Source organism: Chroicocephalus ridibundus, chromosome 10 (genome assembly GCF_963924245.1).
Source record: "Chroicocephalus ridibundus chromosome 10, bChrRid1.1, whole genome shotgun sequence".
Lineage (NCBI taxonomy): Eukaryota > Metazoa > Chordata > Aves > Charadriiformes > Laridae > Chroicocephalus > Chroicocephalus ridibundus.
Window position 1 is genome coordinate 1022290 of NC_086293.1, and position 142138 is coordinate 1164427.

The 142138-nt window shown below is 46.3% G+C and overlaps 2 protein-coding genes and 2 long non-coding RNA genes across 17 annotated transcripts in view; 3 read left to right on the plus strand and 1 right to left on the minus strand.

Annotated features, from left to right (window-relative positions):
• Nucleotides 1-7891: 7891 nt before the first annotated feature.
• Nucleotides 7892-34314, minus strand: LOC134521394 (uncharacterized). 9 transcript variants are annotated; one of them, XR_010072739.1, is made up of 10 exons: nucleotides 30666-30752; nucleotides 27937-28259; nucleotides 24486-24587; nucleotides 22875-23032; nucleotides 18953-19076; nucleotides 18349-18606; nucleotides 16841-17042; nucleotides 13511-13643; nucleotides 11218-13136; nucleotides 7892-10735 (listed from the first exon to the last, which is right to left on the minus strand). It is a non-coding gene; the product is annotated as an uncharacterized LOC134521394 (long non-coding RNA). The 9 variants fall into 9 exon arrangements; XR_010072740.1 differs by lacking the exon at nucleotides 18349-18606; XR_010072736.1 differs by lacking the exon at nucleotides 16841-17042.
• LOC134521396 (uncharacterized) lies at nucleotides 18330-27600 on the plus strand. The gene is made up of 3 exons (XR_010072745.1): nucleotides 18330-18468; nucleotides 20842-20931; nucleotides 27043-27600. It is a non-coding gene; the product is annotated as an uncharacterized LOC134521396 (long non-coding RNA).
• FAM120A (family with sequence similarity 120 member A) lies at nucleotides 33833-96923 on the plus strand. 3 transcript variants are annotated; one of them, XM_063347818.1, is made up of 18 exons: nucleotides 33833-34650; nucleotides 40485-40731; nucleotides 45643-45725; nucleotides 54416-54544; nucleotides 55078-55174; nucleotides 56287-56387; nucleotides 56680-56963; nucleotides 58363-58450; nucleotides 61705-61929; nucleotides 64557-64731; nucleotides 69790-70039; nucleotides 71365-71479; nucleotides 74621-74830; nucleotides 75987-76170; nucleotides 77102-77239; nucleotides 78717-78858; nucleotides 82422-82518; nucleotides 96695-96923. In XM_063347818.1, exons 1-18 carry the CDS (start codon nucleotides 34177-34179, stop codon nucleotides 96767-96769), a joined length of 3114 nt encoding a protein of 1037 aa, XP_063203888.1. In that variant the 5' UTR covers nucleotides 33833-34176; the 3' UTR covers nucleotides 96770-96923. The 3 variants fall into 3 exon arrangements, with proteins under 3 accessions (XP_063203888.1, XP_063203886.1, XP_063203887.1); XM_063347816.1 differs by lacking the exon at nucleotides 96695-96923 and adding an exon at nucleotides 85297-87282; XM_063347817.1 differs by lacking the exons at nucleotides 77102-77239; nucleotides 96695-96923 and adding an exon at nucleotides 85297-87282.
• Nucleotides 96924-101066: 4143 nt separating this feature from the next.
• PHF2 (PHD finger protein 2) overlaps nucleotides 101067-142138 on the plus strand; it is a 92068-nt gene continuing 50996 nt past the window's right edge. For 3 of the 4 annotated variants that reach the window (XM_063347766.1, XM_063347769.1, XM_063347768.1), the window contains exon 1: nucleotides 101420-101645. In XM_063347766.1, the coding sequence (XP_063203836.1) occupies nucleotides 101548-101645 (98 nt within the window). In that variant the 5' untranslated portion in view covers nucleotides 101420-101547. Of the gene's footprint in view, nucleotides 101303-101419; nucleotides 101646-142138 lie in introns of those variants that run through there. The other variant, XM_063347767.1, reaches the window with a different exon arrangement.

Here is a 142138-nt window from a genome sequence, read left to right on the forward strand (position 1 = left end):
AGGAGGATGCGTTCACGCTGGCATCCAGCGCTGGGAAGCGCAGTGCCGTGCGGGGTCAGCGCTTCACCTTCCTCCTGCAGAGAGGAGCGAGGACGGGGAGATGCCCCCTGCCCCTTGGTGATGCTGGAGCGAGGACGGGGAGATGCTCCCTGCCCCTCGGTGATGCTGGAGCGAGGACGGGGAGATGCTCCCTGCCCCTCGGTGATGCTGGGCAGAGGACGGGGAGATGCTCCCTGCCCCTCGGTGATGCTGGAGCGAGGACGGGGAGATGCTCCCTGCCCCTCGGTGATGCTGGGCAGAGGACGGGGAGATGCTCCCTGCCCCTCGGTGATGCTGGGCGGAGGACGGGGAGATGCTCCCTGCCCCTCGGTGATGCTGGGCAGAGGACGGGGAGATGCTCCCTGCCCCTCGGTGATGCTGGAGCGAGGACGGGGAGATGCTCCCTGCCCCTCGGTGATGCTGGGCAGAGGACGGGGAGATGCTCCCTGCCCCTCGGTGATGCTGGAGCGAGGACGGGGAGATGCTCCCTGCCCCTCGGTGATGCTGGGCGGAGGATGGGGAGATGCTCCCTGCCCCTCGGTGATGCTGGAGTGAGGACGGGGAGATGCTCCCTGCCCCTCGGTGATGCTGGAGCGAGGACGGGGAGATGCTCCCTGCCCCTCGGTGATGCTGGAGCGAGGACGGGGAGATGCTCCCTGCCCCTCGGTGATGCTGGGCGGAGGACGGGGAGATGCTCCCTGCCCCTCGGTGATGCTGGGCGGAGGACGGGGAGATGCTCCCTGCCCCCCGGTGATGCTGGAGCGAGGACGGGGAGATGCTCCCTGCCCCTCGGTGATGCTGGAGCGAGGACGGGGAGATGCTCCCTGCCCCTCGGTGATGCTGGAGTGAGGACGGGGAGATGCTCCCTGCCCCTCGGTGATGCTGGGCAGAGGACGGGGAGATGCTCCCTGCCCCTCGGTGATGCTGGGCGGAGGACGGGGAGATGCTCCCTGCCCCTCGGTGATGCTGGGCGGAGGACGCAGGTGCCGATCAGCTCATCTGAAGGTACAAGGGGGAGCTTGAATTTCCCCCCTCGGCCCGTGCAGAGCTGTTGGCCGCTGGTGGTCCTCCTCCATGCCACCGCTGCATGGCCACAGTGGGAGGGTGTTCAGGGTCCCGGCCTGTCCGGCAGCGCTGGATGTCCACCTCTTCCCCCTTGTTAGCGTGGCGGGGACGGGGTCCAGTGGCTGAAGGGGCTCTGCTTCTCCGGGAGGGTGGTGGGCATGGGGCTGCTGGGGAGCTGCTCCTTTTTGAGACGAGGGGACCAAGGGGCTTCCTGGGACCATTTAACTTCTTCCCTTTTTCACACAAGATGAAAGCTCCCCGGTTCTTGTACTAGATAAGCTTCTACCGTCGGTCCATCCCTCTTCTCCACCTTCTCCCGGGTGTGAGAGCAGCAGGACCCCAGCTGGGACGCCCGGGCCTGGGGGATTCGGGGGCAGACGTGCTGTGCCGTGGCTCCTACTTACGGCTTTTAGTATTTTGCATCATTCCCTGTTCCTCTGGTAGGACGGTTTTTTTAATTATTCCTGACATATGAAAAGGGGAAAGAAAAAAAAAAAAGGATCCCTCTAAGGAGAGCGAGCCCAGGCGAGGTAGTGGATCAACAGTGATACTTTCATTCTTCAGAATCACCCTTTTCTCCACTGAAGTTCCAGCCTAACTCCCAGCGAGCCGTCCCCGCAGCACCCGGGGGTGACGGGAGAGGAGGCCCCTCCGCCGGCGGTGCCGAGGCCAGGAGCCGCCGGCGTTGGCAGCGCTGCGGCGGTGGGTGTTTGATGGCTGTAAATAAGGAATCTTGGCGGTGCTTAAAGGGAAATAATTCGCAGTGACAACGGGGGGCTCCTGCCCCGATAGCCCAGGGAGCGGAGCCGTCTGCCGGCCCCTGAGAGGCGGAATAGCGTCCACGTCCTGACGCTGGGGCAGCTTCCCTGCAGCCGGAGCGGCACAGCCAGCCTCGCCGGGACTAGCCACGGTAGCCACGTGCATCTCGTCAGGTCTAAGCCGGTGCAGCTCAGCCCAGAGCAGGTTGCATTTGCTGCAGCCTGGCCTGTGCCAGCAGGTAGCCACAGGCCACAAGCCACCGCTGCGTTTGACAGCTGGATTTGACGGCTCTTAACGACGCGCAGTTCAAAAGAGGTTTAACTAGGTGAAAGTTAAGAAAAATAACCACGTTTTCCACTCTTTTTTTAATTCAGCGAAGCGGTGTCTCAGAGCCCGCAGCTCCCCTCAGGCCCAGAAAGTGCCGTCTCATCCAGCGAACGCTGCCTTTTCCCTTCCGATTAGCAGGGATCGATTTCTTCCCTCGCCCCGGGAACAGGGACGTGGCCATAAATCAGCCCCGGACGTGCCAGCGATTCCTCCTGCATCCCGATGCTCCTTGCCGGGAGATGCTCCCCGAAAAGGCCGCGCAAGACCTCCAACCACCGCGGCTGGTAGTAATGAAAATAGAAAATGTTTTCTCTCCGAGGAGTGAAATTTCTCGTGCTGCCTTTTGCTTTGAAAATTAATTAAATTAAGGCAGCACGATCCAGCGTAACTTCAGCTACCTAAAGTCACTTTTGCAAAGTTTAGCCCTGAGCATTTTAAGTTTACTAAATCCCTCTCTTACAGACAGTAAAGGGATTCCTTTTCTGTTCTTTAAGGGACGGCCGGAAACATTTTTCAATGCCACTAGTTTCAGCACGGTGATCTAAAAAGCAATTCTGTAGCACAGAAAGGGAATTTCCTTTGAAGATACGTCAAGAGTTTCTGAATATTTTTCTTGCCATTCCTTAAAAGAGTCCAATATTTGGTTTTCCGTAAGTCGCAGTACTTATTTCTTTTGGAGGAGTCTGGCTACACTGAATTTTGCAGCTTTGCCTGTTTAGAAGCAAAGTGACTCGACGGGCACTAACTTCAAAAATGTGACCTTTGGCTTCTCAGGGATGTTTTTAACCTTGTAATTCTTTATCGGTGCAAAACGCCAGGCCCGGGCGCTGGACGGGCCGAGGGCTGTGCCCTCACACTGCCCCGGGGTGGCTCTTTGGTGCTCCATGGATGTGCAGGAATAATCGCCTTGATTGCTTTCTTAGCAAATATTTTTGCTGTTAAACTTCTTTTGCCAGAATATTTGTGGGCAATGAACACGATGGAGGACATATATACAATAAGGGGTAGATGTCCTTCTTCAGCTCCAGCCTGGGGACTTTTATGGTGCTCAGGACATCAGCCGGAGCTCCTGCCTTTCCAGATGTCCCAGGTCCACCGCCGTCACCCTGCTGGCACGGAGGGTGTCTGCGCCGCGGGCGCGGGGCGGCGCAGGGGCTGGGTCCTGCTCAGCAGAGCTCGGGGCAGGTGGGAACGCACCGCGATCTGCAGCCGGAGCTCCAGGAGGAGGGACGGCCGCGTGTCCCCGAAGGCAGGAACAGCAACAAGGCGGGAGGAGGACGGCGGGGCGTGGAGCGGAGGTAACAGCCTGCGCAGGAAGGGGAGAGCACCAACAGCAGCCAGCAAACACCGCGCCGCATGGAACCAAAACCGAAGAAACTTCTCCCCAAGGCTCTGCTCTTTGCTAGTTGGATTCTGCCAGGATAAGTCTTTTTTTAAGGAATAATCTTGTAGCAAAGAGGTAGAGACGGTTTTGCAGAGGGAGATGACAATGATGACAATAATTCTTTGGCGCTGAGGGGGCAGAACGTTCAGGTAAGCCTGAGCCAACCCTACGAACAAGGCGCTTCCCGAAAACGCGCTGCTGTCAGCGGCACTCTGCTCCCGGGCTGGAAACCCCGGATTATTTCAAATTCATTTTATGTGTTTTTGTACTCTAATACCTCATAACTTTCACTGCAAACAAATAATAAGCAACTCTTAACGTGTAACTGAGAAAAGTGGTTTTTGTAAACCGAGGACCTGTTTTGGGCTGATCTACCCAGATGAAGGGACACATTTGTTCTGGTGCAGGAAGGGCTTCCACGGCTGATAAACATCAGTTTATCTGTTTCAGCCCCACCAAACTAAGCATGACAGAAGACAACTATTTATAAAGAGCCTTAGGGGTAAATACCAAGCAGGAAGAACGGCGCGAGTTAAAGGTTAATGTTAGCCTGGGATCAAATGGGTGTCAATTAGTCATGAATAAATGCAGACTGGAAATTAGAAGACAGTTAGCAGTAATGTGAGGAGCAAAATTCTGGCGCGCCCTGTCACTGCAGAGGTGGTCTGAGGAGCTCGTGGAAGGATTGTGCAAGTAGAAATTCCTGAAAACAGAAAATGGCTTTTTTTTGTTGCGAGTCCTCGGGGATTTGGTGGGCTGCTGCGGTTGAAAAGAGAAGGGATTGCTGGTTTTTCCCCCTGCTAGATTTATCGTGTTTGAGTCCTGGGGTTCCTGCTGGTTATGTGTGGGGATAAGAAAAAATTCCTCTTGGTATTTTGGTATCATCTAACTTGCTATTTTTTTTCCCCATCCTCTCAACCACTGAAGATCGGTCACAGCCGGAAACAGGATACAAGTGCGATTTGCTAACTAGCACTGAAATCGCGGTGGTCTGCCTGCTGTTCCCACCGTGAGATCGCTCACACGTTGAGGTTTGGGCAGAAGCTCCTCCCTCGGTAAGGCAGCAGAGACTACGGAGAGCTGGTATCGTTGTTCTCCTGTGCGGCGATCTTCACTTTAGAGATCACCAGCAATTGTCACTAAATAAACTTGCAGGAGGATGGAAACGTGCATCAGGAACCGATGATATTGATGGCTTCTACCCCTCTTGGTGCGTGTCCCAGGCGTGAGGTTGGGCTGTTATCGCAGGCTGCGGCGCTGTCATGCTGTGGCAATGTCAGCAGACATCCTTCCTGCCGTTTTGGCCAAGACACCTATTGCCCGGTGGCACGCAGGCGTTGGCGCCTCAGCTACGTAACCACGGTCTCCCTTCCAGCCCTGGGCTCTTGTGTTCCCAAACACACAGCGGCACCCCACGGTCTGCGCAGATCGCCTTGCATCCAGCGCTCAGTGATCTTCCGGTGGAAAACAGGAGTGTAAAGCCGTGATTTGCTAAGCTGTGGGCGAGGGAGGTGCCGGGATACCTGACTCCACGGGTGTCGGGTCTGCTGTCCCGCTCGCTGGCTTGGCACCCGCAGCTTCACCCTTGTCAGGGGACTGCACCCTCCGTCTCTGATTAAACACACGGGGCGTGGGCAAATGGAAAATACCTAGAAAATCCCCATAAATAATATATTCACCTTCTTCCTGCAACATAATCACAGTTTGGCATTTCATTCATTAAAGTACATTCCTTTTCCTAATAAATAAAAGTTCCTGTGGCATTATAGAGGAGATAAGACATCATAACCTGTCCAGCTCTCCCGTTTGCTTTATTGATTTCCTTGGTCCCCTGCTGGCAACATCGGGCCTGGTTAAACTATTTCTGTCCGTTATATCCCAGCCGTAGCATCTTTGTGGACTCCCAAGCGACCACCCTGCACTCTCCAGGTCACCGTCCTTTTTTGCGGCACGCAGCCTAGCATATTTAAAGCACGAGTCTGTGTTACACCAGGCTGCTCTAGAAAGCACTCTTCTCTTAATATAAAGTAATTACGGAGGACAAGCTTCACTCAGTCCCAAAATAGGCTGGCGTCAAATTCTCAGATGAAATAAACTGCTATCTTGCCGTTGCCTTGAGCGCAAAGCTACCAGGGTGGAGCAGCAGCAGGTCTGGTCCCAGGTGGTGAATGTGGCACGGGAGCTCGATCGTAAGACTGACGGTGAGTTAGACTAATAGATATAGATATATATTTATTTTAGTGTCTTGTATTTTATTGTATTTTATTTTACAGCGTGCTGGGAAGGCTGAGATTAGTGGGGGCTCTTAGAATATCCAAGCCAATGTAGTTAATTATTTAAACCAACGACGCAGCTTTCTTCAAGAGCCCTTTTACTACCCGAGAGGTTAGTGGTGAAAAATAACCCTTAGTTGAAGGCTGGGCAAGGCGGAGATGGAGACGTGTTATTTAGAGTTGAAGTATTCAGGACAAGGATTACCTGTTCCTTTGTGGCTGCACAGCGCCTGGCACAACGGCACCCCCTTGTATGGGGCAAGACGTCGTAAGCATAATTAGCAAAAACACAGCATTCAACCAGAGCAGCTCTAGGAGGAGAAGACTGACAGATGGATTAGCCCACGCTTGTCATTCGTTATCTGAGCCCTATTTAAGGAGCGAGGTTTTTCTGCCTACTGATCCTGATTTCTATTCCGAGAGAAGACGTTGTTCTGATAAGTATTCTCCTTCATAGCCATTGGGATCTTCAATCAAACACCACCTGAAGCATGCTGTAACTACAGGTATGGATGTGCAATTGCCTCTCTTTAGGCATAATTTTGAGAAGGTTCAGTAGTTGTTGGATTTATTGTGCTTTATTGTGCCTGAGGACGCTGCTGGCTAACAGCTGTGTGGTACCCGAAGCTCAGGTGCTTCTAATCACATTAGGGCCAGCAGCACCCCAAGAACATGCCACGGAAGCACTAAACATCAGCCTAATTGTTCCCAACCAATTAGCGGGCTTTGGATGACACAGTTGCAGGGTGCTCAACCTGATGTGTCTGTTTTGAAGATCTGCTGAGCCTGTGTTCTCCTACAGCTCATGCTCCTTTACGACGTGCTCAGCTGAGCTTCGGTTTCACGCAAGGTATGCTCTTATTTGATGGAATGTGAATTCTTTGCTTACACCTATATAACGTAAGTAAAAATTAAATTTACTGACCAGATAGAGGAAGGAATGGCAATCTATCAAGCTATTTAATTTCCTCTTCCCGTTGCAAATCATTGTCCGCTTAGTTTGGGGAAAAACATCTTTACTTCGGAGTGGTTTTATGTTGGCTTAGAATACAGTAAACTTGAAGGCAAATGTGTCCTGTGAATCTGTAAAAAATGCACCGCTTCCATTTAAAATCTCTTGGCAATCCCTTTATGAAATATTGTATCTTCTATTCTTACGGTATCGACTGTAACAGATACCACAAAAGGCAAAGGATTTTTGCAAAGCCCCAACCTGTTGATTGAACTTTACCACCAGAGATGCTCTTTTATATTTGGTGTTTATACGAAAATGGAATTTCTCATTCTTGTATCTGGTAGCTTCCCGTACACCTGTTTTTCTCCAATTCTGCTTTTTCTTTTTTCTCATATAATTTTCACCAGTAAGATCAATTAAACTGTCCTTTTTTTTTTTCTAGCATGGGGATTCTTTCCTATTTTCTTTTGTGACTCTCTCTCCTACTATCCCTTTATTTCAGTAGGAATTATAACCGAATTGACAAGAGCAGGGATGTTATTCCCCATTCCTCCTCTTTCCTCTGATGGATTTTTCAGAGTTGGAGAAAAAAAGATGGCGTTACTTCAGAAGCAATTTGATCTACCTACGGAGTCATGTGCTTTGGCTTTCAGCTCTTCCTTTCAGGACTTCAATGACCCCTTTCATGGGGGGGAAAAACCCCACCTTGGTGCATTACGTGAATATTGCGTGTGTTACATTTCCAGGATAACGAACCTTTTCAGGATTAAGTTAAAGCACTCTCTTTGAGGCACCGGCGGGCATGCCGGTTTGCTTCATATCTCATCAGCAAGACAACCGGACTGCGGGACGTGGCTGAGCAGCAGCAAGCGAGTAGCAAACACTGGAGTAGTCCCATCTACCCTGGCCAGGCTCCTGCTGGGGAACGGCACAGGGGAAAACGAGGAACGGGAAGCTGAAGGGTTACAATGAGGAAGGCGAAGACGGTAAGGCTGCAGCACAGGAGATAAGGACTTGGAAAATGAAAGTACGGGGCCTGAAACATCCCTGGGACCACAACCGTCACATCCTCTGCGGTGTGAGGGGGGAAGAAAAACACTCCGTGCTTCCAGCTGCTCAGTACGTGAAAAGACAGAGGGGTCTCTGGAGAAAAGGCTACAGAATTAGCAGTGGGTCTGGTGATGGCTAACCACGTTATACTGTGTGCTGCGCTTCTAATGAGCTGCATCATCTGCTCACTGTCGCTCCTCTGATTTTGAGGAGCTGTAGTGGTTCAAGAGGAAGGGAGCCCTGGGATAAGGGACATCACCTAGAAAATTGTGGGATTTTACACAGAAAACTGGAATTCAAGGCATAAAGGACAGAGGAATCACAGAGGGAAACGTGCGCAGATAAGTAAATATGATTAATGGGAAAAAAGATGATCTGGCGTTGTCGCAGAGCAAGAAGGTGGGCAGCGGGTAGCAGCTGGGTCTCGTGCTGCTTCGGAAAGAGGACTAGAAAGGGATGAGGATGAAGGCGCCTGCCTAAACCGTGTAACAGGCAGCGAGCCCGCCGGGAAAAGGTACGGAGGACGCCACGGGAGCAGGGGCAAGTGCAGCTGGTGGTGGGCAAGGAGAGGCCCAAGGGGAAAGGACCTTTTCAAAGGGAGTAAATCAAACAGGGGGTCGTTCAGTCACTTCTCATCTTTCATTGTGCTCCAAGGACTTTTCCAGATAAATAGTTTTCCAACTTTCTAAATGTTTCTTGCAATTTTAATAGCTTTAAGGTCAAAGCAGTGGACGGCATCAGACTGCTTAAAGTCAAGCACACGAACGCTGCAAATGACAAAACAAAGTGGAAGAGCATGAGAATGACAGATCATGATTATGACAACCATTTGGGACGTCTGGATTATCACGTGTGACGTCTGGGTACAACACAAAGCGGTTTTTCTATTCACTTATTTAAAGCCATCTGGGTTTTTTCCCTGTATTCTCCGAAAATCTTTCATCTGCTCTCAGTTCCCGAGCTGACCCTTGTTGTCTGAGACATTCCCAAAAAAGCCCGCTCCTCCTCCCTCAGTGAAGAAACTAGCACAATTAATGTTTTTCCAAGGTTAAAAGTTTTGGGGTTTTTATGTATGTAGGCAGAAAGAGAGCACTCTCAGTAATACCACAATTGACTAAAATAAAGTACCAGCCGCTCAGTAGGTGAAAGGATGCTTGTGAGTAGTATTCAATCAAACAGGGGGGTTACAGACATCGTATCACAGTAGTACCCATGCTATGAAATAATTAGGGTATTTCCTAGCACAGAAAATCCCCCTCAACGCCGTTTGGGGCATCCGAAAAGTGCAGCTAATGCTAAAGGTTACGATTTGTGCTCAAGTTCTCGGATCTGCACGTTGCTGTGGCAAAACCTCATCTTTTGAATTCCTGATAACACGAAGCTTTTTCCAGAAGAAAATGCATAATACATGAAGTATTAAAAATGATAATTAGAACTTCTCAGATTTAAAGACTGTGCGAAGATATTGCATTAGATGCATGTGATATGTATGATTTGGATGATAGTGTCTGTCCTAAAAACTGGTGGCAAGGCCAGACATCGCTGGTATCGATGGGATTGTCAATACAGCGTGTCAAGGGTGTCTACATGCATGACGGGACTTAGATCATCAAATAGGAGGTAAAAGGCGGTCTGCAAAATTGAGAGATGCAAATACATTACCAATATTAGAACAGAAAGTGCAGGGAGCTAGGAAATACTTCTATCATCTGCTTCGCAAGCCTGAATTCAGAGTGAACCATCACCTGAATGACGGAGTGAATCAGGCTATCCAAATCTGGTTTTGATCTAACACCTGATTTTATATCAGCAAATAATATGTTGGTACTAGTGGAAATTATTTCCCATGTTCACTTGTGTATTTCAGAACAGGCTCCAGAGTTCAATCCTCCAAGAGACTGGTATTGCCAGTAAGCTGCCACCAACACCCAAAGCAGGGGGAAAGGAAAGCACTAAAATTCCCAGGAGAAGAACTAACAAGGAGAGAAAATCTCATTTTCTGATTTCCATTTACAGCCTAAAATAGCCCGTCTGCTGGGAGCAGCAGTTCTTTGGAAAAACAGTGATTATGAAGACCATGGTCTTATTTACTTTCTGCCAGTGTTGCAGCACACGATGTATACTCACAGGGTATTTTTAGTCACAGATTCTGCCAGGCAGAAACGCAGCGGAGTTAATCGCATGTAGTAAATTAAACAAAAGCAAAAAAGCTGGTAGGCTCGGGGGTGCCTGCAGCAGCTGAAAATTCTGTTACCCTTTCTAGGCAAACTTTGCCAAATTGCCTATGGGGAGGGGAAAGGCAAAGGGCGGGGGTGTTTTTTTCACCTGGATCAAACAACCTACGTATGTATCTGCAGTCAGGGCGAGAAATCTGTCGATATTCAGATTACAGTCAGAATGAAAGCTCTTTCGTGGTGAAATTGTTGAATTTTGTCCACCAACACCTCGGCTGCCCTCTGACAAGTACTCTGCGGGTGATGAGCTACTGATGCCCCGAGCTCCCGTCCCAGGCGCCGGTGGGTGATGCAGGAAGGGCTGCTAGAGCATAACCGGTGGGCCAAACGTTTTCCCGTGGTGGGCCGGCATTACCATCCAAAAGACGTTTCAAGCAGTCTTGAGTCTAACGTGAATTTCCTTCCAGCTTGGGAGGAAAGGTACAAAGGGCAGGGATTAAAGGTGGTTTCAGCACAGCTCAACTGGGTGCAGATATCCTCACCCTGCCTCCTAATGGGCTGATGAAATAGCTCCTGAAGATCATCTTCTGCACCACGTCCTTCCTTTGCTGGAGAGGTTGTCTAGAAAATTCTTGTGGAAATACACCTTTTTTTCATTGTTCCCTTCAGTGGACATGGCAACAGATCATCAGTCCCGGCAGCTTTCTCTCTAAAAACACAGAAATAGTAAAATTAATTTATAATCAACGGTTAGTGTCAAGATATAACAAGCTAACTCGGCTTGGTGTAACTAAGCCAAGAACATACAATAGAATTACGGCAATCAGCATTTATGGGAATGAACACATCACTGTTTTAAATGAAAGCCGTTCTTCCATTAGCTCAATGTAGCTTGTAAAATCTGTCACTGGCTAAAATCTGGAGTAATGTTAGATATCATTCACACAAAGACTGTGCTGTAATGCTTATTTACAGCATTAGCACGTTAAGTTTTTTGTGAAGTAAAGCAGTAGGGATCAAATGGACTCCCTCGCATCTGCGATGCCTTTGAAAGATGGCATGTGCCTGCTCAGGAATTAAATTAGGAATTAAAGATTGAACCAAGAATAAACGCCTAAGGAGTTAAGGAGATCTGAATGCTGAACTCGCATCCACCAGGCCACAGGCATAAACAGAACACGCTGTGGTCACCTCTACCCGCGGCAGCAGAGGACGCCGCCGGGATCCTGGTGCAGCATCCTGGAGGCTCTTGCCCAGATGGTGGCTGGCGTCCTCCCAGGGCAGGGGGAGGAGGAGACAAAAGGTGGTCTCAGGAGAGGGCTGCCCCAAGTGTGCTTTGTGTTCTTCCAAGAGGAACGTCAGTTACCGATCGTTTTCTTGCCGCGGACTGAAAGATGGGCTGGCGGAGATGCAGTCTACACAAGACTCCACAACTCAAAGGCTGAAAAGATATGCTGAGTTTAAGACCGATTATGTGTCTCTGCTGGAAGGGCAAATCCTTTACTCTCTAATGGGAAGATGCAAAGAGGATTAAGGCAATATCCTTCCTCAGGCAGGTTTTGGTTTTTTTCTGGCAAGAGAGATCTTTCCTAATAAGTAACTGCTCTTTCTTATGAGCTAGCCATTGTCAGTGACCACGGGACTGCATGGACACAAAATAGATTCTGTCTGCCCAAAACAGCTCACAGACATTGAGTATCATTTCGTTTTCTTTACTGGGTAAAAGGAAGAAAATGGCTTTTAAATTAGATGTTGAACCCCTTCCAGAATTGCAATACAAGATACTGAATCAATCATTCTTCGTACAGTTACCTCCTACTCCACAAGCTCCTACTACCATAAAAATTGGTTGTTGCCAACCGAGCTGCCTGAATAATTTGCAGTTTCATATTTGTTAGAGGAATTTTTCCTCTTCCTCTTTTCATTATTAGTCCACAAGCGGATTGATTTTTCTTGATTTATTTTTTTTTTCCAAAAACATGTGCTGTAATCACTCTACAAGTAATTCTCGCCATAAATTATTTGTGAGCAATTTGTTGCGAGAAGTCTTCCACCATGTGCCCTAATTCCATTCGTTCTGTATGAACTTGCATCACGTGGTGCCTGTTTCTGTGAACACAACATCAAAAGAGCCGGCTCTGAGCGTTCTCCCTGAGAACAATCCCACTTCTGAACATCGAAAACTCACATAGAAAGCACGTTTTATTGAAAATTATTGATTTAGGGATGCGTATTCACTGAGATGCTTGCAGTTTACATACAACTGTATTTTTCACACTAATTAGAAGATAGTTTTTCCAAGCCTAAAGAGAACGTTATTTTACCCACTTCACAACTCGAATCTGCTCCTCGCCACAGCGTTTGTCTCATCCCGATTCATTGCAATTTCTGTCTCACAAAACGTCCCTTGTGGGAGATGAGGCTTTCAACAGCATATAAAGTGGTTGGGTTCCAAATTACAACTGAAATGACGCACAATTTCACCGTTTAAAAATTACTGAATTCCCAGAAATAATTATGGGATTTTCCTGGTTATTGTTGCGTCTTAATGAAAAATAGGACTGTATCAAAACACTAGCAGAAGAGTCTGATCCCAACCCTGCTGGAGCCGGTGGAAAACCTCCCTTTCTCAATTATCTAGAGGGAGGAAACTGCCCTTCTCGGACTGTAAAATACCATCTTTTCAGATAAAAGTTTAAAAGAATGATTGCACTGTTCGGAGGGATTTGGGTACTCTACCACGTGTCGTCTTAAAAGGAAAAGTATTAGAATGACTCCGCAATACTGAAAAGGAGCTGAAAGTCAACTCGAGCACCGAGTGCCATCGTACACCAGAGCGAGAATTTCAAATCCAAGTCTTGCAGTTGGCCTTAAATGTTTGCTTCGAAGATGTTTATAAAATATAGGCCTTGGCTCTTGTTGGTATGCGGTGGAAATACCGTGCTGCTATTTTAGATAATGTAAACAGTTGCTGCAACTATCACCCAGGCATTTTATAATCTTAAGTAGGAGAAATGGAAAAGTCACGAAATTCGTGGATGACGATGTCTGCGATTGTAACTGGGACACGTACGGGTGTCTCTTCCCTTGTCCCTTACACAGGGTCCACTCTGTGAAAATATGAAAAACAATTTATAAAAAAATCCGCATAGAGATGCCGAAGAATGCAAGTGAAAAACCAACGAATGGGTTTTTTTGCAACTACAAATATTGCAAAGGGAAGTTATATTTTGTTCTCAAACCAGCTTCTTCTGAAATTATTTTTAAATTTGTCAGTGCGGAAAAGACTTAGTGCACCGCATTGATGTTCTTCAGCCGTGTCGTCTGAGGTGGACTGAAATTTTAACTCTTGGTGCTCATAAATAACTCTTGGGATAATTTAGTCTGCTTCGTTTAGTCTGCTACAGAAATAAGTTGTTGATGCCGAGCATCAAAGTTCCCTGAACCCAACTTTCGAACAACCGGTTTAGGCTTGTCTACCAACCTGGGCGCCGAATCCAGCCCAGCCGCGGGGACGGGAGAGCCCCAGGCTCTGCGGGAGCTTCCGCACGGAGCCGCCACCTCCTTCCCAACGTCAGCGGAGCCGGGGCGGCCGATACGAACCGCGAATGCGCTGGCTGTAACGCAGAGAGGAAAATCACCACGAGACATCCAAACGAGTATATTGTGTTAATTTGCATCTCATTTTTTTGTGATGTAGCCCTACGCAGCCAACATAGTAACTGGAAATTCATACAGCGCCATTCGTGCCCCGTCATGTCACACTGCTGGCCTTACTGAGCAAGAATTTTTTTTTTAACACTACACTCATAAATCAAGTCCCTCAAGACAGGAAAATTATTATGAAGCTGAACAATAACGCTTACACTGAGAAGAGCTCAGTACTTTTTCTTCCACCTGGAGCAGAATAGGGAGCTCTTAGATTGTTTTCTCGTATGCCAAAGCGAAATTTTACATCTCCAGCAACAGCAAATAAATCCATGTTTCTGTTACGTACTTTGCCAGTGCAGTGCTGTATCCACTCTCTCTAAAAGTCACTATTTTCTCCTCGGAACGGGCAATACCGCGTGCAGCAGTTTAAAGGCTGATACCATCCTTTTAGAGAAGTGGCACAGCAACTCCTGAACCAAGTGATACGTACGGTATTCCTCTTCCTACTAGACGGGGGTCTCAAACATAATTTTAGATTTACTTATAGTTTATGCTGAATCATGTAAAATGTGACTAACTCCGCAACGTGGCATATTCCTTTGCACTTTTCACCATTAGCTGGTATTTTTCTTTCCCTTTTTTTTTCCCTGCATTACGCAATATCACATCTGGTATGCTGATCCTAATGGAGTTTTAAGGCACAGAAATGGTGATGTGCCGGTACACAGGTTTTTAAAACTGAGGAGGAAGAGAGATTCTTTCCATGTATTCTTTTACCTGTAATTATTAGAGACCTACAATATTATACATGAGAGGGAAAAGGTTGCTACGCTAAAAAAAAAAAGCCCTGGCCTGCCTTATTTTGAATCTGCATATTCAGGTCCATTTATATCACTGAAAGGGCAGCAATCCGAAATAGAAATAACTTGAGCTCAGAAAGCAAGGCTGCCACCCTGAGTAGCCAGAAACCACGGTGCTCATTGCAATAACAGCACCCTGTGCGGACTCATGTGCGATTGCATACCTGTGGCTCGCTTCCACCTACAACAGAATGAAATACTTTGTTAAGCTCCTGTGCTCTGCTTCGCTGGCCCAAGCCATGTGAAATCACACAAAATAAAGTACACCGCACGCTCGGTGCTCTTATTCTGCAGAGCAGGTATAATCTCTGTAATTATACCACAACCGCATGGCAAATGCCATGTAAATACATAGCAATTGCGTGTTCCTGCAGCTTACTTGTTAATTAGGCATTGTTACTAACAAGTTCAAAGATAAATTATCGTCAGCGCTTGCAGCTTTAGGTGCTTGCAAAACTCCTCGGCTGTGCAATAATGGCATTCACGCTATTAAATGCTTGCTTTTTGTTGGGTTTCCCGTTGGAATGGGGAAGGGAAACAGCCCACCCCTCACGCCCAAAGACCTACAGCTTCCGTGCGTTATTTCTTACTCCTACAGCAGAGGTACGCTATGATGACACGACGAAATAGCAGAACATAAAGATGTCCCTGCTCGCGGCGGGGGGGGTTGGACTAGATGACCTTTAAAAGTCCCTCCCAACCCAACACATTCTGTGAGTCTACAACACTTCTACCAATAAATAAGGAAATCTGGACGAATTAACAACAACAACAAAAATCATTTCCATTAATAAATCGCTTTCCAAATTCCATTTAGTAATCCTCCTAAGCAAATGCTGTATTTACAGTCACTGGTACTTACATGCCATAGAACTAACGCTGTTTTCCTCACCCAATATTTAATCTTGCACGGGATAAAAATTAGAGGAAAACCTCATTTCACTGATGTCACCAGCAAAACTCCTACTGATTTCAGCAAGGGCAGAGCTCTACCCAGACAGCTTACTTGTAAATGGATTCTTGAGATAGCTTATATTATATTATGTCAGAACCATAGCACCCCGTAAGGCCATTTCATACTTCACGTTAGCTCTTCTACGAGCTGCACTGCAGTATTTTAGACTACAACTTATAATTTTTTAAAGGTATTTTAATGGTCTTCAATAAAGCAAAATTAGCCTCTCTATAAACATTCCTCTTCTCCAAAGCGAAGCTTCCTTTTAAGTTACGACTCCGTAATGGCTTGGGCAGCCGTTTATACCAACTTTTACAACCTGCGTTGGACCGGGTTTTTTTCAGTTTCATTATTTTCATATCGATTTTCAATCTGAAAGGTGATGCTGATGCTTCTGACCTTTTTTTTTTTTCCCGATTGTAGTTGTTGAGCTATTTCTTCTAAAAAAAATGACTAGCGTTTATTGCAAGGAAATGCAAATGTTAGTATTGCAGAATTAGTATTAGCAGCATAAAAATAGCCAGCTGTTTTTAGCCGTTACTTATAAAAATCTGAAGTACGGACTAAAAACCCGCTGTAATTGGCCGTGCATAAATGGGGATGAAAAGGGCCACCCTAAGGAGGGAGGTGACACGCTGGGGACGAAGCAGGGGAGGGAGAGAAGACGGACACAAGGAGAGGGCGGTGTTGGTGGCACTGATGGTTGACACCCTTGGCCCCCGCCACCGCGTCTGTGCGCCAGACAGGAAAGCACGCATCTTTTGACAGGGTTTTGAGGAAGATTCGGAGATAGCTTTGTGGATGAAAGGACTTCTCAGCCACAGAGAAAATGATGGAATTATTACCCGTTGGCAGGACGGGTCGGTCATTTCCTAGTGAAAGAGATGGCAGGGGGAGGTGGGCCGAGGAGGGCAGTGGGGAAGCAAAGAGAGCAACTTACTTGAAATGCCAGAGTAGCAGAAAACGACAGGAGGCTGAAGAGACCGGTAAGGATGCAAAGCCATAAATTAGATAAAATTGTTTCACTTTATCGTTCTGATGGCACTGGTCAAGCCCAGAAAGCAGGAATGTGTATGTGAGCCATAAGATCATCAGAGCCTGGCTCAAAGCTTTAATTTTCAGCTGGGATAGAAAAGGATGTATCTTAAATGCCATTTCTGCCATGGAGAAATAACTGTTCAGATACAGTTTGCCCGGGCTGACCCATAGAGTAACCTCTGCAGAAGAAGAGACAGTGGAGGGGAATGACAAAAACCCAATGTGATCATGCTGTTCATAGAAACTGGGAAATAAATTGCTGGGACGAGCTTGGAAGGGACTCTAAACCCCCCTGTTTTAAGATACTGACCTTGAACAGATAACTAGACCTTCATGAAGAACTGCCAGAGACGTGGGCCGAAGTTGTGGGTTGGACAGAAGCCCGTCCAGGAATGATAGGAGAATTCAGGTTTGTGGTAGAGGCTCCTTAATGACCAAGTGTGGAGGAAGCAGGGAGGGAGAGCAGGAGAGCTTACAGGGAGGTAGGGAAAGGAGGAGGAGGATGTTCCAGTCTGTTTTGAAAGAGCTAATAGAAAGGAGAGAGTCTCATGTACAAAAGGAAGACTGCACTTCAGCAGAACAATAGCTGGCAATGCTCAAGGCAGATTTTAAGCTTAAAGACAAACGTAAGGGAAGGGACAAGACCTGCCTTACAGGAGCCGTAATGGGATTAGATCATTGCAGCAACGCATGACGTGTTGGGAGTATTTTATTGTCCGCCGTGCCCTTTAATTGAGAGTGTAATACAGGCAATAATTTCTAAAACAAAGTATATTCTTATTGAAGATCCTTGGCTCTTTAGTGGGATGATTGCTGGACTTAGTGGGTTTATTTTCATGTAACGTACATTGACTTTAAATAAAAGTGAGATGTATGTTTCCAGGACTGTAAAACTGGCAATATAATTAAAGCTCATTAGCCCAGCTGCTGAAGCTGATAGTGTCTTTGAAGATTTGAAGATGGTATCCTTGTTCAGATGGAATTACCTTGTTTTCCTTCACTCATTTCACTCCCTCCTCAATCCTAACCTGGAGCCTGAAGGAACATTTCTAGGTTCTCCTAGAAAATAAACATCTTCCTAAGACAAAGTGAGTGCACATGATCTTTCTTCACTCCTAGGGTCTGATCTTGTTCTTCCTGAGATCTGCAGTGAGATTCCTGCTGTCTTCAGTGGTACCAGGCATGGTTCAACCAGGCCAGATGTAACCTTGAAATTCTCCTAATGAAAAAGGCGCTAAGTGTACCGAACGGGGGAGATGATACTCATTAATAACTATTTAGGAGAACACGGTTCCCTTGAAAGGCTAATTATTTTGAGTTACCCATTTCAAAAAAAAAAAAAGACTAATCAATGAGAGAACAAATTAAAAATGAAAATCTCTCATAAAAACAGACAGCAGAATCCTGCATTCAAGAGGACAGTCACCAATTAAAAGAAATGTCAACAACTCAAGTGGCAGCAACTTCAAAAGGGAAATCTTTTCCTTATTTTCATATGCATTCTTCATAAGCAACATCAAGAAGTGTAACATGCTAATAGCTAATAACACTCAGAATAAGATTCACTAATTTACTAACTGAATAATTTAATGCATATCAAAGGAATGATTTTCTCATTTCATTCTTTTTTTAGATCTAACACTAAGCTGGGCATTATCAAGTAGATGAAACTGCAGATTACAAGTCACCACTGACATAGTCATTTTAAAATTGAGTTTGGTTTTTTCTGCTGGATGTCTCTTTTGGGTTTAAGGAATCACGCACATACCTTTTTTCCTCCTTATAATTCACATTTCAAAAAACAAATCAGGAAGATACCTTTGTGGACGTGTGGTGTTTTGCTAAATGCAGAGTGTTTTGCAGAGACAGATCTGTTACGATGGTAAACATTGACAACGTTGGGGACTGCGGAGAGGTCGCGCCATCCACCTGTCCCAGGTAAGCCAGTAACGCGGCGGTTGGGAGATGCTCCTGAGGTTCAGGAGCTCGGGCTGAAGCAAGGATGGGGCACGGATGACCGGCGCGCTGCAGAGGGCCCCTGGCTGTCCTGGCACGGAGGACTCTCCCTCCTGCCTCCTGGGAATGGTGAGAGGGCGGTTTGATTTCAACACAGAACAAAAGACAAATGCCGCGGGTTTCGTTTTAATGGCAAAAGAGCTTTTGTATGCTCCAAAATGCTAGACTAGGTATTGAAAAATGTAGGAAGTCCACATGGTAAGAACCATTCCTTGTTGAACGTGATTTTTAGAAGCCTATTTACAGAATTCTACTAAATTTAAACAATGTTTTTGCTTTGCTACTATTGCACACTGTGTAGCCCACTACCATCTGCTAAAACACTTCAAGAATAGGTTACCAGTTAAGGTACCAAACAGAAAAGCGGCTCTTCCTTCAGTTTGTGTGTTGCAGTCAGAAAGCTCACCCAGAGAGACTCCAGACTGAAAGATGGCCACCAGCGTCTCAACATCTGTTTGGCAGCCGGAGGGAAGCAGAGTACTTCAGGGCCAACACCAGGGCTGATATCGTTTACCATCTTCACTCATGACCTGGATGATGATATAGAGCACAGACACAACACATCTGAAGATGACACTATATTAGGGTGGAGTCATTGAAGTGCCGCACATTAACTTGTGTGGAGGGACCTTCAGGAACTGAAGCCAGCAGAAATCCCATCGAGTTTAACAAGCTGTACAAAGTCCCACACCTTGGGCAGAATAATGACATGTGCCAGGACGGGCTGGGAACTGTCTGGCTGAGCAGAAGCCCCCCTGGAGAGGACTTGGAGGTTACAGTGGATGTCAGGTCAAACGTGAGCAAATGGTGTGCTCATTGCAGATAGGGCAAACGGTACGTTGGCCTACTTTTGAAGAAGGGTGGCCAACAGATTGAGGAAACTCATTATCCCTGTCTCCTCAAAGCCAGTAATGTCACACCAGGAATATTGTGTCTGGCTTTGCGCCCTCCAGGCCAGGAGGACGTTCAGAATTGGGAAGAGAAGGTAGCAGAGGCCTACCAGGATGGTCAGGGACATAGGGCATGTGCTTCAGGTGATGGAGGAGGCTGTGGCTTTTCAATCGGGTGGAGAGGGTGCTAAGGGGTCCTCTAATAGCAAGCTCCAACTGTGTGAACTGGAGTCGGAAAGAAGATGGGGCCAAGCTCTTTTTGGGAGCGACAGATGGTATAGTGGAGGGCCATGGCCACACGTTGTAGCCTGGGGGGGTTCAGACTGGACATTAGGAAGAACTTCACTGGGAGGATGCTGCAGTACTGTAAGAGGTCACTCAGAGGTGAACACTCAAGATTTGGCGAGGTAAAATCACAGCAGACCTGATCCAGTATTGGTGACAGTCCTGCTTTGAGTGGAAGGTGGGAGCTGATCTAGGGGTCTCTTCCAACCAATATTTCAATGATGCAACTCAGATTTAAGGCGGCGGTGTTGTCAAAATCTTACCTTCATGTTAAAATCAACTAAATTAAAAGTTCACTCATTAGTAAATAGGAAGATACACCTCCTCAGATGGCTTGTTTCCTCATGGCAAACTCTTCACCAACGGGGCACGCTACTGCAGTGGGCCACGCGTTCATCTTGCTTTCCTCTCCTGATATCCCAACAGCAAACAGAATGTTTCTGTGATGCCCCTTTAACAGGGAAGGACAGACTCTTGGAACCAATGGCTTTGTGGCAGATGGAGCGACATTTGCAATTGGGAAAAACACTCTGATGCTGCCAAAATATTAACAAGGGGCTTCCTCAGAAATATTCTGCCACAGTCATTGATACATGTAAATTCCCCATGTAAATACGACTTCTTCCAAGGAAAAAGGTATCGTTCAGCAGGTTTTCTGAGGACAAGGACCTCTCTGCACTGATTTTTTTTTTTTTTCTCTCTTGCACAACACCTCGCGCTGCAACACCTCGCGGGTGCTACGCATGGTAACTGCGACGGAGACAGCAGCGAGCAGGGTTGGCTGGGGGCAGGCTGTCCAACGCTCCCCGCTCGGCGGGGCTGGGCAGGGGACAGGCTTGGCAGCAAGGGCGCGTTGTCAAATCCAACAGGGAATGGGTTCTTTTGGGGTGTTTTTTTTTTGCATAATGTATCCCCCTCTGTGAATGCCCGTGTGCCTTACGCGGCGAGAAAAGCAACAAGAATTTCCTGAGGTCCCTTTATACCACCCATTATTTTGCATAGCTTTATAATGTCTTTTATTAATTTCCTTTTAAAAATAAACTCTCTTATTCCTTTCAAATTCTGCATATATGCAACATCAAAGCATTTCAGTGAATTTTTCATTCCATTTCCATGCTAGCTCTCTGGTGCTGGAGTCAGACATGTTGGGGCAGTACTGCAAGCAGTAAAGATGCCCAGCTTCTCTGACGCTACCACAGTTCGCACTGCTGTAAGTACTTCTCAGTGGGGAAACTGAGCCTCAAATACCAAAAAAACCCCTTCCTGTGATGACCTAGAAGAGGGTGATTGGACCAGCATGCTTTTTCCTTAAAGATATAGGGAAAAGAAAGCCGTTGTCCCTCTACCGAGAAAGATCTGAGATTTATTTTTAACTTCAAACTTTTCCATGCATCGTGAAAAAAGATGAATAATTCTATTTTCATTTAGGAGGAGATTACAAGAGAGAGAAATAGCCTGATACATTTTAGATTAGAGATCCTTCATTGAGAACAGAGGCTGTCAGAGTGTGGTGTCCCCTGCCAAAGAAAATCTTTTCCCCAATACTGTCAGCTGGGCCCAATTCTCCACCAAAGATATTTTCAAGAATTTTTGTGCTAAACTGAGAGTTCTCCAACATGACACTTCTGGGAATTTAGATTACTCTCCCTCTGTCAATACTGGGATTAAGAAGCCGTGAAGGTAGTCTGCATCATAGCGATATTATATATAATGGTTGCTCTGAAATGGGAAAGTATCACACATCCGTGTTTTCATTCTCCAGCTTGAGACATACCTTTAGGAAGTCAGTTTGTGATGACATGTTTGGGCAAACCATGCCTTATCTGCACGCTTTTTTTCATGTACCGTCCTGATCTGGTAACTTGAATGCCATAACCAGAAAGCTATGTTAATTGTACATGTTTTTATGTTGGCGTAGTCCAAAACATATTCCTCAAAAAATATCAGACGCGCAAAGTCTGCTTGCCTGTTTGAGAAGCCAGAGATGTTCCGTCTCTGCTAGAGGAATCACATGGATTTTTTGTAACGACAAGAATCTCCAACCGGGATAATCTTAGCCTCATGGATATTACATATTTCTGTTTCTTAAAAATAAAACCCACTAAGTATATGAACTGGTACTGTAAACACAAGCACAAGCAAAAGAGCTCTACTGTTGCTGGACTCCTCCTCCCACTCAATTTCGGCAGTCAGCAAAAATACTTATTCAGGATTAAGTTACAGTAAAGAATTGTTGACCCTGGTGTAACTGAGAGCAAAGACACAGTCGAGTCAGTGGGGTTTGCTTCAGCTTGCGACATTTCACATAAAGCCTCCAAATTTGTTTGGATCATAAAAATGAAAGCATATAGAAAATATTTGTTAAAACCAAAAATGCAGAGAGTCTACACAAGCTTCTCCAGAAAGTAATTTTTATGGAAATGCTCACAGCTGAGTTAGCATTATTTGCTTCTAATTTGGGCTTCATTCTAAATACTGTACGTTAACAAACTTAGGCCACTTAATGCCAAGTGCTTTACACGTTTCTCTTTAATTAAATTTCTCCAAAGAATCACATTACATAAGCATTTGCCAGCACCAAAAGCACACTCTCAGAGATGCTGGGTAAAATCCAGGCACCCCTCTGCAGTAACCAGTAAAATTCCCATTGATCTCCTTGCAGACAAGACTCTGCTCTCTAGGTCTTTGCTATATACGGGTAATAACAATTTTTCTTGTTACTTATGTATTAAGTTCTTTGATACCCTATTCTAAGAAACGTAGATCTTAATGAGGTCCACGCTGTCATCTACCATCTCTGTTACTAGATAAAAATAAACGTTACTTCAGAGTTCAATAATGTCTAGTTTCGAGTATGCTTGTAATTGCTGGAATATGCAACAGATGCCAGTTTAGATAAACTTCTAGCCTGTGGATGGAGGCAGGCATTTGCTCTAATCATCTGCAATTTTACTACCAAATCTGAGAGCAGAACTGCCTGTACTGAGCCCTGGGAGAAACGTGAACCATTAGCATTTAGGGATTCTCTTAACCGTACAGTGGTATGTTCAGTAATAAGTTATAGGTGATTAGGACATGGAAGTGGCATAAAAATTAAGAAGATTTTAAGTAATCTTCAGGACCATTAACGTAAGACCAGGCGTAACAATTTACCTTTATTTAATTATGAGATGTTTCTCAGCCATGTGAAACACGCTGCGGTGGGCTACATTTAAACCAGTTCCATCATTCCTCCTCTTGCACAGTTCTCTGCAGCAATTTTCTCCTCCATAACTCGGCCACGCGGGGCTGTAGGGTTTGATGTTTGAGTTCTGGTGCAAAAGAAAAAGCTAAATTAGGGAATTAGGGCTGCTCTAGGGCTGGTCGGAAAGGGAAAGAGGAGGAGCAGCCAGAGACGGTACCCACTGCTCTGCGGGACTGCGTCGTCTCGCAGCTGCAGAAACGGCAGAGGTTGTCTGTGCGCTGCTCAGCTACTTCAGTGCAAAGTCACTTTCCTAATTGATATTTTTTTCAAAGTTACTAAGATGTTACCTAGTTACCAGCTAGTCACAGCCTGGTAACCGATTTTTATTTACGACGAGGTAAGTGACCCTAAATAAATCAGCCTGGGTGACACTGAAGCTGTCCAACTGTAAACCAGGATGAGACTCCGCAGGAAATTTATTTGAAGTGTTCAGACCAAAACTGCGGTATGAAATTAATTAGGATTAGTCTTGACAGCACTAATTCAATTTAAAATATGCTTAACTGGTTTAAAAATAAAACTTCAGATTCCCTCTGACTGCAACCCAGTCCTGAAGCTATTTAAGCCTGCCTCGCCTATCCCGGGCCTGATTTTCTGATTTGGTTGTAAGATTGCTATTAATAGACCAGAAGTGGGGTAAAAAAAAAAAAAAAAAAAGGGAAAAAAAAGTGAGATTACCTAAATCTGCATAGACCTGTCATTGTCATTTGTTTATTTGCTTGCTTCGTTTTAGAGAAGCGCTGTTAGAAGTTTAGTTTTCTGCCAGGGATTAATCTTTCCCTTTTGTGACTCTGGACCATCCATCCCTCCCCGCCTCCCCCCCCCCCGATTCTGGCGCGGGGTTGCTAAGCGACATGTTCTTCTCTTCTGTACTTTAGCAGAGAGGAACAGATCAAAGACACCCACAGTCCTGAATTATTTTATAAATGAATTTAAAGAGACACTCTCCCGTGCTGTATTATGTAGAGGGAGATCAAAAGTTGCTCCATATACTGAGAGTATCTGGAGAATTAAACTGACGTCTTCTGGAAAATAAAAACGCTCTCATTACTGAGAACTATGTAATATATACCTTTTTTTTTTTTTCTTTTTCAGAACTAGACTATGAATTTATGCTAATTAATGTTTCTAGTTTTATGGCAGTCAAGACATTGAACGCAGGCCAGGCTGCATGTTTGTACAACTTTGAGAAGTAAGGTTTTCTGTCATCAAGTGACAAGCTTGCTGGTTTTTTAACTCTTTTCATCTCTTGCAGAGGAGTTGCCATTGTTCAAAAATATTCCACTCTCTAAATTTTAAATGCTTTCCTGACTTACACTAAAGGCGAGAAAATCACAGGGTAAATTTCAAGTGATACATCCTTAAAAGAATAAATGAAAATGAGAAAGTAATCTGTGTAAATAAGGCAAAAAACCCCAACCCTAAGACACCAATATCTCAGACCTTTCTGAAAAGAATGAAAAGCAAATGTGAATGATCTTTAATTAAAAAATCTGGGAATACGTAAGTTTAAACGTTACCTCTTACCAGACCAGCACTTATTCTGGCATCAGCTCAGGTCTGCTGTTCTGCACGGGCTGTCAGATTTGGAAGAGCAGACTGGCAGTTAAGGCAAGCGTTTCCTGAAACAGAAAAGGGAGGAATTATTTGCCATCGGATCTACCCAGTTTCAAACACCCTCAACGTTGTAAAAGGGGAAAAAAAACCCAGCACTTAGTAACAAAGTGCAAGAATTTTTCCAGACTTTCATTGGCAAAGCCACAGTCGCTGCAGAACCTTAGGAGAAGGGAGCGGAACACAACCGATGTGCTTAAAGCTCAACCCGCGCCAGCGACAGATCAGTTACGTGGAAAGCCAAACTCCCGGGTCAAACGACTGCAAAAAAAAAAAAAACAACAAAAAAAACACGCCTTGAAAACTGCATGCAAAATTCTTCCCGCCTGCAAATCTTGTTGTTTTGTAACCAGCCGCCTCCTCTGCCTAAACAAATGTCTCCTTTAAAGCAGTTTTAGGGGCTTGTTCACGCCAACAGGTGCTCACGCAACTACAGGCAGAAAAAATCGCTGGCTCCAGGTGTGGGGCGCCCGGAGAGGAGCCCGCGAGCCGGCCGGCGGGGCAGAGCTCCCTCCTCGCCCCCGGCCTCCGCCTGCAAGCCCACCTAAAACCGAGGGTAGATTAGCGAAACCTAATACACTCCAGGACTGTAAAGGGATTAACCCCATATAAATCTTCACCGAAAAAAAAAATAAAAAAAAAATCAGCGATAGTATTTATTTACAGGCATTTTATTTTCCAATGAAAAAACAAGCCGCCTTTTTTTCCTGCACCAGTACAAGTCTCTCCAAAATTCTAATTGCTTGGATTTAGCATTTAAAATCCACTGTACTACAGTTAACCTATATTCTCATAAAAGCACGTATTTTAGAAAAGGGCTTAGACAGATTTTCCATTTCATTGCTACATATCTATTACACGGGCAAGATGTGTGCTTTGCTCTCACTGATACAGTGTTTTAGGTATAAACATCTTGACCACCACTATGTTGTCAGTGGTTAGCAGATTTGGTGTGTTTTGGCTGAATTTCTGAAGGGGAAAACTGTGACTTGCACTCCAAATATTTTTTCTGGAGAATGGATTCCTCAACAGACTATGGGCATCTTGTACAAAATACAAGCAAACATTTGGAAAGGAATTTAATGCTTCTGGCGGGTACTGACTTGCCAGCCTTGGAAACCGGAATGCCCGTGAGTGGCAGCACCGGCGGGGCTGGGCTCCCCGTGCTCCGCAGCCCGGCCGGGCTCCCCATCGCCCACCGCTCCTCCCACACGCCCGCATGGCCGGGGCAGAAAGAACCTCCGCAGCCAACAGGCACCCAGCGTGTTCACATCTGACTTTCTGGTGAGCTTATTTAGAATCATGGAATGGTTTGGTTTGGAAGGGACCTTAAGGACCATCCAGTGCCACCCCCTGCCCTGGGCAGGGACACCTCCCACCAGCCCAGGTTGCTCCAAGCCCCGTCCAACCTGGCCTTGAACCCCTCCAGGGATGGGGCATTGACCACCTCTCTGGGCAACCTGGACCAGGGGCTCACCGCCCTCACAGCAAAGAATTTCTTCCTCAGATCTCATCTAAATCTCCCCTCTTTCAGTTTAAAATCGTTCCCCCTCATCCCATGGCTCCCCTCCCTGCTCCAGAGTCCCTCCCCAGCTTTCCTGGAGCCCCTTTAGGGACTGGAAGGGGCTCCAAGGTCTCCCCGGAGCCTTCTCTTCTCCATCCTGCCCACACTTTGTTCAGAGATTCAGTCCAATCGAGCTAGTATTTAAGGTAAAACGTTCTGAAGCAGAGATGTCATACGAAATTTAGTTAATATTTATTACCAGTATATTTTTTTAATATTTGTAGGATTTCATGAATGTAAGTACTTTCGAATCACTGCTCTTCTGCCCCTATTTCCAGGACGCTGCAGAAAGCTCTGCGGCAGCTGGATGACAGATGTGAGCAGCCAGGGCAGAGCTGGGGCCTACCAACAGGAGATGACGCTTTGGGCACGTGGGAGGGCGTTGCAGGCCATTGAGAACGTTAATAATGTTACTTCACCTTTTACTGTGCTGTGCCTGCTTAAAGCGCCGAATAGACTACTAGTAATTAGTGATCTGGATGTTTCTGAAATGACCAGCGGTATCATTTAAATTGTCATTAAAATACAATTAGCCGCCCTTTGAACTGAGCGCTGTAGTTCACAGCAGTCTAATTGGTGGCTCACGGGCCAGATCTGGACAACAGGAGGACTGTGTCTGCTTTTCCTCTTCCCTAACGGCCCCAGCCCAAGGATCCTCATCCCAGGAGAGCCGGCTGTGCCCACGGGACAGACACGGAGAGCCATTATGCGCTGGGAAAAGGCAACGGCACAAAGTAGCCCTTGTGTCCAGCCCACTGCTCTGATTTTTGTAGAGCTCATTTCAGCCTGCGTGCGGATTCAAGCAGGCACGGCCCCACAACTTTATACTTTGCAATTCAAATCAATTTGATTTCTCTCTCTCTCTCTCTCTTTTTTTTTTTTTAAAACTTGACTTTTAGAGTACAGCTCCGGGCAGCCAGAGTCGCTGGGATGAAATAAGGGCAGTACATGGCAAGACAAATAACTGAGCTACCTACATCTCCAGCCAAGGCGCTGGTAGACCATGCTGGCGTGTGTTTGGGTACGATGAAGAATTTACTTACTGCAGCAGACTGAAAGTGAAGGTCTGGCTTGGATGGTGTTCCCAAACCTGGCATCCATATCCCGCATTTAGGTAGCTAAATCTGTCACTTACATGCTTTAGATACATGTGTTAATTGCACAAATGCCAACAAAAATGACATGTTTTTAAAGTGTTAGAAGTGTAAATAGCTGCTCTTCTGAAATGGCCACAGTGTATATTTTTAGCTCCTACGTACTCTTGCAAATGCATCATATTTGTTGTAGCATCTAGCTATAATAACGTTATTAGTATCTGTTTGTAATACTATTGATGCTCCTGCAAAAAGCGCTGTAGAATATACTTTAAATACTGGCTTTTTGTACGTCTCACACAACTATTCATTAATACCACGGGAACAGCGTGCTACTGTTCCAGGTTTTGTGAGAACCAGCGCTATTGCTCTCCACCAGCTCCTGTCGCCTGCTTCGCAATGCCTTTATTTATGCTTTTGCTCTTGAAAATTCAAATTTTAGAACTTAAAAATTTTCATGCTTTTGTTTTTTAAAAATAATTAAAGGCGGCGAATGGACCTGATGTAATCTGTATACTGTGTGTCACGGCTAAGTATCCAGTGCTGTGAAAGCCCTGCTTGTTCTCTGAAAGGAGGAATTCTTTCAGCCGGCGTCACTTGCCCCCTCCGCTGCGAGGCCGCTTTTCCCATACACTCGGAGGACTCGCTGCCAGTCATTTTCTTGCCCTAAAAGTTTGCTGGAGCAACACTGTCATTTACCCAGTGTTTGCACAGGGCCCAGCTCCTAACGGGTTGACCTCTAAGTACCATCAAGGTACTTGCAGGTGTGGCGGTGGCTCTACTAAAGCACGATGGCTTTTTAACCATCTTTTCTTTGGGTCGGTCTTTGGACTACGTATTCCTTCATCTTAATGTGGGCTTCACAGCAGGCTTTCGGAGAACTTCTTTTCTCTTCCTCTGCCATTCATGTAGCAAGCGGCGCTTTCAGATACGTCCTGTCTACAAAGGATTTCAATGTTGGCCTGGTGTGTTTTACTAGTATTTGAATGGCCTAAAGAACTTATTTGGGAAGCGGCAGATGCCTTCAGGAAAAGAGAAAAAAAATACACCCAAAAAGGATATTAACGGGTGAACTGTCCCAAGAAAATAGAAAAAAAGTGCAACTCAACAGTGGTTGCCAACAAGCAGGCTTGTAACACCCGCCCAGGAAGACAACGGAGCTCCTCGTGATCCCATTTTTGGGTTGTTACGCCGTCACCCCCCCTCTCTGCATTCACCGTGCTACACAAGAAACACACATTGTTGCCCAGTTCATTCAAATACAATACACTTCCTAAATCTGCCTTTTTTTTTTTTTCAAAAACACATGACTCGATGATCTTGAAGATCCCTTCCAACCTAGACAATTCTGTGATTCTATTCTGTGAAAAATATGTATTGTTTTCAGGAGGACCAAGAGACCAGGTACTCGAAAGCGTGATGCGGGGTTTGTCATAGCCCCAGCTCTTAGAAGAGGTGCCCCAGGGGAGCTGGTGGTGACTGGTTTGCGTAGGTAATAGTTAACGATACTAAAATAATAGTCTGGCTGCTGGATAACGGAGAACACACCAAAACACAGGCCAACAACCCTAACGGGGAAAGTATTACAAGAAGCTCACAACAAAATTAAGCTGCCAAGCGAAATTCCCAAATAATATGAAGACACTGAAAAAAAGAGTCTTTGTTCCACCACTGGTGTCTTTCTGGGCTTCTGCCCCAGTGTCAACCATCTGGATTAGCCTCTTCTCCATGGGATGAAAACACTCTGAGTACGCAAGAATTCAGGAGGATTTAGCCATTTTGGGAAAGACTGACATTTCTTAAATAACTGAATGCAACTAACGAAGGGCCTAACGAGGAAATCTCTGATGAATTAATCAAGAATCAATAGCAGTTTCCCCGGATAGTATAAAGGCGGACGCATGAAATAAAACAGTTTACCACAAAATGGCTTTTGACTAAGAGTGAAAAATGCAATGAGGAAGAACACGCTTCGGATAAAACTACATTCTGTTAAGGTAAATTAAAAAAGAAATGCCAGTAGGAGGGGAAAAAAATGAAAAAGACTTCTTCCTGTATGGCCGCCACTAGCGCATATTTGCATGGGGCAAGCGCAAGGAGAGCAGACTTCCTCAGCGCCAGAACAGCACCCGTATCTTAGATGGACTTCTTGAAGAAGTAGGATTTGCTGCCAACTCTCACAAAACATTAAAGGTCCATTATTAGGCCAGCTGATAAGAGAGAATGAAAAAAAAAACCCAACAAAAAAATCAGTGGACTGCAGCTTCTTGTGCATCTCTTACAGTCTTTGGTAACAGTCCTCAGAGTTAAACCAGTGGCTTGAGCTAAAAGAGTCAGAGAGCTTGAGAAAGGCACAAACTCTACGTGGCCGATACAAGAACAGCCCTGAAAAGCAAACTAAGACGCTGCAAAGCGGTCAGTCACCAAAGTTCACAGCGGCCAGTGAGAAAGCGCGGAATATTCTACTCCCAAGCACCAGTCTCCTGCCGAAGTTCCATGCTGTAGCAAAACCGAGTGGATCCATATGCAGCCAACGGAAAAGCCTTGATACCAGCGGAAAGATGCGTGTTGTATTCACCAGGTATCAGCGCAACTCCTTTCTCAAAATTTGAAGTTAGGGTGGAAGTTCAATTTTAAATAGAGTTGCAATGTTAGAGCGGAGGAATGCTCAGTGGGTGAGGGCAGATCAGCTGAAACTAAAAATTTCAGCAAAGTCTTCTCCAAAGAGAAAGTTTTACAAAAGAAACCGTGAGAACTGGTATTACCCAGTTGGTGCTGGAAGGGTAATATTCCTTCTTGTAGACTAAGAGAAAACTTAACTGTTAGTAATAAATCTGTTTAAGCTGACCAATCGCCTATGGGTTTCTGCAACCTTAATTCTTGCTGAAAGCTGAAAAATGAAGAAGTGCCAGAAATAGACTGAAACTCCTCTAAGAGCCGATGCTGATGGAGAGACTGATAAGCATTTAAATGGCTCAGCTAAGTGTCGCCCATATGCACATTCTTCTGTCCTAAGGGGCAAATGTTCCATCATAGGTTCCATAAATACTTGAAAAAAGTTATTGTATGCTAAAGCAAGGTGGTGTTTGTAGATATTTTGGAAGGCTATAGAGTGATACCTGAGCATGGGAATCCTTCAGCTGTATACATATTGCGTGATTGTATATGGTTTTATTGCACCAACCTAAGATACAAGAATCACAGAATCATCATAGGAAGGGATGTCTCGCCTGGTGCCAAATACCGTGAAACAAAACTAGAGCAAGACTACAACGAGTGACAAATTTGGTCCCCAAATTTTTTTTAAGCCTAAGTAATTTTTCTTCAATTTCTACTATTTTAGACTAAGTGGCAGGCGTGCCTATAACTTAAAAAAAAAACCCCAAGCCAAGCAAACAAAAGGAAATCACTTGAGATAACATACATACTGAGAATGAAGGCAAGTCAACCCACAGACGTGTCCCGGTACAATTTTGCCGGTTTTATATAAATCGCATGAAGATTCTGCAAACTTCTGTAAGCAAAATTTTTCATAAGCAGGTATGCAAGCAATACACCGTGAGGGCAACACGGGTCAGTTTTATTGCTGTGTGCTATTTACCGCTCTGGATGACAGGAAAGGGAAACAGGGCAGCTAACAGCAGAATGTTAACATTTATTGGATGTTTTATTTGCAGATGTCTGCATTTAAGTTTAGTACCGAAATAATAAGAGACATATTTCACTTTGAGCACTGACATAACAACATAGAAAAGTATCTTGCCCACAGGACGAGCCCACGGCCGCTCGCAGATCCAGCAGCGAGGAAAAGAGCTGGGAGCTTTTCTCCCAGCAGCAACAACTGGGAGGTTCTGGGGCCGCAGCTCCGCGTTGAGACACTCCGAGGTGAGAAAGGAGGAGAAATATTAAGGGAAATCATGTAAATCAGGTGTTTCCCATGGATAATACATGTATCAATTATTGCAAGGCAAATGTACCTATTGAGGTTACTGTGGATAGCCTATGCCACAGCTTATGTCCGTATTCATCTCACGGTGGGACCGAGTTTCGTTAACAGAGGAATCAAGACTAAAATGATAACATTCATCTCTATGTTCTTGCCCTGACATGGTTATTCATTAAGAGTTCTTCTAACGACTGTTCAGTTCCTTCCTTCTAGGGAGCCACTCCTAATTCTCCTCTATTCAGGTTGGATGGTGAGTCACTGACTTTAATATTAATCTGTATTAACCCTTCCCTTACACAGCCAACATCTGGTGAGAGTGAAACGTGGTGTGCCAGTGCTTGAGACAGCAAGTTCTTCAATGCTTTTTCCTCCATTGTGCCATTTTCCTATATGCAGATAACCCGATGATTCCTGCGGGCTTTCTGCCGCTGGTGGATGAAAAAAATACCCTGTTTGTCTTCATGCCTTTGGTTAATTGCTCTTTAAGTCTATCTTAGTCTACCCGTCTTCCAGGGTAATTTTGCTTTCCATAAATTACACTTCTTTTCTGTTGCCTTCTTGTCTGGCCAACGTTTTTAGCCGCAGCAAAACAGCTATTTGTGTCAAATAACTTCTTGAAGCACCTTGTTTCCCCTTCTGCTTTTCCTCTCTCTTCTCCTTTGGGGAGGGAGGGCCATGTTTGTGGATGGCCACGTGAGCCCGGCAGCACTCGCTTCTGCCCTGTCTACCTCCCTCCATGGCAAGCGTCAGGACGTTAAGCTGCTGGCGGACGCTTTTGGCTAGTTTTCCTTTTTAACAACAACAAAACAAACAAAAACCCCCCACCAAGTAAATTTAGGAGATATTTTATTTCTACATTCCTAAGACTATTGAACCGAAATATCTTATGAGGGAATCCATGACTGAAGTATTGAATTCTTCTTGAATCAGCTATTGCTCATTTCTTAAGACTAATTAGAGAATGGCCTGTCCTGTTTTTGATCAAACTTTGTATTCTGGTTAGAGCATTGAACAGACGTAGGTAAGTCTGATCACCTGCTTTTTATGCACTTCTTGTATGGCCGTACTGTTCGTATGACCAAATTTTGGTGTGTTTTGGGATATCTGGAATTCTGAAGTTCTTTCTCCTTGATCCTCTTTCCTTGTATTAGCACAGTTGGTCTATTACCGTGTTTTGTGTGCCTTTTTGCGTGTCAAAGTTTTCTACAGTGTTTTATTACTTTAAAGTTACCATAACATGTGCTTGCTCTGAAAGGGAAAATCTGGGAGGTCTAAGAGAAAAGGAGTTTGGAAGAGATATGACTATTTACTTAGGAAACCACGCTCTCAGATTATTACAAAAACAGATTTCTAGGAAGAAACATGTATTCCTCATCGACTGTTTCCATAGCTTTTTCAGCATTCTTTATTTCGCCGTCCTTATGCTGTACCAGACGGCCTTGGATACAAGCATCCACGGAGCAGCCTTGCGCTAGCGCTGCCTGCGAGGGAACCGTCCCACTCCCTGAGAAACAGCCATTCCCCGCCGGGAATATTTACCGGAGGTGCCAATCCAGCCGGGCTGAAATCTCATTAACAAGATGGGTTTTTTTTCCTGATTAATAAAATATTAACGTGACTATACAGCGTGCGCGGCCTGACATTTTCTTGACACCTGCACAGCACAGAACTACTCGGACACTTATGTTAATATTTCCGTGACAAACTTCTGAAGCTGGGGCACAGTCCTAACCTTGGCCTTTTAAAAAATTATTTCGTCCGGCTGAGACTGAAGAAGGATAATTCCTCACAGTCCGTGGGGAAAAGAACGGGATTTCCCCCCCAATAGTTTGTCTTTCTGCTCATTTACCGGTTGAGCTAACCTGCGGGCGGCAGGCCTCATGGCCCGAGCAGCCACCTCAGACCTATTCAAGGCGGGAAAGGCCATCACGCACAGCTGAAGTTCTACCGGCAGCAGTAAAACGCTGAGCTACGGGCCAGGCAAGGCTGCCCTGTAATTATTATTTGTAAATAACGGCCGTTTCCTCTCAGGAGGGAGCCGCCCGTGAGCGGAGCCGCCGGGGCAGCCCGAGGCGGGAGCCGGGCAGCGGGGAGGGCCGGGCCCCGCCGCCCTGACGGACGGAGATCCCCGAGCCGCGGGGCAACAGGTGCCCCCCGGGGCGCCGCTTCCCCTGCTCGGCCTCGCGGGGCGGAGGGGGAAGGCCACCGCCCGGCCCGCCGAGATGGCGGGCGGCGCGGGGGCAGCACGATGGCCGGGCCCGGCCATCGTGCTGCCCCCGCGCCGCCCGCCATCTCGGCGGGCCGGGCCCTGCCTGCGGGTCTCCCCCCGCCTCCCTCCCGCCGCCACTCCCCCGCCTCCCCCCGAGCCCCCTCCCCTTCCCCGCCACCCGCTTCCGCCCGCCCTCCCGCGCATGCTTGGGTTATGCAACGGCGGCGGCGGGCGGGCTGCGCGGGCCGCGCCGCCCCAGTGCCGCAGGGCAGGGCAGGGCAAGGCAGCGCGGGGGGCCCCGAGGGCGGCGGGCACCGGGCCGGCGGCGGCGCTGGGGCCGCGCTCCCGCCCTCCCCCGGCGGCCGTGTGCGCGCCCCGCGCCGCCTGTGAGTGGCAGCGGCGGCCGCCGCCAAGTCCCGCCTGTTCCGCTCTCCCTGCCGCAGGCGGCGGCGGCGGCGGGTTGGCTTCCTGCGCGCTGTGCCGCTCCCCCTCCCCCCGGCAGTCGGAGCCGCAGCGGCAGCAGCCCGGATCCCCGAGCCATGGCTCTGTGAGAGCAGCACATGGCGGCCGCAGCAGCCATGAGCCCCCCACTAATCCATACAACTCCCCCCTGAACGGCCACCGACGGCAGCCAGCGCTCCCACCCGGCTCCACCGCTCCCACCGCCCACCCGCAACTACAGCCGCCGCCGCGCCGCCCGGCCCGAGCCCAGACCCCGCCGCCGCCGCTGCCGCCGCCGCCGGGCCCCCGCTCGCCCGCCCGCCGCCGCCGCCCGGTCCTCACCATGGGAGTGCAGGGTTTCCAGGACTACATCGAGAAGCACTGCCCCAGCGCCGTGGTGCCCGTCGAGCTGCAGAAGCTGGCGCGGGGCAGCCTCGTGGGTGGGGGCCGCCAGCGGCCCCCCCAGACCCCGCTGCGCCTCCTCATCGACGCCGACAACTGCCTGCACCGGCTCTACGGCGGCTTCTACACGGACTGGGTGAGCGGCGGGCAATGGAACCACATGCTGGGCTACCTGGCGGCCCTGGCCAAGGCCTGCTTCAACGGCAACATCGAGCTCTTCGTCTTCTTCAACGGCGCCCTGGAGAAGGCCCGGCTCCACGAGTGGGTGAAGCGCCAGGGCAACGAGCGCCAGACGGCGCAGCAGATCGTCAGCCACGTCCAGAACAAGGGCACCCCGCCGCCCAAGGTCTGGTTCCTGCCGCCCGTCTGCATGGCGCACTGCATCCGCCTGGCCCTCATCCGCTTCCACATCAAGGTGAGGAGGCGACGGGCCCGGCGCCCCGAAACCCCACCACCCCCCCGCCCCCCCCCCCCCGGCCCCGCCGCCTCCCCTCGGGGGACACCAGCGCCCCCTCCCCGCCGCCGCTCCAAGATGGCAGCGGGGGCTGCCCCGGGCCTAGCCCGGCAGGGGAGGGGAGGAGGAGGAGCGGGGGGGGAGGGGGGCACCCAGCCTCTCCCCTCAGCGCCTCAAAATGTCGTCGAGGCCCGCGGGGGCGGCCCAAGTTTCGGCGGCCTCAATCCCCGGGGGATTTGGCTATTTATACGGCGCTGCCGGTCGCCCCGCCGGCCCCGCGCAGGCCTCTGGCCTGCGCTGGGCCGGCGGGGCGACCGGCAGCGCCCAGGGCCTCCCGGATTGAAGCCAGGCCCAGCAGCAGGGAGGGTTTTTGTGGTTTTTTTTTTTTTTTTGCCTCCATGTTCTTTCGGGGCTGCCGCTCCGTTGACTCAAAATGTCCCTTCTTGCCCAGGGCCTCCCCCCGCCCCCCCTCACCCCCGCCGCTCGGGAGGGGTGGTGGGGCTGGGACTTTGGTACCGGAGGTGAGGCGGAAAAGCATCGTAATCTTAATTAGTTATTAAGACGAAAAGGGGACGGGGACGGGGACGGGAAGGAGAAAAATAATTTAAAAAATCAGTTTAGTTATCGCGCACGGTGGATCTGCAACAAGTTCCCTGCCGAGACGAGGTGGTTAAACTTGCGCTGAAGGTGAAACCGCTTTGCTCCGAAATCGGTCCGAGTTTCGTGTTTATGAAGGTTTTGCTCGGCGTTGCCCAAACGAGCTTTTGATCGAGCGTAGGAGAATTCATTTCTTATTCCATAACGGCAAATGCTTCCAGTTTGTGGGGTCGGGAGCGCTGATCTGACAGTTCTTCATTTAAACTTCTTATTTTAAGGGGGAGCCACTGTTTTCTGATACCACAGAGGGGGGCTGGGGTCCATGGTGCTCTTGCGCTGACACCACGGCCACGATTTCAAAGACTATGAACGGGCGGCATCTCTCCGTACAGCATTCGTGATTTACGATGGTTTCTGTGAAGCCGAGCGACTGTGTCTGTTGAAACGCAAGCCGCTAGAAAAACAAGCCCCGGGATGAAGCTGCAATTTTAAGAGTTGCTTTCCTGCGAGGGAGGGAAGAGCAGCGGGAGTGAAGTGCATACTTGCAGGCTTTATTATCGTAAATTACTTTTGTGTGTAGAAAAATATTACGCAACCTTTTGAGTTGCGCGCTTGATCACTAGCAGCAGCTTAATGTTATCTGGCTTTTGTACTGCCCTTTTGGCAGATTAGAAAAAAAAAATAAATAATTCTGGATGGGTTGCAGCCCTGGAGTAAAAGATGAGTCTCGGGAAGGAGCTCAGGAGGTGGTGACTTTGGGCGAAGTTTCTTTCAGTTTCATCAACAGGGTGAGAGTTGCTGGTTGGCTCCCTCTTAGCTCGCTCGGCCAGATCCATCCTTGGAGGAACGTGCTCCCTTCGGCTCCCTGCTCGTCCGGGCTGGTGTGAAGCCACCCCGGGAGGCGGTGGGCATCCAGCCCGGTTGGCACTGGAAGTCCCACCCTGCGGTGGCCTCGGCAGGCCAATCCCCGCCGGGGCTGAGCATGGCCCAGGCCGCTGCAGCGGGTGAAGTGTGTGTGGAAGGAACTGGAAGCAGAGGCGAAGCTCGTTCTTGCAGGGCAGGTCGAACTCCGCCGAATGCGATGTCTTGGGCTTGGCGCTTGGTTATGGCTGTGTCTGCTGTAGTAGTGTGTGTGCCTGGTCACCGTAGAAGCAAAATCGTGAACGTGTTTTGGATGTGAATGATGGCGGGGATTCGAATGATAGGCAAAGCAGCCTCTCGTTTGAACTTTTTTCTTTTTCTGTGCCTAGGACATAGTTTTATTCTTTTAGCAAAAAGTTTTAGGGACCATGCAGTGAAGGTATTTACCTTGATCTGTCTGCGGGTGCATTGTAAATCTTCCTTAATTAGTTATTGAGAGTTAGAGATCATTAGTAAAATCAATGAATGGGGTAAAATAAGATTATTTTTTTTTCTTTTAAGGTGTTAAATCAACACCTTAGGAGTGGCACCTCAGGAGCCAGCTGTTTTGATATTTATAGGAATTAGGTATTTGTAATAGTCTTGTGGTGTGTTGAACTGGCTGTTAGCCTTTTAACCGCATTCTCTCAGGCCTGGTTCCTTTCTGTTGAAGCACAGTACATCCCAGTAAAGTTGCCATATTTGACAGCAGTGTCACCTGTAGCACTCTGTTTACTTTCAAGCTTAGCTGCAGCATTAGCTCCTTTACGGTTTCTGAGTAATAGGCCTTATTTTAATCTCTGGCAGCAGTGTTAGGAGCGAGAGGACATGTCATACCAAGTCCCTTTTCTCACATTTTAAAAAACAAACACAAAACCCCCACAGTTTCGGTGGGGAAGATTTGGGGGGTGGATATTTGTCTGCTTTAGGTTAGCACTGGGAGTCAGCAAAAGCTCGTTACGAAATACTGGTGTGTGTGGTTAGGAGAGTTTGTTGCTGTTAGGAGCATTCTTATCACTGAGCCACCACTGTGCATGTCCCAACTGCACTGGTTCTCTGAACTGGGCAGCTGCCGTGGGTATGGGAGGGATATCAGCAATTCCCATTTGATGCTTCACTTGCGAAGCTGTTGAGAAACTGAGGATAGTTCTGTTTTAATTGATGCATTTTTAGGTCAGGAAATATATTTCATGGTCATAGTGGTAACATGCATAATACTCATCAAAGATACTGTTGAACTTGAATTGCATTCCTTTCCTGGTTTTCTTCTTCTCGTACACAATTTATGATCTTTCTAAATTGCTTTATTACATATATCTTCCTTTCCTTAAACCTTACTCCACTTTTATTCACAGTCTTCCTCGTGCTCACCTTCTAGCAGCCCTCCTGGTGGGCAAAGAGCAGATGCATCTTGAAGGTGTGATTATTTTTTTTCATATTTTTTTTTTTGCGTGTATGGGTGATTTTTTTTTTTTAAAAAATACATATGCATAAGACAGTTGCCAAATTGTAGTGTTTTCTCACTTTGTTTTGAGAATTTGGGTTTGAGAATACTGATTAAATATGAAACTGATTTTCATATTTTCAGGAAATGTTTGAGTCTTGAGTAGAAGGCTCCTGTGCAGTGCTAGGAACTGGCTATGAATTTAATCTATTTTGGTAATTAGAGGGGAGAAAGACAGTAATGTCTTCTATCCAGAGCAATTATAAATCACTTGCAGATGGTTTCAGCAGGATGTAAAAATAACAGGTTCCTCCAAGTTATAACAAATATCCTACGGGTTCTTAGCTTAATTGTGACCTGGTATTTTTCTGTTTGGGGGAGGGGGGAATAGTTCTTAAAAGAAACTTCTATGCAAAGCAGGTTTGCTAAAATTTAAATATTTAACCAGTGGAGATCTTAACATCTTTGATACTTCGGTGAGGCTTTGTGTTGTTCTCAGTATCTAAATGTGCATCTGCCTGTTTATTCGGACAGGATTCTCTTTCTCTGATCCAGCATCATTTAATGTTTACACAAGATTTAGACTTGAAAATGATTCTGTGCTCCTGGCTGTGATTTCCCCCGCATCCCCCCCTGCCCCGGGTTGATTTTTGAAGCGTGCACGTTGCCGGGGTGTACTTGCATGTGAGAGCTGTAAGCTGTTTCTCTGACTCTTCTTGCTAGAGTTTTATGTTGCGGGTTAACTGTACCTTGGTAAATACAGCTCTTTTCCCTGTGACAGTTCAGTTATTTGAACACGGATTCTAGTATTACCTAAACATACTGCAGTTTCATGCTCGTAGCTTGCTGTGCCAGATAGCTCTGTAAAATGGGGAGGGAACTGGAGGCTGGGGAGGTGGAGGAAATCGTTTATGGGAGATCAGAGCGGGCCGCACACCGAGTTTCCTCTTGTATTACCTGCACACCCATGGCACACCTAGTGCTGCAAAAAGAGTTTTTGCTCTGTTTTTTTACGGATGATCTGTTATTTTCACGCATGCAAAGGTGTTGATTATAGATATATGTACATAATTTGCATCTATCCTTAATTAAAAAAAAAATCTGGAGGATTTTCCTCATTTAAAACATGTAAAGACTGGGGCGGGGGGAGGGGAGAGAGAGGATGGCGAAGCCTAAATTTGCCCTCCGTGAGTTAGTAACTGTATAAATCTGGTATCTTTAAATTTTTCCAAAGATGTTTACAGTCTCTTCCAATTCTGTGTATAGAAGGCACGTGTTGTGCCAGGTGACGGTATAATTATGAGAAAAATGAATACACTTGTTTTTCTCACAAATAAAATTGAATTTCAGAACCACTCTGATACAGTCCATCAAGCACGTTTCTGAAGAAGTAAAATTTTCTTAAGACCATAAGGCTTTAGCATTAGGAGCAGAGAGAGCTTAGTGAGCTGGTTATTGATGGTAGGAATAGCTCAGAGTGAGGTGCTGGCTGCTCAGCGGCTCGGGATTTTGCTTGAAAAGGAACATTCGTGAAGCTACATGGGAAAAGCCAAATTTTACATGCCTCACCGGAAGACCGTAATTCAGTGTCAGGTTCAGCAAGTGTAAGGCACAAGTAGAAAAAGAGGGGTCGCTGTAAACTTGCTGGGAGACAAAAACTCTTTGCTGGGAGGTAGATGACTGCGGGGCGGTTGGAGCGGGCTGTAGAGGTGTAGGGCCCTTTGCTCGTGTTCTGCAGGGCTTCGTCTGCAGAGGAAATAAATAGCATTACTGGCACTAACACTGTAATTATTCATGCATACTGTGAAGACTGAAGCTAATAGTTTTGTACTAGTCTGTTCTGGGATAGGTTGTTATCTGTGGCGTTGTTAAAATTGAATACTTGGTGAGGGTAGGTCATACCAACACCCAACTTCTGTGGGGTTTTCTGAATCGCTGAATGTTTATTATGTATGTAGATGGCAAAAGCATTAGGCATGGAAAGCACTCAGCTCGCTTTATTTTTGTGTGCTTGTGTGCAGACTGTAGCTGTAACGGTTCCCAACAGCATGTAGAAATGCAGGACTGTAGGTACTAATCTGTCATCGTTTTTCAGTTTTACTTTAATCTTCTTGATAAGAAAGGGTTGCTTTTACATTTCCAATGTTAGGAATTGGCCCATGTCTCCCCAGCACAACATGTCTGTTCTAGTCATCTGATTGCCATAGCCTAAAATATGTGCTTTGCTAGGCAACGTGAGTCGAGAGGTGAAGTTTGGGCTATAAACTTGAAGCAATTTGCACCATCAGAGACAGCTGTGCATAAATGAATAGGCTGTAGAGGTTTGCAAGTGGAAAGAGGAAAAATGTGGCTTAAGACAGCAAGGTAGACATTTGAAAGGTCAAGAAAGTTACCTCTGTTCATCTAGGCTTACGTTTGTGTCTTCTGAAACAGGGCTGCAAAACTTTAACAGTGCTCATGTGATTGCTTTTTAAGGGAGCATCTTGGCTTGCTCTGGGCTGCTTAAGTATCCACAGCCTTAAGATTTTTCCCATGAGCTAATACAGACGTTGGTATAGTAATATGTTTAGAGTGTGAGTGTTTCTCTTAATAAACAGTTCCTTCAGATGAGCTCAGTAATACGTAATGCCACTCCAGTGTGGTGGCTTCCAGAACTTTGTATTGTGTTTCTGAGCGCTCCTTACATCCTGTCCGAATGTGCTGTGTCATTGCATTTTTTCAGTTACTTTAAATACACTGCAAGTGTTTCAAATGCACATATGTAGTTTCAGAAAGACCCAATATATTGTAATAAGTGTGATAAATCAGTGCTGCCATTTAACACTGTAGCTAATTACTCTGTCTTCCACTATAGGTTGCACAGAGCATTGAGGATCATCATCAAGAAGTAATTGCTTTCTGCAGAGAAAAAGGTTTCCATGGTTTGGTTGCATATGACTCCGATTATGCATTGTGCAACATCCCTTACTATTTCAGTGCCCATGCCCTAAAACTGAGCCGTAATGGGAAAAGTCTCACAACAAGCCAATACCTAATGCATGAAGTTGCCAAGCAACTGGACCTGAATCCAAATCGCTTTCCTATTTTTGCTGCTCTTTTAGGTAAGTGAAGTAATAAAAGAACTTATGCTGCCAGTCAGACTTACGATTTCGGTTTCTGTTAACTGTTTTAAAATATGTGTGTGTAATTTGACAAAGCACCTAGGCAAAGATGTCCCTTTGTTTCAGACATTCCTACTATACTTGAGGTGGGCCGGATGCGTTTTTGTGAGGCCAGACATGCCGAATTTGTAGAGACCTGCGAGCAATGCAAATTGTGGCTGTCTAGAAACAAGAGTAGAAAGTAAGAATTCTGCAAAGCTCTTGCCTAGCCAAAATGCTCTCAGTGGGTGGGGGTGAATCAGGACAATTGTGGTTCTGCTAGTTTTGGTCTTACATAGTATGAAGCCTACTTTTAACAATGCGCTTTCCAGACTGGGAAAGCATACTTTTGTCCTGTTTTGTATTCTACCTAAAAATAACATATATGGAGTCAAGATTTTTGGATCGCAGGGGCTTTTTTTCCCCTCAGAAATGAGTATTGGGCAAACACGACAGCACATCAGCTGCACCGGAAATATATTCTACTGTATAATGGAGTGAAACCCCACATTTCTGAAAGCAGAGGCGACCAGCATCTTACCATTCCCTTAGCGTTGTTTGGAAAGTTTCTTAGCACTCCTGCTTCTGATGCTAAATGGTGGAATATATTTAAAGGAGCATAGGCAGGAGGGACTTCACTTTCCCGTCTCTGCTTAAGTGAGGCAATTTTAACACACTGTATTTTCCACAGCAGTGGTAGAGAATAGCTGTCGTGCTCTCTCAGAAGAGTGAATTAATTACTAGTTGACTCCAATAAATAAGGTCTGTTTAAAACAGCATTCTAACTTCTTTTTCGGTAAATAAGCACGGAACAGCCATGTTCTTGATGTTGTCGTGCTGAGCAAACACATTAAGAAAACTGGATTTTCTTTTTGTTTTCTCATTGACCCGTTTTAGTACAGGTACATGATAAAAGAGTAAAACTTCTCATTTGAAAGGTGTGAATGAGACAGGCTGCGTATTACTGCTTTAGCATGCTATCGTTTTAGTAGTCTTTAATATTAAATTGTTCCTAGTCCAGGCAGGCACCTTCTGTGGTAAGAAGGAAAGAACCAGTGCATCTTATAGCAGAAAGCCACAAGTATTTGACTGGTTGAAGTTGCTGTTTGTTAGTGGATGTTTTTCATATCCAGAATGGTTATCTGCCTGGCTGGAGGAATGGTAGATGATTGGCTAAGCTGCAGTTTAAAACAAAAACTGTGTAAATTGCATGACAGCCTACTATTGCTAAGCTTTGTTTTGGAGTCTATAAATAAGTTGTTGCATGCCAATTCAGTGAGTAAGAATCGCTGCTTGAAAAGCAGTTCCACAGTTGCAGATATGCTTTATGGAATTAGTGCGAGGTGCGTGCGAACGACGTCGTTTTAACCTGTCACAGAATTACAGCTGCACGGCCAGTTGAGGCAGTGCTTGGTTATATTAAATGGTAGCTGAAAAAGATTCTGGTGAATTTCTCAAAGGTTTTGCAATTTTATGCAAGAAGCTCTTGAATATTTTTTCACTCTTGGTATGTTATATGACAAAACATTTTTCGGCTTGCTCTGGGGAGAAAAAAACTTGAGGTCATTTCACATGATCACTGGAGAGATAGTTTGTAGTTTTGTTTTGCTTTTTTCCAAATTGGTACAAAGGTTAAAAAAACCCAGTTCAGCTACAAGTTTAGTTTTGTGTATTCTTTTGCATTTCTTTTGTGTGTGTGTTCGGTATGAGGAAGCAAAATGGAGTAAAGTTTATGGAAGTCAGGGTTAGAACAGAAAATACTTCGGAGGTCTTCCTGCAGTGAGGGCTGGTGGTTGGGTTTTTTTTGTGTTAGTGGATATTAGGAAACCTTAGGTATTTGATGATACAAATAATGGTTATATATAAGCTTACAACAAACAGATACTGTTTGACTTAAAGTACTGGCAACATTTTTTAACTTTTGCAACCTGAGGCGTATAGTAACTTCAAGTTTTTTAATAAAATACTAAATGCACCTAGGCATATACTTTTGTGTAGCATGGCATAAGTTTAAAGCAGGATGGCTCATTCAGATCTAAATTCTTATATTTTTATTTAATATTTGAGGGTTTATCTGGCTTCACAGGTTGGTTGCTTGCTGTGGCCTCTTTGGGTCTCTTGAACTTGTAAGGAGAATGAAGAAAATAACAAAGGGAAGGAGTGAGTGAGTGCTTGATTACACGGGAAGGCATATGAGTCTGCTACATTGCTCTTCTGGCTACATCAGTGTAACTCCTCATGCTAGTACTTTGTTTAGGAATAAATTCATGTATTCTGAAATAATTGCAGCTAAGCGGCTGGTTTAATGTTTACGGTTACGGAAGGCCCAAACTATCACAATAGTTGTATCCGTATTCAGCTTTAGGTCTGCAAATCTGTTTCCCTGTATACGGAAAACTCAGACTTTTTTGTTTTCGTGTACTTTCATGTCGGTAACTTCAAGGGTCGATCTGGGGATGCTGAAAAGTTTAAAAAAAAAAAAAATCTCGAATGATTCAGCCAGACATTCAGCAGTGTGAAGGGCCTGAGGAACGACACCTAACTGGTCAAATAAAAAAAAAAACCATTCTCTATGGCAAATTTGAAAATTAGTTATGTTCAGGGATAAAGTCTCTATTGAGGTATTCCAGCAAAATATTTTTCTGACTGTACCAACTAGGCAGGTTCTTAAAGATTACTTTCTGAGAAGGTTATGTATACACAAGCAACTGTGGTTGGCTGGTTTGTTTTATAGTTTTTTTTCCTTCTTACAGCTTTCCATGCAGAAGTGTTTTATAGTTCTAGCTTTATAATAAAAGGAGTATCCTTGTCATGGGTAGTTAAACTGTAGCCAAGATACTGTGACCTCCGAGAATGCGCTCTTAAAAAGTTCTGTCCTAACTACTGTTGGTGTAAACAAGGAGTTGATTTGGGTTCTTTTGTAAATTTTGACTCAAATACTAAAAAAAACCAACCCAAGCTTCAGCAGTAGAAAAACAAACACAGTGTGAGGTATAGGGCTGTAATTCAGTGAAATCTTTAGAAAGGGCAATGGCTTCAATTAGTATCTAATTGCTTTAAAAAAACCTAAGGCATACACTATAATAAGCCATTAAAATGGGAAAATCAATATATGTTGAGGTTGTGCAGCCAGGTCAAGAAATAGAGGTTGCTTATGTAACGTTGATCTCTTTCCCACTGTGACGGTACTTTGTAAAGTGTTTAGTTATGTAGTCTCATTCTGTTTCTCAATAAAATTTTAGAACTACATAAGGTAAGTACAGGCATCGCTTCTTATTTGGACTACGGAAGACACTGCTGCGCTTCAGCATCCTAAATTCTACAATTCAGAATGTTGTGAGAGTTGATCAAACGGTCAGACGGTCTTATGTGTGTGTTCAAGGGGATGGAATTAACTGAAATGACAGATGGAGACCAAACAAGATTGAGGTTTTGGTGGAAGGGAGAGAAGCTCTAACGATTTTAAAAGGTAACCTTAGCATCTGCAGGAGTTATTGCTAGTTATCACAAAACTGGCTAGTGGTCTGGCTGTAATTGATTTTTCAGACCTGCGTTATAAAGGCTGTCTAATCCTAGATTAGCAAGAGTGTGGCTCTTGTATACAAACTTGTTGAATCTTTCTGATGCGAGTTTAAAGTTTAGCTCTTAATGAATAAAGGTTATAATGTCTCCTTGCTGGAGATCTCAGCAGTAGGTGTAGTATCGATTGGACGCGAAGACTTCCCTCTCTAAGAGGGCATCTACTAGTCTCCAGGCAATGGACAGCTTCCTTGGTTTTCACGTGTTAAAGAGCATTAAAAGCAAACAAAATTATTTTACAAGCAAAATATTAAGAAAGTAAAAAATTGTTGTCGTATTCTTTGAGTGGGTGAGAGTACAAGATGTTGTCCAAACTGTGGAATTTAAAAAAATAAAAAAAAAGAAGCTGTAAACATATTAACAGCGATGAGAGCTATATGTTCACTGCTAAGCTGCTGCTCTGTAAAGCCGGATACTGAAAATATCCTTAAGTTTTCTACCAGAAGTGTAGTAATACACTCTGTTCAGTTCCTCATAAAGTTTAGATCCACAGACAGTGAACTCTGCCAGTGATTGATTAGTTAGTCTTCAATCAATTCAAATGTTTGAAATACTTTTTAGTAAGAATTTTTTTAGTGTTTTTTTCTGAGCGTGATGTGCTTTGGAAAAAAACCCGGCATAAGCGATCTTCCATTTGGTATGAACAGCTTGGTAAATCCAGCCCCCATCTCTGTTCGTTGTGACAACTATGTAATTTCCCAGTTACTTTGATGGTGCCAGCCCAGGCTTCTGTCTGACCTGGGCAGGTCGGCAAAAGAAACTTTGGGAATTGGGAACCTGCTAAGTGTCATCGGAGCTGCCCGCGTTCCTGAGGGTTAGATAAACGTGGCTTGCTGCTTGACCCAAGCTGCGTGATGGAGCAAAGCGCAGGTTCCAGAGGCAGCTCCGATGGGGATCCGTAACAGCACGTGCTGGGATGCAGGAAGGGCTTACCAGCTTGTGTTGGAGAGCAGTAGAGTGTGTTCTTACACTGTTCACCTGCATCACTAAATCCTGTTGAGGGTCCCCGAACAGGACATGCCGGGTTGAGGTTGACACCACGTGTTGTGACTGGCAGTGTTGCTTCCGTAAGCGAGCAGGGTTTCATGGAAGAGGGAAGTGTATCTTGCTGCTGCAGCAGCATGCTAATTAGGTTTTTCTGGAGTAACAAAAAGATACCTGCGAGTGTAATCTCTCTCCGTTAATCCTATTGATCGGGAATTGAGGACTCATTGCATATTTGTTTTGCTGCAGGTAGAACGAGTATGTAACGTTTTATGGTGTACTTCAATAAAGTTCTGCATTGTGTTCTAGGTAATCATATTCTACCTGATGAAGATTTGGCTTCCTTTCATTGGAGTTTACTTGGTCCAGAACATCCACTAGCTTCACTTAAGGTACAAATTTCTTATAACTCCTAGCAATTAAGCTAAAATCAATCATAGCGGTTAACCAGAGCAGTGTCCTAGGTTAATTCACAGCAGCTGTGCAAGGCTCTTGTTCTCCGTCACCCTCTGGTATCCCAGTCCCTCTCTGTCTGCAGAGGATACCTGGGGCGATTAGCCTTACGAGGCTAAACTTAGCCTTTGTGATCACCCTCAGTGTCCTTCAGCTACATGAGCCATGCACTCAATAGCTTCAGTGTGGTTTTACTTTGAGAATGTAGCTTCTTACTCTCTTCTTTTTTTTTTTTTTTTTTTTTTAAGAGCAGAATTTTTCGTTTAGTCATGTTCTTTGTCAAAAATAATTAGCTGGATATCTTCCTGCCATGTTGTCTTTTTTTCTGCTGATCTGAGTTTGTGTGTAATTGTTAGTTTTCTGTACTTCTTAAAGTGTAAATGTGCTAGAGAAGGCGGCTGGTTTGGCCTTCGGTAGGTTTGGGGTTTTTTGAGACAAGTAATTTGTGGCTGATGCTCTTAGTTTACAGTATGTCTGTTCTGCGGCTTCATCACACTTTCTCTGTGCATCTGCCGAGTAGACAGCTATAAAAGGCAAACTGGACACATCGGAGAATGGGATAATAGTGACCTACCTTCCTTTCTGCCACAATAGACACATCTTTTTCCCTTTCTCCTGAGGCGCACACTGCAGCAAATCAATTTGCTTTTGTAAATTCTGTGAGGCTGTTTTTTGTTGTATCTACAACAAAAATAGGTGGGACTTTTTTCCCCTTCTGTTCCAAAAGTTTATTAAGCGTTGAAAAATTGTAATTTATTTTGCCGAAGGTAGAATTTAAAAACAGATTGAAGGTTTTCAGCAGGGTTTTTAAGGCTTGCACATGCATTGCTTAGTGAACGGCTGTGACAATTTGATGTTACGCTCATCCCCTGTTTTGCTGCCGCTCCTGCGTTTAGAAAGGTAAGTGTCAGCACGTTGTAGTGGCAAAACAAAATATTGCATGCATGTTTGGTACTTCCTTGTAAAACTAGAGATGGAAAAAATGAAAGACTGAAAGAGTGTGCCTGTATTTTCATTTTTTAACTGAAAAGGTTAAAATGTAGGACTTCTCTTAAAGTGGCTGATAAACTTTCTGATGTTCAGAATACTTTTCTGTGTTTTGGGCTGAGTAGACTTGTTTTACAGCCAGTTCAGAAGATGATTTCAGACGCCTAGACCTTCTGAAAAGCCTTCTAAATATACACTGAATTACTTGACTAGAATGAAAGTTAGGTATTTGTCATCTTTGCTTCCAGATTGACGTTTTCAGTGGAAACACCAATTGGGCTTTGTAGCAGGCATCCTAAGGAAATGAAACTTGTTTCCTGAGAGCGTCACTGGGCTGGCTTAGGCAGTCCTCCCAGTATTTATTTAATCTGTTGCCCAGCGTTAATCAGATTTGAAAGTGGTTCCCATTCGGCTGTTGCAGGCTCCCTGAAAATTGATACACTGTTATCAGTGAAAAAAGACCCAAATTAGTGCCCTTACTGAGGGAAAAGGCTAGCGCAGCACATGATTTGCTTAATTTCAGGGCAGCTTGCTGGCCAGTTGTTCAGCCCCAAATTTACCGCGACATTTCTGTCTCCTGGCTGATAATGATGTCAAAGGGAGAGAAAGAAGGGCTAAAGCAACAACGGCACAGGTCTACAGGAAACAAATCTTCATTAGTTGCTGGTCATGGAACAACTTACTATATTTATTTATTTATTTTTAGCTTCAGTTTCAACAGTGCTCATGGATTGAAATTTTAACGTGTTTCAGTAGCTCATTAACTCAATTTAATTTCATTTGACTTACTGGTACATCAGGGATGTCATTACAGCTCTCTCTGTGAGACCTCTTCTCTTAACTGTAGGTGTGCAGAAAGCAATATTCCTTATAAATTTTAGGAATGCTTAAAAAACCCTAAAAGATATGTTTGTATTAGCACAAGCTTGGTAGCAGGAATTAGTTCCAGAACGGTTACAAAAAGCGCAAGCTGTCATGAGCGCTGGAAATGGGGGGGGAGGGAGTTGTTGTGGTTGCCCAGGGTGTCATCCCTGGGCTGTACTTACAAACTTTGCTTTGTTGGGTCTGTTCAGAGTTGCTGTTGAATATTCTCCGTACTCGGGAACCAAGGGCTCTAATGCCACACCTCGTTCAATTCAGGATTTGGAAAACTTTTTCTCATTGTGTAAAGATGTTAATCTTTTGTATCTAAGACAGTATGGTCTTGAGCATCAAAGCTAAGAGATTCAGTTCCCAGTGGCCTGATTTGTTGCTTTTCAGTGAGGACTGTGACAGTTAATAACGTACAATTTATTTTCTGCATTCTTTCTCACTCTTTTATTATGAGGTAGCAAAATGGTTACTTTTCCTGCCAGAGAAGCTTTGCTAGTTCGCCAATTAAAAAGTGTGACTTAGCAAAGACTGGTAGTTTCTCTTCTGATGGGAAATGGATATATCTGCTCAGATGTCAACATATTGAGGTGAAAAAAAGCAAAACTGAGGAACCTGTACCTCTGTTTGAAAGAGGGACATGAGGGTGGTGCTTTCATCTAGGAACCAGCTGAGTTGAAATGGGGAAAAAGGAACGGAAATGGAACCTGAGTGAAGAATCCGTATTTCACATCTAGAAGGAAATGGACCTAACAGTTCATGCTGGATAAAAAGCCTTTCAGAAAACACCAACAACGGCCGTCAGCTCAGCAAAACTGTGAAGTTCTATGGACAAATTTAAATGAAGAGATTTTATCGGCTATCGCTGCAAAAGGGAAAAAGGATTAAAAGCTGACACTGCAAGCTGTTCTGAGTCAGGGTCTTGGACGTCTAAATGTAGATGGACAATGCATCTAATGCATCTAATAAATGTGTAGACACGTGCGTGCATCCTGTTACCGGACTGAGAGCAGAGTTCACTGGAATGACCAGCCAAAACAAGGAAGGAGTTGACAGACTTTCTGAGAAATAATTTAACCCCTGGACCTTGTTTGGAAACTAGCATTATACTACTTTTTATTTGTGTGCTTTGGGATTTATCTTTAAGACAAAGACAACTCAGTTCTCACTCTGGGAGAGCTTGTTACGGGCTGGAGTTTCAAGATCAATGTGTAATACCGTCACAATGATATTAGGAGGGCAGTTTCTTATCTCTGGAACGAATGTGTTATCTGTTTAGGAGCACATACCACGGAAGAAGTGCTGACTCTTTATTCACAAGGTAACCTTAGAAACAAGTCTTAATGCAATCTCTCATTTTGAAAAAGGATGCAGGGAAACTTTTTGAGATCGCAGTCTTCATTTCGCCATGGATCATCTTCCCGTTAGGATAATTTTGAAAGGATGAATTCATTGGGACTGTCTTTGGCAAACTCTTGATATACCCACCAGCCAGTATTCTACATCTGTTTCTACCTGGCAAAATTAGTTAGCGAAATCTCCTTGCTTGTTTCATCTCAGTAGAGAAGCAAAGCATGCTACTTCTAGAAAGCAATCCAAAATATGCAGGTTAGTCTCCTTCTCTGAATTGCTCTAGGAAATTCCTCTCTTTCCCAGTTGACTTCAGAGGGTGTCTGCCAGAGGGAGACTAATATGCTAAGTAGGTGCTTAGGTATTACTGCTGCTCAGATAACAAAGGTGGTACTCTTAAGATGTGCTTAAAGTAAGTGTCTTTTTTTTTTTTTTTGGATGCTAAGGGTCATCAAAGGATGATGCAGGTCAGAAAGGACCTCAGGAAGTCATCTAGTTCAACCTCCTGCTGCAAGCATGGTCAGTGTTGCGGTTGAGGTCGGAACAGGTTGCTCAGGGCTCTTTGCCTGGTCTAGTCTTGGAAATCGCCAAGGTTGGAGGCTGCACAACCTGTCTGGGCAGCCTGCTCCGTGATTTGACCGTCCCACTGGTAAAAATGTTTTGCCTTGCGTGCAGTCTGAGCCCATCTTGTTTCAGGCTACGTCTGTTGTCTCTCGTCTTTTCGCAGTGTACCGCTGTGAAGAGCCCGGCGTCATGTGCTTGGTAACCTTTTTGCAGGTAATGTAAGGCTGCTGTTGGGTATCTCCAAAGCCTCGTCTGAATTCAGACAGGCTGAATAAGCCCCATTCCCTCAGCCTCTTCTCATGGAGCAAGTGCTCCAACTCCTTAAACATCTCGTCTGCCGGCTGTGCTCCTGTTCCGCAGCCCAGGGTGCAGCTGGCCTTCTGGTGCCAAGGCACCCTGCTGGCTCACATTCCGCTTGCTGCCTTCCAAGAGCCCCAGGTCCTTTTTGGCACAGCTCCAGCCTGCAGAGTAGCCAGGGGTTATTTCTGCCCAGGTGCAAGACTTTACTTTTGTAGTCGTTGAATTTCTTAAGGTTCCTGTTGGCTCGCTCCTCTAGCTTGTCTAGGTCTTTCTGGAGGGCAGCCCAGCCCTTGAGTTCGTGGTGGTGTGCAGGGTTGTCACACGGGTTGTCTCATACGAAGCCAGTCTGTGTCACATCTTTGGCTTGTGTTTCTGCTCTCCCCTTTTCTTTCGGACATCATTTTCGTTCCTCTTTAGATTTGGTTCTGTCAGAGCCCTATGTGTATAAATTGTTAGCACGTGATGTCCGTGTTGTGTGCATTCTCGTTACCATCAAGACATGCAGCAGTAGAAAGAGGTCCGTTTCCCAACCAGAATGGAGAGAGGAAGAGAAAGGAATTCTAATTGAATAACTCTCTCTTCACGGAAAAGCTGAGCTTTGCTGGTTTGAGAGCATTGTAAGTCATCCAGGGAACTTCTTGCCTCTTGAGAAAGCTTGTCGTTAGATCAGATGTACGGCAAGCTCGTAAGATTAAATGTTTTTAACCTTCAAAGGCTGAGACAAGATCCAAACAGTTTGGGTGCGCTCTCTAGTAGAAATTACTAGACAAAAATAACAAAACCCAGGCAATTTGTTGTAGTATTCTTCATGTCTTCAGCCTTTTTTCTCGCCAGTGGAAAAGAAAAAATAATGTTCCCTATGTGTCACCTCACAGTAGCTGAATGTTCGAGGTCTCTTTTTTAATGGTTTGAAAATAAAACTAAACTGATTATCTGTTTCCAGCAGGCACAACAGTAAATGCGGGTACTTCTGTTGATTAGCTTTTAAAGGCTTCATTTCCTGGAGACAGTGGGCAACTGGGGTTGTCCTGGAATTGTGGAGCTTTTCCCAAGTGTAGTTTAGGGTACCTTCTACAGTGTCCTCGTAATCCTGTGGAGTTACGCATACGTGAGTCTGTTCTCTATCAGTAAAGCATCTCTGCAAAATCATTTTGTCAAAACTAAGACATTTTTATATTGTAGCTTCTGAGCTTAGAGTGTTGCGCTCTGCCTCATTTTGACAAATACCTATGTAGAATTAATTTCCTTTCCCCACTTAATCTTTTCAGCGTGCATCAAAAAAGTAGCTTCTAGGAAGAAATCTCTCATAATGAGAAATTGGTAAAATATGAGGCTGATTTTACTATAAAATGCTTGGTGTGCAACTAAAAGTAAGTTTGAACCACGACCAGCTTTTCTGTAACTTTTGCTGTTTAATTTTTCCCAGACTTAGTAAGACTTGGCCTGTATTTTAATGCACACAGCGTTGGAAATGTTATTTGTGATTCAGTAACGAATCTACAATTTTGGATTTCTGGCAAGTTCTAAAATGAGTAGAAATCTTTTCTTCTTCAATATCAGGAAAGTACCTCTTATTTCTCTACTTCTCCTTTACGGCTTCTGCGTAGGCTCTGCCATTTTTAGTTTTGAGGGTGTTCTTACATCCGCACTGGCTGTCTTTGAAACGGAATAAAAGAAAATAAAATCCAAATATCTGAAATGTCTCAATCTGTACGTACTTTCAGAAGGTCTCATTTTAGGAATTAAGACTATGCTCCAGCAGGATCTTTAGGCTGTTTGTTTAAAAGCAGCAAAACTGGGGGCAATATGCCCGTAATGTGTCTCACTTGGGCTTTATACTTCTAGGATCTGAGCTGAATATTAGTGCTAGAGTGATGGGATGTCTTCTCTTGATGCTAACTGCTTACGATTTATTAAATATTGCTATCTTGGATATCACATAATACTAGTGATAGATTGCTTACGCCTTTCAACCGCTGAATTTTCAAGCAGAGATTGCAGAAACACTTAAGTAGGAATGCAGGGCTTCTCCGAGGGACTCTGCGGAGAGCACGTCGAACGTGACACAGCCATGTTATGATTCAGCTGCTTTAGAGATGTATAATTGTACAAATAAAATGGTAGGTGTTCAGAAAACGACTTAAATTACCAGTGGGAAGAAAATCTGTTGCCTCTGCCTGCAGGTTGGGTGCAAAATTTTATCATCGGTATTTGTGACTGTAAGCTTCCGCACAAATGTGATCTACAGTCGATACTGTTGTGTATACGTTCAGAATGCACACTAGTGAAAATTTAGAATTTATTGTCTGAAATAGAAATAATTATCATGCCACTAACTACGCTGTACAGAACTGTTCTTAATTTAGGCTCATAAAATGTGGAGCTCATCTGGTAGAGAATGACCAGGTATAAAATGAGCATCCTGACATTTGTAAAAAAAGTAGACGTTAGGAGAAGAAAATTAATAAAAATGGGAATCTGGGCAAAAATTCAGTGGTCGCGAGTGTGAAGAAGAAAAATAAGGGCAGGAAAGAAAATACTTACATATGGTAGACTCCATCTAAAATAAAATGGGGTTGTGGTACAGGTTTTAAAGTTGCATAAACATTTCTGACAAGGCCGAATTGCAGTATTTTCTAGCAAAGTGTGACACCTCTGTGTAGAATGGAAGCATGCAAAGATTTTTCACATCTTCTCGTATCTTAAAAATTAGGACTGTTAAATAATAATAGTGATATCTCGAGTCTTGAATCACTGAATTTTGCAAATAGGCAAATGAAAATATATTAAGAGGAAAAAACCGAGCAGTCCCTATAGGCATGGACGGAGTGCTCCAGAACTGTACAGAGATTCCCGACAGAATTTTTAGAAATTCCTCAGGCATTCTCTAAAATTTAGGACACGTAGTTGGAGACCTCTTTCTTGCCCCTCTGAGTATGCGCGTTGTGCAGCGCAGAGGCAAAGTAGCAGAAAGTGCCAAGAAGGGTTGAGTAGTTCTTCAGGCCCAGCTGGCAGCACCGCTCACTGCTCTGAATTTCACAACGGTCCGTGACGGTTGCTTGCCCTGAAGTTTCTATACCCCAGACAGGATCACGCAGTCCGGGTAAGAGCAGTAATTCCCAGAATCACGTTGCTGAATAATCCTCAGTTATATTTTTCAGGACTGTTGGTATAGGAGGAGCTTATTCAGAGCGTTGAGATGGAAGTGTGAGGCGTCCAGGACCATCCAGGTCCGCTCCTTTCTCCGTGTGGACACGAGAAGGGGTTGTGCCAAAGAACTAGGGGCTTTGGACATCCTCCTGCAAAGTTCTTCCAGCTCTTCATTCTTAGTACAGAGAAGGGTCTTTCACTACAAACTCCGAAGTGATTCTTATCTTTTCAAACCCATGCCATGAGTCGGTGACCAGTGAATTAATGGGAATCCGTCATTTTCCTAAGATCTTGAGTAGACTGTACGATGGACTTTGATTTGTAGATGAAAATCTGTGGTCTGTATGGGCTTAGGTCGTAAACTCGAGGGAAATTTTTAGCATGCATTTAAGCGTGTTTCTCATCCATTCAAAATAGGTGGTGAATGTGGGAGGTCAGACACATCTGTCATTGGATGGTTGAACATAATTTTTTGTTTTTAATGCCAGAATATTGAAAATATTTTATCAGTGGAATTCTGAATTTCCTCTGTGTCTGCAAAAAGAGTAGCCAGCCCTATCACTATGTTGATATTGAAATTCTTGAAAGAGAAAGTAACTATGCTCACGTTGGAGCGACAGCAGAAATCCATACATCATTCTTTGTTGATGTGTAATGTCAAAGAAATAAAAATAACTCCTTGCCTGCAATGTTATATATGATGTGAAGCTGTATGAATGTGTACAACTACAGATAACGAAGTATACAAAATTTGAAAGCACTAATTGTTAAACTATGTAATCCTCAAATAATAATGATTTTTAGACCAATTTCTGTAGAATCCTGAAAGGAATTTCCTTGAGATATGCCTTTTTTCCATTTGGTTTTCGCATCCTTCCTTTTCTGTGTACGTAGAGATCTTCCTGTTCCCAGTGTTATCTGTTTCATCAATTCTGATACCACTTTACATTCAGAATATAAACTGTGTCAAAAGAAAATATCTTCTGGCAGATACATAGATAGATAGATAGATAGATATACACACACACATATATAAAAAATGGATGTATCCACATTAGATCTAGCATTCTGCACTAGAGGAAATGTCCAACTAAAAGCAGTAAAATAATTAGCGTTGTTGACCTTGTTTGTTGTTGGAGCTGATAGTTGACTAGCAAATATTTACGTAAAGGTGAGGTTTCACATATATATGTAAATATACTGTAGATGAAAAAGATATGAGTCACTGTTGAAGGTGAAGTCGTAGAAACAGGGTGGAAGGCCCAAAAATATTTAGATACCAAATCTGGCAACATGGAATTTGTTGAATATATTTTCAATAAAGAAGGGGTTTAATTCTCGGCTGCGTAACTGAAGTATCTCGGGCTACGCTGTTATTTCACGCTGGCGTGTGTGTTTGTTTGCCCAGGTACGTGCTCACCAGTTAGTTTTACCACCTTGTGACGTAGTGATCAAAGCCGTAGCTGACTACGTCCGTAATATTCAGGACACCACTGATTTGGATGCCATAGCAAAAGATGTTTTTCAACATTCACAGGTAAAGTATAAAGCAAAATACTGTTTTGGTTTGGTTTGGTTTTGGCTTTTGTGTGTGGTGTTTTTTTGTTGTGTTTTTTTTTTTTTTTTTAACAATTCGTGCTATGCATTTGTGTTGAAGAATTGCATTCTGTAAAAATAGTGTTTTGCATCAGTTAATAGTAGGAATCTGTTGGTATAGGCAGTGTCTTATACCCTAATTTCACTTTCCACACTTTCCAAAGGTAAAAATCCTGCATTTACCCTCAGTGCTTTAACGTTAAATTCTTGATAACCAATGGGGTTTTGTAGTTTGGCTTTGTGTTCTGTCTTTGAGAACCACTGGTACGTGAAGATAGTATTTTCAAGCTTCATCCTTATGTGGATTTTGAGGTGTTTCTTGTGCTGGAGTCGTGCTATAGTCCTCAGGGGTCCGTAGCGTTACTACCGTACGTGATAACGGTATGTGTGAACTACTCCACAGTGCCGTGCTGACCTACAGGTGCCGTGCCTGGATTTGCTCCTGACAGATCTTTTTTTGTTTGTTTGTTTTAGTCTAGAACAGATGACAAAGTTACTCGATTTAAGCGAGCAGTTGCTTATTACTCAGCAACTAATAAACCTATGCCATTTCATCCACCACATTACCTAGGTAAGTAATTAAAGAAATAAGGCTTTTCATTGCAACTAAAACCTTGGAATAACCCTAAATCAGAAACAGTATTATTAGCAGGATGTTACAAAAAATGTTTGTATTCTCTGGCAGTTTTCCTTGACCCTTGAATACGCGGTTTCTGAAGAAGGTTTTTGTAGGATCTGTGCAGAGGTTGTGATCCTTCCCCCAAGAGGAGAACAACCTGCCCTGATTGTCCTCGCAGCTGTTGCTGCATCGGTTCCAGCGTTAGGACACTCCAGAGCAGGGTGCTGTAAACAACCGAAATCTGGTGGCTGGTTCCAATCGTCAAGACAGTTTCTACTTCGGTTCCATAAAACACATTTCCTGTTTCTCACTGGACTTATTGGACATGTTTTAGAAATCCCTTTATAATCTTTGAATTATTTTTTTTTTATGTCATAACATACCTACTTAAATTGCAGCCACAAATTGTTCTGGCATTGCAGATTATTCTCAAGGCTTACAAATTAACTGCATGGTCACAGGATTTACTACTCATAAATTCATTCTTAACACTAAAACATGATTTGAGCTGAAATTGTCAAAAGATTTTCAGTTACCGCACTGGTATACTAATAGAGATTTTTCCTTCTCTTTTTTGGAGGGACGGGGTGTCTTCGTTTACATTCAAAGACGTCCGTTAAGAGGCATTAAGGCTACTCTGGGTGAAATATTCAAATGATAGAAAGTGCCAGCATTATATGTCAGTGTGACATTGTTTTTGCTGGCTCCATCATTATGACATCTCTTGGGCTTTTTTTTTTTTTTTTTCTTTTAAGCTTCCTTTGATTCCCAGGTAGAATAGAAATGTGCAGTCATGAGAGATACAAAGAACTGAGAGAAGGTGAGACAAGTAAAATAGACCTCGCAACCTACAAAGTATTTTCATTAAAAGGCAAAAAAGAATAAAACTGACTTAAAGGCATACTAGAAAACAGTAATGCTAACAAAACAAGAGTAAATCAACTGTAGAAGCGAAAGGATAAAAAGGGTAACATTTGTGTCAAATAATGAGTGTTTTCATGAGTGGGTTTTGTTTTTTTTTTTTTTCTTCTTCTTGTTTTCCCCTCCTCCCGTTTGCAATACAGCAGCCAGACCAAATCAGTTTGGTATGCCTGGGATAGTGCCACCATATGTTCCTTCTCAGATGCTTAACATTCCACAGACCTCACTACAAGCAAAACCTGTGGTAAGTAGAGCCCTCTGCCCTTCTCCCTGGGAGAATCCCGCTGTGCTCATCGCATTAAAATCTAGGTGGGAAAGGTACATCTGACTTTTTTTAGCGTGGTCATTCACTGATTAAATCTGAAGGAGCTACAGTGATGCCACACACTCTGGTAGAACAATTTTTGTGGGTGTCCAAAATGGCTGAGGTTTAACGCGTACATTTTGGAAAATGCCACTTGATTAAATCACGTATTTTGTTTCTAAAGAAAAGCCGTCTTGTTCACCTTCACTTAAGAAAGATCCCTTTATTTTAGGCCCAGCAGATGTCCAATCAGGGTGGGGCCCAAGGGCAGGGTCCATACCCCTATAGCCTCTCTGAGCCAGCCATCACCCTGGAAACAGGTGGAAAAAGTCTTTCTGAGCAGAACAACTACAGTAACATTCCTCATGAAGGAAAACATACACCATTGTATGAACGGTCTTCTCCAATAAATCCAGCTCAGAGTGGGAGCCCTAATCATGTGGATTCAACCTATTTTCCTGCCTCTTCTACATCTTCGTCCTCCGACAATGATGAAGGCAATGGAGGTGCAGTGAAGTAAGTTTTATCACGAGGGTGTTTTCTTAACTGACTTCTGTTAAAACAAATTTATTTTCAAAATCCCTCACCAGGATCCTGAAAGTAAGAAATCCGCATATTAGTGGTATGATAGACCTTCGGAAAATAGTTGTAGGTCACTATGACTGCAGACACGTCCATGGTTCACTCTAGTCGCCTTGTCCCTTAACAAGCAGAAATCCCAAACCAAATAACGTTGGGTGTTTTTCCACTTCTGCCCTTATGTTTTATTGAAAGGGGGAGAGAGGGAGATTTTGGTAAATGTCATAAAGCCGCTGAGTTCTTTACTTTGTATAAAAGAAATAGTCCTACTTCATAGTATAATTCATTAAAATTTCAGTAGCAAAAAGCTCTGAAACTTAACCGAATTTGTAGTGTTTGCGCTTCTTAAATTTGGGGATAACGTGGCTTTGCAAAGAAACCAGGTGTGAATGTCAGAAATGCACCATTTTGGAGCGGGACCGAGGAGCCCTCGTTGCCAGGCTGTGTGTGGAACAAAGCAGCGGTGAAACTGGGTTTGCTCTCTTGTGCCTTGTTTACTGCGCAAGTATTTCGGACTTCCACTAGACCGTGTGTCTGTCCTTGGCAATCAAGTTGTGCAGACGTTCATGTAATTACTGCTTGCTGATTACAAAAAGGAAATTTGAAGAGAGGCAGTTTGTGTTTGCCTTTGTCTCGTTAGGTGTAGTGGCTTACTGGGTGAGAATCAGAGCCCGGGGTGTTAGCAGGGCTGTGATTGCCTCCAAAAGTTTCGGCTTGGGTGTAATGGTACGTTACTACTGGGTATTAACGTTCGGAGTGTCTCTACGATTACGCATGATGGCTTGGACTTGGCTTTTTTACACTGTCTATCAACTTGAAATATTATCGTGTGTCTTGCTTAGTAAATCAAGTAAGTTTGCGTGGCTTCTGTGCAGCGTGGAACTGGAAATGTCCCTGCTTTAGAAAAACAGAATACTTTTCAGCATTTTTGATAGTGTTGTCTTATGCATTTTATGCAATAAATTTCGAATAAATTCCGAAACTGAAATCGAGACAGTGTCGTTTATATGCCAGTTTGTAGAAATAGTCTTCTAATTGAGGGGAAATTACTTTGACAAATATTTAAAGTTCAATCAAGAATTTTTCCTGCGTCAATATTATTTAGTCATTGTAATATACAGCTTTTAAATACAATCCAAATGTTGACATAGTTTAAATTAATAAATGTCAGTATTAAAGTCTCTTCACGACTCCTGCAAATTGACGTTTCTAATACACAGCATCCCTTAAAATCGGAGTTGCTGGCCCCTAGTTCCGGTAACGGTCTCCAAGGATTTATCCTGTTGTATCTTGAACAGCACGTTAATACTGTGGTTTTCTTTGTGTCGTCCTTCAGCCACGTCAGTGGGAACAAAATAGGCTGGGAAAAAACAGGAGCCCAGTCAGAAAGTCAAACGCGTGGAGAGCTGGGAGACCAAACAAAGGTAATTCCTTAAGTTCCAAACATCGCCATTTTTTGTTTTGTATTAGAGCTTTACAGCAAACTCTTGAGTGGAATTTTCAGTATCGATCTGTAGGATTTAGTGTGAACTTTTACACGTTTTTGGGGAATTGCAAACAGTGAGAAGTTTTCCAAGGAGTATTGTAGAATGTACGTAAAAATGAAAATTAAATAGAATGTGTTAGAAAATACTAGATGTAGAATAGAAAACAATAAACTTGTTTACTCCTTAGCTAACAGTTTCATCCTTAACTATTTGCTCTCCGTGTTTACAGTAGTGCATTATTTTGATTTTTACGAAGGAGTACAGCAGTCTAAGTGTCCCTGGGTTCAGAGTCCACGGCATATAAACTGCAGTGCAGTGAGAACAGCTCTAACACCCGTTCCGGCATTAGCCACAGACCAGTCTAAGTGTATTCAAGCTCGAAGTGTATTCAAGTGTATTCAACCTGGTATGAATTTCACATAATACATACTAAAGTAGCTCCATGGGACCAGTTAGAATGCATTGCTACTTCACTAAGTAAGGATGGCGTAACTAAGCCCTTGATAAAGACCTATCCTGTTAAATTTCTTCAAGATTTAACACCATTGTCAAATTAAGAGTATGATGGTCTGTATTCCATGTTTGAACCGTGTTTGGAAAGAACACTCAAAGCATTTGCACCTAATATCGCTGTGTCTTTGTGATGGAACTGTAGCCCAACTGTTACTTCTGTGTCAGACCAACCCAATCACGAGTTACTTACGCTGCAGACAAACAGAACGTTTTCCCTGTACCTTTGCCACAGAAATTCCAACTTTGGGTAAACTAGGGCTTTGTGCTTAAAATATCAAGCTGATGATTTCATCCATCGGTGCTTATTATTTTTGCAGACTACGCCCGGTACGATAACTGTATCTGCCTGTGGATTAGTCACCATATGCAAATGCTAATTTGACCTATTGCATTCCTTTCCTCTCTGTATTACGGGCCACGTGCGAAGGGCGGTGTGTGCCAGCTGCAGCCCTGCGTGTCCTGCCGAGGAGGGGAGCGGAGGTGCCTCCCCCGGAGCGGGGCGATGGACGGGGGGACGTGCTGCACGTCCCGGCAGGCTGCCTGCCCTGCACACAGGATTAGAGCTGTAGAAGCAGTGATTAAACTTCCCGACGGGTGTATGCATGCGGTCCAACTTAAATGCATCCAATTTAATGTGTAAATGGTTGTGAGTTGTACTTGCCTTTTGTTTTTTTTTTTAAATACCAAACCACTTCTTCAGCCCCCAGTAGCGGGAGGAGACAGTTGCATCTGTTGAGCATGACAGGGAGGATTGTGAGTACATCTTGTAGATGAACTCATTTCCTAGAGAGGTATGCATTAATGATTAAAAAAATATATATTTCCTAAAGATTTCAACTGAATGAGCTATGTGAATTTCTGAGGTGATTTAAAGTGTTGAAAATCTAGCCTAGATCAGACAGGTAGCAGCAATCTCGACGCTCCTTTCGCTTGACTTAAATGTCAAAATTCCTTCCTCGTAGTTGTCTCACTGGGTGGTTACACATGACAAAGGTATGCTCGTCTTATTTGGGTAGATGTATATCACTAAAGGAAAAATAAAAAAAAAGGACTTTTAACTGTGATAGTTCCTCAGCTTGGGTGTTGGAATACCGCTGGAGCAGACCCGGGAAGAGCCTGGGTGGTGCGAACGGGGAACGCATTACTGTCACTTGGGGTTTTTTTGTCGTCTTCCCTCTGTGTCCCCAGTAATGGGCAGTTCTGTTAAACTTCTTTTTTTGTGGTCCATTCTCACCGACTTTTAGTTCTTGGGGCAATAGAAGACAGGGACAGAAATCTTTAAACCGAGAGAGAAATGTACGTGATAATGTATCATGGATTTAATAAAGCTGTGATAGCGTACATGTTTATGAAAATACTCTCTGTTAGTATATTGTGTCAGGAGTGTTCTGGTTTACAGGTTTTACTCATTTCTTCTGTACGTTTTCATCTCTATAAATAAAATGAAGTCTGGATTGCCAGCTCTAAAATGTAATCTTTCAGTAACGTCCTCTTTGATTGTGCGCTTAAAATGTAATCTGAAAATAACATCGCCCCTTTGATATTTTGCTGCAGCGTGTTTCTACTAATACACACCTTCCTGCGGAAGGTTTTTGGAGGTTGTGGGGGGGGTTTTTTTGCTTTTACATGCAGGTTTGTATTTTTCGTAAGAACTTGAAGAGAAAAAGCAGCAGCTTGTTTGGGACTATTTTTTACGTTACTTGTGCTGTGGGATTTCATGGCTTTGGCCGTTTCTGTTTCAGCTTTGCTTTTAAAGTCTTATGAAGCATGTGACGTTTTCTACCCAAATTATGAAAATACTCATGCATGAACAAATTAAATTTCAGTCTCAAAAGTTTTTGCTGTTATTACAATAGTTTGTAGGCACGAAACTAGTATGAACTCTTAAACTAAAAACAGCTTTCGGTTTTGAAGACAAGGAATTTTAGGAATGAACTCTACTTTTTCTGGTAGTATCTGAGAGGCGCAACTTAAGTGCTTACAAAGGGCTCATTCAGCGGGAGGTTTACAGTATATTTTTATGCGTCATGCTTTTCCTATAAACTTGTGAACTACATTTCTAGAAATGGAATAAAATGCCACTTTAATCTTGCAGATAGAAAATGGTGCCATTTTCTCTCAGAATCTTCTTCTCCGAGAAAAGAATTTTGTGTTCAAAAAAAAAAAAAAAAAACACCCCAAAACATTTCCATGGCTTTTGAGTTCAGTTCCTGTATATTTTAAATGTCTTTAAATGGAACTATGTCGTTTTTCTTGCTTCGTTTAGAAGTGCAAACCGAGAAGGGATGCGTTAATGCAAGTCTAGAGAAATTACAGACTTTGTCAGGTAACCCATTTAGCTGGCGCTATCTTGGAAATCCTTAGTTAAGAGGCCAGTCGCATTTCATGAAGAGGTCATCAGTCCCCCTTCTGTATTGTGCAATTAAAAAGAAAACAATGATTACTTGTTGCTGTCAATGAGTTAAAGCTTTACTGTTAATGTTATTATTTTTTTTCCAATAACTTGCTTCTGCCAGCAAACAATGGCTGGAAGTTTACGTTTTGTGAAAATCTTTTAGCTCGCTTTGGATAAGGTGTTCCCATACTGATACAACGTGACGTGAAGATTTACTGTTTCCATTGCGGGTGTGTTTCTCTGCAGGTTCAAAAAGCGGTTTATTTCCTATGTTCTGTTACAGGCAGAAGGTTCCTCTAGTGCTTCTTCAGGAAGTCAGGCAGCTGATGTCAAAGGGAATCAAACCAGTAATCCACAAATCCCATGCCTGTTGTCAATGCCCACCAGAAACCACATGGATATTACTACCCCTCCATTACCTCCTGTAGCACCTGAAGTATTAAGAGTGGCAGAACACAGGCACAAGAAGGGGTTAATGTATCCCTACATCTTTCATGTCCTAACCAAGGTATGACATTTAAAAATTACGTACGGTGAAATAATGATTCTGTAAAGATAATAGCACTTTCATTTCTGGCTAAAGAGTATCATAAATTTACATCCTTTTTAATGCGTTTTTTGGTCCATTTTTAGTGCTTCTAACACTTCCCCCCCCCCCCCCCGTTTTCTAAGCACTGATCTAGTCTGATACATTGTTCCACTAAATATGAGATGAGTAATTAGAAGTGTTTACTTACAAAATGAATCATTTTTCCTGAATACGTGTAGATATTTTTATATCTCTGTGCATGTGTATATATGTCTGTCTGTGTGTGTGTGTGTATATACGTGTGCGCATGTGTGTTGGTGGTTTGTTTTTTTTTTTATATAGAGTCCATTTGCATCTAAAAAATCCTGCCTATGTGCTTTGGTGTCTGTGCCAAGTCTTTTCTATTTTCAGTGCCCAAAAATACTTAGATTGTTTTCCCTCTCAATCTGATCCCTGGTAGCTAGCCCGGATAGAAACACAGCAGCTATAGGAAATCCCTTTTGTATAGTCCGAAAATGTAATTGTAGATGAACTCGATGATGTTCTGAATTTTTGTTCGTTGTAGTTTGGCAGAGCATTTCTGATGGCTGCTTTTTTTTTTTCGGTTTGGCTATTTTATGTGCTAGCCTTCAGATCCCAGGTAAGCTGCAAAGGTTTTCACACACCCTTGGACTCTGTCTGCTCAGTGTGTCCAGTAAAAAAATCAACCTGAATGGCCTCGTGAGGACGCCTTGGAAAGCAATGGGAGAGCTTCTTCCAGAAGCAGGCGGTGATAACCTGCTTCAGTGTGTCTGGAAGCTGCTGAAGTCTGCTTTGTGTTGAATCGGGAAGGAGCCGGAGCTTTGTGTTCCTGCACAACTCTGTATTTGGCCGACTCTAGTCCCAAAAGACCTAAGTTCGTTGTTCCTTCTAAGTGGAGTGAGAGTCCCAGAACAAGACAACTTTAATCTCCCTCTTTACCGTTCAAAACGCTTAGTACTTGTTCTCATGTATCAAGCCCATATTTGTATGGCATCTAGCAAGACGGCACTGTCCACATTCCTGTTAACTTGTATTCATCTTAAAAGGCCAGCTCAGGACAATAAGGACTATAGGCAGGGATCTGAAATCCATAAAAAGAGAAGTTTCTGCATCGAGGTTGAACTTTGGATTTCCTATTTCCCATGTGTTTGGTTTGCGCTATAGCATGCAGCGCTGTCATGTTCTTACGCTTCCCTTCTTTACTGAAGAAAAGTGGGGAAGAACCAAAAGATGTATGAAGACCATTGATGCCGGTTCTGTTTCATACTTTGCGTAGCCAGATATTCTTAGTACATTTAAATACTACTTGATTTTTAATACCGTATCTCACAATGGGAAGAAATGAATTCAATGCCTGCATTTGAGAAATCCACTCCCAACAGAGGAAAAAAAAACCACGTCAAAGTAGAGATGGCTGCATCAAAAAGAAATCAGTACTACTTGAGACTGGTCTTCTCTCCCCGCTATCTGAAATGCTTTTGAACAAGTATGGACAGGGAACCTAAGCTATACCGTGGGTACACCGACAGATATCTTGTTGTGTAATTATGAGATTCTTTAGAAATTGGCCCGTAGCAGTGTTCCAGGTTATGTTGCTGCTACGTAGAGAGACCTTTCGGACATAACTTACACCTAAAGTAGCATTGTCTGAGTTAAACCTGACAATATCCTAGTGTAATCACTCTGAGGTGTCACCTGCGGTATTCATCACTGTGACAGTTTAAATGTTTTGGGGTGGGTTTTGTTTGGTTTTTTTGTTTTTTGTTTGTTTTTTTTTTTTAAGTGAAAGTGTCAGAAGGGAGCGCGTGCTTGTCAGTGTTGAAAATAAAGGCCGATATTTGGGAGTGATACAGTGAAGTCAGTCGTTTCCCAAGAAAATCTTAACATGGTTGGAGGCGCAGACACAGAAAATATAGAATATTGCTGCTGCTGTCAGAGAGAATGTTCGAAATTTCTTTCATTTTTTTTTTTCTGAAAAAGTATAAAATGCTAAAGCTTTGTTTATATACATTCAAAAGCAACCTTACTTATGTAATTCCTGGTTACCATTTTTTGACCAGCTCTTCTCGTAAAGTTGTTTTTTACAGTCGGTCCCCAATACTGTTTCAAATCCTCGCACCAAAAAGTCAGACTGGTGTGTTTTGACAGCATGAATATTTTTAAAAATAGCTGTCTGAAATCTAGATCAGCTTCAAATGTGCTCTGACTGACTGTAAGCACAGCGCTGTATTTTCTCGTGTACCGTTTCACTCTTCAAAGTAGCCGTATTTGAAGATCAATATTTAGGTAATCCTCACCTACAGATAGTCCAGGTGGAAAAAAAAAAAAGGTGTGTGATGGAGAAGAGAAAGAGGAGAGTAACAGGGATAATCGGAGCCTGGAGACTTATTGGAGGAAAGCAAGTAGATTGCAGGGTAATCCTCCTCTGGTGTTACCTTCACGTACATAAGATCCGCATTACTGCTGAATCACGTTTTTCTTGACCAGACGAGATTTAGAGTAGAGCCGGGTTGTTACCACGCATATCTAAATGCTCTCTGTCCGCTGTAACATGTCGTATTTTTCTGCTTTCTTTCATGCAAAAGGGTGAAATCAAAATTGCCGTTTCTATAGAAGATGAAGCCAACAAAGACCTGCCTCCTGCTGCTCTCCTTTATAGGCCAGTTCGTCAGTATGTTTACGGAGTCCTGTTTAGTTTGGCAGAAAGCAGAAAGAAAACCGAAAGACTTGCTTTTAGAAAGAACAGACTTCCACCAGAATGTATGTACTGTAGGATCCATTCTTTATTTCTCTTCCCTTTGCAATGTTTTCATATCCATTGGTACCGTGATTTGAATGAGAATAGTTACTAAGATTTCACCGGTGTAGTTAATGCTGGAGGAATTTCTGGCTTATTTGGTCTGTGGATAAGAGAAAAAGATGTTGGTAATTTGGAATTTTATGTCCTGTAGTAGTTTAAGAACTATAAATGTTACCATTTCTAAGCAAGCTCTGGGGTTTGTTTAAAAATGTATGCTCAAGCTGCTGTCGGGCTCGTAGCAAGTAATGTAAGTTTGTGACGTGATCTTCAAAGTATATGGCGCAACTTGATTATTGGAAACTTCTGTTCCGTGGGTACGCAGACAAATTTGCATACTTTTTTCAAACAGGAGAGGTGCATATGTTAACTTACCCTATCTTTCCCAAATGTGTAATTAAACGTACTTCAGCAAAGTTTGCACATCTCTGCTATCCTTCAGGTATTGGCTTATAAAAATTTGGTGTAAAATCCGCAGAAGTCAGGTGTGATGTCAGGAAAGGGTGAAGACAGACTAAACTTTTGCAGACAGACTTGTCAAAAGATCCTGTGTCTGATTCAGAAGGACGAATGGGAATCTTCATATTCATCTGGAAGTTGTCTCTTTAAGTCTTCTGCTTCCAGGAATTACTGTCATTCCAGAAAATTCAACCTCCTCATTCTAGAGTGTTTTTCTTAATCATGGAGTGCATACAAGGAAGCGATTGACCTTTACAGTAGCATCTTAGAAAGGTTAAAGGAATGCTAAAGCATAAAGTGGATGGCAGCAGCAGAAGCATTTATATATAGGAGCCTGCTGTCACTAGACTGAATTTAAGAATCAGATATTTAGGATGCATGAAAGCATCGTTCACAGTCTTCACGTGTAAAAGGATGAAAGTAAGAATCAGTTGTAAACTTTACGTTCATTCCCTTTTCTCTTTCCATTTTTAACTACGAAATGTTTTTGTACGTTCACAGTCAAGACGATAATCTTCCAACGATGTTTGAAAAACTGTTTATCTTAGTTATTTTGTGGGAATTAGTATTTATCCTGTTTGAATAATATCTCAGCACACGTATTGCCACAAACTTAATTCTTTAAATTCGCATAACATAGTTGTATTTCAGGTTACAAGGTTATTTCAGGATTAAAATAGTGACGTTATTTGCAGTATTCATTTATCCTCGTTAGACTTCCGTCCTTAAAAGTGTGTAACAGTGTTTGTAGTGGTGAAGTAGCTGAGTGCTGAAGATCTGCTTCAGTTTTTAGAATGTTTTTGTCTTGTAAATCTAGAATGTTCTCTGTAGGCTACTGGGGAAACCTCCCTAATCTCTCTTTTCTCTTCATTTATACTGCTCTCCAGAGGTTTATGCTCAGTGGAGGCTTAGAACACTACTGCTGACTTGGTTTAGTTACAGGAGCTCCAGCAAATCTTGCTGCAGGGACACATTCAGCTACTGACCTACTTCTAGATTAGGACTGACCCCACTCTTAAAAAATAATGATAATAATAAAAAGAATTGAACATCTGCCCAAAAGTTAGTTGCCTCACTGCAGGGCTAACAGTGCTAGTGAGGATGGATTTGAGCTGAGACGCAAGTGTGTGGTTTGGAAGGGCAGTTTTGCAGGGAACACGTTTCTTTTGGTCACCTCTCATGAAATAGGGAGAATTGGGCAGGCCGTGCAAGCCGCGGGGAGAGAGCAGTGTCTTAAGCGGCAAGAGCAGGTTCCTCGGATCAATTAGTCACACTCATTAGCCCTTGCTAACTTTTCTGAGGACTCAGGCTATAATGAACTAGTGATGCTGATTCTCCCTCGGTGTCGTATTTTTTTTCTTTTTTGCTGCTCTCAAAAAGGCATAAGTTATGAGACGCGCTAATTAAGACAATTAAGAGGAAAATTTAAGAATTAAGAGACATTAAGAAATTAATTTCTAAGGAAATGCATAGTGTCCTTAAGATCTATGTAGAGAGGTAATGAGTATATTAATACCTAAATTCCTGTCATCTTTGTTGTGCAAACCATAACACTGGCAACATAATAATTGCGCATGAATAATTTGCAAGTATATTGCGTTTGAGGGTTATAGGAGGCTATGAAAAATACATAACGAACTGACACATCAGTATTATTGCTAAATATATAGACAGCAAAATAATGGATCTTTCATAAAATGGATGACTTCTGTCTTTTAAATTGTTATTATTTTTAGGTAGTCGAAAAGCCAATAAAACCCAACAGATCTGTTGGAAGAGGTAGTCAGTGAGGTTCTTCAGTGGTAATTGTCTGCTAAGTAATGCTTTTGCTGTACATGTCCTCGTATCTGCTCCCAGAGGATGTGAAAAGCTGAATCACAAAGTTCTTGATCGTGCTTTTACCGCCCAGGGCGCAGCCCTGGCTGTGCTGCCCTTCTTCCGCTGAGCTGGAAGCCCCGGGCCTGGCTTGCTCTCCTTTTCAAGCTCTGGAACGGGTTATTTCCCGTGTTCTGATAAATATGTGTAGATGAAACCATCTGCCCTTTCCACTCTTGCACACTTGTACAAGCTGTCGGAACTCCCGGTTGGATCCAAAGGTTTGTTATTTTAAACCCAGCCACCCTGTGATGCACTGTTCTCCGGCAAGGATGTATTCAGCTGCTGCTGTTTCTGCCAGAAAGGAAAGCTGTATCTTGGGCAGTAGCCCTTCTGCAGAATCAGGCATGCTTAGCTCAAGCTGTGCTGTCGGTAAAGATTATAAGGTTAAAAATGAGGCTTGATTAATCGGCATTAGCTAGCTCATCTTCTAGTGGCTTTAGGTCCCTCAACGCCTCACGTTTGATTCATGGAAAAAAAAATGCAAAGAGAATCTGAAAACCACCTGAGCAGCAATATGAAAACCAACCCGTTAGCAACAAGGGCTCTGCCAGACAGCTCGAGGGTGCAGGACGCTGTTGCGAATGGCTTTAGAGCCTGTAAGGGCGTTCACGTGTTTACCAAGCAGGTTACCCTAATGCAGCTTGATGCTGACCCTTTTTACTGGGATTGACCTGAAAGTGTCGTGGTGGGGGTGTTGAAAGCAGATGTCAGTGTGCCGTGCGGTTGCTTAGGCTACTTAAGGAAGAAGTTTAGTATGAAAAAGAGTATAATTAGCACTGGGGTGGTGTGGCCGAACACACTTCGATCCTGAGTGTTTGTTGTAGCTGATGCAGTCTTCAGGGTAGGTGGTGTTTATGTCCCAGTGGAAGCCCCGGGAAGAGAACACGACAGGTTCCTCTGAGGACAGGGATCCTCAGCGGCTGAGGAGGACAGTGGCTTTGGCAGCAGTCCCAGTACGGAGTTGTCAAAGGTGTAGGAAATGCCCTGGAGAGATAAGTGGATATGAACAAGTCCTAGATTCACCTGTTGCGTTACATGCTAAATTTGGGTGAACAGTGCTGCAGTTACTTGTCAGCTGGTACAGCTGGAGGTCCTCTGCCCCATCCGTCAGAGGATACTGTTCGCCAGGCCCCCAGAGTGACCTTCATATACCCATTCTGCAAGAACCTTTCCCATAACAGTCATCAAATTTGAATCAAATCGAAAGAAGTTTTGGTCGAAAAGCATGTCTTCCTTCTGAGACCTAAAGCAATTAAATAAGTCTCTGAAAGCCTACATAAATACATCCTTTTATTTGTTCGTGATTACTGTCCCAGGCCTAAAAAAGAAGTGAACACCGTCGTGAGAAGCTGTGCACAAATAACGGTGTGGCTCTGCTGGCTGGTAAAGCCCAGCTTTTATAGCCTGGTGTGGCGTATAAAAACTCGTAGCAACCAAAATAGAACGTGATTGTGTAGTGAGGCTACCAACTAAATATATCAGAATATTTATTTTTATTGCTGCATGGTATCTTTGTAAAACTTATCCCGAGCTCTGTGAAATGCAGCTATAATGCTAGAGCAGTTTTATTCCAGAAAAGCCTGAGCGTGTTTTGGGGTGTTCTGGAGCTTCTTTTTTTTAATCCGAATCATCAGCTCTGCCATGGTTTGCCTGCCCCTGACTAAAAATTCCTTGTAAGGCCGATGTCCGATTGCCGAAGGAGACTCTGGAGCTGTGAGGGCACTCCCGGCACCAGGAATTCTCTTTCTCCATCTGAACCAAGAAAGATTTCTAGCAGAAAGAGCAGGTCTGTGCTCCTGCCGGGAATCTCTCCGGGCCGTAACCTGAAGCTTCACTAACGAGTCTTTCCACGCTGCATAACTGGGCTCGGAGTTAAGAAGGGTGCAAACGCATTTTGAGCTGTGTCACGCTTGGGGTCATTCCAAGGCCAAAGGTATCATTGCTCAGTCTTGAATTAGTTTATTATTTTTTTTTATTTTTAAACTTGTGTTTGGTTTTGATTGCCTTCAAACATAAAAAAGGGAGATGGTTTAGCAGCAATAGAGTTGAACAGTCTTTTGGTTTGATGTGGAGGAAAGGGAGCTTCGCAGACACAGAAACGGGACCCTCTTAGTAGAAGGCAGTGCAGTAAATGGAAAGGCTTATGTAACATCTCGTGAAAACTTTAGGCAAAAAAATCCCCCAGACCCACCCATATTTGAGATCTCATTCCATTGCAGTAGTTGAACAACTACAAACAAGCATAACGTAAGTTTTAAATGTAATTTGAATAAAATCTCTAGGATCATACTGTTCCTAAAAGACCGCCCGTGGAATATATTTGTATTTATGTGCCATTTTTACTTATCACTGTAGGGTTTGGGCCAATGACACAGGTATTTCAGGGGGGAATTGCATTTTCAAATTCCATTTGTTTTAGACGAATATATGTAGTTCCTTTATGTTGTGTATTAATTTGAAAATAGTAATGTAACATTCCTAGCGTACGCTTGGTCGCATACACTTCATTTGCGATCACGACCGAAAGATGGTCCATACAGAGTTTGACCAATTTGGGAATGTATAATCCAGAATATTGGTCTCTATCGCAATTTTTGTATCAAAAAGCTCTTGCATATGAAGTTTTAAATATATGCTGCTGTCTAACTGGGAACGTTTTCTTTTCAATCGTTGCCCTTTCGTAGTTTCACCAGTGATAATTAAAGAATGGGCTGCTTACAAAGGAAAATCTCCTCAAACCCCTGAGCTGGTGGAAGCACTTGCATTCAGGGAATGGACCTGTCCTAATCTGAAGAAGCTGTGGCTGGGAAAAGCAGTAGAAGACAAGAACCGAAGAATGCGGGCGTTTTTGGCCTGTATGAGATCAGATACACCAGCAATGCTCAATCCAACTAATGTGCCCACTCATCTTATGGTGCTCTGTTGTGTACTAAGGTGAGTGTTACCTTAAGGTGAAACAGAACGAGGGAAAGGTTTTACTGCATAATCCCACATTTAACTTTGTGTTAAACCATGAGTGTAGAAAGTGTTAATTCGCATTTGCAACGTCACCAGGAGAAGGGGGGTTGTTGATTTAGTTTTAGAACGTTTCTGCTGTGAGTCTTAAAAGCATGCTGTATTTTCAGTGTTTCTTTCTTCAGTCTCTAGAGGACTGAAGGGAGGAGGAAAAAAAAATCCTGTGTTGCAAAAAGGCCACTGTAGCATTTGAATTAGTTTACTTTTACTATACTGTAGGCTTCAGCTTACTAAAAATAACATTTGGGGTCTGAGAGGCTGCGTTGGCCGAGTTGTAAAGCGAAAGAGAGTTCTTCAGAGAACAGCTGCGTAGCACCTTCCAGGCTGCAGAGGTCCCGTGAAGGATACTCGGCTTGCGAGGTGTGAGATTCCCTGGGCTAGAGTTGCTCGTCTAGCTGACATGATGGTACCCAACAGTTGAAGAATTGAGTCTGTACTTCAGCTTTTCAAAGAGAAAGTCACAAGGTCCAAAATACTTACCTGTTTAATTTTTCAGATTGAAAACTGACTGAGGAATTGAGAGATGCTTCCCTTTTTGGAAAGGGGGGATTATTTCAGTACGACTAGCTTATAAATCTGGCAGAATTCAAGGTTAGCGTGTTGCACGTGAAAAAATTTAAGCCATTTTTGAGAGCGATAACTGTAAATTTGTCTTCGGTTCTATTGTATTTGCCTTTTGAGCACTTTCTTTTTCTTCTTATAGAATAGCAGGTATACAAAACCCAGTCCAAATGGTACCGTAAAGCTGGGCTCCTCGTCCATTTGGACAGCATATGTCTCCCCTGTGACATGTGGCATATAGAAACTGTTGTTCATTAGGATGTGATGAGCATAAAATTCACTGACTAGATAATTTCTGAGTGATGTGTTATCTGGAAAACACGTTCACGAGGTCCTTTTTAGCATTAGTCTTTTTTATAAAGACCATTAATCTTTATATTATTTTATTTTTAGAGGTATCAGAATCCACTTATGTTTTAAATTCTGTTTTGGCAGCCTGTCCTCCCTTTCGTCACTGGAAGCAGGGTTTGCCCAACTGGTTCACACCCAGTGGCTCTTCCATATGAATTCAAACAAATTCAAACTTCATATCTATTTAGCGTTTTGGCCCTTTTTAACTATTCAAGTGTAGGCAGCAAAAAAGATACGGTTGTAGTTGCGTTCTGGTGATTTCTGATGACATAAAACACCACTTGATTTACCTATTAAAGGAAGCTTCTGAATAATGGTGGGCTTCCTTGTAGGTATATGGTACAGTGGCCGGGGGTTCGTATACTTCGTCGCCAGGAACTCGATGCTTTCCTTGCCCAAGCGTTGTCTCCAAAGCTCTATGAACCTGACCAGCTTCAGGAACTCAAGGTAATTCTTAACTGTAACTTTCATAATTCAAGAGATTTATTCCCAGCTGATCCATATTTTTAACTGTAGTGGGTGATGTGTATGTGCCTGTCTCACTAAAAGCCTTGCGTAATTACCTATACTTTCCAAAATATTAATATTTGTATTTTACGGTGTTGCAAAGTTTGGTAGTCAGTTCTGTTTCACTGGTTAGACAGATAACTAAAAGCTTAAGCGTATTCTATACTGCAGAACCTTTTCTCACAATTTCTTAAAACTTCCAAGAGGCAATTACTTAAAACAAATGTGCTTCCATTGAAACGTTAAAAAAATAAAAAAGATGCCTCATGTGGCTGTTTTTTAAATACCTGGGTATTTTTCATGATTCAGCATTCAAACGATTTCTGCAGCTCAGTGTAGAAATGGAGAGAGACGTGCATAATTGTGAACGGAAAAATGCAGGAGGAGAAAAAAAAAAGGGAAAACAGTTTATTAATACTCACAGAATCGTCGAAATAATTATTTTGAGGATTTCAGGAGTTAAGATCTCAAAGTTTCTATTCTTTTGCTAATACAGCAGTATTACATGAAGTAAATATAGCTAATTGATAGAGTTGTTTAGTGCGGTATCCTTATTTTACATACAGAGTGCCTGTCGATCTGTGCAGCATCGTCTTACTCTGGGGGATTTCCCCATTCAGCCTTCAGAAGTTCACAGTGAAATTTCCTCTTCTAGCCTTTGAGCTAAAATATATGAGATTTTGGGTTTGCTTTTACCTTGTTTGCTCTTCAGAATTTTCTCAGAACCCGCTCTGAAGTTCTCCAAATAAAATGGTAGAATTTAGTCTTTTTTTTTCTTAAGCAACCCTTTTTCTGAATGGCAATAACTTTAGATGCTTTTTTCTGCATAATGCATCTTAAGCCCAATAGTGTATTTGATAGGTGGAAGCTGTGGGAGGTATTAGGATGAATAGGGAGTGCACAACTGGAAGTGATCATCCATCTTACCTCCTGTCCGCATTGATCATCGACGTGGTGGAGGACGTGAGATGCTGATCACCCCTTCAGCACGCGACCTCACGTTGGAGGAAGCGGTTTCAGACACTGTAGGGCTCAGGAAAGCCTGGTTCTGCTGCCAGCAGTGCCTGGACGCGTGCTGTCCTTAGCTAAATCGCCAAGGAGGAGGAGGTGCTTGTTTCCCAAGCTTGTTCATACGCACAGGTACGCACTGCCGAGGGGCCCAGACAAAAGCGGCGATCCTAGCGTGGCTCTTCTCCGAAGAACCAGTAATTAAGGTCACGCAAGTTTCAGCTATTAGGCTTTTCTAAGGAATATTTTGCCACTAATACGAACTCTGCAAGAGCATCCTCAAAGCCAGCAGGTGACTGCTTCTCTTCTGCGGGTGACGGGCAGAACCTGGGTCGCTTTCCTGCCTGTAGCACCCTGGGAGGGACTTCTCAGTCTCAATCTATGAACCAGTCTGCTCCTGGAAACCCAGTGCTTAGCCGTAAGAGTACTAACAAATGTCAGGGGAAGAAAACAACTGAATCTAACTTCAGAATCTATTTGCACTTGTCACACAGCAGCAAGTAGAGAATTCACGTGTTAGCAATTGAAATGGCAGAGTTCACAGGAAAACAAAGTCTTCTTCCCGTATACCAAAGAACAAATGCCAAGAGCAAAAATAATAAATGAATAAACAAATAAATAAATTCCAACAGGAAGACATTTATTTGGCCTTTCCCTCATTGCTGAAAAAGATGTGAAGAAACAAGGGATGCAGACAGCTACGTGGACACCTGATGAGTTCCTGTGAAACGACTTGATTGTTCCATTTTCAAAACACAACACAATAAACAAATAAACACCTCGGGGTGGCGAGTTGGGCAAAGGTATCTGTAAGAGTTACCGGAGTCTCGCCTCCATCTTAAGATTTGATGCAAAGAGGAGGAGACCCCACTGTGACAATTGCTGGTCTTAGAGATCTAAGAAAGGAATTCCCAGAGAAAGTTATTTTTTTCCATTCCAACCCAAAATAAAAGGCAGAGACAAGGCAAGTGATGAACAGCATGCGATAGTTTTGTTTAATAGAAACTGTTCTCCGAGTTATAGTTTTAAATCGTACATGAAGAGGAATATGGATCGTTTCCATGATAGATGTTGGTTAACTAAAAGATGCGATATTTCATGCAATGTTGTTACTGTCTTCATATGAAGCAGCTGCTTCTCTGTTTTGTTGAAGTCAGACAGAAAGAGCAGCTGAGTTTGAACCCAGCTGCGTATCTGCAAAACCATCTGGATAGTCTTTTGGATCTTAAAGGTTGCTTATGCATAAGGAAGGTAATGTAGTTTAATTTTAAAATTTAATACCAAGGTCTTGAAAATGTTCCCAAGAAAGGGCTGATATTTTCAGAAGTCTTTTAGAGAACACTAGTAGTGATATTTTCTTATGCCAGAGCTAAAAATACATTTGCTGCAAGCAGATCCTTTTTGCTTCCACCACCAGCTATTATTCACTATTTAACTCTAACTTTGTATGTCTGTCCTGCATCCTAAATAAAGCTGTTGTATGCATAAACATTACTTCATTAATGAGAGACGCGTTCTAACAGCAAAATCTTGGATCAAGCTAATAGGACATCCATTTTAAAGGCGTTGGAAGGGAAATGTGGTATGTGGGAAGAAAAAATGAACGCTGAGCTCAGTCCTCCAGCTTTCTACAAAATATCTCAGAAGCACAGGATTACTTGAAATAAATTTTTTCATGAAGTTTTCTAATGCTAATTTCCTGTGTCTTTAAAGCTTTTGCTTGCTATAACGTGCTTTAGCATTGTTTGAAAAACCCTGTACTGCATATTTATGAATGATCTTAACACAGCTCAGGTATGCATCTTGCATGTTTTAGACACCACATGCCACAAATGAGAGATGAGTGTTTTATTAAAAACTTTGTACTGACTTCTTGACGAGGTATCGAGTTAAAACATTAAAATATTAGAAATAATTTCCTGTGCTCTGTTATAGATAAAATAGCTTTTTGGTTTTCTCTCTCACCTGCCGAGTGGATGGAGAAAATAATGTAACTATTGGAATAACTTTGAATTACGTCGCATTATTACCTTACTAAATTTACAATTTATTTTTTTTCTTTTTTTTAAACAGATTGAGAATCTGGATCCCCGAGGAATTCAGCTGTCTGCTTTATTTATGAGTGGTGTCGATATGGCGCTTTTTGCAAACGACGCTTGCGGACAGCCAATTCCATGGGAGCACTGCTGTCCGTGGATGTATTTTGATGGAAAATTATTCCAGACCAAGCTCATCAAAGCAAGCCGGGAGAAAGTTCCGCTCATTGACCTCTGTGATGGTCAGGTGTGTAGTTTCGCAAGTGTGCCAGTATCAAGTGTGCCAGATTTTCAGGAGCGTTAGTTGTGGTGGGTTTATCCATCCTTTACTTCGTGTGTCATCTCCCTGCTTTTAAAAGGGAACTATGACGTGAATGGCTAACAGGTGTTTTTCAGCTTTATTTACTCTCCTGATGATTGAGACAGAATTTTGGGAGATTTGGAAAAAATAAACCGGCGTAAATTTTAATGTCTTGTCTTTTTTTTTCTCTCTGGAAACTGCAACTTGAATGCAGTTGTGACGTAATGAATGACTCGGAGTTGAAAACTATCTCTGCTCATTCGTTCAAGTACTGTCTTTTTTGGGTCAAGTTAGCAAGACTGTCACAAAGGACTAGGCTCCAGTGGTTTTACAGTGAAGGAAAAAAATTTGTGATTTCTAACTTATTTTAAACCATGAAGTCGTTCTTAGGGTCCTTAAGCTCAAAATCTTTTCACGTTTCTTACGACCATCTTAAAATACAAATTAATTGGTTTTTTGTTGTATCGAAATCACGCAAAGTTATTATCTAACTATAAAACCAGAAACCGATAAAAATCAACAGTTTACTGAATAACCAAAACTTTTTTAAAAAAATTTTTGGGAGGTATGAAATCTTAACAAAACAGCTCACATCATCTTATTTCTGACTCGAGGGAAAGGGATGATAGATTAAATATTGATGATGGCTGTGGTCCATCTCAGGCGTGTGAGCCTCCGGGCGTGCTTTAGCCTGCTTACATAGATTTCGTTTTGCAGCCCGGGCTTAGGATAATTATTCTGTTTAAAGTAAAAGGCTGTTGAGGAGATTGTAGACAGAGGTTTCTCAGTTCCTTTCTGGAAAACCCTTTTTAACTTGTGAACTGTTTCTGTGTTACCGACTTCTAAACTGCCTCAGTATTTAGACTCCCATCTCTCTACTGATACGTAAAGATTTTCCTGTGAACAATTGGAATATCCTTGAACTATTAGCAGGTGTGCAAGACAGATTAATGTCATTTTCTAGCTAGCTTTATGGAAGTTGTTTGCAGTAGTTGTCTACTCTTCTGTATTTTGCTTTCGTTGCCTTTGTTGTGTACATGCAGCTTTATACAATTGCGATCAGAATTTTGACATCTCTTTGTGACCTTCTCTTTCTTCATAGGCTGAGCAGGCAGCCAAGGTTGAAAAGATGCGTCAGAGCATCCTAGAAGGATTAAATTTCTCCAGGCAGAACCATCCTCTCCCTTTCCCACCTCCACCTGCCATGCCTTTCTATCCAGCTTCTATGTATCCTCGACACTTTGGGCCAGTCCCACCACCTCAGGGCAGGGGGAGAGGCTTTGCTGGTAAGTGATGGGACAGCGGCGCAAAACACACTGGTGTGAAGGGTTGCCTTGTCTTTCGCATTCCCAAAGCCATGAACTGATTTGCTTGTTCAACTTCAGAGGAAAAATACATAAAAGCAAGTGGTTGGCATGTGTTGGCATGTGCCGGTCACTGTATTTTGTTGTTACTTTTATTAGCTATACCCTAGCGATATGGAACGTGTTGTATGGCTGCGTATTTCCATCAGGGTCTTTAGTAACTGTGCCAGATCAAAATATTTTTACTGCTATTGTATGAAAAAGAAAAAAGAGGAATGGATTGACACAGGATGTTATGAAAAGGCTCTTATTTGCACTGTACATTGCTTCAAAATGTTTATAAATATTAAGAATGCCTCAATTAATGGACACAGTTTAACTGTCAGGGTTGAAGACAACCTTTCCTCCTCCCCACCCCTCTGTTTTTTGCTACAGTCATTTAAGCATTGGCACCCTTGACTGTAAATACGGATACAACCATTCCAGGCTGTTTCTGGAGTTATTCCCTGTCTCTCCGGTACCAAGGCCCATATGCGTATCGATACTGGACGTTGGCAGTAAGATGTTCTTCGGGTGCCACAACTGTAGCCATCGGAGCTCATTGCCAAAAAATTATCGCAAGCCTTTCAGTGCTCTTTGTGCCGTAGAAGTCGGGATGCCGGTTCCAAACCCAGGTTAAAGGCCTGCTAATTGGCCAAGAGACTCCGTGCTCGCTAAGGCGACAGGACATCTTTGGCCAGGGCTTCCTCGGCAGCGGTCCTTGCTCCCGCGCAGCGTCGCCTGCAGGAGCGCGGCCCTCCCTGCCGACTCCGGAAGGGTGGAAGGAGGCAGCAGTGCCTCTGCTAGGGGCCTTCCCAGATGCCTGGCCCCCTCACAGCTTTTCCCCTGTCTTTCTTTACCCTGGGTCTAACAGGAGTCTATGGCTTCGGAGGCCCTTATGGGGAAACAGTAGCCACAGGCGCTTACCGGGCCTTCCGGGTGGCGGCAGCGGCAGGACACTCCGGAGCCTTCTCTGGCAATGACAGCAACAGGACTAGCAAGTTTCAGGGCGGTAATTATACCCAAAACCCTTTTCTTAGAGCTTCTGGCAACGGCTTCCTTCACTTTACGGTTTGGTCTGAGGCTTTCCTACTGACTGCCGGTCTCCCTTTCTCCCTAACTGTCTCAGCTCTCCTCTCTAGAGCCTGCCCGGGCTGCTCTCTGCTCTGCGCGCCCCAGGTCCCCGCCGCAAGCCCTCACGCCTAGAAACCCTCCTCCAAACACAGGGTAGCCGTCAAACCCGACGAGACCTTCTGTCTCCTGCGCTTCAGAATGCAAGGGTGGCAGCTGTAATCAGCTGAACTCTGCTTGAATGTATTAACGAGTTATTTTCTGAAATTTTGGGGGCAGTTGAGCTTTTTTGCAAAAACGACCCCACGTAGAAATGACTGACTTTGGTGTTACTGCCGCCTCGTTCTTCGCTGGCATCAATGTCGGCATGGACACAGGCGTGATACTTGCCTACCCTCGTGCCCATCGCTCGTCTCCTGTAAGAAGGTGGCACAACCCGTTAATTTCAATTCCCCATTTAGGGTAAAGCTGTCCATATATTCAGTCGTTCTCTCTGGCCTGTTGAGCTTTTATCCTAAAAGCGAACGTAACATACCTCTAATGCTTCCTTGTGTGAATAACTTTGCCCCCGTAAACAATCTGCATTTGAAGCTGAAAGACTTGTACAGAGAAGTATGAACCTTTTTGAACTTAATCAGTAATTTAGGTCCTAGGGTGTTAACGTTTGAAGACTAATAGCGGCTGCATAAATGCTGTGTTTTGTAACCTTTTCAGTGCTGATGGTCTTACCAGTAACATCTGGCTCAGTTGCTCTTACCTAAGATTTCTTGAAATATATGGTATGCCCCAGCGTTGATTTTTTTTTTTTAAGGGCAAAACAGAGGTATAAAGACAGGAGCAACTTGAATGGAAGATACATTCATCTTTTAGACAATTGCAATTTTAACTGCTTTCCTTGATAGGGGAACGATAAACCTACCTTTTACACTCAGATCAGTTCAAATGCTGTATTTTTATAACTTAGTACAGATATTTCTTCCTAGTAAGTTGTTTATAGGAATTACAATCTGTGTGTTTTATGCTGATGTTTGATGTTCACTAGAAAGTACCTTTAAACCTGCAAGAATTCCTACTTCATTAGGAATGCAGGAAAAAAATAATCTTCAGATAGCTTGTAAAATTTCTCTTCGGTTTCCTAATATGCTTACCTAAAGTATATTTTTTAATTACTGAAACTGAAGTACTCATGTAAGATCATTTTTCTTTTCAAAATTCATACCCATTTTTAAAAAAGGGGGGAAAGAAAGACTCTTGGAGTTGTAACACTTCTGAAAGACCGCAAAATGAGAAATAATCTCCCAGTGTCAAAAGAGGAAACTGTATAGGTGATAAAATCTGGGCAAAGCAGTTTTCCATTTAGTCCTAACTTTAATGTTATGATTGTGAAGATCAAGGTTTGGTTTTGCTTTTATGTGCAGGAGTCCAACCTATTCCTTCTCAGGGAGGGAAACTTGAAATTGCCGGCACTGTAGTCGGCCATTGGGCTGGAAGCAGACGTGGACGAGGGGGTAGAGGGCCATTCCCTCTGCAGGTCGTTTCTGTGGGAGGACCAGCGAGAGGGTAAGTGCAGTCTCCTGGAAAGTGCTTTTTCATATGGAATTTAATGATGGGGGGTAAAAAGTAAAACAGGGAAAAGTTGGGAGGCATTACAAATTACATGCAACACGTTTTAGGACCCGTTCAGTAAATTATACCCACTGAGTAGTCAAGAAAGACATTTTAAGGTGGTTTTTAAGCAGTTATTCAGGTGAGTATGAGCATTTTAATGTGCAAATAAAATTCACACTCTGAATCTGATGTATAGATACACACACACACACACACACACACTGAATTGTTTTGCATGCAAAAATGACTTGGGGGCTTTCTCTTACATGGAATCAATAAATACCATTATAGCCGACCAAAACTATCACAGCACTCAGTTACTTCCTTTCTCATGGTAGAAGATTTATTAAGAAGTATGATAAAATTTTTAATAACTTCATTATGCAATTCTTCTCTTAAGCAGAAAACACCTGAAGGACATTTCTAGGTTTTAATAGTTCTCTGCTACAGTCATGATGGGAGATGTGCTTAAAATAATATTAATTTCTTCAGCTCTTTTACTTCATTTCACTACAGCTGAAATTACAGGTGCACAGTTTTCTGAAAAAGAAGTACTTTGCTGCAAAAATATCTAGTCCTTTACTTTGAAGATTATATTTTTTTCCCTAGGCTTAATTCTTCTATGCCTTTAATCGAGATTGTACCTGTTACAGGAGACAATCCCGAAGTAATGTGATTTATATATTATGTCTGTTTTTAACAATAGTAAAGGAATGGCGTAAAGTAGGTATATTTATGCCATCTCGAGCCAGGAAGCAATCTGAAGGAATAAGTCCGAACTGCACAAATTCCTCTCTATCCAGTAATTAAATCAAGAGCTGCTGGCGTGGGGACAGGGAGAGGTAAGAACAGCAGAAACAAAGATGACAGAGTTCAGCAGCAGCAAACAGCACTGGTGTAAGAGCAGAGCGGACGCTTGGAGGGGAGCAAATGTAGGTAGGCGCATTGTGTTCTCTAGAATGAGATCCCGTTGCCAAAACATAGGCATCTAGAGGTGGTTTAGGCGCTTCGGACAGCCGCTGGGAAACAGCGTAGGCTGTGGGGCACCTCTGCCCTTCCAGAGCAGCAGCTGGAGGCCGGGGGGACGAGCCGAGGGTGCGATGGGTGTGTTAATCGCACTCCTCGCTTTCAGTGGACAGAGTAACAGTGGTTATAGGTTCTGTTCAGGCATCCGCATGAAAAACGTGGAAAACGTGAAAATCTGGCTTACTACGGAGCTGCTTACTTTTCTGCACTTTAAATGCACTGACTGCGGTACTGTTTGGGGGGAAACCTGCAGGTAGTTTGTAGTGTCGTGCGTGGAGACCGTTGGCTGGCTCAAGCGCCCCGAGTGATGGTCTGGAGACACCTTCAGGCTGGGATCTGGCTTACGTTTATACATAGCATCGACTTCCTGCGCAGAATAGCAGTTCCTCCATTTTCTGAAGAAGGAAAATTGATGCGAAACGTAGTCGCCAGGAACTAACACCGGCAAATTCTAAATTGAGAGCCCTCCTTACCTGGGAAGCAGTCAAATCCCACTGAAAGGGTGTTATTGCTCCTTTACGACAGAGAAATACCGTTCTCCGATAGCAGCTTTTGGCTTGGGAGGTAAAGCATCTGACACTTTCATCCTGTCAGAGGTGTGTCTTCAGGCAGTTAGGTTTGGGGGCCAGCTGTCACCTCAGAAAGACAGGAAAACTGTCCCTGCCGGATCGTCCTGTCTCCATCAGATCATAACTGCGGTTAAATTCCTTACGTGTAGAGTTACTAGAATTAGTCAGAGGGAAAAACCACTGCAGGCAGCGTATCTGTTTGTTGTGTCAGTTGATACTAAAAATAAAACCTGGGAGGAAAACATGCTAATGTTAGTGTTTTGTCTAAAGACAGGCTTTTTAACAATTGGTGTCCTTGTTGGCGGATGCTGTTTCATACTGAAGACGACTACTAGGAGACTGTCCAGTGCATCGTCTGCAACTTATCACCTAGTCCCGCACGCTGCTCTGTCATTTTTTTTTTTTATCTTTTTCAACAGAAGGGATCATGTCAGGCTTGTTTATGGCATTGTCTCATGTCTCTGCGCAACACTGAACTCGGATGGGCTTCTTACTGTGTAAAATTATCCCAGCTGCTTTTTATTGGCTTCGAGCCATCCGTATATTTAGTGGGATTTTCAGAGTAGGAAAAAAATCTTAACTCGGCTCCCTGAAGGGTGCACTTTTCACCTGGTTAAAAAGATTAGCAAATGGGATAGGTGAGCGGGGTTTAAATCTTCAGAAAGAATGCAGTACGAGTTCCTTAAATATAAAACACAGCTCTTTCCGCCTTTTTTTTTTATTCTTTGCCGTTGGTTTTTAAATCCCAGTATTTAATTTCTTACTGCTCGGTGTGGGACTTTGCAATGCGCGTGGAAAGACTTGGCGTGGCGCAGGTCGCTGTTTCTCTGGAGTCGGTTCAGTGTAAGTTAGTTTTTGCAGCGCCGCAGCAGCGGAAGAAGGAGCGCTCCAGAAAAGCTCAGGCAGCTTTTGCACGGCTCCCGGGCACCTTGCTGGCATATGGGATTTGTCAGGGATATGGAAAATGAGACACAGTTGAATCGCAGCTGTCGTTTGTTTGCCAGAATGGCAAACTGGGCGATTGCGGCTTACAAACTGGGCAGGACGCAGCAGCTGCCTGCTCTCCGCCAGCGTCGGAGGGGACGGTCTCCGTGCTGGGACCTGCCGGGACCGGGCAGTGCATTTGGAGGAGAAGTAGAACAATCACGTATTCCTAGCAGAGAAAAAAAAAAAAAAGAATTTTTTAGGTGAGAAGTAGTCCTTCACATAATGCTAAGTTGAGTTTCTGCAAGAGGTGGCATTAAAATGGTTTTAGCTGAGTGAAAGTTGGTTTTGATCTGATCTAATCTTTATTGAATCAAATCAAAAAGCCACCACCTGGTGTGTCCTGGTTGGAAACCTCCGTTGGAAAGCCTCCAAACCTGATAAATTGCTACGTGTCAGATAGGGCCGAAGCCTCCTTTTTTCCCCTCAGCTTCTTAGATAATTTTGTATTCTCCCATCAAAACTGAATCTGTTTTGTATTTTGCCTTCTGTTCTTTTATCTGATTCTGTCTGTCTAGCATGTTTAGACATGGGAAGTGTTATTAAATGGGAGAAATGGCCTTATAAATGGTTCAGGTTGCTAGCCTGTTTTTTTAAGGTGAACGTATTTTGAGCTCTGTTTTTAAAGCGCTGTAAGGATAATTTGACACTTTAAAATGTTTCTGCAAAGCTTGAAAGTACTCATTTATTGTTCTCTAGAAGTGAAATATAGAAGTAGTCGTTTTATTGCTACGAAAACAAAAGGTTTGATAGGTTTCATACACTTGCAAGCAGTAGCACCCTGTAATTCTGAATTAGTTACTCATATTGCTTCTTTAAAGAAATGTAAATGTTAGTCACTAGACAGCAAAGCTAGGGAAAAAATTCTTCAAAGTAGTTTTAAACAAAGCTGATATGTTTGTTTTTTTTTTTCTTCCTTCTCTCTAAAACTTCCAGGCGTCCTAGAGGAGTTATTTCCACTCCAGTGATAAGAACTTTTGGAAGAGGCGGAAGGTACTATGGGAGAGGTTATAAAAGCCAGGGAGCAATTCAGGTAATAAAGCCATGTGCCTGACTTCACACCGCTCTAGTTTACAGCCTAATACGGTACGGACTTCCAGACCAGCTAATATTGACAAGCACAACTTTAAAAGATAAAAAAAAAAAAAAAAAGTGTTTCTTACAATGACCTTGCCTACGTGTTGAAGCTGTAAGCTGCGCAACAGTGATGGATGACAGGCTAGTGTTGCACCTCAGTTACGAGCAAACTCTTGATTATAAAGACAGATGTGGAAAAATGTATTTTGATACGAAAGCTGTGCCTACACAGCTCTAACCGGCCGTGGGAGTAGGAGGAAATTTAGGAAAATGGGAGAAATGCAAAGCTGAAACAACTTGGCCGTTTCCGTTCTCCCCCACGCTCTTTCCCGGTTTCTTGCCTGGGACCACGGTCCAGCCTCATGAAGAAAAATTAGTAGCAGTTGAAGGATCTTTGCCTGCTGCATGGTTCCAAATCTAGCAACTTAGTTTAAACTTAGAGGAAATAACGGCCCAGTCTTTGCCCCCACGAGCACGCAGCTTCCTTCTGGGTGACAATATACAAAGCGTCTGTGGATCGTGGTTTTTGTCTCTTCCATGGAGCCTTTAAATACAGCTGAAGCCAACTGCTGTTTTGTATTAAATGCCAGTTGCTTCAGAGTTCTGTTTTCTGCCCTTTTCCATTGTTCTTGCTGCTACGCAGTTGGGAATGTTGATGCAAGTCCCAATGGTAAGGGATGAGCGGGCAGTAAATAGGTGGAAAACTCACCATATGTGTTATCGTCTGGATCCGCAGTTTGTCATGGAGATATTAGTGTGTAAGAGTAGGGGGGTGTTTGCGGGTACCGGACAGTAAGAGAAGGGATGTTCTCCAGTGGATAATGAAGAAACTACTCAAGTAAAACTTGCTGTCTCCTAGGTCTAAAAATTCAACTACTTCTCTTCCTTGTTAAATTTCTCTGTACACAGATCGTATACGTCTACGAATGTACCTGTGTGTTTAAAGCTCTGCATCTTCTACTTTAAATAGAAAAGAAACCACTGTGTTAATTATATAGTATCTAATTTCCAAGTACCTTAACTGAGGAAATGAAGGAAGCTCTGAGACGGAGCTCCCAAACGTTCTGGGTTTTTTTCAGGTTTACGTATGTAGGAGTAGTTCAGGTAATACCTGGACGTGGATGGTAGATAGTCTTGCGGGACAGTCAGCAAGGTCGGGTATTCATATTTTTATTAAATGATCTGTAATTTAGATGGTAAATACTTGTGACCGCAAGGATCTTGGTCTAAAATTGTGCCTGCGATAGGGAGGAGAAAGGTAAAGGGTGGCATTTTCTGTTGGCTGGTCCTGAGCTCGTTGGATCCGACGGCCACCGGTCACTATACTCTAGCGTAGGTCCCTCTTGCGGGAAAAGGAAAAGAGTGAATTAAAACGCGCGTGGCGGGGAGAACTTGGGAAGTTCATGCATAGCAAGTCGATTTGGATACCCAGTTAGGACCGGCGGGCCAACGTGCTTCCCCGCGCCCCCGGGCGGTTACGGGCGGAGGGTCTGCGCAGGGCCAGAGCCAGACGGGCCTATTTACACCGAGTTACATCCTCCCCGCAGCGGCTTCACTGATCCTCCTTCCGAGGCCATACAAGCAAAGGCTGGAGAGCCTGGCTGAAAGAAGCAATTTGTGCTTATCAAACATCAGACATGGCTGTTTTTTCACAAGATGAGACCTTGGTCTGGAAAGAAACAAAAGCGTGTATTTAGAACTTGCCACTTAGTAAAGCCTGTAAAAAAAAGTACATTTACACACGTGATAAATACTCGTTGTCCTCCTCTGCCAGTCATACCCCTGTGCAATGTTACTGCGGAGTTTTTTGTCGTTTTTTTTTCTGGCTAACAAGGATTGTGATCCTGATGCTAGAGAACAACAGTTCTTAACTCGCCTGCAAAAGCTGCCAGCAATTCAGAAAAGTACTAACTGTGCTGTTTCTAGTACGTCAAAATTAAGATTATTACAGCGTGAAAGGGTTGGCTATTGTTGGAGGTGCGTACGATGGCCGCATCTCAAGGCATTTCCTAGTGCTTGACGCTGTTAACAGCAGGACAGATAAGAACGTTGCTTCTTAGCAACCCGGCCTGCTTATTTTGTTTTCTTGTTTGAGGCCTATTACGTTTCTGGAACGCTGAGATTGATTGTTGCAGATACTTAAAAACTAAATACACGTTCTAATGCTGCATAAATCTGGTTTTTACCGCTACGCTCGGTCTTGTAAGATTCTGCTATAACGTGCTTTTCGTATGCAGTCCCTTTCCTGATCTGGGAGCATAGAGACTAGTACAGATAATACTGCATGGTACTTTTGCACCTCTTTAAAAGCTGTCTGAAAAAAAGTTTGGGGTTTGTATTCGAATAACGTGTAATCCTATCATTAAATTATCATGTCTGTGAACCAAGAAGCAGAGTTAAGCTGTATATTGATTCTCAGTTTCGGTGTTTCCAGACGTTGATGTAGCTCTTGCGTTGTGAAATAACTGAAGCGTCCGAGTTAGAAAGGGCGTTTTGCGGCAGGAGCGCCGCCAGGCGTGGCTGGAAGGCACTCGGGAATCCCGAAAATCCTTTCTCACCTGTGCTGTGCTGTTCGTTTGCTGTGCCACCTCTTATTTCAGCAGCACACGCGCCTCGGTGTCCGCTTGTCATCCCTCTGCGCGCTGCATGCTGCCTTAGCAATAGTGTCTTTGTAACGGCTTGTAAATATCCGGCGCTGGTTCTCGAGTAATTTTCTTCTTTTTTTAAAAAATAGGGCAAACCTCCTTATGCTGCTTCAGCAGAAGAAGTAGCCAAAGAACTTAAGTCAAAATCAGAGGAATCTAAATCCTCAATTGTGTCTTCAGATGGATCCCTGGCTGAAAATGGAGTTGTGAATGAGGAAAAACCAGCTTCCCAGATGAATGGGAACACAGGAGACATCAGGGCTTCCAATCAGTCTGAAAGTGCCTTGAGTAATGACTCTAAAATGTGCAATACAAATCCTCACTTAAATGCACTAAATGCAGACAGTGTTTGCCATAAAGATGATGCTCTTGAGGCCACTGTCTTAAAAAAAGAAGAGTAAACTTATTTTTTATAGAGGGTGAAGGATGTTGGGAAGGGTCAGGATTAGGAATATCTGGAAAGAAAGAGAGCCTACAGTTACGTACATTTTTTCCTTTCCGTAAGAGAAAAATGAGGACTTTGGAAATTCGGATCCCTCTTTGATGTCAGAGATTTAAACAACACATTTTTAGTTTTAACCAGTTGTAGTCAAAATGCTACAATAAAACAAAAAAGAAAGAGAATGAAGAGCATTTGACTCCCGCACTTAAAATGAAGTATACATAAAGTTTAAACTGGTTATGACAAAAGCTTGTAGTTTTGTTTTTTGAAATATAAAGAAAACAAATTTTGGCAGTCTTTAAGTATATATAGCTTAAAATATAATTTTTAGTACTTGGCACCATATGTATGCCATTATATTTGATTTTGCATTACTGTGTCACAATAAAGCTTTCTTTAAGGCTTTGGTTTCATGATTATGGGGGGAAAAAGGCACAACCACAGTTTTTTCTTTCTTAAATTTCATCACCGTTGATGTGGTTCTTTTGTGTTAAAAATGTGCAAACTATCGAAACTAAAAATTATAGAGTAATATTGCAGTTCTGCTGATTTTTAAATATACATCATACATACTTTACAAGCAAGTTAAATGGAGATAAACTTGAAATCATAGAAGATGCAAATGACCTTTTCAAAAGAAACACAATGTGTTCTGAAACTTTTTGTGACTAATACCATGCATCCGTGATCAATGAACTATGTGGTTTTGAATCAGACGTAGACCATTAGTACTACTATTTGAGCTAAACTTCTGCATGGTTCATAATTTTTAAAGTGTGTAGTTAATATTATGCATGTTATTGTCCTCTTTCTTCCATTCTTACAAGTACTGTGCCCATTTGCAAAACAAAAAGCTAATAATCAGTAATAGTCCTATAAAAGATGTTAACTATGTTTAGTCATTGACTGATCTTGCTCTAACCTTAAAATTTTGTGATTATTGACCTCTGTTGCATTTATTCTAAAACTTTAAAAAAAAAAAAATTATCTAGCCGTTTTGAATATCAACGTTACCCTGGTGTACTCATTGCTGTATGCATTATTGTTCTCTGTTGCTGTTTTATGCCTTCATATTAGCAAATATGAAATTCTGTGAAAAACAAAAAAAAAAAAAAGCTTTGATCTTCAAAAAAAAAAAAAAGTACCCCCCTTCTGTAGCAGGAAACAAATGGCTTGTTCTTGAGAACTTTCCCATCAAGAATTTAGTATAAGCAAATATACCTGTATCATTTTGATGTTTTTGTTAGTGTTTCCAAACTTAATGTACTTCAAAATCAGAATCATTTCTTTATATTCGTTTTCATATAATTCTCCTGATGCTCTTCATCACACATTAGTGATCAGAAATGAGGTGTAATTCCCCATTCCCTGCCCGCAAGAGCTAAGTAGGTATCTTAATGTAAGTTGAAGGGAGTTCTGCCCCAACTCATGGATTGTGCAAGAATGAACTACTGTTGGGTTTGATTGGTTGTAGATGGATTGTGGTGTGGTGTATTTGAAGGCTATTGAATGCAACTTACAGTGCTTAATAAAAATCTTTATTCTTTTAGTATAAAATACTGTATGCCTTTTTTGTCAACTATTTTTTTAATTAACCTGTTGTTGTAAATAAAAGTTTTTCCTATGCCCAAATGAAGTGAGTGAGTCAGCAGACTACGTGATGTCCTCCCGAAAGCCGGCGAAGGAAAGCGCGGCCTTCCCGCGCTGCCGGGGAAGGCCGCACCTGAGGGCAGCGACGCCTCCTCCTCTGCGTTCTCTGCCGCTCCTTGGGCTGGCCGCGTTTAAACGCGAGGCGGCTGACGAGGTGCGCGTACAGCAGCAATAACGGGGGCAGGTGTTGAAAGAAGAAGAAGATTGGCCCCAGGTGCTCGCAGGGTTTGAGGTACACGATGCCGGACAAAGCCTGGGTCTCAGCTCCTCGGAGCTGAGAGTAAATAGTTTGGGATTTTTAAGCGGGAGGTCTCTCTACATCGTGGATCGTACCGATGTGCCGTGAGGAGTTAGAGATCTGTACCTTAGTTGGTACCAGGAGAGGGGTTTTTTTCCGGGCAGACCCTTCTTGTCTGCAGTCTCTATCCCGATGTTCGTCTGTTGGTGCCTGACACGGTGTTGAGCGCAGGTTACCCTGAGCGCTTCGCTCTCCTCGGGCGGCCACGGGAGCGGTGGCAGCTCTGCCCTGCCGGCAGGGTGCCGTTTGCAGCAGCGCGGCTGGGGTTTGCGCAGATGATGGCAGTCAGTCGTCCTCTGCCCTCCCCCAGCCCAAACCAGCTCTCACGGCACCTACCGGGGATCTGCTGTTGGACTCCGGCGTGGTCGTGGTCGTGTCCCCTCCTGCCCTGCCCTGGGCCTGCGCTGTTTGCCCCACCGCCCAGCTTGTCTGGTCTGGAAATACCCAGCCTCTCCCGGTGAAGGCTGAAGGCACCAGTCGCCCGCTTTTCCAGCGGTCCCTGGCAGGGAATAAGCAGGAGCAACAAAAATAACCGTGCATGGGAGATGGCACCAGTGTGCCACGTCCTGCGAGCGTGGGGACTTCACTCCTTCCCTCAACGTAACTGTGCCAGCAAAATTTTCTCCTGGGCAGCCCAAACGTGACAAGCTTATCCGCACCAGTGTGGCTAAAGTTAGGATGTGGAAAGTAGCGAGTTAACTAGTTTGTTGGCCCGCACGTAAGGTGCTGCTTTTACTTTTCCCAGAAATTACGGTGGAAAAAGCCTAGGGCTTGCAGTGACGTCTGTGTGCATGACCTGGGGCACCGGTTTTCTCTGTGGCCCGTTTAAACCCCTGCCATTGCCCCGGCGCGGCTGAGACCCGGGGCAGGAGGAGGATGCACCTTCAGATGGTGGTGGGAGCGGCGGGGACAGCTCGCAGGTACCGAGCTGCCCGGTTCCCTGACCCGGAGCTCCGGTGTCAGACTGGGAACCAACACCGGGTTTTGTGCCAGGGGACTCGGTGGGTGCGCTGGGGCTGAGCGGGGACAGGGGGCCGGGGGGGAGCCAGCGGTGCTCTGTGACTCTGCACCCATCGGGGCAAGCACGGGGCTGCCCGTCTTCCCTCCTCCTGGGAGGCTTCTTGCAGGAGAAGAGATGCATTTCAATTTAATTGAGTCCTCTTCCAAAGAGTTAAACTGACTCTGGGATCGGTGATCCTACAGAACGAGCAGGGCTTGCTCCGGAGGAACACCTTGCGCGTGTGAGTTTATATGTCAGCAAATATCTTCTGTTCTTCACTGTGTTACGTGGACCTTTCATTAATCTATTACCCATGTATAGACAGGCTGCCGGCATCTCCTGGGACAATGCTGTGGACTCCCGCTGGACCGCAGCTGGGCCCCGAGCGTGGAGGTGGTGATGCTGCAGGTTGTCCCCTCGCCCACTGTGGAGGTGGTGATGCTGCAGATGGTCCCTTCACCCACCATGGAGGTGGCGATGCTTTGGGAGGTCCCCTCGCCCAGCGTGGAGGTGGTGGTGCTGCGGGAGGTCCCCTCGCCCAGCGTGGAGGTGGCGATGCTGCGGGAGGTCCCCTCGCCCAGCGTGGAGGTGGCGATGCTGCGGGAGGTCCTCTCGCCCAGCGTGGAGGTGGTGATGCTGCGGGAGGTCCTCTCGCCCAGCGTGGAGGTGGTGATGCTGCGGGAGGTCCTCTCGCCCAGCGTGGAGGTGGTGATGCTGCGGGAGGTCCTCTCGCCCAGCGTGGAGGTGGTGATGCTGCGGGAGGTCCTCTCGCCCAGCGTGGAGGTGGTGATGCTGCGGGAGGTCCCCTTGCCCAGCACAGAGGTGGTGATGCTGCGGGAGGTCCCCTCGCCCAGCGTGGAGGTGGCGATGCTGCGGGAGGTCCTCTCGCCCAGCGTGGAGGTGGTGATGCTGCGGGAGGTCCTCTCGCCCAGCACAGAGGTGGTGATGCTTTGGGAGGTCCCCTCGCCCAGCGTGGAGGTGGTGATGCTGCGGGAGGTCCCCTCGCCCAGTGTGGAGGTGGTGATGCTTTGGGAGGTCCCCTCGCCCAGCGTGGAGGTGGTGATGCTGCGGGAGGTCCCCTTGCCCAGTGTGGAGGTGGTGATGCTGCAGGTGGTCCCTTCACCCACCATGGAGGTGGTGATGCTTCGGGAGGTCCCCTCGCCCAGCGTGGAGGTGGTGATGCTGTGGGAGGTCCCCTCAAGCTGCCTCCGTCCCTGCTGGGATGGGGAGCGCCGGGGCTGCAGCGGGTGGGAACGGGGGGGTCAGCTCTTCTCCTGGTGCCTGAAGGTCTCCCGTTGGCGACCTGGGAAAAGGTCTCGGGCACGGAGCGTGGGGGCTGAAGGCAGCTCCTTGCCGTGCTGCAGGTTTTCCTGTCTACGCACGCGCCTGCAGGTGCAGCATCTGGAATGGGCGCCCAAGAGGGGGGGGGGACGTGACTTCTATTTATAAAGGCCAAAGGCCTCTGCGAGAAGTGAGCTTTATGATTTCTAAAGCGGAAATTGATACGAATAAAGATGATCTTTTCAGACCTGTCGGCTTTGGCGTGACCCGTACCCTGCTATCCATCCCCGAGAGTTAAACTGGGAGAACTGGCCGTTCGGGTGGGGACGTGGCCCCCGTCCACCCCCTGCCCCGGCCTTGTCTGTCGGCGCCGCACAGAGCCCCCCTCGCGCTGGCCCTGCGCTGGCCCCGCTAATTGTTTAACTGTGTCGTTAAGGACTGATGATGATCTACGTGTGCCGCAGTCAATCACTTTTAGTGCGTTTTTTAACATCCAATCTTCAGTGAGTCCTTAAACGCAGGCAGGTGGGTAATTAGTGACGGCAGAGGTGATTTAAGGGTGTCTGGGGCGGGGGGAGCCCAGCGCGGGCATCCCAGAGCGGTTTTCCTTCTCGGCTCCGGGGCAGCGTTGTGTTTCGGAGAGAGGAAAATGAGCTCTCGGCGACGTGCTGGGTGGCGGCGGCCGCTCACCCCTTCCTGCCGGGGGCTGGCGAGCCGCGGGGCGAGGGAGCGCCGCCACCATTTTCTCTGCTGCGCTGGCGGTTGTGCTGCCGCTGCTGCTGCTGACGGCGGCGGCGGTTGCGTCGCTGGATGATGCGTCACGGGCGAGGGGGTGACAGCGGCCTGAGCGGCGGCAGCCGCCGCGCCGGCCTCCAGCGCCTCGTTACGCGGTCGCGAAGGGTGAGTTTTTCAGGGTCGGGGGAAGCCCTGTGGCCAGCAGAGTCCTGCAAGCGGCCCACGGCGCAGGGGGCCCTTCCTGCGCCCACCGGTAACGTGTCGTGGTGACCCCGGTGAGCAGGGCCCCCCCCAGCCCCAGCAAGGACGGGGAATGGCACAGCGCAGCCGTGGCTCCGGTGCTGCCAAGAGGTGACAAGGGAGACCGTGGGCACCTTTTTCAGTGCAGTCAGCGCTTAAGAGCGTAATTATCCAGACCTGAGGCAGATTACAGCTCCCTCAGTGAAAGTCTGGATAATCCTCTCCATTGCCCTGAAAGCCCCTGAAATAGGGCCGGGGTTGGAGCTGGGGGATGCGCAGCCCTGGGGTACGGTGACACCTCCAGCACCTGCTGCCCCTCTCCCCCCGGGACATCCCGTCCCACCAGGTCGGAGCGGGACGGTTCCCAAGGTCAGTGCCCTGCCGGTGTCCCCCGTCCCCGAGACGTCCGTCCCAGCTGGGGGTGGAAGCCCCAGCAGCGGCAGCTCCCCCGGGGGCGGTGTGAGGGGCCGGGGCCGCCCTGGCCGCAGGGACGTGCCCCCAAGGCCGCCTGAGCCCTGGCAGGGGGGGGTGTCTGCAGCCCCCAGCTCTAACTGTGGCTGCTGCTAATTAATAAAAAGGGAGAAGTAGTTTTGCATTTCCTTCTGCCCGTGGTTACAGCAGGTTTTGCTCCGCTCCCCTCTGGGCGCTGCGCCAAGTCCGGGGGGCTCTTTGTGACCCCTCTTTTCCTCCTTATCTGAGGAGTTACGGGGCAACACCCTCCTCTCCTCTGGGAGTCCTGGCTTCTTGCAGTTGCCCCCTCCAAACCTGGAGGGGCCACGGGTCTCCCCGACGCTCATCTGCTGCCTGATGGCCACTCGTGCCTCCTTCTACACCTCGACCTGAACCACGGGCCCATGCTCCGCTCAACCTGCCATGTCCTGCTCCAGCACGGCAGGGATGCGGGGGCAGGGGGGGATGAGGGAGCAGAGGGAACGCGGAGGCAAGAGGGGATGCGGAGGGAGGGGGGGATGCGGGGGCAGGAGGGGATGTGGAGGCAGAGGGAACGCAGAGGCAGGAGGGGATGTGGAGGCAGGGCAGGATGCAGAGGCAGGGGGGGATGCAGGGGCAGAGGGAATGCGGAGGCAGGGGGGGATGCGGGGGCAGGAGGGGATGCAGGGGCAGGGGGGGATGCAGCGCAGAGGGGATGCAGCATGTGCCAGCACAGCCCAGCTGAGGCAAACCCATGGCCCAGAGCCCCCCTCCCGAGTTTTGCCCTGAGACCCCTCTCCTTGGAGTGGGCGGAGAAGAGCGAGCAGCTCCTGAGCCCTGGCCCGGATGCTTTGCCTTCCCACAGCGAAGCAGCAGGTAGAGCTAAATACTGTTTCTTTTCATTTGACATCCAAGTAGAGGATGGAGCGTGTCCAGAGAAGGGCAACGGAGCTGGTGAGGGGTCTGGAGCACAAGTCCTGTGAGGAGCGGCTGAGGGAGCTGGGGGTGTTCAGCCTGGAGAAAAGGAGGCCGAGGGGAGACCTTCTCGCTCTCTGCAACCCCCTGAAAGGAGGGGGTAGCCAGGGGGGGTCGGTCTCTTCTCCCAAGGAACAGGCGATGGGACAAGAGGAAAGGGCCTCATGTTGCGCCAGGGGAGGTTTAGGATGGATATTAGGAAACATTTCTTCACTGAAATGGTTGTCAAACACTGGAAGAGGCTGCCCAGGGCAGTGGTGGTGTCACCATCCCTGGAGGGATTTAAAAGCCGGGCAGACGTGGTGCTGAGGGACGTGGGTCAGTGGTGGGTTTGACAGTGTCAGGTTGATGCTTGGACTCAATGATCTGAAAGGTCCCTTCCAACCTGGACAATTCTGTGATACTACGCTAATGCCATGAGGAGTTCAGGGGTTTTTGGCAGGAAAAAGTATTTCTGAAAGCGCTGTGGGATTGGAATGATGGGGTGGGGTGGGATGGGGTGAGATGGGGTGGAGTGGGGTGGGATGGGATGGAGTGGGGTGGGATGGGGTGGGGATAGGGTGGGATGGGATGGGGTGGGATGGGGTAGGATGGGGTGGGGATAGGGTGGGATGGGATGGGATGGGGTGGATTGGGATGGAGTGGGGTGGGATGGGATGGGGTGGGATGGCATGGGATGGGATGGGGTGAGATGGGGTGGATTGGGATGGAGTGGGGTGGGATGGGATGGGGTGGAATGGGGTAGGATGGGGTGGGGATAGGGTGGGATGGGATGGAATGGGATGGGGTGGGATGGGGGCAGAGGGCCAGCCAGCAGGACGCTGAGCGGCTGCTGGAGGGTGGCGTTGGAGCCCGGCGGCTCCCCCGGGAGCCAGCCCAGAGGCAGAGCACCCGCAGGTGTGTCTCGGGGTGACGGGGTTGTGTCTCGGGGTTGTGTCTCGGGGTGACGTCTCAGTGGTCATGGCGGATTTTGCCACCTGCTTCAGGCCGGGCAGCACCTTCCCTGCACAGCTCCGAGAGTCCTGTCCCCAAGTGTCATTTCTGGTGAACCTTGTCCACGCAAGCGTCCTTTTGTTTTGTGTCTCCGTCAGAGTCGTGTTCATCCGACGTTCAATTCCACTTTATTTATACTCCGTCGTCTGTTTCCGAACAGGCGCTCAGCAAATCGAAAGAGAAAAGTTATAAACACTTTGAAACTCCCTTTCGTTCAGTAAACTTCTGGCTTCTTTGGCTTCATAACAAAGGAGCATCCTGACCCCTACTGCAACACAGCAGGGAGGGTCAAATTAACGTGAGTTTGACTGACGACAGCGACGGGCTCGCGCGCACCTTCCTCCTTTACGAAGTTTCAGGCTAGGAAATGCTCCTGGCCCCGCTCGGGCTGCGCCGTGCGGGAGGCGGGGGCAGCGCGGCAGCCTGCTCTGGGGGGAAAAAAATAACAAAAATCGCGTCCGACCGGGCAAGTTCCGAAACCTTGTTTACAAATGGTTTAAACGTATATAAAAAAACGTCGTGCGTGAAGCTCCACGATGGCCACGTTACTTGGGTAACCCTGGCCAAAATCCCTTTTTAAATAGCGGGTTTTTTGAAAGCTGCTGCCCGGGTTGGCAGCCTGCGCAGCTGGGATGAGCCGCCGCAGCCGAGCCAGCGGCGATGCTCCTGTGCCCAGCGCTGCGGAGCCAGTCCCTCAGGAGCCTGGTATTTCATTTCCGCGCCCCCCCACCCCCACCCCGAACCTGCCTTTTTTCCACAAAAGGTGGGAACCAAGTACTGATTTCCAGAGATTGCAACTGAATCCCTTCTTGTAGTTTTTCTACTTGCTGCATCTCAGCCCTCGTAGCCGGGCGGTGACTCCTGGTCTTGTGATGGCAGGGATGGCCTGGCTGGCCTCGCTCCGAGAACCAGCCCATTTTAATAATTATTAACGTATTTTTCCTTTCTTTCTGACTTGTGATTCTTTTTATCTGCGGCGCTGCCTGGGGACTTGGCGCTGGTTTTAGCTTTGCATTGGGGCGGGGGTGTTCACGCCGTCGATTCCATGATCCTGGGGGGCTCAGGCGTGGTTTGGGGGCTCCGCCGTACTGTGCACCAGATGAATCATAGAATCACGGAATGGTTTGGGTTGGAAGGGACCTTAAAGCCCACCCAGTGCCACCCCCTGCCCTGGGTAGGGACACGTCCCACCAGCCCAGGTTGCTCCAAGCCCCGTCCAACCTGGCCTTGAAGCCCTCCAGGGATGGGGCAGCCACAGCTTCTCTGGGCAACCTGGGCCAGGGGCTCACCACCCTCACAGCAGAGAATTTACTTCTAATATCTCATCTAAATCTCCCCTCTTTCAGGTTAAAACCCTTCCCCCTCGTCCCATGGCTCCCCTCCCTGCTCCAGAGTCCCTTCCCAGCTTTCCTGGAGCCCCTTTAGGGACTGGAAGGGGCTCCGAGGTCTCCCCGGAGCCTTCTCTTCTCCAGGCTGAACCCCCCCAGCTCTCTCAGCCTGGCTGGGAAGGAGCAGTGGGGATGGCCGCTGCTCTCCCCCACCAGATGAGTTTCGGGGGTGGTCTCCTTGTTGGTGCTGCTGCCACCTCTCCGTAGGCACTCGGGGAACGCCGCGGCCCCTCTCGCTGCCTGCCAGCTCGGTCACACTGGTGGCGGAGGTTCTTATGGTGTGCCTGGGGGGTTATTGTATCTGCTAATCTGGATTTGCAGCTGCTGTGTACTGCCTGAATTGGCCGTTGCTCCAGAAAACAGAAGAGTTTAACCAGGAGTTAAGAAAGAGGCAATAATAGCTGGGGTGGCATGAGAGGGACGTGCTGGAACATCACGTCTTGGCGGGGAGGGGGGGTGTTATTTTATTTAATGTAAACGAATGTGAATACCAGCGGTGCCTCCGACGTTACATTTGCTCGCGGAGCCTGAAGAGGGCTGCCGAGCCTAACCCGATCCCGCTGGATGGGGAGGACCTGGCGGCCACCGGCAGCGCTGCTGGGAACGGGGTCGGAGGGTGGAACACGTGCACATCTTCCTTGTCTCCAAAACCTCCATCAAAACACTTCCTAAGTGCTGGGGATCTTACAGTGTGTATGAAACTCAGACACCGAGCATATGATGAGGATGTGCTGGGAAGCGGCGTAACTCCTGGAGCACCTACGCGTGCCCCTGGCAGGGGAGAGCTGATGGGGTGACGTCCTGCACCCGAAGGCTCCGGGCGCTGCAGCCGCGAGCGCCGCATGGGCGCTGTTTTCTGTGATTCCGTGATTCTGGGGGTGTGAGTGGTTCCCCCCCTTGATGCCACCCAACGCAGGCGACCGGGGCTGACGCAGGATGAGGAGAGCGAGGGCTGGCCCCCGGACATGAACCTGGGGGTCTCCACAGAGCTCCCTCCGCGCCAGCCCACAGGGAGCACCCCAAAAATAACAGCGGTCCCATCGAACCACTCGTCGCTCCCAACCACGGGCCACAACATAAACTGGGACCAGTCCCAGCCAAGCCGGGGGCCACCCTGGGGCCAGCAGTGGCCGTGGCCTGGCCACAGGCTGAGCGGGCCTGCTGGCCCCCAGGTGCATCCCATCTCCCCACGGCTTCTGCTCCGTGCCGTTCCCTTTATCAACGCTTATCAATACTGAAAGGGGGGGTGTCAGGAGGATGGGGCCAGGCTCTTCTCAGTGGTGCCCGGGGACAGGACAAGAGGTAACGGGCACAAACTTGAGCATGGGAAGTTCCACCTAAACCTGAGGAGGAACTTCTTTGCTGTGAGGGTGGCAGAGCCCTGGCACAGGCTGCCCAGAGAGGTGGGGGAGTCTCCGTCTCTGGAGACATCCCAACCCCGCCTGGACGCGTTCCTGTGCCACCTGCTCTGGGTGACCCTGCTCTGGCAGGGGGTTGGACGGGATCATCTCCAGAGGGCCCTTCCCACCCCTGCCAGTCTGGGATTCTGGGATTCTGTGAACTTCGGGATGACTTTTAATGGAAATAGTTCTGCTGCTGCAATAACCGTTTGCTTCTGTCACCGAGGGTGGTAAAATGTGCAGTCATTTCACTGCTTTATATCCTGCTGTTAAATATAGGCAAAAAACCATGTCAAAAATATTCCTGTACCCAATGGCCATTAAATCGTGGGAGGCTTTGGGCCGCCAGGTCCTGGCACCGCCATGCCCAGCGGCTGGGTGGTGGGTGCTGGGGGTTAAAGCAGGCTGGCACCGCCCAGCCAGGGCTCCCTGCGGAAACCACCGACCAACGCCTGGGAGATGCGGCCAGGCTGCCACCGACCAACACCTGGGAGATGCGGCCAGGCTGCCTCAGGCTTTGATACGGGGTCGGCGGCACAGCTGTGGAACAAGTAACGCGTTACATGTTTTCCCCACGAGGAAGGGTTTGGTTTTCCATAAGACGCAGGAGCGTAGACAAACTGTTCTTGGTCCTCTTTTCCCCCAAATAAACATAGAAGCATAACGACAAAGACGTATGGTGGATGAACGATGAGCCCCCCAGCAGACAGGACTTCTGGCCTGCTTGCTGACCTCTGACCGTTCCCCTGCCTGACGCCCACCGCGCAGAGCTGGGCTGACCGGCGTTGCTTCCCGCTGCTGGCTGCTTCCCGAGGGCCGGCTCCTGCCTCTTCCTCCCCTCCACGTGTGCCCGAGGCTACGGCGTGGCACTACAGGGTGGTGGTGGGGGGTGTAACGGTGAATTTTCTGAGTTATTACAGTTGTTTTCTCTAAAAAATAAAATAAAAAAATAAAATATCTGAAAATTGAAAGTCTTGCAAGCGAGACTGATAATTTTTTATTGACGCTGGATGGGGTGGTCGAAGTTCAGATTTTGTCTGCGTACGCTGTACGGGCTGTGGTGACTCACAATAAATACAAAATTTTAATGTCAATACGACACCGACGCCCAATGAAGTAACTTCTTCACGTCGAGACGGTGCGTGACGTTGGATTGCGTGCCGAATATAAGGCCAGAGAGAAGTGTTTAAGCGAGAAGGTGCATGTATGGACCGATAAATGCAAACCGCTTTAAGAGTTATGACTACGAAATAAATTCTTTTATCTAGTTCTTTAAACTAATTTGCTACATGAAAGGCCCTTTTAAACCAGTCTCCTTTTATGACTTTAACCATTTTGAATTAAAAATGTTGCTTATATCCTTGAATGCCTTGCTTCAAGCTGCACACCTCATTATTCTGCCTGGTTTGGGTTTATTTGGGTATTTTGTTACAGCGTTTGAACTACCGCTTTTGGCAGAGTTCCTGTAGAGTTCCCCGCGGGAGAGCCTGGGGCTGGCAGGTGCTGCTCGCCCGTTGGTGCCAGCCCAAATAGGACCGAAATAGGACCGAAATCGGACAGCGCGGTGTGGTGTGAGACCGAACCAACTACTGCAACAGGGAAATCTGGCATCAGAGGGGAAAACTGGAAGGGATGTACGCTGTCATCTGCTGACCTCTCTCGTGCTGCAGCTCAGCGATCCCTGTTGTTTCAAGGTCGGTTGCATAGAAAGCTTCTTTGCAAACGTTTGCTTAAAAAAACGGATGCGATCAAGAGCAAAAAAAGAGAACTTAGTTGACTTCTTTATAGTAGCATGGAATTAACTATGGGAAGACTGTCTCTAAAGATACAGGGCATCACAAAACGGAAGGACCTTGTATCTACCGCCGCAGAGGAAATCTGTAGGAAGAACACTACAAAATGGTAAGAAAAAACAGGGAAGCCCACAAAATGATAGCAATCATTTTCTGTGCTGATGACCCTGCCCGAGCCCTTTCTGAGCGCCACACCAGATGTGGGACCTGAGGGCTCAGTACTGTGAGCCATCGCTGCTCACGCCCAAGGAGCAGGTGGAGGCTCTTCCGAAGTTCCCGCTTTGGGATGTCACCATCGGTGAGACTTCGGCTCCCGGACCATTTAAATACTCCCAAAAAATCCCATCCTCTCCTGCGAGTGCCCGGACAGGAGCAGATCTCTTTGTGCGATGCAGCCCCTGGACTCCTAGTGCTGTGCCAGCCCACGTGAACCTCCAACTGCTCACTGCCCGCAGGGCCTGCGACCACCACGCAGACGTTCTCTGGGTATCTGTTTGGGCCTATGCTGCCGGTTTTCTTCCAGTTGGTTTAAAGGTACGTATTAAAAACTTACTTCAAAATTTCAGGATGATCAAATTATGTTTTGCTGAGGCATCTCAGCGTAGCTCCACCGCTCACTCCTCCCTGCCTGGGAGCAGCCAAGCACCCGTCTTGCGTGGCTTCTGGATCGAAATACTCATGGAAAAGTCAGGACAATGAGACAACCTCACCAATTAGTTCCTTTATCTGCTAATCCCTGGCAAAATGATTAGCAAAATGTCCGAGCTGCCAGAAGAGAGCCACCGAGTCTCCCATAATTCATTTCCGTGCAATATCGGCAATGTCGGCTCCAGCAGCCTCCAGCACCAGTTTAAGATAATCCCACTGACTTTCCAGAGAAAAGGAGCCAAAAGAGCAACACTGTGAGCACAGATCTGCTGCTGGAGCTGCATGCTGGATGATGAACGTCACCCGAGGAGCAACGCGGGATGGCCGAGGAGCCTAAAACTGCCCCAGCCCCATTCACAGAGGAGCGTCTGGCTACACCCTCGCACGGCCCCGCCGCCCTTTGGTGTGGTCACCAAAATCCCCGTGGCGTTAAGAGGGTTTAGCTCACCAGCGGCGGCAGTGGAGACATGCTGACTCCAGAATTTTGGGCGGTGCTTTGGAAATAGGGCTCTTTTCGTGGAGATGCTTGTGGGAGCTGAGGAAAGGCAAGGAGGATATAATTTTTCACAGTGAGCAAAGCCCATAAAACAACTGGGAGAGGGAGACGGGCACAGAACGTGGTGTGCCGCTACGCTTGCAAGTGCTCCTGTGCTCCTTAAAATGAAAATACTATTTTTTCAAAGGGAAGATGGCACGCCAGGTTGCAGTTGTACACCTTTTGGGTGTGCAGGGGCACAAAGCCCGATTTCCCCGTGACTGTCCTGCACCAAACGGCATCAAGCTCTGTTTAAACCCTGAGCTGAGAGGTGCTGGTAGATGCACTTGGCATCGCTGAGCAGCGAACGGACTCTGTAAAGTGCGTTCAACTCTCACGATGGTTCCCAAGCCTTTCCTCCTCACCCTGCTTTACTCCCTAGACTTGCTCTTCTACTTTCTGGGTGAAGCTCTGAGCAATTAGAACCGTGATAGATCAATTTAAACTTAAAAGAGGTCTGATTTTTGGAGGGCAGATACTTATGCCGCTCGGCACGATGAAGAAAATAGGCCCCTTTGTGCGTCTTGAGACATTCAAAACATGTCATTCAAAACAACTGAGTCACGACTTCAAATGCAGGCCTATAATCTTCCCCCCTCCCCGCATTACCGCACCTTGAGCGATGTCAGGAGTTTAATTTCACTCTCGTAAACATCCGTGGTGGACCAGAGCGTGCCATTTCTGACACTGGTTCAAAGGTAGCTCCACGTGAACGCCGGCTGAAAGTCATTGCTGTGGCATGTAAATTCAGCGGGCAAGGCAAATAAGTTTGACAGTCTGTCTTCAGTTGTCCCAAACAGGTTCTGCCTATACCAGCAATGGTCTTCTCTCTGGAGAAAATCTTAGAATTGAAGTTATTTGGCTCCATGAATTTCCCTTGTCCTCCACAGGTGATTTATGAGGATTCACGCAGACGGGTGAAAAAAGGCCATTTCATTTTTTTGCTCTAAGATAAATAGAAGATTACACACACACACACACACACACAGGATGCTGAATCCATCGTAACTGAAATTAGAATCACATCTCAGTTGGGACTCCCTTTGTGAGTATTTTGTAGGAAGCTCTCGCGTTTCTCAGGGAAGCTTCTCAGGGCTATCAAATGCTCTCGGGACACAGATCCCCCCAAAATGCCCCACAGTACAATTGTTGTAACCACCCGAACAGCCCTTCAGAGTCTCGGCGTTGAGGGCAAGAGAGGTGCTGCATCCTCAGTCTTGGTTCCAGCTCCAGGGTTCCTCTTTTGCGTCCACCACCACCGTTGACCCATCTCCGAGAGGAAGCCAGCGTCTGTGCAGTCTTGGGCGTCTTGGGTGTTTTGTGCCTAAATGGCCCTTCGCAGCACCTACCCAGCACCCTCCCGCCTTGATTTGGCCCTTCACAGGCAGGAGGGTGGAACCAGGTGATCTTGAAGGTCCCTCCAACTCTAAGCATTCTATGATTCAACAATATTCGTCTCTTTGGTGTAGCAGCCCCACTTGCCAGGGTGAAAGGGCGGCAACGGGCAGAGACGGGCAACTTCAGACCTCATAATATAATTCTACCAGCGAAAAGGAAGGTAAATTTTTTTTCTTTCTTAATGAAAATCAACGCCCGCGTGTGTTTATAGGCCCTTGCCCACCATCACCGCCCTGACCCCGGGTCATTATTTCTGCTGGGAGGGCAGCACGGTACTCGAGAGCTACTTTGAAGCGTGCCAGCGCCGGCGGCGCCTTGTCCTGAAAAGGGGGATTTTTGTGCCCCCGCTCTCGCAGCCCCCCACGGAGCATCACGTTTGCGGGGACGGGGTGGGGAAGGGGGGCCCCTGCATCGCTCCCACCGCCAGAAAATCCCCCCCCCCTCCCCGGGGCGGGCGCGGAGTGTGTGTGTGTGGGGGGGGCAGAGCCGCTTTCTTTAAAAAACTCCTTCCTGGCAGCCAGGGGGTACAAAAAAATACTCCCCCAAAAGCTAAAATATTCCTCCCCCCGGCCCCCCGCCGGCCGCCCCGGCCCCGGCCCCGGCCCCGGCGGAGGAAATATTGCAATGCTGCGAGCTGACGTAAGGAGAGGAGAAGGAAAGGGCTACATTTCGGAGTGTTTATGAACAGGCTCGGTACTGTACTGTCACCAGGGGGCACGCAATAGAATGCATTTCGCCAAACATTTTGAATAATAATCATTTAACAACAACAACAACAAAAAAAAAGCCCCAGTCCGGTCGGCGCTCGCGGAGCCGGAGGAACCATGCAGCCAAACTTTGGGAAGCCCTTTATTATTTTCCTGACATTGCTCGCCCGCCCTTGAGGAGCCGTAATTGCATTATCTGATTTTTTTTTTTCCCCCTCTTTTTTTTTTTTTTCCTCCCCCCCTTCTTCCCCCCCCCCCCCCCCCCCCCCCCCCCTCTCCTCTCCCTTCTCCCCCCCCTCCCCGTCCCTCTTCGCCATCGCGAACCGGCGGCGGGCGGGAGGGAGCAGCCGCCGGAGCGACCCCGCGGCAGGAGCCGCCGCCAGCCCCGCTCGGCCGGGCGGCCAGCCCTGTTGTGGAGGGAGCTAAACATGGCGACGGTGCCCGTCTATTGCATCTGTAGGCTGCCCTACGACGTAACCCGCTTCATGATCGAGTGCGATGCCTGCAAGGACTGGTTCCACGGCAGGTAACACAAAGAGATCGGGGCCTCCCCCCCCCTTTCGCCGCGGTCCCGCCGCCTTTCGCCGCCGTTTCCCCGGCGGGGAGCGGCGCTGCCGGAGCCGCCGCCGTGTGCAGTTTTCCAACAGGCCTTTTTGGAGAGGAGGAGGAGGAGGAGCCACTCTGCCCCCGTCTCCCGCTCGCTCGCAACCCGTTGTATTTTTTTTTTGTGTGTGTGTGTATGTGTGTGTGTGTTTTGTTTTGTAAATTTTGCTGGATTCCCCGCACAAAGCTCCCCCCCCCCCCCCCCCCCCCCCGCCGGGGCTCCGGTGTCACCGGGCTGGGGGGGGGCCATTGTGCTTTCCTCGGGCAGGGACGGCGGGAGGGGAGGGCTCCCGCCGGCCGGCTGGGCGCTGGCAGGGCGGCGCGGCGGCGGGCTCCCCGGCCGGCATGTTGCGTGTCCCCTCGGCCGCACACCGCTCCCCTCAGCGGGACGGAGCCCGGGGCGGCGGGCAGGGGAGCCGGGAGGGGGGGCCGCGGCGGCGGAAGACGGGGCTCCGCCGCCCTGTCAGCGGGCTCCGGCGCCTGGCGCGGCGGGCCGGGCCGGCCTCCCGGACGGGGAGACGGGGGGGGCTGGGGGGGGGGGATTCCGGGCACCCCCCCGCCTCGGCCCTCGGCGGCTCCCCGGGGCGGCGGGAGCGGGGAGGAGCGGGGCGGGGGGCAGCCGGGGTGTTTCCCGGCTGACAGCGCTGCCATCGCCGCGCCAGCCCTGCGGCTTAACCCTTGGCGGGCCGGGCGGCGGGGAGCGCGGCGGGGCCCGGCCCGGCGCCCGCCCTGGCGGAGGGGAGGCGGGCGAGGGGAAGCCCCTCCGCGCCGGGAGAGCGCCTGCCCCGAGGCGGGGAGGGCCGGGCGGGGGAGACCCCGCTCGCCCAGAGCCCGCCCCTCAGCCCGGGCAGGGCACCCCCGCCCCACGGGGGAGGCGGCCGCCGGGGACCCCCGCCGCGCCTCACGCCGGGCTACGGGGCGGCCGCCCCCGACCACCCCCCGGCCGGGGCGGGCCGGCCCTGCCGCCGCCCAGGCGCCCGGGGTTGGGCCCTGCCGTAGCGGCGGCAGCCGCCGGGCGGGGGAAAGCGGCGGGGGAGGGGGAGGCTGAGCGGGGCGGGCCGGGGCGGAGGACTCCTCATTTCGGCTCGTTTCTCCCCAAACCGCCCTCACGGAGCGCCGGTGCGGCAGACAATGGGAGGGTTGGCCGCGCTGGAGTTACGGCGCAACTTCAGGAGCGCGTATTGTTATTTGCCTCCGCTGTGAGAAAGGGGGAAGTTGGTGGCCGGAGAGCCGAGAATATTAAAATTCACAGAATCACCCGGGAAGTCGCTTCAGCTGCGCCCTGCGGGTGCCGGGGGGCGGCGGCGGGGAAGGGGCCGCGCCCCCAGCGGGGGACCGGGGGTCTCTGAGGGGCCTGGGCGAGTCTCTGAGGGGTTTCTGCGGGGTCTGTGGGGGTCTCTGGGGGCCGTCAGCCGGGGCAGGCCCACAGAGCAGCCCAGCGGTCATGTTGCGCCCGTGGAGGAGGCTCAGGTGGCCGTGAGGGACAGTACCGGGGGTCCCGGCGGCGGAGGGGCCGGTGGAAGGGGAGGACAGCCGTGCCGGCAGGCTTCCCTTGTGTCGGTGTCGGGGAGGAGGGTGATGGAGCGTTAACCGGCTTTGCAGCGATTCTCCCATCAGTGATAAAAGTGTAAAAAGTGAAATTATAAATGCGGTAAATCACCTGGATGAGCGCTTTTTCTGACAGGCATTCAGTAAGGTTAAACTGTAACTCTTTAACCAGCGCCAGTAATTGCCCCGTGAGAGCAGGTGGAGGAGGTGAAGGCAGGAGGCACTGCCTGCTGCCCCTGCGCTTCACAGGTGCCCGGCCAGGCCCTGGTCAGCCGCACGTCTTCCCCAAACCTACCCCTGCCCACAAAAAACCCTGTGAAAGAAACTTCACTGTGACGTTAGGGATGATGTTCCGCTACTGAGTTAAAAAGCTGCATAGAAATGTGAAGCAAAAATACTATTTCCAGTGCTGGTGTTGGCGGTGGGGTGCTGTACACGTGTGGTTCTGGACTCGGGGCTTAGTGGCTGCTCGCTGGCCTGTGTCCATTAGGACTTAGGCACAAATGACAAGGTGGGGGATGATTTAGAGGCAGGAAAGAGGCTTCAAGTGTTGGGCACTTGAAACTTGGAAGGCTTAAGAACGCGAAAAAATTAAGATTTTCATGCAAAGTGCCGATAGAGCGGATTCGTGAAAAGCGAAACAGCAGAAGGAATTTAAGCTGCCTGCATATGGTGATGAATTTTGATTAAAACTGATGAAGAGAGATTAGGTGTATCTGATCAAGAAAATGATGGTTTTGTGGACAGCTTGGGGGCAATATCTCATGCATGCACACAGAAAGGTATTTCATTTTGTGGTATAAAGGGACGGAATTGAATTGTATCTCTGTCGCAGGGGTACCGTACCTTTTATGGTTAGCTCACGGTAGCATCCAGAGGTGGATTTTAAAGTAAAGAAAACTGAGGAGGAGGAGACTTCTCACCGCATCAGAACCTAAGATAATTGTTGTGGAGAAGTATGTTGAGTGATTTAGTAGAAAACAGCTTATGTATGTGCCTGCTTGCTTTTCTATGAGCAAAGAAATATTCCACAAAGAAAAATAAAAATCATGTGTCAGTTGTATAAAGTTGTCCCGTCTCCTAGACACGCAAAGCACTGGTAGTGTTCATGTTCATATAGAAATTGTACTGCAACCAAAAACGAGCAAGTGTGCGAAGCTGCACACCGCTGAGGAGGCTTGCCCAGTTTTTTAATCGTTTAATCATACTTATGTCTCTTTCTAACATGACATACAGTGTGCATTTCAGGAAAGAAAAGTGTCATTTCTATTTTGGTTTTGTGGAAGCAGATCAGGTGTTTTCGTGCTTCCTTTCTGGCGGTAGTTTCCAAATATTTAAAGAAATGTTTTTTATGGTTTTATTCACGTAGCAGTCAGAGTCTCCCTCGCATCTGAGGTTGGGTAACATCTCTGCGGCGACTTCTGTGGTTTCGATGGTAAATTCATATGATAAAAATATCAAAACGCATGTTAAACTTTTTTAACATTTAATAGGAAGAAAGAGTAAAGAATTTATCATCGTTAGCTCTGTTTCTTTCTTTCTGAAAGCTTTCGGAGGCCCTCTGTTACCACTCCCTCTGTTACCCATCATCAGAGACCCTTGGACACTGTTATGAAGTGTGTTGAGCTATGGAGCCACCAGTATGTTCACAGAATGCTGATTGTGACTTCTCGTTAAATTAAGTTTCAGTCATTTGCGTGTTTTCCTGAGCAGCTTGAAACAAGCGGCTTCAAGCTCTGTCTGGAGGGGATGGAGATGATCTTACAGGCAAAAGGAAAATAACCCTGAAGCAGACAGTGGGGTTGTTTGACTCCTCCGTTTGTGAAGGTCGTGCATTCGTTGGGTGTGGGTGTTTGGTCTAACGAAATCTCAAACACCTCAACTGCTTCTAGCCCTTTGCTTTGCTGTAAAAAGCCAACCTTGGTTCTCCGTGCTTTCCTGGCTCCTCCGTTGCTCTGTCATAGTACATCTGTGTTTTGTCCTCACCTCTTGGCTCTCCTGCTGTTGGGGCATCCTGGCGTTGTTCGGTGTGTGACCCAGCAGCGGGGCTGCGGGCAGGAGCAATAGCTGGGGCTGTCGGTGCCCCGCAGCCGTAAAGCCTGTTGGTACAGGAGATGGCTCTTTGTACTCGGGGCGAGCGAGGAGGAGGAGGAGGAGGATAGAGTTGCTCTTGTGCTGATGTATGAAGAAGGTGAGAATCAGGTAGTCACGCTGCTACCTCATCTGGAGGCTTGGCCCGACGAGTGGCTTTGTGCAGGCGGTGCTGCAGGCTGAAGGAGGTGCTGCCTGTGCCATGTACTGCGCAGGCTTGCTTTAAATAATGGGGGACAAGGTGGTTCACTGGCTTGGTGGAGCCGTTTGGCCAAAGCACGTTACACCCATGCTGCGTGAAGGGCTCTGCCTTCTCCTCTGCTCCTAGGGGATGGTGTTGGTCATGGTGGTTGAGGTCGTCTGTGGTTTAGGAGCTGCCTCTCTCAGGGACACCCTCTGTTCCTCAGCGCCTTTGCTGCAGCTGAGAGGTTGTGACTGGAAACTGCTGAGAGTTGGAAGAAGTCACATTTAACAACAAGTCTCTAAGTATCTCATCTATGTGGGCGTGTTCCAGAACCTAATATTCGAGGCAAGGCAAGTCCTTTTGTACAAGTTTGTTCAACTAGAAATCCATATTGGGTTATTTATTACAGCTGTAGGTGAAGGAAGGTAAATTATTTACTTCCTCTGCAGTGGATATTTTCTTATCAGTTCTCATAACATGCACCTGGTGGTGTAGGATGGGATTATACAATCGCTTGCTAAATAAAATAACAAGTATTTTTGTATTTATTTTTCTACCCCATCTATATTTAAAATTTGAAACTTATTGCCCCAGGCATAGCCGGAGCAAGTAACTTAGTAAAATTACAAAAGGTTTAGTTATCTAAAAGTAGTTCATGCAGTTACCGTAGCAGCGGAAAATTATGACGGATGTTAATCAAGGTGCCTCGATGCACAGAGCACACTCCATCCAGGTTAGGAGAAGCACTTGTCTATGATACTGCAAAACTAAAACCCCTGTGTATGGGGTTTATTCTCCTACTGGAGTGTTCGTCATTGTCCCTTTTAAAAATAGGTCTAGTTTTGCACGGCAGCGTCTAGTTCCTCTCTTCTACATAGGCTTATCACTGGCTGTGGCCAAATTTGGAAATTTGGGTAAAATTTTAAATGAGGATAATCCTAAAAATACAGTGCTGTTTGCCTTAGTATTATCACAGTGGAGGGAGTGACCGAGGTTAATTGTACTGTGCACAGAATGATTTCCTTTAGTTCGGACAGGAATGAGGTACGTAAGTTTTTCCAATAACCAAATATTTAAGATTATTTCCAGTTTTCCTGAGGAGTTACTCAACATTACAGCCGCAGTTATACTGTCAGATTGACAAGAGCGGCTATCGTGAATGAGCCATGCTAATGCCTACACCGGAATGCTTTCCTGGATGGATGCTCTGTTCCAACAAAAGTAGGAAACCAAATTGTTTAGAAATTATTTTATAGATATGCTGATTATTCTGGATAAAGTGGCAACATGGAGACTTCAGTGGGAATCGTTTGCCTTAGAAGGAAGACAACACAAACAAACCAAAACACTTAGTTTTTTAAAAAATATGAATTGTTAGTGTGGAATACGAAGAAGTTTTGAACTTCAGGTAAAAACTATTAAAATCCTTCTTGTCTTCAGGTTGAAATTGCTGTCATTTTAATCTTCTTTCAGTAACATAGTGTTATTTATTCTGGAAGTTGAAAACTGTTCAGAGAACTTAAGCTTTTTTAATTTCAGATCCATTTTACACCTTTTTAAAAATTCTTTTTAAATGTCCGGGGCTGCATCGAGGTAGAAACCCGTGGCACACTTGTCCCGAGACTGATGCTGCGTTGCTTTTTTTTTTTTGCCTTGTACTATGGTGTGAAATGATTAGCTACCTCTGAAACGATCCACATTTTAGCTCCGAAAAGATAAAACGTTATGGATAACAAGCGCAAATCATGTTTAATTAAAAAGGAAGAATTTGAAAAGGGGTACGAACTAACGAACGCTCCTCAGCACCCGTGGCTGGGCTGCGTTTGGTAAGCAGTCCTGCAAACACCCGGGTGCCTGTTAAGTTCAGTAGCAGTGGGACTGCACCCTTAGCGGGTGCTGGCTTTTAATCAGGAAAGTTAAAGCAACGTCCTTTTTCAGGCACAAAAAATCAGTTCGGCAAGCAACCAGGGGCTTGGTTACCCGGTGCTTTTTCTTATTGCTGAATAGCTCTGTAATGAAGGAAATGCATAAAAATGTCTTGAAAAAAATGATCAAAGCAGCGTAACTACGGAGGGGGAGAAACTGGTGAAGAGAAAAAGTGTTCTAGAATCGCTATAAGGCTTTCTAAACCCCATCGTCTTCAATATTACTTTAATATATTTTCTTCTTCCTGATCGATATATGTTTTAGGATGTATCTACGCAGAAAACGAAGGGTATTTTTCTAGCCTGGATGGCCGTCTCCGGTGTGGCAGCCTGTGACAATGCAAGCATGGGCTTTGGCCGTGGGACAGTTTGTAGGACTGCACAAGGACTCCCAGTAAATCCTTGGTGCCACCGCCCGGAGTTTAAAGTCAGCTTGGCTGTGCCCTCCTGAATTTGGGTTACTCTTTTGCACAGCGCTGAGGCAGTGCCGAGGCGTGCTCGGTGCCTGAGCGCTCTGCTGAGCCCGCCGGCCTTTTGTCCGGTGTGAACACAACGTCCTTTCACTGCCAAAAGCAAATGATCTTTTTTGCTCACAGCTTTATAAGCAAAATTTTATTACACTTCAAAAGTACATTCGACTGCGGGGTCACAGCAAATACCCCACTACTGGTGCTATGCTCTTATTACAGTATTATTCTGATGAACAAAACTCCCATCAGCTAATGGCAGTGACTTTCTAGTTGTAATGACTTATTTTCCTGTTCGTTAGAAATTTGAATATCTAAAATATTCCACAGTTCCCGAAAACGTTTTATTAAGTGTGGTTTGTGGCATTGAAAGTATCATTTAAAGGTGCATCGCAGCAGCGCTAGAAGCTTTTTTGTGATAGAGGTGAGCTAACTCCTTGAAATCAACAGGATTTTTTCATAGTAACTGTTTTATGCATCTTATCTGTGGCTGGGAACACCGTAACGTGAGTGTATATTAGAACCTCTTCTACTTGCTGAGCGATAGGAATCCTTTGTAGTAATTCTAGTAAATCTAGTAATTCCTTTCTAGATTTGTATTTGAAAACAGTAAGCCTGCGCACAGTCTATTTTAGGGCATTATGCACAATCTATTTTGGGATGTTACCTAGCTGTTTGTTGCATCTCAATACCTTCCACACAGAATATGTTGGCAATAACAAGGATTTTTAGCAAATTTCACAAAGTCTCTCATGTGAACTCGTTCCTGAGGTGTTTGTCCCCTGCTCCACGTAATGGCTGAGAAACTCAACCCCTTCTGAAGAACGCTCTCTGAGGGACAGTGGTGTCCCCGGGACCGTGCTCGCTGGGACTGTGGTGTGGTGACAGTGACACTCGCTCTGCTGGAGCTGGTTGTTCTCCAGAGCTGGGATCCCAGCCCAGGGTGCATCCAGGGTGCCGAGGGATGGTTTTCTCACCGTCTTGGAGAGCGCAACCCTCTTTGTGTTGAGCTCGCCTGGCCCTTTGGTAGAGCTGGTGGAAGAGGCTGCCAAGGTGTGAAGAATACCCAGCCAGGAGTCCACGGAGGAATTCCCTCTTTGCTTCTTTGCAGGCACATCCCCAAAAAACGATGGGTGCTGGTCCTTGGATGAGGCCGTGGCTTAGTGACGTGCTTACAGACCCGAGCACCGAGTGCTGCACTGCAGTGCTTACGTGCTTAAGGTTGCACAGCTACCTGGCGTGGGTCTCTAATGGGATGTTTGGCAATTTTTAGTATTTTATCCATTAGTTTTAGCAAGTAGTTGAGCATAAAGCTAACCAATAGTGTATTTTGACAGGGAAAAAAAATCAGAATCGTAGAAACAAAAATATTTTTAAATTTTGTATTTGCAGTTGTTAATCTGATAATCTAGAGACATGTAAGGGCAACTGGAGTTACAGTTGCCTGTATGTTTTTATTGCATTGCTTGTGGATTTCATTGTGTTTTCCTCTATTAGCAACAAATATACTACATTTACTCTCAGGGAGAGCATTTTTCCTTCAAGTTTTCACCTGGCAGACTGAAAGGCTGTAACAAGTGGGGGAAAAAAAAAGTGAGGTATTTCTGCTAGGAGTCATTAGTTGTGATTCTTTGTCAAACCTCCTTTTTTTGCTGTTAACGTCTCAGTGGAAGGTGATAGAAATGTGAAAATTGGCAGGAACACTGTTCCTATGTCATCTGTGCCATTCATTGGTCTGGAAAAGCTGGATTTGATATGGCTAAATTATAATGATTTTAAAAAGCCCTGGTTACGACATACCCGTTATTTAAAAAAATAATCTTCCTGTGCTCCTTTGGCACAGTGACACCATGTCTGCACTCTGTGTGGGCGGCAGAGTGATCTGGGTGACCAGATGATATTTTTGCTTTTCATGGGAATTGCACATGGAGTACGACGATGATAGTATGCGGTTGTGATTGTTGGTGTGTATAAAAATGCACTCATTAACTGTGAGCCATGTGGATGTGATTTACCCTTTCAGCTCGGACCCACATTGTTGCTGCTGCGGTGCAGAACAGTATCTCATTGTACGTGCCTCGCGCTGGGCACCGCGCAGCCCCCTGCCCTCTGATGCCAGATCCCACAAAGGCTGCAAATGGTTTTCATTATGTTTTTGGACGAACGCAGAATAACGTGGGAGCACATGAAACAGCCAGTGATCATTATTCAGGAATACAATCCCCATAGCCAGCATATAAGCGATATTTAATCCCTTCTATTGAACATCTCACCAAAGTTTCTGGATTGGGGCAGGAGGGGGAAGTGAAGGGGCTTAGACTTCTGTTGCTGTTTGGCCTGTTGAGACAAGGAGAGTGTCTCCTGGATCACCGTGCTATCCATTTGTGATTTTCTTTCTCTCCATTTGAGATCTCTAAATACCCTTAAATACAATTGCAGCAGTTGCTAAGGAATGTAAAATTAGACTGTATCTAATGTACTTTTAATTTTTTTTAGCTAACGTGCAGTTCATTGGCTGGAATTAATTGGGAGCAGGACCACTTGAACATCTAGCTCCTTACAGACTACGAACTCCTATCCAAGAAATATTTCTTGTGGAATTAAAGAATGCTGTTGTGGTGAGGAATCCTGCCGGATACCTGAATGAATACTAATGGAGTGTTTTTTCCATGGTCACTTCAGAAATCAAAGTCTCTGAAGTACCATCAAAAGTAGCAAGACCCAGAGGATGACCAAATAGCCTAAGGCTATTCCTGCTGTGCATAATCTAGCTAGAAAAGAAGTCTGTAGGCGACCTCTCGGCAGCAGTCTGGGCTTGCTCATTCCTGCCCTTTGTGTATGAAACACTAAAGCTTGTACTCTACATTTAGGTGCTGACTAGGGGTTAATCATTCTAAAGACTTGACTAATTTCTGATCTAGAGACAAGGCCTCTTAGTTAAGCTTTACTCTTGAGAGCCATAAAGATGGTAGAGTATGTTAGAGAACATCTGAGAAAGATGACACTGTCCCACATGACATCCTTATCTCTAAACTGGAGAGACATGGATTTGACAGATGAACCATTCGGTGGGTAAGGAGTTGGCTGGATGGTTGTACTCAGTTGCAGTCAATGGCTCAGTGACAAACTGGAAACCAGTGACGAGTGGTGTTCCTCAGGGGTCAGTACTGGGACCGGTGCTGTTTAACATCTTTGTCGGTGACATGGACAGTGGGATGGAGCGCACCCTCAGCAAGTTTGCTGACGACACCAAGCTGTGTGGCACAGTCGACACGCTGGAGGGAAGGGATGCCATCCAGAGGGACCTGGACAGGCTGGAGAGGTGGGCCCGGGCAAACCTCATGAAGTTCAACAAGGTCAAGTGCAAGGTCCTGCACGCGGGACAGGGCAATCCCAGGCACAAATCCAGGCTGGGTGGAGAATGGCTTGAGAGCAGCCCTGAGGAGAAGGACTTGGGGCTGTTGGTGGACGAGAAGCTCAACATGAGCCGGCAATGCGCGCTTGCAGCCCAGAAAGCCAACCGCATCCTGGGCTGCATCCCCAGCAGCGTGGGCAGCAGGGCGAGGGGGGGGATTTAGATGAGATCTGAGGAAGAAATTCTTTGCTGTGAGGGTGGTGAGCCCCTGGCCCAGGCTGCCCAGAGAAGCTGTGGCTGTCCCATCCCTGGAGGGGTTCAAGGCCAGGTTGGACGGGGCTTGGAGCAACCTGGGCTGGTGGGAGGTGTCCCTGCCCAGGGGAACTAGATGATCTTTAAGGTCCCTTCCAAACCAAACCATTCTATGATTCTACGATCAGTCTATGGGATGCCATTTTCTTACAGCTGAATGCGGGACTTTTGTTCTAAAATGGGTGAGTTTAGCTGCTTGAGGAGATCTTGAAACACTCAGGCTTGTTCTGAGAAGAACCTATGAATTTTAATGTCAAATTTAACGTCAAAAATGGTGCTTGAAAGTATTCTGAACTTTTACGTAGATCATCAACCAACTTTTTTTGATCAGAACAAACACATCAACCAAGTGAAAGCATATGTACTCCTGAGGAAAAGTCAACAAATACACTAGAGAGTCATACCAATGATTTATTTTTTCATTATTGGAAATATCACGTGTATTTCCTATCTCAGTTTGCTTATTTTCAGTTTCCAGGTGTTGTTATTTTGTTAGTTGAGTTGAAGAGCCTTCTTTCTCAGTCAGATTTTTCCATCACCGTTTTGATGTCCTCCTCCTGAGAGAGTCACCTTCTTTAATTGTGAGATTGTTGTTCGTTTGAGTTCTGCTGAGAAGGTAGTGGAACATTTCTTCTACAGTCCAATAAATGTGCTTAATTTTCTAGTTCTGTATAGAGAGTTTCTAATGTTTTACCGTATTTCAGGGAATATTTTTTCATGTGTCTTCCACTCAACAACAAATCGTGTTGGGTTTAGTCACGGCCGTGGTGTGACTGTAGCAGAGCTACAGCCCAAGAGCTGTCAGGGGTTGTCGGCTGTGGGAACAGCTCACGAGCAGTTCTGCAGGAGAGGGTGGTCAGGCTGAGCAGCTATCGTGACTCTAAGGCCATACCCCACTGTCTGTGGTTTTCAGGTGTAAAATACTGTGCTCGTTGGGAAACATTATCTACTGTTACTGCTACAGGGCTTCACGTTCTAAACTCAGTCTGGGTGGTTGTGTTTAAGAGAGGGTAAAACTATATGATGAAACTTCAAAATACAGCAGGGCATTAAATATGCTATAGGAGAATAATCCTTCCCCAGCCTTGCAAAAGGCAAGCTGGAATGGTGAAGGTGAAATGTCTCTCAAATGCTTGCTTATTTTATGAGAGTCCTGTGTAAACAATCCTCTAGGTTTTCAAAGAATTATGTGAAATGATGTATTTAACTTCTTTAGAGCCTTGGTTATTCATTCAGCAGCGTGTGTCCTGACGTACCGTGCCTTCTGCCCTGACTTTATCTCCCAGTTTACGCTTTATAAACAATATCAGAAATAGGAGTTTTTTCATCCACAGCTGCATCTCACCCTGCAGTATTATTCACAGTCCCCTGCAGTTTTACTCCCACGTCTTCAGGCGATCCGAGATCACTAAGGACATCCCTGTATTCATCGAAACGTGACCGTTCCTTCCACGGCACCTGTAGCTTCTTTGCCTATACCGTCTTCGGACCGTCTCTGTGTGTTCTGTAGAATTGCAGAGCATAAAGATGCTCTGGATTTAAAGTTGCTGTGTAAATTCTTATAGTCAGAACTCTGCGTTAAATACTTGACATTTATATTTTTGGACATAGTGGTTAAACACAGAGATTAATACAGAGGACAGAGATGGACTGCAAGCTTTCATTACTGGCTTTGCTCCTCCTTTTCCTCACGTGTTTTTGTCAAGTCATTTAACCTCTCTCTGGCTGGGTTTGGTGTAACTCTCTCATGCATGCACATTAATTAACACATTAATATTTTACATGTGATACGTAGCATAATGAAGAAAATGAATAGCTTATCTGTAGAAGAGGGAGTGAAAGTTGTTCTGGGAGACAGAGTGAGAGGAGGAGCGGGAGGGTCCGGTAGCCGTGCCGTGGTCCGTGTCGGATGGATTTCCCATCCCGAGGGCTGCCTGAGCCCTTCAGCCGCCTCCACCTCCGAATTTGCTGTTCAGGCGTCCCCTCCGCTCCCTTCCTGCCCGGCGCTGGGCGGCAAATCTGCGCCAGCGACCTTTGCAGCACTGCTGCTGGGTGGGAGCCCAGCAAACTTGCAATTGCTGGAGTCTTCCCCTGTTGTTTGGTGCCTTAAAGACAATTATTTCTTTATGGCAGAACGTGTGTCTTGAACATACTGCGCTCCAGTGCAGCTTGGCAGTGGTGTGGCCTAGCAGATAGGTGACAATCCGCTGTGAATTTTCTGTCAGAATATTTAGCTCTCGTTACGTGTGCTATTTGAATCAACAAATCTGGGGACAAGTTGCGGTTTCTGGGATGCTGCTGTCAGAAATGCAGGCAATGTCATTTGCTCGCTCTTCTGGAGTTTTTTGGGTTTCGTTTTGGGTTTCGTTTTTTTCTCAGCAAAAGTTGCCTGATTTTACTTCTGGCGTAACTGGGAGGTTTGGGTTTGTTCAGCTGTGTTTTCCTCCTGCGTGCTCACTGCTCACGGGAACTGAGAAGAAATTTGTGGGCTGGTTCGCAGGTGATGTGCAGTGATTTTATTCTTATTATTTTGCAGCTGAATGCGGTCCATTGTCCTTGTTGGATACCGTGGATATTAATACAAAGTAGATGTTTGTGTTTCAGATTGACTTTTGATGTTTGCAAACTGTATCCTGTGGGGAGTAGGTAAGAAAATCGGTGCCCACAGGGGGTTATCGTAGCCCTCCAGACAACCCATGAGTTCAAACGTGCAGCGCGGCTGTGAGGAAACGGTGTAAAGCTCAGTCCTGCGCCAGTGCGTTACTGGCAGAGTGCTCCGGTCCCGCTCACAAACTGGGGCTGCTCTTAACTCTCACCAGCTGCCCACAGCAGCCAAGGACGGCTTGAGTGCTGGGAGATGGCAACTGTGTGTGCCTTGCTGGGGGGGCCCTGGAGTGGTCCTGGGGGGAGATGCTCTCGATGCCTGTTCAGGGGCCACCACGGGCACGGCTCGGAGCTGGGCAGGGGGCAGGAGGGGGACTGGGGCAGAACAAGCAGCCTGGGGAGAGAAACAAAGCTGTCACACTGTGTGTATAGCTCATCTGCAAGGTGACTGCTGGGCTGCTCACTGGCTCTCCAACTACTTAAGTCTCACATATAATTTCTATCACTTTTTATAACACTGCTAGATTTCTCCATTTTTTAAAAAATTTTGAAATTTCTGAAATTTTGGGCAGGATCTGTTGATCTGCTGGAGGGTCGGAAGGCTCTACAGAGGGATCTGCACAGGCTGGATGGATGGGCCGAGGCCAATGGTGTGAGGTTCAGCAAGGCCAAGTGCCGGGTGCTGCACTTGGGTCACCAGAACCCCATGCAGCGTTACAGGCTTGGGGCAGAGCGTGCTGAGCGAAAAGGCCTTGGGGGCGTTGGTCGACAGCGGCTGAATATGAGCCAGCAGTGTGCCCAGGTGGCCAAGAAGGCCAGCAGCATCCTGGCCTGTGTCAGGAACAGTGTGGCCAGTAGGATTAGGGAAGTGATGGTCCCCCTGTGCTGGGCACTGGTGAGAGGCCCCACCTCGAGGGCTGTGTCCAGTTTTGGGCCCCTCACCACAGGGAAGACGCTGAGGTGCTGGAGCGTGTCCAGAGAAGGGCAACGGAGCCGGTGAGGGGTCTGGAGCACAAGTCCTGTGAGGAGCGGCTGAGGGAGCTGGGGGTGTTCAGCCTGGAGAAAAGGAGGCCGAGGGGAGACCTTCTCGCTCTCTGCAACCCCCTGAAAGGAGGGGGTAGCCAGGGGGGGTCGGGCTCTTCTCCCAAGGAACAGGCGATGGGACAAGAGGAAATGGCCTCACGTTGCGCCAGGGGAGGTTTAGGATGGATATTAGGAAACATTTCTTCACCGAAATGGTTGTCAAGCATTGGAAGAGGCTGCCCAGGGCAGTGGTGGTGTCACCATCCCTGGAGGGATTTAAAAGCCGGGCAGACGTGGTGGGAGGGACGTGGGTTAGTGGTGGGTTTGTCAGTGTCGGGTTGATGGTTGGACTTGATGGTCCCTTCCAACCTGGACAATTCTATGATTCTATGAAATTAAGTCATTGCTAAAATTAAATTCAATACTATTTGAAAAGTACTCAAAGGGCTGGTGTAAGCAGTAGTTGGAGCTGTTCCCTTGTGCTTCCAAAATAAAGAACCGTAGGAAATGTTCAATTCAACCTATCAGTTGCAATCAGAGATGTTTTTACCCATTATGTTAAAGAAATGACAAGCCAAGCCCATGCCTTTTCCTGGGAAGCTTCCCTCAGGGAGGGGCTGACACTTTTTTTTGGTCTGGTTGGTTTTTTTGTTTGCCTGGGGCTTTCTTTTTTAGGAGGCAGAGTCCTCATTTTATGCTTTGGTAAAAGGAATTTTTTCGCAGATACTAAGTACTTGCTACAAATGCTATTCAGAATGATTTTTTCTGCATTTTCATGGTGAGAGTGTTGGGGAATGGTGTTAGGAAGAAAAGGAGGCTTCGAGGAGGTGTTTCTGAACAGCGCTTAAACAGAGTTTAGCAGCAAGCGGGAGCGTGTTATGTTTTCCGAGCCCATCTGAGCGCCGACAGTCGGAATCTAAACCCGCTGGCTGCTGCTGCTCCTGCTTTTTCTTCAGTCTTTCTGAATGTTGTTTTTCTGGGTGTCCTCGAAGCTGGGAAGTTCTGCTCGAAGCAAAACCGTTTGCTTGAAATGTAGAGCAGGGCAGGCAGTGCTCAAGGCAGGGGAAATCCATGCCCTGGCCGCTGCCTTCCCACCAAAGCCCGTGGCAAAACCTCTGTGAGAGCCGCAGGCTCCGTCCCATCTCTGGCTCATGCCACACGTCTTCAAGGGGACAGAAATTTCACTGAAAATGTCACAGCCATGTGCAGAGCGATGGAGTATCGCAGGGGAAAGCCAGCCTGCGTGGATGCGAAGCGTTCGCTCTTTAGGTAAGGTTTTCCCTTCGAGGAGAGCAAGGCTGAACTCTTAAATTTTGTGTTGGTAAGCCACAAGCAGGGAAACAATACTAACACTTCATGTCGTGTTTGTAAAAAGGCGTAAAAACTTTCTGGAGAAAAAGAGAAAATTTATTACTTCCCATATAATAACTTAGGTACCTTTAGAAATAAGTGCCGTCGGTTACAGTTTGCATCTTCCTACTCTTTTTATGTATGAGATCCAATAAATGTACTGTCTTACACATGCAACATAATTTTTAAATTGTAATTTTTAAATTATAATTTTAAAGCATAATGTTAAACATAAATATGTTAATTGTGCTTAGGAATATGTATCAGAACGAAAACAATACTTCATCTAAGGCTTCGCAGAAGCCCAGCTGAGTCTCAGTACCATGCGCTGAGCGCCGTTGTCTGAAAGAGCCAGAGGCTCCAGGTGTATGAACAATCAAAGCCATTCACTGTCTTTTATTGAGACGTTTAATCCACGTCTCAAAATGTAACGTGATTACATTTTTTTACAATTCTTTGGTAAATGGAAATCTGCTTCATAAAGTGTCTGCAGTAAGTGTTTGTCGATTCGCAGACGTCTGAATCAGCCGAAGCAAACAGCAGTTTCCAGCAGCATAACATTACACCCGTAACAATGGGCAATCTCAGAGCACATTCACTTCCTAATGACACCCAATGTTGCTACGTACTTTAGGTTCTGTTACCGCTCCTCTGCCGTTCAAAATAATATGTTATTAAGGAATATTTAGTGCTTCCCATGTTAGTTTGGACCAAATTAGTTGCAAAAATGTGAAGTTAGCGGCTCCTAACCCATTTGGAGTCGTTTAAAAATAGACTAAAAATTACAGGAGACTGCGACGTGTGTTTCCTGTTGGAAACAAGTGAATGTCTCTATAATTATTCACCAGTAATGGAACCATATGAAAGTTAAGGAAATTAGTTTTCTTAAGTTACTTTGAATGTTGCTGCTTGTATTTGATTTCATGCTTACTTTTTAAACTTTGAAACGTTCTGCGCTTTTAAACAACGCGAAGCCACATAAAAGATGTGATAAGGAGAGAGAAGAAAAGCGTCCTCTTAAGTGCATCTGGTTTGACTGCCAGCGTAAGACCATTGTGGCCCATGGCTGCAACCTAATAGCCACTTTTCGAAGCTTCTCTTTCACCTTCCGCTCAGACTACAGAAATATTACAAGATTGTATCTGTCCTGGCTGGCCAAGCCAGGCTTTTGCAGCAATGTCAAAAAGGTAGCGAACAAAGAGATTAAAAAAAAAAAAAAAGACATAGGAGTAAATTGGCACCTGGGGAATGAGGAGTAGGAAGTTTCTATTTTAAGAGTTGCTCAGAGCTTCATTGAGATACTGTTTTGTCTGCCCATTTCGGCTGAATTGAAGTTGGTGGTTTGTTTTGTTTTGTTTTGTTTTGTTTTTTTTTTAACTAGGGAAATGTGAAAGGTGTAACTAGGGAAGTGCTGGTGGCAGCCAGTGCTGGGAGCGGTGGCCTTGGCTGCTAGGCAGGTCTGCTGCTGCAGCCCCGGGCCGTGTCTGCCACCCAGGGCAGGGTGCCACGTGTTTCCCAGAAAAGGAGCTGGGAACATGGTTCCATTTAAAACGCTTGGTTAAATCGAATTCTGGTACTTACGGAGTTCATGAGTTCTTCCACGTGCTCAGAGGAGGTTTGGGTCTGTCGGGTGTCTTGCCCAGAACATTGAACGCGTCTGTCTGTTGCCTGCTGTTTCTTTAGTTCCGCTTAACATTTCAGTTTAGGCAAACTTACCTTACGGAGCATTTGCGTGTTGCTCTGGGAGCTTGGCTGAACTTCAGCTTTACACTTTCACAAGCGTGCGGTATTGCCCTGCTTCCGTACGAGCGGCTACGAGACCAGCAATTCCTTCTGGTTTGTGGTTAGAGCGTCGCGTGCTAAATGGTTTTGTAAATCCCACCGCCACGTGTCCCCCTAGGTTAAGGTGAGCGTGAACCTCTCTTCCCTCCCTGGGGAATGGAAATCCCGATGGCTGCAGTCACGGCTGCAGTCAAGCTGTGTTTCTCACATGGGTAAGCTCCACTTCACCTTCGTGCCATGAGAGCAATGCTGTGTGTGCGCTGAGTCAGGCTCTGAGAGCTCATCCCGAAATAGAGCTTAAAACAACAGTTTTGTAAAATGCAATGTTAACTTGTAGTGAATTCATTTTCTAGGAATCACTTATCAAATCCCCGAGAGCTTGCACTGCTGCAGTGCCTGATGGACTGCTGGTTTCTGCAAGGCACGATGTCTTTGGATGAGATGCTGTTGTGAAAGCTCTAACCAACAACTTACCGCAGCGCGTGTTGATACGGTGTGTAGGAATGTGCTGTGAGATTGCTGATTAGCAACGATAAACCCCAAACAGTGCAGTACACCGACGGAATACGCTCAGTAGCGGTGCCTCAGTCAACAGAGGTTCTTGCTGAAGTCAAGAGGGAGGAGAGGGGCCCCAGGACCAAGCCCCAGTGACTGATCCATTATCATCAGCCCGTTATGTCATGCAGCCTGTGAAAGTGCGATCAGCCGGTGAAGTGTGTACCTTCAGGGTTGAATTACCAGGTGAAGTATATCAGGGACATAAAGGACACGTCTTCATTTTATACCAGCCCAATGATTAGTCTGAATGCCTGATCCTACAGAAAAACCTGTGTGGTTTGTGCCTCTGGACAGTACAAATACTACTGCCAGGTTCTTCTTTCTAAACGTGCAACTTTGGGTTTTTCCCTCTACACGTGTGGTATCTGTCGTACCGCATGCTATCTGCTGTATCAGAGGAGAAGATGTACCATCTCTATGATGGCTGTCTTCTGTCTTCAGCAGAAGACGGAACGTCGTGCGGGCAGAAGGATCCCAGATAGTCGCCCTGGGTCAGTTTTGTGGAGGTCAGTCAGCTGGAGTTGCAGAGAACCGCACGGGGAAGACGTGCAGAGCGCGGCACGGGTGTACGTGTACACGTGTAAAGCCGATTTACCATCCTGAAATAGGAATAAAACGTGATAAAGCTGCAATTAGATCGCTTGATATTTGGTGTTAATCTTTTGAAAAATGCATGTGCAGCGCTCAAAGCTAATGAAGGAAAGAGACATGAGCAGGTTACGCAGCTCAACAACAGAAATAGTCAAGAATGGTTTGGGGGGTTCTGTTAGTAATTTCTCGTTCTTAAATTGCGTTGTCGACGGTTTTAATGTAATAAGTTCTTCAGAAATGTGACAGTGCAAATCATTCCCTTTCCTCCTTCCCTCCGTGGTGTAGCAGCGGTTCATTGCTGGAGCTTCCCCTGTGAGCAGCGCGGTCGGCTCACAGTGTTTGCCATGCAGAACAGAGCACGAAGGGGTAATGCCACTGTACTGTCACGACTCCCTGTGTTTATAAAGATATATATATATATATATATATATATATATATATAAAAACCATGGAAGTGGTACTGTGGATGAAAATGACAAACCAGCCAAATGTGTATTTTTTGTGAGATCTTAGCATAACAATTCCTATGCAAATTGCAATTATGAGTTACCTCAGATTTGAAAAGAAGTTTATAAATGGACATCTCAATTAAAGCAAACCAAACACATGCAGTACTCACAATTGTATTTATGCATATTTTGGTACAAGTGGTTATTGTTGTACAGAGTTAATGATGTTGCCTGAGGCTTTGTTGCTGTTCAGTTCATTTGTAGCGTGTTTATTTGCATTTATCTGTAGTTCAGTCATATACACATATCGCACGTCTCCAGCGTGCTCTTGCGGTACGTGTAGCTTTGTGTGTGACGTGCAGAATGGCCATATGCTTGGGCGGTGGGTGGGTGGTTAGGAGGACTGTGTCAAACTCTTACCTTTCTAAAATAGTAGTTTTCTCTGCATAGAACAGCGCAGGGCGGCTGCTGGAGAAATGCGCATTTGTCCACCTGTGGAAAGAGCAGCTGGCCTGGTGGAGGTGTGTTGCGTGAAAGGGGCAAAGCGGTTTTGGCAGAAGACAAACCCCCTCGCGTTCTAACCCTCCTCACCGAGGTGGGAGTCTTGGTGCGGCTGGGTTTAAGTTCCGAGTGATGCCCAATCCAGCACTATCAGTCCAATTGCGTTTAATATGTGTTAAACTATTACGATTTGGATACACTAACAGTGGATTGCGCCTTCAGTCTAGTCGTGATCCTGAACTAGCACGGCCTCTCTCGAGTCTTTGGTCGCGTTCAGTGAGAAACCGAAACGACCGGCTACTTAAACAGTGCAGTTTATTTAAACAACAGATATAGAGGTTCTTTAGGATTGCCGGTGATAAATACACTGTCTGCAAAGCACGTGCAAATGAAGATATTGTTAAGTATACAAACGTGCGACAAAGTTATAAACGATACAGCCTGGCTATAAATGTAGGACAGAGATTCTCTAGAGAAATTTCTAAGTTCCCCGAGGAAACACTTGGTATAATCTAAGTCTTACCCAAAGGCGTCCCTATGGGGGGGAAGAAAGGCCCAGCCCGTCGACTGGTCCCAGATGTCACTGATGGAGTTCTCCCGCCTTGTTCGCGATGGTGTCTTCCCCGATATCCCCCCTCTCTCGGGCTATTTTTATACTATTTTTTTATCTTCAAAGTGGAGTTTGAGTGACTTTAGTCGTTATTATGATTGGTGTACTCAAGGAGGAGTGGTCGCACCGTGGGGGCGGGTAGCCTCCAGGATGGAGGTGTGTTTTGGTACATTGTAATGAGCAAAGTTCGCAGAAAGGACAGCATTTCATCAACATTTGACAAAATGTTGGCTCGGGTAGCGTGTAGGCCGCTTACCTGTTCCGTAGTACCATCTCGTCCTCATATCTGCTATTCGTCACAAGGGAAGGCCACGGAACAATCGCGTTGGTTCCATCCCTCGTGTAGTTTCGCAAACAACCTTGTACAGGGGATCGCAGATGTGGCATTCTTCGCGTGCCAGCTGTGGCTGTGTTCTACCTCAGAAGCCTCTCGATTTTATGACTTCCCTTAATGTGCGAACAGTGCTGTACTTTTGTATTCTTGGCCAATTTAGTAATTATTCCACATGGTGTTAGCCAAGTGAAGTGGTCCCCTTTCTGGGGTTGGGTTTGTGCACAAATGCTTGTGAAAGCAGCGTCTTGGCAAGGAAGAAGTGTTTTCTGAGCCTTGGAGGGGTTTCTTGGGCGGGCAGAGCAGCTGCGACAGTCGTCAGTTGTTTTATTTTAAAGTATTTATGTAGCCTCAGTAACTGAAGTACTGAGACTTGATGGACCTCCCATGTAGACGTTTAATCCAGAAGATGGTATACCAGTGCAACTCCAGCATTACAATTACTCGCACGTGGCTGTGTATAAATGAGCCGTCAGACGGTGTACAGGAAGGCAAAGGCATCGCTGGTAGTTTCAGTAAGCTTAAAACCATCTGATTCAAATGTATTCCCCCCTCTTTCAGAGCTTGGTTGTTTGCAAACCCGTCTTTACCGATGTAAGTGCAGATGTGTCTGTCCAGGTTGAAATCCAAACCCATTTTGTTCTCTGTGCGCAGGAGAACGGACGCAGATGGCTCCAGCCGACTTCGGTGCAGCTGAGCCCATGGCCGTCAGCTGAAGGTGTGCTCCGCGTGTCTGTCAAAGGGAACGAGCGTTTAGAGCAGAGAGAGAATGCAAGTTTTTCCCTGCAAACAGTTGGATTGGTTTGTCTAAACTTTCTGTTAAGTTCTCTTGGTCTTCAGGCTGCAAAATGAACTTGCTCTCAAGCAGCCGTATCAGAGGGCTGACGGCGCGGATGTGCGTGAGGAGGGGGCAGAGGGGCTTACGCACAGGTCTCTTGCTCGCTGCTGGAAAGACAGGAGTGTAAAATAGCTTTTGCACGTGGTAATTGTCTTGTTAATAATTCTGACGGACTTGGTTTGCTTAATGTACATTGGTTTTGTGAATAAACAGCACTGGGTTATGGTTCAGTGTTTTGGCTGGCGAGTGTCTTAATGTATATTTTTCTGATTTTTTTTCTGGAGTTTGCCTTTAAATTCATGTTGGTCTCTTAATCACTAGGCAGAGCTGATCAACTGGAAATTTTCCTGCCGTTTACCAAAGCGAGCAAGTTACTTTGAGACACATCACAGAGTACTGATGGAAACCTTCCAGCCACCCTGGTTGCCCACATCCCGCTGAGATCTAATGCCCGCCCGTCCTGGCAGCGTGTCAGGCAAAAGCTGAGTAAAACAGGCATCTCTCAACGCCGGCGTGTGAGGTGTCCCGGTTGTTCTCAGCCAGCTGAGCCCCGCCGTGCTCAGGTTTAGAGCTGGTACGGTGGCGGTGCATGGGAATAGTGGTGTTCCCCAGGGGTCAGTCCTCTTCAATCGGTGACCTGGATGAGGGCACAGAGTGCACCCTCAGCAAGTTTGGCGATGACACAAAGTTGGGGGGGGTGGCTGACACACCAGAAGGCCGTGCCACCATCCAGAGAGACCTGGACAGGCTGGAGAGTTGGGCAGAGAGGAACCTTGTGAAATTCAACCAGGGCAAGTGTAGGGTGCTGCACCTGGGGAGGAATAACCCCCTGCACCAGGACAGGTTGGGGGGGACCTGCTGGAGAGCAGCTCGGTGGAAAGAGACCTGGGAGTCCTGGCAGACAACAGGGTGACCATGAGCCAGCAATGTGCCCTCGTGGCCAAGAAGGCCAGTGGCATCCTGGGGTGCATCAAGAAGAGTGTGGCCAGCAGGTGGAGGGAGGTCATCCTCCCCCTCTGCTCTGCCCTGGGGAGGCCACGTCTGGAGCACTGTGTCCAGTTCTGGGCTCCCCGGGTCAAGAGGGACAGGGAACTGCTGGAGAGGGGACAGCAGAGAGCTACCAAGATGCTGAGGGGACTGGAACACCTCTCTGATGAAGAAAGGCTGAGGGATTTGGGTCTCTTCAGTCTGGAAGAAAGATGGCTGAGGGGGGACCTTATCAACGCTTATAAATACTGAAAGGGTGGGTGTCAGGAGGATGGGGCCAGGCTCTTCTCAGTGGTGCCCGGGGACAGGACAAGGGGTAACGGGCACAAACTTGAGCATGGGAAGTTCCACCTAAACCTGAGGAGGAACTTCTTTGCTGTGAGGGTGGCAGAGCCCTGGCACAGGCTGCCCAGAGAGGTGGGGGAGTCTCCGTCTCTGGAGACATCCCAACCCCGCCTGGACGCGTTGCTGTGCCACCTGCTCTGGGTGGCCCTGCTGTGGCAGGGGGTTGGATGGGATCATCTCCAAAGGTGCCTTCCCACCCTATGATTCTATGATTCTATGAATGGCATTGCTCCCAGCGTTACAGCTTTTGGAGGACAAGCTACAAAATAAAAAATTACTGAGGGATCTACCAGATTGCAGATGTGAGTTTATAATAGGCCAGCGTTACAGATATTTCAGTAGGTTGTGGGTATTGCATGGCTGGTTTTGCCCTGGGGACAGGGCACAGTTGCAGTAGTGTTTGCAGTAACGTTCCTGTTGTAAGGAGAAACAAAATGACGGGGTCGTGGCAAAACTGCAGCTGATTTGTAAGGTTTTTACATAATGGTTTATTTCCTGATATTTATGTGCTTATTTTCAAAAGTTAATTCCTAGAATCAGAGGGCAAGAAACAAGGAATACTTTTTACAGGGTGGTACTTAAATAGTTTTCTGTGGCAGTGCTGCGTTACCGGGGCAGTGAGTGGGTTCAGCTGGCTCGACTGACCCCAGCTCCCTCTCCTCGGTTCTTGCTACCAGCCCAGCTTTTGGTGTCCCTTCTGCCTCGTGTCCTTGAGGCAACTTCGGGGCTCTCCCGGGAAGGTGACCTGCCTAGTCAGCTACTCGCGAGGTGGCATCCCTGGTACAGGTGTTTTTCGTCTGCGAATGCCGGGGACGGCGTTGGAAGCCTGAGGCTGAAGTCGGGTGTCTGCTGCTGGGCTGGGCCGGTGCCTTCCAGGTCTCGCTCAGATGGGTCGGCCGTGGTAGTCTGTGGGGTCTCGTGTACATCCATCGTGGACGCGTGATGTGTTATGTTAAACCTTGAGTGACCTGCCTGTGGGGTCTCAAGAAAACTAAACAGCGTCGTTTTTCTGATTTTTGGGTCTCTGACTTTCAGCTTTGGACAATACGCTTGTCGCTGGCATGTACCAGTTCTATGTAGGCCACTTAGCAGTGTGATGCTGGCAGAGATTTTGATCGTGCGGTAACTTTAGATTGCCGTGATCTAGCAACTTCCTTGATTTCTGTTTGATTGATTTCCTTTTTTCCAAGATACAGAATATTTCATTTATACAACATGTTTGTTTTTGCTGAGGAGCGAAAGGCACTTGCTAATAATAGACACTTTTCTAAACCAGTTTATGTGCATGACAGACGTGTACTCACACAGAAGGTGTCACGTTAATGAAAACAAACGAAGGCCAAATCGCAGCGCTTCTTTGTAGAGAACACTTTATGCTGGTTTTGTTACGTGGCTGTAATACAAGACTCTTTTGACGGTAACTTTCTTATGGGCTGCAGCGTGGAGCTTTTTATGGAGCATTGGTAAATAGTAGAGGTGAGTCGTCGAGTGAGGAAGAAGAAGTGCCGAGACGCTAATATCACGGAATGTTGTTGATCATGCAATGAAAGAAGGGTGCATTTTTTTGCCCAAGACAATTCCCTTACGTCCCCCCTTCTGCACAGGGCAGAATTTAGGCTATGGTTTCCCACGTGTGCGTGAAAATGAGTACACTGCTATCGTTTTTTGTTTACTGTCGCACTTGACTCTCAGGATCCGTTAGAGAACCGGCTTCATCACTTGATTATTTGCAGCTGATAAATGATGATTTGTTTGATCAACCCGGCACGTAATTTCGTGCAGAAGTTTTGAAGTGTGCGTGGAGATAGGCGGGGGATTGTAGCTCTCTGGAGAGTTGCCTGCGTAGCCCGGTAGCGAGCTGGGAGCCTGGGGGAGGAGGGGTAAAGGACAGTTTTATGCGTTGAGTCCACTTTTTGATTTAGTGCCACTAAAATGAAGGAGTTTAAATCCAGACTGAGCCCCAGGACTAGTACTCAGCTTGCAAGTGCGCTTTACTCGTGTGAAGCTCTCGGTGACTTCGGTGGCAAAACTTCAGTATTTACCCTATTTTTTTGATCTCAGCCATCAAGAAATTTAGCGTGAGGAGTTACTCTGCTGACAAGAGGCTTCTGTTAGGAGTATCCTGGGAGGATGACAGGTTTGAAGCCTGTAAGGTGAACGTCAGGCTAGTCTGTGCGGTGAACTGGTGACAAGCTACGTACTCCGTTGAAGAGTGCGAAGCCGCTGCTTTCCTTGGGACAAAGCAGAAGGGGTTAGCTGTCTTTCGAAATGGCTGCCGTTGCGCGAAATGACCTGTCCTCGGATGACGCCCAGTCTCCTCTTCTCCATGCGCAATCGAAAGACTCTTCAGATTCCAGGCCAAAATGCTCTACTTCAAGCATATTTACCCTCTCAAAAGTATTTTCTTGAGCGACTGCCCGTGTGACTTTCTGCTCTGTCATTCTTGGGAGCTGGGTTGTTTCTGCTCAGCCTCAGCACGCGTGGCAGGCTGGGGTTTGAAGTCTTGCATTGCAGAGAGCCCTGCTTTCTGCTGATTGTAGGTCACAACTGAGGAATCTCTACTGAAGTGTGAGAAGAGCTTTATGAGACCCTACAAATGTACGTACTGTTTACGTTTTACAGTCTTGCACCTAGTCTTCACCTGAGATTGAGGTCTGTTGTGCTAAGTGTTGCTTGAGGCTGGAAGAGGGTCTCTCCTCAACAATGCCTGTCATCTGTAAGACAGAACCAAAACAGATGATGTAACATCATTTTATGAAAATGACTTATGCACGTTAATGCAGATATCCATAGTACCTGGCCATTTCAGTGCGGATGAGACCATTTTTCTCTTCCATAGTGTTGTTTTCCTCTTTCCATGTTTGCTGGAAGAGTATATGCATCACCGCGGCCAACAGGAGCCACTTGGTCAGTGTGTAGGAGACAAAGGCAAAAATGTTTTGGTTTTATATACATAGAGATGACAAAACCTAGATCGAGCCAGTGTGTGCCACCATGTCTGTAAACAAGTAGGCTGGGCCTATTTAGAAAAAGAATTATTTGTGTTGACATAGGAGGCACAACTTGATGCTTGCAGAAATAAACAGAAAGACTTTGATGCTTTCAGAGATTCCAGACTGGGAGAACATTTCCATCCCGTGGGATGCTCGTGGGCAAGCATTAAGCTCTTTTACCTGAACAAACTGAAATATGCTGCAGAGACACACGAGGGAATCAAGTTTCTTACCGCTTTAATCCTAGGTCTCCCAGTGCTTGGTGGCTTCTCTAAGGGCTGGACTGGAAGGGACAAATTTCAGTGGAGAAGACCCATCCTTGTGTTACGGTTTTGGAAGCTGATTTAGTGGTTGTGAAGACGGCAAGTTTGATTGGTAAAGGGTATATTTCACCATCGTTTCTGTCTTTAGCACACAGGGAAGCTTACCGAGAACAAACACATTTGCGGAGATTTCAGCCTTTTTTCACTATTAGAGGTACAGGCATGCGTGGGGTTTTCACGCTATGTTCCTCTGTGTTGCTTCATGTAAATTTTAAAGGATGTGAAAAGTTGCATCTGGGAACATTTATGGAGAGCGATCACATTAGGTGTTCATTCTGTTGCTGATCTGTGGGCCCATTATCTAAAACTTTAGGTAATACCGACCTATTTATTGTAGTGAAAAATTCCTACTGATCTAATGGAGTTTGGATCAGGCCACTTTTGCAGATTTAAAAGGTAGTTCCGATTTTCCTTACTGGTGCCTGTCATGCTGCTGTTACTGAGGTTATTGCAGCTGTCTCTTGACTGCTGGCTCGAGAGACCTACGTGGGCCCCGGCACGGAGGCGATGCTGCATGGGTCGCAGAGCTGAGTGCCGCCAGGATGGAGAGAAGTTTTGGGGAAGGGACCATGCGCTGCATCTGGAGCGGGCGTGCAGAGGGAAGTAGGAGGTGTGCAGCCCACTCGCGTTAATTTGCTTTTGAATTCTTCTACCGAGCGCCAAAAGTGGTCTGTTTGGGTATATATTTTGAATACAATACCCTCTTCATATTTCGTAACAGAGGAGCTTAGGTGCTGTCACGCTGAGTCAAACGGTCTTGGCCGGTGTCTGTTTTGCGGTCATTAGCTAACACCTGGCACATCAGTTGAAGATGAAATGGAAACCGTATGTGAAGAACAGAAGGTAACTGGTGAAAGGAGCGGGGGGAGAAAGCAAGCAACAGAGAAAAAACACGTGTGCATACCCGTTCTTTTTTCACACCTGCAGGCTATCGGCTCACGCCTTAAAGCGGGGAGCTTCGTGGCCCTCATCAACACCTTTTGTTGCAGAGCCCGGGTACAACGCGGGGCTTTCGAACGCTCGCGTCGTGGTGGGGTCTGCAAGCCAGCACGGTGGGCTTTGTGACCTTCCCCAGCTGGCAGGTCGTGGTGAGCACCGCTAGGCTCCCTGCAATTTCCTCATGTCCTGGAAAAAATGCAAGTTTTATTACTGTGTGTGGCCAGATTCTTTTGAGGACCGGTGCTGCTTCTTTCAGTTGAGTTACATAAGGAATAAGTTGAAAAAGAAGAGGATGATTTTGAGAGGAGGGTTATTTGTGTGTTATTTCTTTAGCGTACTTCTTGAACTTTTGGTTTTAATTCGCTCTAGCTTTCCCATTTTTATCTTGAGTTTTGTTTTGTTCCTGCTTTTTACCACCGCCTCTTTCTCTGTTTTCTTGCCTCTTGGTTTATTTCCCGTCTGCTTTTGGGAAATCCAGTAAGGAGAAGGGGCAGAGCAAGCATCTGAACAGCTGTAATCACACAGGGCCGAGAAGCTTCCTCGCCAAACAGGCTGCGTTTGGCAGAGCCCCCATTTCAGCAGTGAATCCTTGGCACGGTAACGGGCCGTCTCCGCAGATGTCCTGCGCGAGTTCCGCTTGTGGCAGAGGGTGGAGGGTTCGACCAGGCTGGCACTGCCAGAGGACAAGGCCAAGAGGGCAACAGTCGAGCAAAGAAACTCAAGGACAAACTTTCTAATTAGGGCATGGATTTGGGAAAGAAACAGTGAAGTAATAAGATCTAACTTCTAATCCCAGCTGGGTTTGGATGAGTCCCTTGATTTCCATTAGCACGGTCCTGCATGGCAGCCTGGTGTGGCTGAGAACAGAGTGAGTCAGGCTCTGGTTATCCATTTGTCACGGGAAGATGATGAATTTTGGATATAGATGGGAATGTGCTACTGTGCAAAAAATTGCATAAGCCACTTTCCCCGTCATGGCTCTGGTAAAGGTGACCTCTTCAAGGTGTTGCTTTTGATGTCGCCCGGATGACAGACATGGCAGTCAGCTGGGACCGTGTGGCTAAACAGTGGGGTCAAGCGCTAAGCCTTTCGTTATTTTAAATGATATGACAGTGAGATGAAATAGAATTTTGATTTGTTATAAAATAACAAGGGGGAAAAGAGCCTCATCTGGCACTTTTCGCTCCCACCCCCTATTTAGAAACCTCAGCCTAAATTTGTTTGTGGTCGTTCTATTCTTACGAAGAGTGTTGTCGTTCAGCAGTAGGAGTTGGGAGAGCTGGACTGACTTCTTAAGCCTGCCGTGGATTTTCTCTGTTTTCTGCTCAGTGAGCCCCACTGAGCAACTGTTATACTCAAAGATTAAAACCGGTCTGCAGCTGTGGACGGTCTGGCTTAAAATGGCAAACATGGACGGCTGAGGTGTCTCCATAGGACAACCCAGAGGATGCTCTGGGAATGAACTGGCCCTGGCTTGAAGTTGTAAGGTCTTCAGTGTACTTAGGTCTACCTTAGCTGGTACCTTCTCAAGAGTGGTGTGTCGGACTGGTGTGTCCTCAGGGAGCCTCCGTTCCTAGAGAAATAAAATAAACTACAAGTGCTGTAACCTGGGAAGCTTCTCAGCAGTTGTGTCCTTACATTTTGCTTCCCAAAATCCCAACTGTATAAGTTGTATGCAGCCCACTGTTTTCTTTGTTTTCCTTTCTTTCTTTACTGCCATCAGTGGCAAAAAACTACGCGGTAAACTCAATATTAATATAATAACTAATGAAAGATGTCATAACCCAGAGCGTATGAAAAAACTGTCAACTGGAAAGAACCTCTGTGGTGCATTTCCTTGGTCAGTACATCAGAAGAGGTTGTCAAAAAATACTCATTTTATACTAAACAGTAAGCCTCCTTCGAATGATATCTTAATAAAAAAGAGAACATCTTGGATAGTCTTTGATTTAGATGCGCTGCATTTTAAATGTATCCTAATTATAATGCTCATCGCTTAACATCAATTTAATGAACAACCTCATTTATACGGACAAGGTTGGCAAATAGGAATTAATGCCATTAAAACCCGCAAGTCTCCCAAAGGAAAAAAATCAAAAGATCTATGAAGAAGACATAGCCTTATTATTTATAACAAGGCAAAGCAGAAAATCACCAGCCATACATGTTTCTAATCGGCTCGGGGGCCCTTAGCAGGCGCTGTCGGAAGGGAGCCGTGCCGTGCTGCAGGCGGCCGTTGCCTGCCCGGTGGGCGGCCGGGGGGACCTGCTGGTGGGCATCGCTCTTGCTGAAGCACAGCTTGCTTTGAGGAGCTTTCAATCTAAGGTTCCAGTCTTGCAGGTGGACCCTTGGCTTTGTTTTGGTCTCAGTTGTCTGGATCAAGATCAGACCTCCTCCAGTCAGCTCCAGAAATGACCACAGTGATTCATCAAGGACCAAAAAATATGGACTGAAGGAAGACGTTATTGTTTTCTTGGTGTATCTGGAAAAGTATTGATGGTGCACATCTCTGCTTTTATCATTCCATTGCATGCTGATACCAGAACTGCTTGATTTGAAGAAACACTAGCTGTCAGATTTTCTCCACAGGCATTGATTTCAACACACGCAGAGGTGGATCGTCCACTCACTCCTTAAAAACCTTTTCTTTTTCTTCCTGAACTGTGTTTCGGTGAAGTTGTAGGAGTTCAGGTGATGGCAATGACAGTTATTTGTGACCCAAAGAGACCAAAGGGTACGTTATGTTAAGAAAGGGGTAGCGTAGACCTATGTGGACCTGTGCGACCCTCACAAATCATCCTCTTACAGAAGACTTAGGGTGTGGTAGTCACCACAGCCAGCTCATCATGTGGGTTTCGGTGGGCTGTGGCTGACACCACAGTGGCCTGGCTTTCCATCTTGTCCAGCTTGGGTGAATTACTGTACTGCAGACTCATTTTCCTCCTCAAGTATGATGGTCATCTGCAATATTTAGCCCCATCTTACTGAGAGCAGTGAGGAGAACTTTCACCATCCTTATCCAGATCCTGCTGTACGGTTATTTAAGGGGTCGGGGAGCACAGCTGAGCTTTAAAAAAAGGCGTAAGCATTGCCTCTTGGAGAATTATGCCTTGTACAAGTGCTGCTTGGTAGAGAGTGCAATGTGCCCTTGTGGCCAAGAAGGCCAATGGCATCCTGGGGGGCATCAAGAAGAGTGTGGCCAGTAGGTGGAGGGAGGTCATCCTCCCCCTCTGCTCTGCCCTGGGGAGGCCGCATCTGCAGTACTTTGTCCAGTTCCGGGCTCCCTGGTTCAAGAGGGACAGGGAACTGCTGGAGAGGGGACAGCAGAGAGCTACCAAGATGCTGAGGGGACTGGAACACCTCTCTGATGAAGGAAGGCTGAGGGATTTGGGTCTCTTCAGTCTGGAAGAAAGATGGCTGAGGGGGGACCTTATCAACGCTTATAAATACTGAAAGGGTGGGTGTCAGGAGGATGGGGCCAGGCTCTTTTCAGTGGTGCCCGGGGACAGGACAAGGGGTAACGGGCACAAACTTGAGCATGGGAAGTTCCACCTAAACCTGAGGAGGAACTTTTTTGCTGTGAGGGTGGCAGAGCCCTGGCACAGGCTGCCCAGAGAGGTGGGGGAGTCTCCGTCTCTGGAGACATTCCAACCCCGCCTGGACGCGTTCCTGTGCCACCTGCTCTGGGTGACCCTGCTCTGGCCGGGGGTTGGACGGGATGATCCCCAGAGGTCCCTTGCAACCCTACCACTCTGTGATTCTCTAATCAAAGGCCTAGATTGTGCAAAATTTCCTTGCAGAACTGGGTTTCAGCTTCTGTTTGAACTCAGTGGTGAGTACACGCTTGACGCGGGGACTGAGTTTGTCAATAACTGATGTATTTGGTGCTTTATTCTTAGATCTCCTCTGGCTGCTGCTCGTGCTGTGTCAATCTCTGCCCCAGGCTGGAGCTAGCATTAATCTTACGCTACGAGCACGGTGTGTTGCCCGCATTTACAATCTTACTGACTGAAAATGAGAGGCTAATACATTGTTCTTGTATCTTCTGCCTCCAAGTCGTGTCAGTGGTGCAGCTCCAGGTGGGTTGTGGTCGATGTGAGCAGTCTGTCCCCAGATGGGTCACAGCGAACAGTTTAATGTCTGTCATCTACATGTATAATATTAGACTCGTAGGTTCCCATCGAATGCGGTAGCCTCCGAGTATCTCCTGGATTAAATCAGTCGTAATTATCTGATGGACTTCATGGAGTCTATTCAGGGTCAAGACTGTGGTTACATGAAAATGTTCTTTGTGTCTGTCTCTGTAGGTTTATACATGTGTGGATGTATCTCTGTCTCCAGTGGTGGATAGGTATGGAAGTGGCTGGGTTTTGGGGTTTGTTTTTTTTTTTTGAATTCTGAGAGGATAGGTGATAAATTTGACAAGTTCCACTGTTGATGTCAGAGAATCCAAGTTCATAGTTTTATTCTGGAAACTAGAGTGCCTAGTGGTGAATTTTAAAAAATAAATAATGAAAATGATACAACTGAATCAGAAGCTAAACGGAAGGGAAAAGTTGGTTTGAATATTAAGATCCAGCTTCCTCTGAAACCCAGCAGAAAAGTATTTGACATGGAATAAAACACCCAGTCGTGAGAAAACCTGGGGTAGATCTGTGTAGGTTTGGAAAACAGCCTTACGATTAGTACTGGCATGCTTTTAACTTGTCTCAGTACAGGTGTTTTTTCCCTTTTTTATTTCATTACTCATATTTAGGTTTCTTTCTATTAATAAGACATGAGCAGATCCCAGTTTGGCTCCCGCAGGCATAGAAGAGGATGGACTCGTAAGAGCAGAAATTGGCTCAGATAATTAACATTTTTGTGCGAGTTTACATTTTGCAAGGCATCTTAACTGAACACCTTTTTGGTAGTTGGAAATGTATTGTTTCTATGGTACCGTGACAGTGGTGTCAGCAGCTAGAAGACAGAGCGCAATAAGAAAAGCGCATCTCAACTTCTTCACGTGAGTTGCCATTTTTTGCCATTTTTGTTAGTGGAGCAGGAACTGTGCAGGAAAGGTGTTTCACAGTTCATTTATGTTAATATTTTGTCTTCTAGATGGGCTTCCTGCCTCTTTGGTACTGTTTTCGTGTTGTAAATTTGCATGTTTTGCTTAAAGCAAGAGTGAGAGTGAGATTACATCTCTGCTTGCCGTGTGACCTATTTATTGTTGCTTCAGAAAAGCAGAATTGTGTCTCTCTGCCTTTTAGCTCCTGACGGAGCGCGGCACTAAGGCACTGCTGGGGACGACAGCCGAGGCTGGGGCTGCTCCTGGCCACCCCTTCCCGATGGCAAAGCCAGGCGTATCGAAGAAGTTACCCCAATGCAGACTGGGTCAGCACGGGCGGCATGGCCAAATGATTGATTGGCTTGCCCTCCTAAGGAAAGACCAACGCCGTTTCCTTCGTGAATTTCTTGCCTTTTTTAAGGGAATGTTTTGAAAATTAAAGCATCCGTTAGTGAGGTGTAGCGTGTTGAAATGAGCACAGAGACACCTGTGGCAGGACGTGGAGCTTTATGTTCAATAGATGGCTTTGCGTGCTGCTCACCAAGAAGATTGTTGTTTCTCTGGAAGGGCATCCATAGCGTCTATATTGCTGCCTGCAATTTAGTGAACATCCGTCTTTAAAAAAACGTTATTTTCCTGATGAAATACTGAGGTTCTTGGGTATTCTGAGGAAGGAAATGGGTTAGCCTTTGGAAATCTGGAAACTTAGCTGTGTTTCCAAGAGTCCGAGCTTTTCAGAGCATGGACCCTCAGTAGTGTCTTCACTCCATCTGCGCTCCAGCCAGGCTGAAGCCTCTGTAAGCTGCCCAGCAGCAGTTCTGGGTTGGCCAGTTTGAGTCCCAAGGTGAGCAGTAAATAGCAGAGGCTCCACCGCAGCCCAGAGCCCCGCGTGGATGCGCAGGGGCTCTGCAGGTTGGGTTGGTACCCACTTGCAGTGGAGTCATATCCAACGCTATTGTCAGGGCTGCAAAAGCTGAGCTTAACCTTTTCGGTGAATATCTAGCGGTTCTTTGAGCTCCTTACGTTCCAGAATGGCTTCAAAGACCGATGGATTTTGAACAGTTACGTTGAACGTGTTCAATATTCAAAGTTAGGTGTATCCTGGCTGGGTTGACCAGACTGTGACAGATGAGAAGTGGACCTGCATTGATTTATTAGTAATGACTTTTAATAATTGTATGAATAAGCGAGAAGTTATTGGGTTATCTGCATTTTTCAGCAGCTGTATCAATTCAGCTTCAGAGCAGCTGTGGGAGGGTAACCCAGGACACCCTGGCACGCCCCGGTGCACCCTTGAAAAATAAGAGGCAAGCTGTTTGCTCAAAGGATCCTTCTCTCGGGCCGTGTTTTGCCAGCCGAGGACTCAGATGAAAAGAACTTTAAGCCCCCTAAAACACCTTCTTAAGAGTGGAACGGCGATGGCTTTCAGGTTACCCAGGGAGGAAGCTTTGTGGAGACTGCTCTAGGGTAGGAGCAATTAGGAGAAAGACAGGCGTACGGTCGGTTTGGCGGGATGCTTATTTTAAATAAACAGGACTTGCTTTCAGGGGGTTACTCGGCCGCTGCTTGCAGTTTGTCATTGCTCCTGGAGGGGACAGAGGTGCGGGTGTGAGGGTGCAGGGGCCAGCTGAGCTGGTGATGGCTGGCAGGGCAGCGCCGCCGCAGCGCCGGGGCTGAGCGCGGTGCCAGCTGGGGTACCGCGGGCGGTGCCGCCGCGCGAGTGCCAGGTGCGGCTTTACCGGGGAGATAAGCAGCCTGCGGTTTCCCCCTTCTTCCCCCCTTGCCTTGCGGTGCAGCGACAGCCATCTGGCTGCCCCTCCTCCCCGGGAGCGTTGGGGCAGGGTTTGGCCCCGGGGTGCAGCGCTCCCCGCCGAGGTGGCTCGGGTGGAGGAGGTCGTGTGAGCCTGGGCAGGGCGTTTGGGGACGGGGGGCTGTGTTGTTCTCGCACTTGAACAAGCGGCGTGGCGCCCTGTGAACAGACCCGTTCGATTCCAGCCTCAGCGACAGTAGAAGCTCTTTTGTCTTGAAATCCAGTGTCCACAGAGGAGGTCAGGAGGACCTCCAGGTAGCTCCACCTGGTAACTACAGCACAAAGACGCTCTGCAGGTCATGAAGTCTCTATGAGTGTGTGTCATGATTGCACAGGTCTAGCTCCTAGGTGGAGGCAAACAGGTTAGATTCAGGTTGTGCAAAACATCTAGTTTACAAGTTCAGAATGCCTTTTCTGGGGACGGTTTCCAACATAAATCTAGAATCTGTTTTTTTCCATGAATTTCCCTGACACTAAACACCTCACATAAAGTTTTGTGGTTTCTAAGCACAGTGGGGGGTTAAATACAGCACCAGGAGAATTGAATTCTTGTGCAAGTTGATGTTTGTAAAATACTCTCTCGGCTCTTCCTGGAGGCTTTCTTGATAACTGGGTGAGAACGGGGATGTTGGCTGGCTCTCGCAGCAAGGAGGAATTTGGCGTGCAAAGGAGAAGTCGCGAGGCCAGGAGGAAGGTGTGGACGGCGCGGTGACCGCCCTTCAAATCCCAGACAGCTGCGGCAATAAGGGAGGCTTGGGTGCACCAGGAGAACGCTCTGTGATAAAACTAATGCAGCAAAGTTATTAACTTCAAATCCGGATAGTTTATTAAGGGAGAAAATGATATTACCATCTCAAGTTGTAATACCATCAAGTTGGTGACAGCCACCAAGTTGTTGACAGCCATCAACTTGTTGACAGCCATCAAGTTGTTGTCAAGTAAATGGGACAGATTGTTGGTAACTACCAAGTATTAATTTGGACAAGTAAATCTTATTCTACAACAGGGTCATGTTTACACCACTGTGAATATGCAGATTGCGTCGCTGAGGGCGTATCGACACTGTTGGGTTCAGGCGCCAACATCTCTGTGGAGCGTGTTTGTGCCTTAACGAACGCGCCGGTGTGTCCGTAATCAGTGATGGCTCTTCTTAGTCAAACAGCTTTTGAGTTGCTCCTGCTTTCTTATAAGATCGGCTGCCCGAAACCTGGACTGTTTCATATCTTTTTGAGTTTCTCTAGGTGTCAGAAAAAAAGTGTCTTCTAATTCAGCGCGTTCCAGGGACCCCTTGAAATCATTGGCCATTTTTAACAGACTTTTGATCTAAGGAAAATAAGCCTGATGTCGGTAGGCTTAAATTTGCTCTACAAAGGATGTCAGGAATATATATAGGACTCCACAGACCAGCAAAGGTTGGGAAACCACTTTTAAGTAATTACATTAGCTAAACATGATATTAAAAGAGATAAAGCGATGTTTTTGTAACAGCTCACCAGGGCTCCAGTCCCCTTTCTATATGTTAAATATGTGAAGATCGTTGTTCTCTGCATTACTCCAGCTGGGATAACTATGTTTTTTAAGAAAGGAAAATTAAATTAGTCTTCTGTTTGATACGTTATTGAGCACTTTTGCTACCTTATAGGGAATTAAGGTAGTGCAGGCTGGTCCTGTGGCACCCAGGCATGCCCTTGTGCTGGAATAATTACCAAATGAGCAATTAGGGCTATTTTTTGGTCCTTTGTGCCCCAAGAGCAACCTGTAAGGACTAGAACAGCATACAGAATCTGGCTCACAGTTAAAATCATAGAATCATAGGGTTGGAAGGCACCTTTGGAGATGATCCCATCTAACCCCCTGCCACAGCAGGGTCACGCAGAGCAGGTGGCACAGGAACGCGTCCAGGCGGGGTTGGGATGTCTCCAGAGACGGAGACTCCCCCACCTCTCTGGGCAGCCTGTGCCAGGGCTCTGCCACCCTCACAGCAAAGAAGTTCCTTCTCAGGTTTAGGTGGAACTTCCCATGCTCAAGTTTGTGCCCGTTACCCCTTGTCCTGTCCCCGGGCACCACTGAGAAGAGCCTGGCCCCATCCTCCTGACACCTCCCCTTTCAGTATTTATAAGCGCTGATAAGGTCCCCCCTCAGCCATCTTTTTTCCAGACTGAAGAGACCCAAATCCCTCAGCCTTTCTTCATCAGAGAGGTGTTCCAGTCCCCTCAGCATCTTGGTAGCCCTTTGCTGTCCCCTCTCCAGCAGGACTCCAGACGCGGCCTCCCCAGGGCAGAGCAGAGGGGGAGGATGACCTCCCTTGACCTGCTGGCCACACTCTTCTTGATGCACCCCAGGATGCCATTGGCCTTCTTGGCCACAAGGGCACCTTGCTGGCTCATGGTCATCCTGTTGTCCATCAGGACTCCCAGGTCTCTTTCCACCGAGCTGCTCTCCAGCAGGTCCCCCCCAACCTGTCCTGGTGCAGGGGGTTATTCCTCCCCAGGTGCAGCACCCTACACTTGCCCTAGTTGAATTTCAGAAGGTTCCTCTCTGCCCAACTCTCCAGCCTGTCCAGGTCTCTCTGGGTGGCGGCACGGCCTTCTGGTGTGTCAGCCACCCCCCCCAGCTTTGTGTCATCAGCAAACTTGCTGAGGGGGCACTCTGTGCCCTCATCCAGGTCATTGATGAATATATTGAAGAGGACTGGACCCCGTACTGACCCCTGGGGAACATCAGTCGTCACTGACCCCCAACTAGACTCTGTGCCCCTAAGCACGACCCTCTGAGCTCTGAGGGTCAACTGCAGAATTGAAGGAAAGAAAAATGCAGCAGAATTTGTGCTGCTTTCCAAGGAACTTGGCTCTGCAGAGCCTCAAGGGGTTGGGAGTGAGATGAAGGGATGGAGAGCTGTGGTCGGACGTCGGGATGGTGGAGCTCACTGCCTGCTGTGTAACTGGGTCCGGCAATTTAGGGAGCATGAAACGCTTCACGCAGGTCATTCGCTAATAGGAGTACGTAGGAAGTAGCACATGGCTCCAAGGCTTCTGAGAGCGAATACCGCTAATGAAAATCAGACCTGGGCTTCCAAGTGGCTTTGGGGAGGCTTTTAAAAATCACACCCCTTTCTTCAGCTTGACTCAGCTGCTCGCTTCAAGGCAAAAAACCCTTCCTCCCCCCCTTTCTTCATATTGTTTTTTACTGCTTCTTATGGGGTGAAAAATTACAATTTTTCTTCTAACGTGTTCCTTCCTAAGGTGAAGCAGTGGCGTAGCGTGCAGTGTATTTTAAGGACTCATCTTCTTACTGTCAACTTAAAAGAATCTCCCTTATGGTATTTTGAATGTAGGTAGAGGCTGAAAATGAGTTTTGTGCATCTAAGCCACTGGAGTAGTTTAGCATTTTATGCCTATGAATAGCAGCAATACAACCATGTAAAAATAGTAACTCTCTGCAGAGGGATCTAAACTTTTGTTTCCTTTGTAATGTCTTGAGATTACAGAAATCACTGGGGACTTGAGCAAGCGGAGCAGATATAACGCATTCAAAAAACAGGATGTCTTTTTCCACAACAACTAACCTGCTCACAAAAATAGCAACTGAGGACGGATCATCATTAATAGTGTTCTGTGTAATAGAGACGAAAACTATTTTACCGTAGGGAAACATATCCTATAATAATAGCCGCAGTTGCTAAATGTGATTTGTTTCTGGTGTTTTTAAACTTGTTTTATGACTCAGGCTTGAACAATCTGGGTATTGTTGGTGACATAAAATCTGTATTTCTCTGAGTGTAATTTGAGTTCTCAATGTCCACTTTCTTGTTTCTCTGCTTACTTTTGTTTTAGCGTCCCTTGCAGTTTGGGGTGCACCTTCTGAAAAATGTTCAACCTCTGTTTTTAAAACTCTGCCTGTGAGTTTTGCTCTGCGGAGAGCGTGGTGTGGGTTGCCGCTTTCAGCGAGAGCAGCAAGGCCCTGTCCCCAGCAGATGATCATTTCACATCGCTGGCCTTTGAGAGATTTATGTTGAGAGCTTTGCAGATACGTCCCTGTGATAAACACGTAGGTGGAACGTACGCTTGAGTCCCTGTATCCTGCAGAGATAGGGTCTTCACGCCACAAATAGGGCAGATTTTTGTCTCTTAATCAAGGAGGCGCCAAGGACTTGCACTGTCCAGTAACATCAGTGAAGTTCCTCAGCCATTTGCAATTAAAAAAATATTCTACAGCTGGCGTAGTTGGCTGTAACATTTGTTTTTCAGGGAGGTCCTGATTTCACTCACTTTTACAAATAGTTTTATAGAGGTCAAGTAATTCGTGCTTTCTCCCAAAGGGCTCATTCTGTGCTGCATACCACAACTGCAAACCAGTTTGAAAAAAAAATTGCAAAACGTGGCTCAGTCAACCAAAGGGCAAAGTTTATCCAAGACAGCAGAACTCGCACAACTGGCTGAAGTGCGGGGAGGAAGGAGCAAAGAGAGCAGCTCCTTGCTCTAATTCAGTCCTGTTTGCATTTCTCAGCCCGACTGGAACAAAGAGATTTACACCGTTCCTCTTTTTAAAAGGAAAGGGCACCTACTTTATAAGCAAGCGATGAACTTCCAGTACAATCGCAAACATCAAAAAGAGCGGGCAGCACCCCTATGCCCCAAAGAATTCCCAAATAATAAATAAGGTAGAAATGGAGATACATCCCACCCTGTGCCCCTGCGCCAGCACGGCCCTCTGGGTGCCGGCAGGGGCGGTGGGACCAGGCCGTTCCCATCGAAGGAGAAGTGTATCTCAAGAGGAGGGAGAGCATCACTTGCAGTCCTTCCCGATTTCAGCGGCGGTCCTGTTGTGCCACCAGCCCTCAAGTGTTTGAATGATTTCCACAGAATCACAGAATGGTTTGGGTTGGAAGGAACCTGAAAGATCACCCAGCTCTGGCCCCCCGCCCTGGGCAGGGACACCTCCCACCAGCCCAGGTTGCGGCTTTTTTAGGCATGGCAACTATTCAGAAGTGCAGGCGGTGCTCGAGTGACTTGAATACCTGTCCTGTGTTAGCACAGTATTCCTGGTGTAGGCTGTATGTACTTGTTTGTAGCCTGGCGGCAATAGTTGTGTGGGCATTTCCCCGCTACGGCGGGGGTCGCACGGTCGCACGTCCATAGTTAACGTCCCTAAGACAGCATGAGATCACCACGGGTCAGTCTTTGCTGGCTGTAGCGCCTGCACCTTCTCCTGCGTCTTCCTCCAACCTCTTCAGATTGAAGGAACGTGGTCAAAATTGTGTAGAACAGAGACAAATCCCCTTCAAGATTTTTCTAAGCTGGAGGAGGCTAATTCTTCGTGCTTCAAGTCCACAGTGTGTTTGCTCTAAACAAGTCCCACCGTTGGGCCCAGAACTGCGGAAACCTGAATGTAAGTTTTAGGTTAACAAGTGCCCGTGAAAATACCTGGATTTGTGAAGGAAAGGATAATGTCAGAAGGAAAACGTGTGTTTGTAAGTTCCCACAGGAGGATTTACAGGCAGTAGAGGCAAACCTCTAAAGCAATAGCTGTGTGTGTGGGTAGTGCAACCCAGCACTTGCACAGAGATTGTCATCTTCAAAGCACCGAGCAAATGTCTGTTAATTATACTACAGCAGCCTTCGAGGCTATCAGGCAGGTATGAATATTACTGCGTTACAGGTGGAGAAAACGAGTCAAAGACGTTAAGTAATGTAGTTGAGATTAAGGACAGTCACACCAACCCACTGAACAGTGCAGGTTGACCTTGCCTTCATGTTTGCGTGTTGCCGAAGGTGCTGCCCTCCTAAAGGGAACCGCACAGAGACAGTCGTGTTTTGAAAGGCCTTTCCCTCTAAATTTATGTTTCTGATGCGCCTAGGGTGAGCGTGTGTGAGACGACGTGAAGTACTAGCTGTCCAGCGTAGCCGGGGTTATCTCTCATTTAGACCCTAATTCAGCAAGTCCCATGTACTGGACGCTTGCCCGTGTGCCCAAACCAGCGCACATGGCTTTGCTCCTGCCATTGCTTGCTCTCAAGTCTCCTACTGAAGTGACACAGGCCTGTGTGTCCTTCTCTTCTCCCAAACGACTTCTGAGCTCACTGTTTAGCTTTAACCATATCCGACAGCAGGCTTGAGGTCCCAAAAACTCCTGTATGTTTTGTGGAAACAGGTGGCTGATTAGATGAGATAAATCCTTCTGCTTAGGGAAAGGATTGTCTGTTTGCTCCCTAGACACCAGAGAACATACATGGAAGAGCCCTAGTCAGAGTTCACCCTGTGGCAGCCCCCAGAAAAACAGCACACGAGACTCAAATCCAAGGAACAGCTCTTTTCACTGCTCTTGGAACGGCTTCTTTCTTTCCCTTTTCTTGTCTTTTTTTAACGTCTCTTGTGTCCACAGCGTTGGCTGCTGCATTTCTGGGTGCTGTGGCGTGGACAGAAGAAACTGCTCTCACTTAACGTTGGCCTGGTATCAAGATGTGAAGCATGAGTCTCTCTCCTGCTGGGAAGTCCCAATTTTCCCGCAGTGCCTGTAGTTTTTTTCAGGTGGTGGAGACTTCTGAAACTGGATGGGTTCCTTACAAGTGACACCTTGTTGTTAAGGAAGAACATTATTGTGCAACGCATGATAAATGATACATCAAGAAATTATACCAGTTAAGGGGGAGGGATGAGCTCAGGTTAATTACTAATTATGACCTTTATTACCTATAAAAATGCCATGAGTGCCTCTTCTGCACTGTGACAGCAGCCCCACCTGGGGCTTTGATCCTTTATCCTCATGTGCTGGGGTGGAGCAGCCACTTGCTGCTTGAGAATCATGGAATCATAGAATTGTCCGGGTTGGGAGGGACCTTTCAGATCATCGAGTCCAACCATCAACCTAACTCTGACAAAAACCACCACTAACCCATGTCCCTCAGCACCACGTCTGCCCGACTTTTAAATCCCTCCGGGGATGCTGACACCACCACTGCCCTGGGCAGCCTCTTCCAATGCTTAAAAACCCTTTCAGTGTATAAATTTTTCCTAATATCCGATCTAAACCTCCCCTGGCGCAACGTGAGGCCATTTCCTCTTGTCCCATCGCCTGTTCCTTGGGAGAAGAGACCGACCCCCCCTGGCTACCCCCTCCTTTCAGGGGGTTGCAGAGAGCGAGAAGGTCTCCCCTCGGCCTCCTTTTCTCCAGGCTGAACACCCCCAGCTCCCTCAGCCGCTCCTCACAGGACTTGTGCTCCAGACCCCTCACCGGCTCCGTTGCCCTTCTCTGGACACGCTCCAGCACCTCAGCGTCTTCCCTGTGGTGAGGGGCCCAAAACTGGACACAGCCCTCGAGGTGGGGCCTCACCAGTGCCCAGTAGAGATGAGCCAGCAGCTGGCCCTGGGCACCCTCCTGCCCGTGCCCCCGCCAGACCCTGAGCACACTGGAAGGTGGGCTTGGCAGCACGGCCCTCTGCTCTCCTGCCTTA

What these genes read in the sequence shown, in the direction of transcription:
- FAM120A (XM_063347816.1), top strand. Translation starts at nt 34,177, where the DNA reads ATGGGAGTGCAGGGTTTCCAGGACTACATCGAGAAGCACTGCCCCAGC. An exon ending in TCTTTCATGTCCTAACCAAG is followed by an intron (nt 61,930 to 64,556) that starts GTATGACATTTA and finishes TTCATGCAAAAG; the next exon opens with GGTGAAATCAAAATTGCCGT. An exon ending in GTGGGAGGACCAGCGAGAGG is followed by an intron (nt 78,859 to 82,421) that starts GTAAGTGCAGTC and finishes TAAAACTTCCAG; the next exon opens with GCGTCCTAGAGGAGTTATTT.